This window comes from Cervus elaphus, chromosome 29 (genome assembly GCF_910594005.1).
Source record: "Cervus elaphus chromosome 29, mCerEla1.1, whole genome shotgun sequence".
Taxonomy (NCBI): Eukaryota; Metazoa; Chordata; class Mammalia; order Artiodactyla; family Cervidae; genus Cervus; species Cervus elaphus.
In genome coordinates, this window is record NC_057843.1 from 46,085,513 (window position 1) to 46,229,691 (window position 144,179).

General features: G+C 38.9%; 1 protein-coding gene across 1 annotated transcript; it reads right to left on the reverse strand.

Moving 5' to 3' along the window:
• Positions 1 to 15,435: 15,435 nt before the first annotated feature.
• On the reverse strand, positions 15,436 to 91,181 carry CEMIP2 (cell migration inducing hyaluronidase 2). Its single transcript, XM_043890717.1, has 24 exons — positions 90,949 to 91,181; positions 73,406 to 73,748; positions 68,739 to 68,879; positions 67,603 to 68,164; positions 63,765 to 63,934; positions 59,713 to 59,901; positions 57,792 to 57,961; positions 56,257 to 56,466; positions 55,925 to 56,130; positions 55,713 to 55,782; positions 52,225 to 52,353; positions 50,335 to 50,423; positions 45,033 to 45,164; positions 43,319 to 43,354; positions 42,429 to 42,584; positions 39,770 to 39,947; positions 37,305 to 37,520; positions 32,902 to 33,110; positions 29,273 to 29,455; positions 26,809 to 27,028; positions 23,056 to 23,154; positions 19,778 to 19,932; positions 17,602 to 17,705; positions 15,436 to 17,264 (listed from the first exon to the last, which is right to left on the reverse strand). Exons 2-24 carry the CDS (start codon positions 73,734 to 73,736, stop codon positions 17,068 to 17,070), a joined length of 4,152 nt encoding a protein of 1,383 aa, XP_043746652.1. The 5' UTR covers positions 73,737 to 73,748; positions 90,949 to 91,181; the 3' UTR covers positions 15,436 to 17,067.
• Positions 91,182 to 144,179: the final 52,998 nt, after the last annotated feature.

Genomic DNA, 144,179 nt, shown 5'->3' on the forward strand with positions numbered 1-144,179 from the left:
TCTTGAGGATGGACTGGTTGGATCTCCTTGCAGTCCAAGGGACTCTCAAGAGTCTTCTCCAACACCACAGTTCAAAAGCATCAATTCTTTGACACTCAGCTTTCTTTATAGTCCAACTCTCATATCCATACATGACTACTGGAAAAACCGTAGCTTTGACTAGACAGACCTTTATTGGCAAAGTAATGTCTCTGCTTTTTAATGTGCTGTCTAGGTTGGTCATGACTTTTCTTCCAAGGAGCAAGCATCTTTTAATTTCATGGCTGCAGTCACCATCTGCAGTGATTTTGGAGCCCCCCAAAATAAAGTCTGTCACTGTTTCCATTGTTTCCCCATCTGTTTGCCATGAAGTGATGGGACCAAGATTCTGTTTCAATACAAGATCACATTTACAAGTCAAAATGACTTGGACAGATAGTTTGGGGCAATATTAAACAATCCTTATGAAAACATGAGAACAAGAATTCTCCCCCTACACCGCTTTTGTTCTAGGAACTGTGCCAGGCACCAGAAATTCATAAATGAGTAAAATCCTTGCAGTCCCTGTCCTTATGCTCACAATCCATTCATCACTTTCCCTATGGCCAATGTCATAATAGAATGGTCTCCTAATTTTTCTCCCAGCCTTAAGTCCAACTGATCTGTCAGATATGAAGCAAAATTAGGCAAAAAAAGAAAAAGAAAAAAAGAACCTATAATAGAAGAAATAAGCAGTAAGCATTGTATCTCAGTGTCTTATAAGAACAAAACCTTGTGCCTTATAGATGTCTGTGACAAATAGCCAAGGGTCTTCTTTATGTCATTCTCACTCAAGGACCAAAGTTCATGCTTCTAGAAGAGCTAAGGCCAAGACTCAGTGGCAGATCAGATAGTGTCTCTTACAGTTTCTGCAGACATGGCATACATTAGCATTGGTAAAAGTGAGTTATGTGGTCATGCTTCAAAGGCAGACAAGGAAGTATAATCCTAATAGAGGCTTAGAAGTGGGAAGAACTGAAACTATTTGGTGAGTTGCTCGAATAACTACCACAATCATTTCTTCTGTTTAAATATTTTTAATGGATCTTTCTCACCTAAAGACTCAAGTTTACGCTCCTTAGCATGGCATTCCAGGCTCTATAGGGTGATCCCAATCTCAATTTTCAGCCCCATTCTCCTTCTTTCACTGCCATATATGCTCCAGCTACCCTAAATTTCAGGGCTTCCCTGATAGCTCAGTTGGTAATGCAGGAGATCCCAGTTCAATTCCTGGGTCAGCAAGATCTGCTGGAGAAGGGTTAGGCTACCCACTCCAGTATTCTTGGACTTCCCTTATGGCTCAGCTGGTAAAGAATCCACCCACAATGCAGGAGACCTGGGTTGGGAAGATCCCCTGGAGAAGGGAAAGGCTATTCACTCCAGTATTCTGGCCTGAAGAATTCCATGGACTGTATAGTCCATGGGGTCACAAAAAATCGGACGCGACTGAGTGACTTGCACTTTCACACTAAATTTCACTACCCAAATTCCCTGCTGTTCCCTGCTCTCTATCCTCCAGGCCTTTTTTTCACTGTTCCCTTTATCTGGAACACTTTTAGTTCATTTTCCAAATTTTTTCTTAAAGTTCTCTTCTTCTTTGAAGCAGTCTCCTTAGGTAGAATTAATCTCTCCAGCTGCAATCAGATTTCATTTTTACTTATCTCATTCCTTCACTGATTTATTTACTCAAGAAGCAAATCGTATGCCAGGCGGTGTACTGCAATAAGAGAAAAGAGTATAGCTTTAGCCTCAGAACACTTACTACGTAGCAGAGGAGAAAGAAAAGTAACAGGCAATTACAATTCAGGTGTGCACGTGCCATTGTAGGAGAAGTATGAGGTGCTACGGGAGCCCCTGGCACAGTGAGGATATTCTCAGAGGATAGAACCGTTAAAATAAGATCAGAGGTAGTTAGCCAAGAAAAGGAGTGGGGAGGAGAAAGATGTGGTGGGTAGAGAGAAAAGTCTGTATGAAGCTCGAGAGAGAACACGTGGTAAGTTTGGAGAACTGAAAATATGTACTTAAGAAATACAGGGGAAATATGTGGCATACACTGTAAAGCAAATTGAAGACTGAACCACAGTTCCCGAATTTGATAGCAAATGAGTGCCTATTTCCTACTTCCATGATTCAGCATGGGGATTGGTTCCTTAATTTGGCTTCCTTGATCTATCAACTTTTCTGAGAGATTTATTTTTGTCCCTTAATGCTACCTCCTAACATTATGTTTCCTTCTTTTTCTGTTATATATTTTCCTTCTTAATTTTTTGCAGTATTCTATTAATAGTATTCAATATTAATATTGTTACATCAACTTTTTATATATAATTTAGTGTTATTTTCTCTTTTCATTTTTAATTATTCCATAATATTTTATGTAAGGCATGCCTATACACAGCTTATATTTTATTTTTAAACCAGATTTTTTAATCCATTATTAGAAAAGTGAATTTAATCTGAAGCTAATTTCTATAATTATTGATACATTTGAATTTCTACCATTTTATTCTATATTTTATTTTTTGCTATTTATTTTTTTTTTTAATTTATTATTTTTTTTTTTGTCATACATTGATATGAATCAGCCATATTGGTTTTCTTTTTTCTCTTTTTTTTTGTGGGGGTGGTGCTATCTTTCATTAAATAGATTTCTCAAACTTTTCTGTTTGCTTTTCAGTTTGGAAGTTATGCATTTTGTGCTTGATTTTTAAGAAGCATTTACAATATGATGACAAAGCCAATCAATCTCTCTTTTCTCTCCTGAAGAAGACAAGGACCTTAGCACATAGTACCTTCCTCTACCTCATAACTTTCAAGTTAGTATGTGGTATTTTATTTCTAGTCTGTTTTCAAACACAAATATTGTTATGCCTGTTACTCTGTGGGAAGTATTTTTTAGAATTATGTTCTATGTTTTACGGCTTCCTTTGTTCATCATCACTTCTTGTACCCCATAGCTTCACTTTGCAATCATGTTTCTCTTTCCTGAAGTATGGTCCCCCGACTATTCAGAATACCACCCTCAGACCTGGGTATATGGCCCTGATGTGTGACCTAGCACTTTAAAGGGCCCCTCTGGCCTTCATCCTGTGTGTCTGTCTTCAAGAGCTAAGGAATCCAGGAGTTGAAGAAGATATACCCATCTGGGCATGGACCTCTTGTCTTCTGGACTATATTTCAAAGATTCAGGACCCTGGAATTTCCTGCCTGGATGGCAATTGTTAGGGGCAGACTAAGTTTCTGGTTTAAATTTCTGGTTCCCATGGAACTTTAGCTCCTACCCTTTGATACTAGTTCCTTTCCAGTTTCCAACCTGTATAAATTTTCCTGTATTTATTTTGAGTTCAGCTGTGTGTATGTGTGTGTGCATGCACACGCACATGCACAAAACATGTCACTTAATAAACCTGTATATTTTGAGTAGAAGGATTGTTGGGGGCAAGGAGACACTATTTTTCATGTGCTAAGCACACTCTCTTAACCTTAAGTGTAAATTAAATGTAAAATATAAGTGAAATAAAATTAATTGAATCACACTGATTAATTTTAAAATTAAATTACTGTACATGAAGTAAGCCTCTTACTGTGGCCCTTGGACTAGGTATAAGTAACTCTATGATGTAGGGCAAATTACTTTATCATTCTGAGCTACAATTTCTCTTTTTAAAAAGGAGATTAGTGTGAGCTGCACATAGTGACTTCCATCCAAAAAGTACAGTACAGAAAGAGGGGACAAAGAGGCAACTTTACAGCTGAGAAACCTGACAAATGACTTCTACCAGGTGATAGAGATCACATTTAAGGTGATAAGTAGTGTTAATAATAGGCACTCTTGATAGAATGTGATTAGAATGGTACTTTATCTCTGTGCTTTTCTTTTCCAAAACCCAGTCAAATCATGAGGAAAATATCAGACTCCAATGAGGGATCCTACAAAATACCTGACAGGTACAACTCAAAACTGTCGAAGTCATTAACAAAAAAAGGTCTGAGAAACTCTACAACCTATAGGAGCCTAAAGGGACATGACTAATAAATTTAACATAGTATCCTAAATGGGATTCTAGAACAAATAAAGGTATTAGTTAAAAACTAAGATAATCTGAATAAAATATGAACTTTATTTGACTTATTATTTCATTAATTATAGCAGGTATAATATACTAATAATGTAAGATATCAATGTTAATAATGGGAAAAACTAGATGTGGGGTTTATGGGAACTCTCTTCACAATCTTTCAATAAATCTAAAACTATTCTAAAATTAACAGTTCATTTTAAAAGAGTTTGTAAAATACAAAAGATTGAATGTGATAATACCATATGAATGACAAAGTAATTTTAGCCTGAATATTCTGATATCAAAATACAAGATAATGAATTTCCAAAGTTAGCAAGAATAGGAAGAAAACCTCTTGTAAGAGGAAATTGGGTCATGCAACTTCAACAATATGTTTGTATCCATAAATGTTATCATTTCATATGTATCAATTTGTACCTTGTCTACCCAGCATTAGGTTGCATCTATATTGATGCACTAAGACATAATTCATTCATTTTGACTGGAGTATGGTAGTCCCATGTGTGAGTATACTATTGATATAATGTATTTATGCAGTCCATCAATGATGAGTGTTCACATTATTCCAATTTTTGACTCATATAAAAACAGCAGTAAGTATCTCTACATACCTCTTTTGCACACATGAACAAAAAATTCAAGGCATATATATAATTAGGATAGCATACACACAAAGCTGTTAGATATCGCCAATTTGATCTCCAAAGCGTTTGTACCTATATACTTTCCAGCCAACAGTGTTATCTAAAAAATTCATTTTTTCTGCATATTCATGAACCCTTTCAATAATATTTCACTTTTTAATTGAATTCCCCCTAAATAATCATACAGTTAGACATCTTTTCATATATGTATTTGCTTCAGATGTCCTGTTCTGAGTTGGATATGATTAAAAACCTCCCTTGGTTTGCTTTTATTTTTCTTAATGATTTAGAGAAGTTCTTAGGTTTTTTATACTAATTTTTATTTGTTATACTTGTTAGAAATACCCTATCCAAGTTTGTGGGGTTCCTCTTGACTGCTTATTTTACCTTTTGTCACACAAAATTATTAAATTGTAATTTAGTATAATTATTTTTTTCATGTTTTGTATCTTTCATGTATTTAAGGTCATTCCAATATCAAAATTATATTCTTCTATATTTTCTCTAAATGTTTTATATATTTATTTATTGGCTGCCCTGGGTGGCCGTGGATTGAATCCCAGCCCATGGAAGTGAAAGCAGTGAGTCCTAACCACTGGACTTCCAGGGAATTCCCACTCTCTAGAAGTTTTAATGGGTTTCCCTTGTGGCTCAGCTGGTAAAGAATCTGCTTGCTATGCAGGAGACCTGGGTTCGATCCCTGGGTTGGGAAGATCCCCAGGAGAAGGGAAAAGCTACCCACTCTAATATTCTGGCCTGGAGAATTCCATGGACAGTCCATGGGGTTGCAAAGAGTTGGACGCGACTGAGCAACTTTCACTTCACTTCAGAAGTTTTAATAGTACTACTTTCTACATTTAAATATTCCAATTACATGGACTTTACTTTTCTTCGTACTATGAGGTAGGGATCTAACTGCATTTTTTTCTATGTGGAAAATCAACCTTTCTCGAGTGTATTGGATAATGTATCCTTTACCCATTGGTTGTAATGCCATCTTTGTTACAAATCTGCTTCTGGGTTCTTTGGTTCACTTCACTGGTTAGGTTGCTTGTTTAAATGCAGACTTCTGGGTTTAGCCAAAGATTCTAATTCAACCCATTTAGAATGGAACCTATGAATCCACAGTTTTAACAGTAAACTGCAAGGTTCTGATGGAAATGGCCCACAAACTACATTTTAAGAAGGATAATCCTGTACTTTGGGAAACAATAGATAATGGCAGAATCCATAACCAGGATTCCTCCATCTTTAAAACCTGTTCCTTTTCCGTGTGGTATCTGAAACTTCATCATTCAAGGCAGTTTGACTCACAGAAATCTAATCAGAGAGGAAGTCTAAACCCTCTTTATCTAGCTTTCAATTTAATACCAAGCAGGGGAGTACATCTAAATTACAAACTTCCCCATGGTCATTAACAGTAGACTTACCTTCACTCTTGAACCGCTGACAAAGGCTCTCCATGACCAACTTGAATCAGGCTCCTCTGGGTCTTTTTTCTGACCTTGGCCTCTGTCCTTGGCCTTTTTAATCATTTTAGCAAAACTCCAACTTACTGAAAACTCCCCATCCTTAATATCTAACCAAATTTCTCATTTCCCCTCCCCACTCTTTAGTATTTCATCACCTGGGCCCAGCTTCATTTCATCACCTTTGCCCACCTTCAGCAAAACTCCTGTCAAGCCAGAATTCCCCAACCCCTGCTGCTTTTTCTTAGCCGCTTTACATCCACCAGTCCCCACCCTGCTCCTTGGGTATAATTCTTCACATGTCCTTGTTATGTTTGGATTTGCACTCCATCTCTCTCCCCTACTGCAAAACTCCATTGCAACAGCCCCTTTAATAAAGTCTGCCTTACCATCTTTCACAAGTGCCTTGAATATTTTTCCTTTAGCATCACAATCACCAGTGTAATGTTTTTTGTAGCTCTCACCAAAATAATGATATTGGTTCAATGAATAAACTTTCAGACATATGAGAGCAAAACACACACACTAACACGGAGGCCAGGATTTGTTTAAAATAGTAGTATCTCACTAAGCAAACTCAGAAGTTCAATGACTAGATAGATTCAACGGGCTCTGACTGGTTATTAACTACAGAGAGAGCTTAAATAAAAAGTTAAAGAAAACCAGGGTAGAGTCATTCTTCTCCCTCCTCACCCTTTACTTCCAAGTCTTTCATTGGTTACCGTTATGCTTTATATTTATCATTTACCTTCTGTAAACGGCTGAAATAAAGAACTAAATAAAATTTAAAGAAACTCTCGTTATTTTAATCTGATAGGTAGCTGCAATATAGGTGTTAAGTTGATAAATTAGAAGTTGACTCCCCAACAGTTATACTTGATTTTTTTTCATTTATTTTTATTAGTTGGAGGCTAATTTCTTTACAATATTGTAATGGTTTTTGTCATACATTGAAATGAATCAGCCATGGATTTACATGTATTCCCCATCCCGATCCCCCCTCCCACCTCCCTCTCTACCCAATCCCTCTGGGTCTTCCCAGTGCACCAGGCCCGAGCACTTGTCTCATGCATCCAACCTTGGCTGCTGATCTGTTTCACCCTAAATAATATACATGTTTCGATGCTGTTCTCTCGAAACATCCTACCCTCGCCTTCTCCCACAGAGTCCAAAAGTCTGTTCTGTACATCTGTGTCTCTTTTTCTGTTTTGCATGTAGGGTTATCATTACCATCTTTCTAAATTCTGTATATATGTGTTAGTATACTGTAATGGTCTTTATCTTTATACTTGATTTTTAAATGTAATATTTGTAGACATCATGTTAAAAATTTATAATTGAAATAAACTAACTCATTTCAAGTAATTGTAAGCAAGAGACAGAAAGCATAGATTATTGGTTTAATAAAACCATACACCCTCCAGCAAAAAAAAAAAAAAAATTTGGGGTTTGTATTATAATTGACCTTTTTCTTCTGGATAAAACTGCACAGGAAGCCCCTAATCCTCATGATTCCTAATCTTGTTTATATATCATCTATCTACTTGGATTCTTACCTAACCTTGTTGGCATATGTTTTCAATATAGAGCTGCAACAAAGGAAAGCTATAATTACCAAATCTCTTCCTCTCAGCTATTGAAATAAGGTGATTTACAGAAATGTAGGATACCATAAACAAAGGGGATTTTCCAGGGCTCACAGAGCACAGCTTCCAGGAAGATGTTGGAATAAATACACTTTTTTGTGGCCAAGACCCTGGGCCTGCAATCCAAATAGATTATATGTTTCAGAGCCAGGTAGAGTTACTCATCTAGTTTCCATGTTTTGAGAACATTGCTTAAGCAGGAGGAAAATCACAGTATTATCCGTAACCTTCCTGAAGCTCGTCAGAAGGGACTCCATTCAAATACAACTATTCATATCCTGTAGATGGTAGTGACCCCAGTACCTAGTGAATGATTATCCGGTTTGTAAATTTTCCAGATTTGTAAACTTCCTCCAGGCTTCAGTAGAATCAGCCTCATGTGCAGGTGAAGTATGTAGGAGGGCAAAATTGTCTTAAAAACCAACCAAATCAGAAAAAAAAAAAAACAACCAAATCAGATAAAACTTCAAGCAACACACCCTACTTTTAGCATTATAGTCACTGTGGGCAGATATGAAAATGGCTTTTATGCCTGAGAGGGAATTTGTTTTAGACATGTGAACCAGTCTGACTTTGAACTAGTTTACAAAGGGCTAAGGATGCTGAGGGCTGGACATGGAACATGTGAGCAATGATAGGGAATCAAAGGTACAAAGAGGGTTGGGAACATGGTCTCGCCCAGTGTGACAAGGCCATAGCAGTGGGCTCCGGGCAGTGAAGAGGAGATGGAGGTGGAGTTGTGCTAGAAAGAAATGGGGTACCATAAACATCGTAAGATTTGTTGCCAAAGGCACTCACTTTCCATGTCCTCTAACTCAGCTTCAGTTCATCGCCTAAACCTTCCCTCTGAACCATTTCACGGCACAGTAGCATTTTTCCTACTTGATAAGAAGGAGTGAAATGTGGATAAAGTATTGAAAGAGAATCAGAAATGAGTTTTTTGCATTCCATGTTAGTTTATGCTAAAAGGGATTAAAAGAGGCAAACCATCAACGACAGTTTTCACTCATGAGAGTGGAGAGCAGGAGACTGCACGCGCCAGCTACAGAACAGGGTGCAGCCACGGGTTTTCACTTCATAGTTGTCTTTCCACATTTCATAGCTGGAGTCTGAACACAGCCGGTTTGCTGAGTTATGGTGCCAGTCCAAGGAAGGGCCTAAATGCAAACCTCATTCTGGATGCTCAAACCAATTCACTAAACAAGCACTGCCTGCCCTGAGGGCCTCTTTTCTAGATACAAATGACTGAGTCCAGGAAGTGTGTTAAAACTAGGGCAGGGCCTTTCATAATGAGTTCTCAGTGGTTCCCAGACCTCACATTCTCTCTGAAGTTTGTTTAAAAAAATACAGATTCCAGATTCCCGATAGCAGAAACTAACACAACACTGTAAATGAACAATATTCCAATAAAAATTAATTTAAAAAATACAGATTCCCTAATCCTTAGTCCTAAAAAAAAAAAAAAAAACACACACACAACAGACTAAATTAGAATACATGAGTGCTGCACTCAATATGTCAACAAATTTGGAAAACTAAGCAATGGCCACAGGATTGGAAAAAGTCAGTTTTCATTACAATCCCACAGAAGGGCAATGTCAAAGAATGTTCAAACTATAGTACAGTTGCACTCGTTTCACATGCAAGCAAGGTAATGCTCAAAATCCTTCAAGACAGACTTCAGCAGTACATGAACCAAGAATTTGCAGATTTACAAGCTGGATTTAGAAAAGGCAGAGAAACCAGAGATCATTGCCAACATTTGCTGAATCATGAAAAAAGCATGGGAATTCCAGAAAAAAACCTACTTCTTCTTCATTGACTATGCTAAAGCCTTTGACTGTGTGGATCACAACAAACTGTGGAAAATTCTTTAACAGATGGGAATAACAGACCACCTTACCTGTCTCCTGAGAAACCTGTATGCAGGTCAAGAAGTAACAGTTAGAACTGAACATGAAACAACAGACTGGTTCAAAATTGGGAAAGCAGTATGCCAAGGCTGTATGTTGTCACCTTGCTCATTTAACTTACATGCAGAGGACATCATCGAAAATGCCAGGCTAGATGAATTACAAGCTGGAATCAAGATTTCTGAGAGAAATATCAACAACCTCAGATATGCAGATGATACCACTCTAATGGCAAAAAGTGAAGAGGAACTAAAGAGCCTCTTGATGAGGGTGAAAGAGGAGAGTGAAAAAACTGACTTAAAACTCAACATTCAGAAAACTAAGATCATGACATCCAGTCCCATCACTTCATGGCAGATAGAAGGGGTTAAAGTGGGAGCAAGGACAGATTTTATTTTCTTGGGCTCCAAAATTACTGTAGATGGTGACTGCAGCCATGAAATTAAAAGAGCCTGCTCCTTGGAAGGAAAGCTATGACAAACTTAGACAGTGTACTTAAAAGCAGAGACATGACTTTGCCAACAAAGATTTTTATACTCAAAGCTCTGGTTTTCCCAGTAGTCATATACAAATGTGAGAGTTGGACCATAAAGAAGGCTGAGCACCGAAGAATTGATGCTTCTGAACTGTGGTGCTGGAAAAGACTCGAGAGTCCCTTGGACTGCAAGAAGATTAAACCAGTCAATCCTAAAGGAAATCAACCTTGAACATTCACTGGAAGGACTGATGCTGAAGCTAAAGTTTCAATACTTTGGACACCTGATGTGAAGAGCCCTGGAAAAGACCCTGATGCTGGGAAATATTGACAGCAGAAGGAGAAGGTGGCAGCAGATGAGATAGTTGCGTGGCATCACTGACTCAAAGGACTCGAGTTTGAGCAAATTCCGGGAGACTGTGAAGTCAGGGAAGCCTGACTCGCTGCAGTTCATAGGGTTGCCAAGAGTCGGACACAACTTAGTGACTGACCAAAAACAAATAGGACAACCATATTGACATTTTCTGACCTCAGTCAACTAGAGCTTGGATTCTGTCTGCAGCCAAGCCCCTTCATGACTATGTTTGTACCCTTAGCTTAAAACTTCAATTTTGCTGTTCCAGGAGACAATGCTTTGGGGAAGACCCCCGGTGTTCTTACTCATCACATGTAATAATTTTTCCTTCTCCCGATCGGTAGCTTGGTTGTGTCCTTCAGCTTAATACCCAACAAGAGGCAAACCCAGGTTTCAGATAACAAATTGTCTGGAAATCTGACTTTCTTTGTAAATAAAACACCCAGGTTTGTTGACTATTCTTATTTGATCCCCTCTGTAATTTTACAAAACTATTAGTCATTCCATTTAATAGATGAAAAGGTCGAGGATCAGGATTGGGAAACAGTTTGAAGAAACACTGCTGGTAAGAGCCTTAGTGGCATCAGATAAAACACCCACCATACCTTCAACAATGAACCCTATCAGGCACTTGACTGTCTGGAATCCTTTATTCACTGAGCTATTTTCCTGAGAAGACTACTCACATGCATAATTTTGAAAGAGGCAACAAGTTCTGGCATGGACTTTCCCCTGTCAGAACTCCCTTCTTCTCTCACCCATATTGGAACTAATGATGCCCCTTGTCTCCCAAGTTTGAAGATCTTAAATTCTCCCACATAAGAAACCTATCTGACCAAAGCCTTCCTCCCTCAGGAACTGGGTGTTATGATTAACGAAAGCTGGTGGGAGAAGGTGGAACAAGATAAACCTTCCATGCCTTCCCAGAGAGTATATTACCCTCCTTCCTGGTAAGGACCCCTCAAATCCATCCAACCTTTTCCAAAACCTCTCCATGAAGCTCATGTATCAAGAGGCTTTTGTGTACAAAGCAACTTGCTTATATGAAATAATTCATTCTACCTTTAAAAAAAAATAGACCTGCAATTGCCAATCAGCACTTTGATAAATGTGGGATAACTAGGATGAATACAGTTCCATCCAAAAGCAAAGAAACTTATGTTTTTGTTAGTCATGCAGCCTGATTGTGACTTATTGTACATTTCCCTTTAGACTCCTTAAAATAATAAAAAGAACTCTCAAGGATGGCTGGGATTTCTTTCTAGAAGTCATTTTAGTCACAGGAATAATTTTAACAGTGAGAATTTCAGACAGTGAAGAGACTTTATCACAGGCTCCAAACCTTTGCCCCCAAAACAACCACATACTGTGTTGGGCACCAGTTCTGCCCTATATTAGTCACCAAACATTGTGGGGAAGACAGTGTAGATGGAGCTGTCAAGAGTTAAAAAAAAAAAAAGAAACATTTGTTCAGCTATATCCTCTATTAAAGGAAAAAAGAGAGAGAGCGATAACAGGGGCTTACTACTTGTTATGGGGTTCTCAAATGTTAGTGCTCATAAGAAACACCTGGGGAGCTCATTTTTATTGTTACTATTATATTTAATTTTTTGGCTGTGCTGCGCCGCATGTGGGGTTTCCAGTTCCTCAACTAGGGATTGAACTGGTGCTCCTGGCTCTGGAAGCTCAGAGTCTCAATCACTGGACCACCAGAGAAATCCTCTGAGGAGCTTGTTATACAATTATATTTCCAGCTGCAATTCCCAGAAATGCCAATTCTCCAGTCTGAGTTGGAGCTTGGGATTTTGCAGGTTCATCAAGTACCTCAGGTGATTCTGATGAAGATTTTTCCCTTAATTTTGTTTAAAAAATTCTCAAGCCTTAGGAAGTTTTCCAAGAACAGTACAATGAACACCAGTATACTCTACACCAAGATCAAGGGTCAGCAAACTCTTTCAGTAAAGGAAAACAGTTCAGACATACCTCAGAGATACTTCCAGTCTGGTTCCAGATCACTGTGATAAAACAATATCACCATAAAGCAAGTCACACAAATTTTTTTACTAGTGCATATAAAAGTTTACACTATACTGTAGTATATTAAGTGGGCAACAGCATTGTCTAAAACTATGTTCATTTATTAATTTAAAAACTTTATTGCTAAAAAATGCTAATCAATATCTGAGCCTTCAGTGAGTCCTGTAATTCTTTTGCAGTGGTAACATCAAAGATCACTGATCATAACAAATATAATTTGTTAGAAAAAGTTAGAAATGTTGCAAGAATTACCAAAATGTGAGACCCAAGTGAGTAAATGCTACTAGAAAAATGGTACCAATAGACTTGCTCCATGCTGTACTGCCACACACCTTCAATTTGTTAAAAAAAAAAAAAAAAAACCCATACATGAGAAATGCAATAAAGTGAAGCACAATAAAATAAGGCATGCCTGTAAATATTTTCAGCTTTGCAGGCCATGGTCTCTGTGGCAACTACTCAAACAAGCCATTGCCATATGCAAGCTGTAGTTAATATGTAACAAAATGAACATGACTGTCCTCCAATAAGACTTTATTAATGGACACCAATATATAATTTATACATAATTTCACATCATAAAATATTTCTCTTTTGACTTTTTCTAACATGTTATATTTGAAGATATGAAACCATTCTTGGCTCAAAATTAGTACAAAACCAGTCAAGGGGACAGGTTTATTCAACAGGTTAGTTTTGCAGTTCTTGACTTACCAATTTTGATGAAAAAGTCTAAGCTTTTCTGAGGACAAATCTTAAATCTGTTATTACCTTTCACAACCAGATGAATTACAATGTTCATCTTAGGAAAAAAACTTTAAATGAATCTATGAAGTTGTTTTCTGACCCCCTATTTGTTGGATTTTCAGGAATAACATTTTCATATATTGCTTTGGCTGATATTTTTGGATGCCCTGTGGGGCACAGTTCCTCATTCAGAAATCATATTTCAATCAGTCATTCTTTAATTTTATCACATAAAAGCAAAGTGTTGTGTGCCATTCCTTACAACACCAAGGCCTAACTAGCATCCTTTTTTTCAGCTTCTCTGTCTTTATTGAAGATAAATGTGAGTAAAACTTTCAATCTTACAAATGATGCCAAGAGTTCAGCAAGAAATAAACAGTGTTTTGTTATTTGTGAGCAAGGGGCTGGCGATGCCTTTTCTTAACTTTTTTCCCTCCCTTTTGTTGAAAAGGAGCTCCAGTCCAGAGTGTGCACTCATATTTCTAAAAGTCTGGATTATTACTAAGTTAAGACTAACCATAAATATACAAATCTGTTACCCAATTACTCCCATTCATGGTATTCACTTCTAGGGGAATTTATCAGGTTATTAAACTTGATTTCACAAGTATCTGAAAGCCAAACAAGAATTCTGTAGGGTAAACTCCGACTACGCATCATGAAATCAACAAACACTGTCACAACGGAATTTAAGTACTTAACCTACTATAACCAACTTAAAAAAAACACACACTTAAATTAAGTGCATACCTGCTTACTGAAATGCCTTTCAACTGGACTTATCCAAACATTACCTCATCCCTTAAGGAATGAAAACAAGTTATCTGAAGCATTCAAGTCTCTATCCATCACCTCATTGCCCGCCCCTCCTCCAAACCATCTAATGGCACAAGGATATGTTCTCTTCTGATGAAGCTGGAGAACAGAGGAGTCATAAAACCTCCTCCCAACCCTCAGACCTAAACATCAGTTTAGTGGCTGCTTTGGAGTCCTGTTCTACAAGACCATGAGCCTGTCTTTCATCTTCTCACAACCACTCTCTTCCAGCCTCTGAAGATAATATACAGCATGCTGATTCAGGTGGAGAGGGAGAAATCTCACAGGAAAGACTTAAAACCCAAGTCTGTCGACATATGAGAAGGTCCTGTGTTTCTCATCAGCTGGCCAATTCGTGGACGGCCACATTTCTGGAGCTCAACCAACTGCCTCACCTGATGGAAAATGCTTACGAACTTATAAATCACCTTTGAACACATTTTCCCAGTAGAAATAAAACAGACTGCAAGCTCCCAATTGCCTGAAATGTGTATATCAGCTCTGATAACCAATTTAACAATTTGAGAAAACTAAGGACTAAAAATGCTATCTGAAAGTTCAGACAATAGCAAAATGTTTTGTTTAGGGCTGGGAGTTCCATAAGCAATATAGGAATCACAAGTAAAAATAATTATAATTTTCTTTTTATCACACAAAAAATTATAGACTGAAGCTAAACAGTGGGCCTATTATATTAGTGCAGTGATACCTAATCCTGGCTACGTGTTACTAGTATCACCCAGAGAGCTTTTAAAGAAATTCCAATGGCCAAGCTACATCCCACACCAATTAAATGTGAAACAGGAGCTGAAGTAGAGGGAACAGACCAGACCATCATAGGTTTTAAAGCTCCCTAGCTTTCTCCAATGTGCAGCCGAAGTTAAGAAACCTCTGCACCGGCCTTCTGAAGTTACTTAGTCTTACAAAATCTACCTAGTGGATGAAAATTCCTTCGTTATTTCTGCCCATAGCTTCTTTACAGATGGGATATGGAATGAAAAAAAAAAAAAAAAGACTGCTTGCTAGATAGATAGTCACACACATACATGACAAAATACATGCACACATATTTTTATTTTATTTAAATTGGGCCCTGACCATTAGCATATAAATCAGAAAAACTGAGTGCTTTAGAACTTACATATCCTCTTCAAATCTTTAAAGAGCCAAACTCTAAAAATCACACATAAAAGATATTTGTCATAAAAAAAACACACACACACACAAACAAACTTTAATCACCTTGAGGAACCATGATCCAATAATATATTTAATAGGTAAGATTTCATTCATCAATGTACAAAAAAAAACATCCCCAAACCTAAACTTTGATTAAGACACGTACTCTTAACAAGAGTACTTACAGTTAGAAAGGTTTATCGGTAGCACTTTGAGGTAGCATATTTTGTAAAGTAATGGAAATAAAGTCACAGAGCTGCTCTGCAGTTTCAGGCTGTTAGCTGTTGCTCTTGATAGAGAAGAGTGAATTTGTCTGTACTCATTGCCAAAGTCAGCCTGAACATATTCCTTGCTGTGGCCATCCCCACGTTACACTTCATGCATTGTGGGTTTAGGAAAAGATAAAAGCATTTCAACACCTCTTTCCTCTTGGTGTAGTGACATCCTGGCTGTGGCACCCATCTCCTTTAGCCACAGGCAGTCCTCACTGGCAGGAGACGCACACACCCAGTAGGAAGGAAAATAGGGCATCACAGTGCCTTTTTTTCAGTGGGCTCTAATGATTTACTTAAGAGTGATGGACTCCTCTAAGGCTAAAAAGAGGTTTGTTTCTGAATAGTCTCTCCTTGATTCTGGCCCTTAAAAGGTTCTCCTGTTTTTCCTCTCCCTGAGTACAATATTTCGGGGTACCATTAAGTTTTTTGCAATTGTCCTGCCAGGTTGGTGAGCAGAGAAGCTTTTTTAAAAAAATCCACACACAAAAACAAATTTAAAAAACGGGTGCAGGAGCAACTCCAAGAACAGACTTCCTTTGTGCAAGTTGAAATGACACAAGTTTATAGTTCAGGAAAATGGCCTGCTTCTTTTTTTAAAAAATGTAAATATTTAGCTCAGCTCTGCATTTTAAATACAAATATACAGTCAAACAGGCTAAGGATTAAAGCTGCAAAAATGGTCCCACCAACATCAGACCATGGTGCAGGTCGAATTTTTGCCCAATGGTCACAGATTAAAGGGATGTCGAACCCATAAAAGCCCTTTTTTCCCAATAATACTTGCTGTTTGAAAGTTGAATCCTTAGAAGGAATCAATATACAAATGAATAAAAATAGCACATGTCCAAGCGAAAAAGGGCATGAGCTGGGCCTGAGTTGCCACTTAAAACTCCATCATTCAGTATCATACAAAATCCTCAAAGGCTGCCTGGAATCAGGGCCCAAGGCATTCCTGAACATGCCAGCCACCCAGGTCAACTGCTGACCCAAAGTCAACGACACAAGTGAACATTAGACTTCAAGTATCCAAGGTGCTACAAGAGCTGGTCCTCTCAAGGACTCAGGCTGACTCTCAGAAGCTCCCCTTCCCTCACAACATCCCATTTTGTACAAAAGGTGAAGCACTGTTTACGGTCACTACAAAACACAGGAGTGGGACGTGAGGGATAAGAGAACTGATCTCTGAAATATACCAGCCTAACAAATACAAATAAATTCTTTAACATTTTGTACAACTAGAAGGTGCGTGAGCTGGTATTCAAGCAATCACTTTAAACTCTTACTTTTCTCCCCTTTCTGCCTCAAACAGGAAAATGGTTCCATTGGGTTAACAGTGTCATTTTAAAATGCCATAAATTAAATAAGTTAGTTCACATTTTTATCCCCCAGCACTTAAGCTACAGGTAAGTCTCTAATGTGCCTTTGAAGTTTGCTTCAACAGCTCCAGGTCTCTTCGGCGGAGACTGCCAGCTCTGTGACAACCATATTCGTCCAGCTGCAAAGGTATGAATTGTTCAAGCAGCCCGAGGCCCTGTCTAGCAGGGCTGGTGTACAGCTTAGTCCATGATGGTTTAAAGTTTCCATTGAATCCCAAAAATATGGTACTCCCTTTAAAAAAAAAAAAAAAAGTTCAATGTGTATCTCTACTAGTTTCAGGCAAGATAATGTGAAAGGTGAGGTGGAGGTGAGCACAACAAGAAGCAACAAAAAAAACTATACTTCCTTATGCCAGAAAATGAACTCTTACCACTCACCTCCTGCCCCAAACAGCAAACTACATCCCAACACACGTCCTCTAACACTGTCTCCTGATTTAGAAATTATCTTCATAATACCCATCCCAGCCTAACAGGCTCATGAAAGCAGGCTGGTAGCAACACTCCACCATAAAAATGCATATGTTGCTGCTCTCCTAAAAACTTTATGGAAGACTACAGATACAAACCTTTGTTATAAAGATTGGCTGGCTTGGCTAATCCCAGAGGTACTAATGAATCCGAAATATTCAACTGCTTTATCTGTCCTCTTGTGCTCAACAGGACAACTGACCTGTAAAAGTTAGAAAATCAGAGCAAATTTCAATAATTCAGCATGTGTTTACTGAGTACCTTTCTGAAGTAAATACTAGATAAAAGCAGAACTCAAAAAACAAAAAGCACTCTACATGCCTTTTCATCCTTGCTGTTACAAGGGTCTACTTCAATTCCGCACCTAGAACTTAACGTTTCTATTACAAGGAGGTCTCTAAATATAGGGAAAACTATGATGTAAAGTCACTTACATCAGTTGACCTAGTGGATGGCTTGGGACACAGCTCTTTCATGGAGCAAACTATTTTAACAGAAGAGGTTGGTTTTGTTTGTTTCAGACGTTCTATACACCTACTTATGTTCTACTATCCATTTACTAACTAAATGGATAAACGCCAATCCTTAAAAAAAAAAAGAAAGAAAGAAAATGTTTCCCATGGCTTGGTTTAAATTGCTACTTTTATTATGAGTATATCAATACATATAATCAAATCTGTTTGTGGACTGTCTCTTCTGATCTCTCTCTCCTTTGCCACTACTACACAGTTTAATTACTATGGCTTTATGGTTTAGACTTCCCTGGTGGCTCAGCTGGTAAAGAATCCACCTGCAATGTGGGAGACCTGGGTTTGATCCCTGGGTTGGGAAGATCCCCTGGAGAAGGGAACAGTTACCCACTCCAGTATTCTGGCCTGGAGAATTCCATGGAGTGTATAGTCCCTGGGATCACAAAGAGTTGGACATGATTGAGTGACTTTCACTTTCTGGTTTATTTTAATATCTGATAAAATAAGCCCCTTGTGTTACTGTAATTAGTTTTAAAATGTTCTATGACTCCCTTATTTATTTTTCCAGATGAACTTCATCATCAACTGTCAAATACAATAGAAAAGTAACCTACTGGGGCACTAACAGAAATGTATTAGATTTAAATTTTAAGTTAGATAGAGTAACATCTTTACAGTATTAACTTTTCCATCCAGAAGCAGGGAGAGCCTCTCCTTTTACTCTTGTCGTATATCCTTTAATAAAGCATTTCTTTTCTTAATATATTGGGTGCCTTGCATGACTACTGTGTTGCTCTAAACATCTGTGGTGAGCTCTATGTTCCGGATTGTTTTAGGTGAAGTGACTGTGTTTATTTTCCAACATTAGGAAAAAAATCTTTAGATACATAAAGAAAATTGAGGCCTTGCAAAGTAAATACCTACAAATGTATTAAACCAGAAGATAGAGCTGTATGTACACAAAGAATGTTACACTCAAAGAATATAACGACTCTACGGGACTTGTTGAGATCCGGTTCTTTAAAGTTTAAGGAGCGTAAGTGACCAAATCAGTTCATGATGATTCAAAAGCTACATAGGACTTTGCTCCCTGGGAAACCTATGTTCCTCCCTTTGGGGCTTCATTAAATGAAAGCCTGTGTGTAAATCAATGTCCATAGCAAAGCAAAGGGGGCAGAAAGTGGACTGAATTTATCTTCTTGCCTCCAGTCAGGGTCTGCCCAACACAAATACAGCAAGGTTTCTGGCCTGTGCACCTTTGTTCTGGCACTAACAAAGAAAAATGTATCATGCTAGGGCTCTTAAAAAAAGAGATCACACACTCATCCACTTAAAAAATCAATTTAGTCCTTTCCAGTCAATTCCAAGTGACCCAGGTGACAACCTCCTATACCAGAGTCGTAGCACAGCGCTGTCCAAGGGTCCATCAGCAGGATAGACTGTTACAAAGGCGAAACTCAATAAAATTGTTTTAAAATGATAATGAACCTTCTGAGAGAGTTGGGTACAATGCAGATCAGCTTAATACTAAGAGGTGGGATAGGAATGATTCAAAACGGTGAGCTTTTCTCCTTCCAAGAGCCTTCTCATCATCTGCAAACTCTTCTAACATCCAAGTCCTCACTTATCAATGATAAGCAACTTAGATCACACAAGCATCAACCTGAAACTGGGGAGGAATGAGTATCCTTCAAGAATCCTAAATACCCAGAGTAAAAAAGAAAGTAGACAAGCCAAAGCTTAGAGTTAGCCAGGTGTCATCTTTAAGGTACCTTATCCCTTATACCGGGCAAGTTTCACCTACCTTGGAGGGATGCTTGTTTTTAAATATTCTTCCATGCGACTGACATCAGTGAAAGAGAAAACCTTTTTTTCTGTCAACCGGAAGGGAACACTGCAGGCATCCACAACCAGGAGGAGGATGCCCACACTTCGGAAGGGAAAGTCGGTGCCGTTGATCTGAGAATACAAGATCATCCTCTGCGGTCATCCCCATTTCAGAATCTTTCCAGCCCCTTTCCCTCTGTCTTCTAAACCCATGAATCAAAAATAATTATTCCAAAATTCAAACGGCATGTTCCATCATTCTTCCTCTGCCAACATTTGAAATTGAGTCTGTGTTTTCATAGGTCTTTCATAAAGACCAGTTTTACCTTGACTGGTCTTTACTGATTGGATAAGATGCTCTAAGCAAGACACGGCAGCCTGCACTCAGCTGAGCAGGGTGACTCTGCAGGTTCAGGGCTTTCATTCTTATATACACACTCTCTCACTGGGGTCAGTTTCCAACTCAGCGATCAGGTAGGTGACAGCCTCTATGCTACAGCTCAGATGCTGTCACATTGGTTCAGGAAAAAAACGCATAACTACATGCAATAGGTTTCTAGTCATATAGGTAGGTAAGTAGAGAGATAGATAGAATTCTTAACCTACATAAACTCCTGCCCCATTACAGTTTAGGCTTGAAACATCAGCGGAGGCAGATAGTTTCATCTGCTTTGTTCCATATATAGCTCTCCTTTAAAATCAAAACGGAAAACAGGAAATTTTACCAGGATTTAAGCCACAGGGTAGTGATATCTTGTTCAAACAATTACTGTGAACTGAAAGTTCCAGTCGTTCTCTTTAAATTAATGGCTCGAGACATTTTCAAGAAAAAGGAATTCCAGATATATCCAAATCTCATAAATTCCTCAACCAAAAAAGGAAAGAAAAAAATCTTGACTGAAAAATGATTTAACACTAGGCCATAGGCACTGTTTCTCTTTAAAATGTGTAAAATTATAAACTATGTTAAAAGTTAACAAAGAGGGGTCTCTTCATTACACCTGTCCTCATTTGGAGAAGTTATACTTAAATTTTATTTCTAATCACTAATGATCTCACAGGAATTCAAAATGGCTTTTTGCCTGTATTTAAACTGCTCTAGTCCAGAGAATAATTCTAGAAGTGCTTAATATATAGTGCCATTCTATATTTAGAAAGATTGAAAGTGACTCATTTTTTAAAATCTGAATACTTAGAACTGAGACACATTTGATTAAAAAAAAAAAAAAAAAAAGATCTTTAACACAAACTGTCCACTTGAAAAGTACCTCCAAAAACCTGCTGCTTAAAAGAAAAACAAAATTTTCCATAAAAACTAAAGCAAGGCCACATCCAGCAAAGACTTTTCAGGTAATACATGTAAAAAGTATTAGAGGTAAACATGGCAAAACACAGTCCTCTGTGACCCCTTTTATGGTTCCAGGCACACAGTGACTCCAGCAATGGAGTCAAACAATGTCTGCAGACCCAGAGGAATCCCCTACTTGAGATTGTCTGGGCAATACATCTTGTTTAATTACCTAGTAAGCTAGGAGAGCAGAGACTCAACACCCAGTTGCATCCCTTTGCAACTGACACCTACCAGATCCCACACAAGGAGGCTGGGATGCGTTCCTCACACTGCTGACTTCATTGAGATGTTGAGCTAACAAACTTCCTACCAATAAAACTACATCATGAACATACTACAAAATGAAAACATGCTAACATACAGCAATAGGTATATATACGTGAGAAACCTTGGAGTTATATTTAAGTACAGGTCTTTCTTTTCCTTCCTTTCTTTCTAATTGTGGTAAGAACACTAACATGAAATCCATCCTCTTAAACATTTTAAGTAAACAATATATTATTACTGATTACAGGGAAAATGCTCTAAAGCAGATTTTGAGAGTTTATGTATTTTACTCAACTGAAACTTTATGCCTGTTGATTAATAATTCTGCATTCCCTCCCCACCTTACGTAGGGGTATTTTTAATTCAGAATTATTAAAAAATTCTTAATTCAGAGTTAAGTTCTGGAGGTGGATAATAGTGATGGCCACACAATATTATGAATGTATTTCATGCCACTGAATTATATACTTAAAAAGGGTTAGGATGGTGAATTTTATATTATGTGTACTTTAACACAATGAAAGACATTGAGAGAGGAAAAAAAAAGATTTAAGTTTGTTCACATATATGTGAATTTGTAAATGTGTTGTCCACCACTTAAATAAAAAAAAGCTCCCAAAGAGACCACATGAGACTGAGCCCAGGCCCTGGCTGGGCATCAGTTGGCTAGATACCTCCTACCCAAAGAGCCCTTTATATAGATACACTCTGGTCAACTCAGTTTTGGACAGGCCACATGCCAAGAGTAGGCTTCCCTGATAGCTCAGTTGGTAAAGCATCCGCCTACAATGAAGGAGACACCGTTTCAATTCCTGGGTTGTGAAGATCTGTTGGAGAAGAGATAGGCAACCCACTCCAGTATTCTTGGGCTTCCCTGGTGGCTCAGCTGGTAAAGAATCCACCTGCAATGCAGGAGACCTGGGTTCGATCCCTGGATTGGGAAGATCCCCTGAAGAAGGGAACAGCTACCCACTCCAGCATTCTGGCCTGGAGAATTCCACGGACTGTATAGTCCATGGGGTCACGAAGAGTCGGACATGACTGAGTGACTTTCACTTTTACTCCTAGAGCTGATTAACCTTGCTGGTGAACTTGGCTCTTAGGCCAAATTCCAATATTGACACTCAGGCTAACGCTTATACTTCCATTAACCTACTTAAAGACAACTAACACTTTGCATTGTCACTTTCCTCATCTGAAAAACTGGGAGTCAAGCTATCTCAAAACAAGAGGCTGAGATTTTAAAACTTTCACCTTCCATATTTTAAGCAAATAACTGGGGAGCTTCTTTTAAGTTTCAAAAACTGAGGGTAAACACAATTGTCTACATATTGATTACCAATGACAATTTTTTAAACCAATAATACCTTTTCTCCTATTAGAAAAGGAATCTGGGTCACCTGAATAATTTTAACATCTGCCTAAAACTAATCAATAAACTTAACTGAGAAAAATTTTCAATAAATTTATTTAAAAATACATATGTTTAGGAGTATTTATGCCTCTGTTGTATAGCTCACTACCAATAATAAAAATGTGATTAGAAACAAGTGAATGTTGTCAGATATAATTCATGTTACAAGGATAGAATGAAAAAGTGAGAAGCTGAGGCACTGTACACAGCAGATGGTACTCACAGAAATAACAGACACGTCTCCACGCTGAGTCTCTGCTTGACTGGGTGACCGGAATTGCACAGGGAGGTAGTTTGTATGAGGATCACTTGTAAACACCGCCTACAGGGGGAAGAAGTTCCATATCTATGTCAACCTTCCAAAAAGACCCTTCAAAATAAACTCAACTATATCAAAGCCAGTGAATGGTTTTTTGTTTTTTTTTCTCTGAACTTTCTGTACATATTTCATGACCTGGAATTTTATTTTTTGATATAAGCTTTAATAGGAAAATAGTACATTCCTCATTTTCTAGAGCAATCCCAGTTTCAAGTCATTGCAATCTTGTTAATAAGATCAGCTCTCTAAATGACTATATAAATATGCTTTATATCTAAATCTTTGTAAACATTTCATGCAAAGAAGTCACAAATCTTTTCGAAGGCTCTTTTCAGACCAGTTATCCTCAACTGTGATTCAGTCACTCCAGAACTGAGGAAAGAAGTATAGATGACAAGGATGACTCTGTTTAAAAACTTTTAGGGGCCTTGTACACCACCAATTTTATTTAAATTCCTCTATCTGACCTGCAAAATGTTCCACAAATAGAACCACTATTCTATTCTATTTCCCACTATTCTATCCACATTCAACATGCAGGGCAGTTCCCTCAGTTTTCCACTCTTCTGCCACTTGCCTTTTCAGATGCTGTTCCTTCCCCAAGAACGCCCTTCCATTTTCCCTTCTACTTCAAACCACTTCCACCCTCAAAATCCCACCATCTACTTCCTCCCTAAAGGCTATCTTCTCAATCAAAAGCACTCAACTCTTCACACAATTTAACACTTGAAAGTATATGTACTGAAGAATTCCCTGGAAGTCCAGTGGGTAGGACTTAGCACTTTTACTACCATGGACTGAGTTCAATTTCTAGTCAGGGAACTAAGATCCCACAAGCCATGTGGTGTGGTCAAAAAAAATATACATATATATATATATTTATATACACACACACACATATATATATGTATATTCTTATAAATTAATGCCAACAAGAACCAATAATCATGGTAAGAGCAGATAATCATGATGTTAAGCATCCAGAAGCTGAATATTTGTTTCAAGTCTCAGGTCTGAAGTCAAAAATTCTTGTGAATTTTCCTACTTATCTCTAATTTACGTGTTTTTGACATGAAAACAAAAATTCTCCTCAAATTTCCAAGTAAAAGTAGTGTCCACAGACGTTTCAAATACTTTTCAACTGCCAGGTCAGTAGTCAATACATTTTTAAGAAATGAATTCTGATCAATGTTTTAAGCCCCAAAATAGAGAATGCTAAACATCAATACATGGAACCATTTAACAAGACAGGCCTAGAATAGTTTTGAAGATGATTAAATTATCCTTACAAATTCTAGTATTTCTTATAATAAGTATAAATTATTTGAAGTCTTCTCAGTAACGAAGGACTTTCTTAACAAATTCAACTTGACAATTAGGCTGGAAAATTTACTTCTCCACAAAGATTATTTGACAATTTCATTTAACAGTCAAAACATTACATAGGACAGGCAAAGGTTCATATAAGCTTATTTATGTACCTGGTTTGTTTTTTGGTCTGTTGGTTAGTTTAGTTGAACTGGAGTATTGAGGTGACTCAAGGGTATAAGAGACCAAGACTGTGATAGTGAGTTGTCATCAGAAAAATAATCATCATATATCACAACAGGAAGCATAAATCCCCCTTCCTTTCCCTGTTCTTACTGCCACCAATGGACAGAAACAAGAAAAATTAGAAATAAGAAATAAAAAGAAATATTTAGAGGTTTTCTCAATCTTATTACAGTATGCATTTCTGTGGCAGTAAGAACTTTTTTTAAGAATCCTCCAGGCCTGTGAAACTAAAATGTGAACACTTATCAGAATCACCTGTAGGGCCTGTTGAAGCAAAGACTGTAAGCCCCACTCCTGAAGTTTCTGACTGGAGAGAACTGGGTGGGACCCAAGAGTTAGAATTTTTTCACAAGTTCCCAGATGAAGCTGATGCTGCTGGTCTGGGGACCACAAGTTGAGAACCATTCCTCTTGACCCATATTTGTTTATATACAGGTTAAATATTAATTAGGGCAATATTGATTCTGTACTTCTTTTTCTCCTGGAATCAGTGTGACTTCCTATGGGATTTTCCATGCCTGATTTTAGCTCATACTTTGGATCCACTTCCACTGCCATGTTTTCTCAAGATCTAGAAGACTGTCTCATTAAGAATATGTCACAGGAAGCATTTCACTTCTAGCCAAAGTCAGTTTGTACTTTTAATTATCAGTAAACATAATAGCATATGCTTCAAATTAACGGTTTTTCATCTTAAAGGAAACAATTTTCATGAGTGCCTTTTCTGAAGACAAATTTCACACTGCCAAGAAAACAGATTATATTTCCACATCACTGACATGTATACATAATAGTGATAATGTAATGGAATCACAGCTGAGAAAGAAAAGATGACAACCAATAAATCGACAATGACCCAGGGCAAACTGATGTGTAAATAAATTTTGACTGATTTTATTATAAATTTGGACTGGTTTGCTTCTTATGATGATCAAATTCTAGAGTGGGCCAAAATTCAGAAGAAACCATTCAATATTTATAAACTGGCAGCAAACATTATCAAAAAATTTACAAACAAAAAATGCTGGAGAAGGTGTGGAAAAAAGGGAATCCTCTTGCATTGTTGTGCTGTGCTTAGCCACTCAGTCATGTCCGACTCTTTGCAACCCCATGGACTATAGCCCGCCAGGCTTCTCTGTCCATGGGGATTCTCCAGGCAAGAAGACTGGAGTGGGTTGCCATGCCTTCCTCCAGGGGATCTTCCCAATCCAGGGATCAAATCAATGCAGGAGGAAGTTTTAAGATTTGAGCCACAAAGGAAGCTCTGGTGCTTGCACTGCTGGTGAGAATGTAAATTGATACAGCCACTATGGAGAACAGTATGCAGGTTCCTTACAAAACTAGAAAGAAAACTACCACATGACCCAGCAATTCCGCTACTGGGCATATACCCTGAGGAAACCATAACTGAAAAAGACTCAGGTACCACAATGTTCATTGCGGCACTATTTATAGTAACTAGGACACGGAAGCAACCTACATGTCCACTGACATGAATGGATAAAGGAGCTGTGGTACATATACACAATGGAATATTAGTCATAAAAAGGAATGCATTTGAGTCAGTTCTACAGCCTATTATACAGAACGAAGTCAGAAAGAGAAAAACAAATATTGTATATTAACGCATATATATGGAATCTGGAAAGATGGTATTGATGAATCCATCTGCAGAGCAACAACAGAGATGCAGACATAGAAGACAGATTTGTGGACACTGTGGGGGAAGGAGGACAGATAGACAGTAGGATGGCAACATAAATTACCATACATAAGATAGACAGCCAGTGGGAATTTGCTACATAATGTAGGTAGCGCAAATCAGGTGCTCTGTGACAACCTAGAGGCGTGAGAATGGGGTGGAAGGTGGCAGGGAGCTTCGGGAGGAAGGAGACATGTGTATACCTACGGCTGATTCGCGCTGATGTATGGCAGAAACCAACACAATACTGTAAAACAATTATCCTCCAATTAAAAATAAACTTAAAAAAATAAAATAAAAGGGCAGCACAGATGTTTCAGGGAGAAAAAAAATATGCTGACCGCACAGAACCTTTTGACTTTTTCTCTTGGACCAAAGCTCACTTTTATTCCTTGTTTTACCTGATGGGTTCCACAGCCTTGACAGAGTCCCTTGAGCATGGATGGCATCGACTTGAGGGCTGATGGCTTTCTGTAATACTGGGGATACGCTTTGGCCATGCAGTTACTGATGTCTTTTGAGTCTGTTGCTGCCTGGATCTTGACTCGTTCGCATCCCTGAGATGAACAGTAACTGTGACCATCCCTGTGGCTTTTGGCTTTAAGATACAGAAACAGCAACCTGTACAAAACAGACCAGTCCAAAGGGTATTAGATTTTGACTTTCAAAAACTTACAAAAGTTCCTCAAATTAACTCATGGCCAGCGGGGATATTCCTCCAATAAAGTAATTTTTTTCTTAAAAGAAAAATAACTTATAAGTAATAAAGTTGTTTCTCTTTCCTTTCTGTCCTCATAGGGTTCTAAGTCAAACACAATACCACTTTAGAAAATATCATGAGAATCTGATTCAGTCATTAAGGACAGTATCAAAGTAAATTTCTGCTTTGAATAACCTCAATAGGAAATTTGGGAAGATGGAATTTGGCTTGGCTCAAAAACTCCTTGGAAAACTTAATACTTATGTTGAGTTTAGGATTTGGTAAATTAGGGTGGTTTATTCTTTCTTTCTTTTTCTTTTAGTTTATACATTATTTTGTTTTAAGGCACAAAACTGGAATGATAAAAACAGCAACTTTGAGACTTGTTTGTTTAAGGCCAAGACACAGTCTCAAATCAATTCCTGCGATGTATACTAAGAGCAGATGGGCCTGGAGTCCTTCTGTCTATACTTTGGCCAAAATCAAGTGAAATGATCAGTCCCACCCATTCTGAATTCTCCTCCAAAATGAATGGAAAAGCAACTTCCAGGCAGCAGTCCAATGTCTTGTCAGCAAACCTAGGCCTTCTAAACCAAAGGAAGTCAAGATTCCAAAAATGACTTGATCAACTGTGATTGATTACTGGAGTTCACGAGTTCACATTTTAAAATGAAGTCAACAAACAATACAAAGTTGAGATTATGAGGTGAAAATCAGCCACTGTTCCAACATCTAGTAATTTTAACATATACATAAGGAATGACAGGGATCTAATTAGGCAGGTGCCTTTTGATATATAATTAAAATCATCAAAATGAACAGAATTAAAAAGAATTTGAACCTTGAAGGCTGAAAGGTTCTAGAAATACCCAGATGAACAATATTTCCTGTCATTGTGCATATCAATCATTAATTTGTGATCACCAGACTGTCCTTAAAAATGTGGGCCTTACATTTATTTTTGCAGAAAATCAACTGGGAATGTGTCTGTTCTGTCATCTATAGAATAAAAGTCCAACTAGGTTTTTAAAGGTTAATTAGAAGCTAATCACACTGGCTGCTGCACCAGACCTGGAGGGCAAATGAGTTGCTTCTTACCCAAAGGCTAACAAGGAAATCAAGTGACCAACCTCATTTCCCCACTGTCAGTCCTGCCACCCTTCTCTTTAGTCCAAAATGTTGTCTCTCCCCAAACATGCCATGCCATGTTTTTCATGCCTCCATGCATTTATCCACACTATTCTTGGAACACTTACTTGTCTCCTCCTACTCACTCCTCAAGAGTTAGCCACAGTGTCACCCTCGTGGGTTGTCACTGACCACCTAAGGCTGAACTCATGGATTATCTTAAAAGGCACTTACAGCATTCACTATAGGACTTACAGCATTTAAACCTTTCACCCTCTAATCACTTGCTTTACATGCCCACATCCTTCAATGGACAGTGAATTTGCAGAAGAAATGCGTCTTATTTACACAAGTATCTTTATAGTACATAGACAATGGCGTGGAGTAGAAATGTCAGCTTAAAGAATGGATATTGGAGGAGCATGCTACTTTCTGGAAGAGTGCAGGAGATCAAGCCTACCATAACCCAAAGGCTGAGAGACTGTAACTGGATAAAAGCAGACAAAGCCAACAGGACCCCAGGTGAACAGGATTAGAATTAAAAAGTGGAAAGATGCAGCCTAGAGAAAGTTGAAAGCAAATATGCCATGGTTACACAGTGTTTTTTATTGTTTTTTTTTTTTTTAAACCCAAGGTCAACTTGAGAGATAGCCTTAAAGGAAGAGAAAAATGAGCTTTCGTTAAAATATGAACTATATCATAAGGAAATAATCATCTTTAGAGTTGTTATGGAAAACATTATTTTAATTTTCAATTGGGCCTACTGGTTCTTTATTGACAAGGATAATTTCTCTCTCTAAATTGCCTTAATAGGTATACGGCAAACATCTCACTCGATTCCTACTGCCAACTGTAATTATGAGTCATTCTAGTTCTCCTTAAACCTCTAATGGTGATGAGCAGAGAATTACCCACATCAGCTGCTTTTCTAACTAGCCGTCACATCACAGCCTATTCTTAGTTACACTGAACAACTAGTAATTTCACCATTAAGGAAAAACAGCAAAAATGTTCGTTCACTGGTTGCCCTGAATTACCCCGTGCTGGAGTCAAAATAGAATTTCCTCTCAGACTGCTTCTTCTGCAATTCCTCCAACGAATGCACAGGCTCATACTCCTCCATTTTGGATAACGAGCCATTATGCCGCTGTAAAAAGCCAAAGGTAACCTGAAAACTTGTGTTTGATGGATAGCAGAGACCAACTCGAATCCAGTCATTCCTATAAAGGAGAGACAATAAAAACACAAGTCCACATTTTAGCCAACATCTTTTGAGTATTACAGCAAATGTAAATTTTAGCCATGATCTTCCCCTCCTTAAATTTCTACTGTGTAGGGAGCCACGAACAATGAAAGCCCTGAACCCTAACACACTTAAGTTATCCACTTTTCCATGTTACCCAGATTTCTCTCATCGTATATTTACAACAATGATATGGCTTACAAAAATCTTGTTTGCAACAAGACTTCAGAGAATGTGAACAGACTTTGGATAAAATGTATCAGATACTGTAAGCAGATAATAAAATTAAATGAGACTGTTGGGAATGGGTAGACTAAGACGGAATAAACACTAATAGTCTGATTGTGGAAATGTACACTGCTAAAAGTTTTCCAAAGGATTTTTTTACTCATAAATATATTTTTATCTTTTATAATAAGACTAGGATAAATTCCTAGTGGAAAATTGCCAGTTGCTGTTATTGTTGTTGTTCAGTCACTAAGTTGTATCCGTAACCCACCAAGCTCCTCAGTCCGTGGGATTTTGCAGGCAAGAAAACTGGAGTGGGTTGCCATTTCCTTCTCCAGAGGATCTTCCCAACCCAGGGATCAAACCCACATTTCCTGCTTGGCAGGCAGATTCTTTCCCACTGAGCCACCAGGGAAGCCCTAAAATTGCTAGAGATAAAGGTATATGCATTTTTTAAGTCTTTGATAATATTACCAAATTGCAATAGTGTTTTTTCTTACCTAATGTTCTTGGATATAAAATTAATACTCTTTGAAAACCATTAAAAATATTTCTCCTTTTTTTATCATTTGCTTTTTTCTGACGTTCCTTAAATTGTGGTAAAATACAAAATCTGCCATGTTAGACATTTTTAACTTTACAGTTTAGTGGCATTACATACATTCACAAGGTTGAACAACCATCACCACTCTTCATTTCCAGAACTTTTTAATCATTCTAAAGAATTCTAAAACAATATGTAACGAGGGTTTAAAACTGTTCACACAAATTTCATCCAGTAATCCCACTAAAGAATTAGAAACACAGACCAAAAATAAATAATAAAAGTGTTCTATTCAGTATCATTTGTAATACCAAAATGGGAGGAGGGACAGGAGAAAAACAATCTAAATGTTCATGGGGGAATGGAATAGTTAAATACATTTTGGTATAAGATATGCTCAGAGAACCTTTGAGGGTGGAGAGAGACCAGAACCCTATACACATTTACAATGCCTTACTTTGATTAGAAGAATTACAGGTTATTGTAATTTTCTCTTTGTTTTTCTGCATTTTCTTAGTTTGTGCAATAAGTATAGATTTATAACTTTTAAACTGTTATTTTCTTTTTTTTTTTAACTGTTATTTTCAAAAGTGCTATTATGACAAAATCCATGATCTCTCTATAATTATCTTAAACATGGGGAAAAAAACTTACCATCTCCTCCTCTTGCCTCTGCCCGTGATACAATTTTTACAAACTTTTAGATGATTAAACAAGGAAAGTCTGACTGAATTTCAAGCCCATATGGAGTTTTGAAACTTCTGACTCAGCCCTTTTTTCACTTTAAAATGTTTTTTACTTGCTCAGTATTTATTCAAAAAATTATGCCTGGTATGTACAGAACGCTGTTTACCTTTTGACTGTAATATCTCACCCTCAGGTTCACAACCTACCAGCTATAACTTTTTGGACTGCTGATCACTCTTTGGCATGTCTCCCCCACCCTCTCTGACAATCATTTGTTCTTTCATTGACTTCTAGGTCACTCACAGACGGGAGTGATATGATCAGACTGACTTTTAAAATGAACTACACCCTGAACACAATGTGGGCCACGGATTGGAAGTCGGGGGAGGCGGGGAGACCGAATAGGAGGCTGCTGCAGGGATCTAGGTGAGATGATAATGACTTAGTCATAAGCAGTGAGGGTGGCAAGAGTGAAGACATTTGAACAATATTAAGGAGACAGGACCAACCGGGCTTGGCCACTAATAGGATGGAGAAATGAGAGAAAAGAAAGAGCCAAAGATGAGTCCTGAGTTTGTTTTCTTTTTTTGACTTGGTTGACTCAGTATGTGAAGGTGCCCTTTGGCAGCAACAAGTATTACAGGAAAACAGTAACGGTTCAGTTTAGAGCATATGCCAGAGGCCTAACATCTCAGAATAAGAGCATCTACCATGTGTTCAGCCATTCTTGAAAGTGGCCTACTTAGAGGCGAATTCCTATATGATCTATGTCCATCTCTGTTCATTTCAGTTAGTACTTTGAGAGAGTTCTGACAAGTCAAGGTTTATGACCAATCAAGTGAACAAACCATTTCAATTTTTCAGGGACATATCTGAGCAGTTTCATGGAGTCCCATGGTTTAACCACCGCACATATCTAGATAGTCCCAGCTCTGGTTTCTAGTTTCATCTCTGTCACTTCCCTGACCTAGGCTCCCACGGCAATCAATACATCAGTCTTTGAGCAGAACTAGACCTTTTTGGACTCTGCTGCTTTTGTAACAAAATGATCACTTACTGTCACTTCCTCAGTGCAGCCTGGCCCAACTCCCTTATGCAGAATAATTGCTCTTATCCTTTGTCCATTAAAAAACACTACTGGCTTATTTACTTAAATTTTGTTCTACCTCTATACTGTGAGCTCCTAAAGGACAAGTATTTCTCTCGGTCATCCTTATATCAACTGGCACACAGTAAACATGTAAGTAAATTAATGTAAAAACAGAGGTCTTGATTAAAAGTAATATTATGAGAGCAGACAATTGAGAAGTCAAGAGGGAACAGAAAGATGATTTCACATACAGGCAGAGGTGCAAAATACCTGGCATTCACGCCACAATTTTCCACTCCGTGCCCACTGCTGACATGAATAATCAATCATACCACTCTCTTCGTCAAGTCTAAACTTGGCCTCAAAAACCTTTTTACTTTCTAGGTAACCAAGTGCTCAGCTGGAACACCAGATAAAAATGTCTTCCCATCCCAGCTACGGAGAATTAAAGTATTCAGCATACAGTATTAAAACCTACTGTTGGGGAATTCTCCGCCAGGTCAGTGGTTAAGATTGGCGCTCTCACTGCTGAGGGCCCAAGTTCGGTCCCTGGCCGTGGAACTAAGATCCCACATTTCCACACACAAGCCATATGGCACAGCAAAAAAAAAAAAAAAAAAATCCTACTGTTAAATGGCTTTCTGCACACAATACCTTGGCCATAGAGAAAAATACATGCTTTTAAAAGGACAGGATTCAAGCTATATAATCCCTTAATTCCACCAATATAACATATATAGCCTTCCACAGGGGGAACGGAACAGAGTACATAAAGACAGCATTCTTTACTTGCTACAAAGGAGATAGGTGGTTATTTTTCTCTACTAAATTACTACTTGCTCAACTATTTGAAATAACAGTAACAGAAGCATACTTGTTGAAGTTTATGAGGTATAGAAAAGCAGTCTTGGGTGCTGGCCCATTCCAGTGGATGGTGTAGCCCTTCTCCAGCATGATCACAGGCTGGTACTGCGAGAAAGCTGCCTTCTGGTTAATTCCTCGGAGCACCATAGGGTAGTCTGGATACTCATCTCGTGTGATGGTCATAGTCAGATTCGGAGTGCTCCATGTCTGCACATAGATCTTCAAGAAATAATTAAGAATTAAAGAAAAGAGAATGAAAATTTAAATAGCTAAGAAAAACATTTCTAGCAAAAGTCAAGTGTCTCTACTTTCAAAAGAGAGATTCTACGATCTGTGCCAGACAAAAATGAGTAGCAGCCAACTTCATCCTAAGCTCCACTTACAATGAAGCCTACTTAAACTGAAACGGTAAAAACAGACTATGTGTTCTGCTAGCCAAGATCTTCATCATCTCTTCCACAACAGGCCAGCTTATTCATCAGAATATAAAACCTCTGTGGTTTACATAGCGTGTCAAAGAAATCCCTCAATCTGAAGTACACACATATAAAAAATTAGTAAATTAATGTGAAAACTGATACCCTCTAGTTAAATCTGAAAGGTTTTCCTCTGAAATAAGAGGTGGAAATTTAAAATATCTTAGAGCTTTGGCTTTCGATTTTCCATGACCTGCATCAGCCCAAGAAGTCATTTTTCACCCATTAAAAAAAAAAAGTTATAAAGCGTTCTGCAAAAACTGGAAAAACATATTAAACTGAGGCAAATTTGAAAGCCCTGAGTTTATTCCAGTGGCATTTGGGCCCCATGCTACACCAAAACAAAATCTTCCCCAAATGCATTCTCCAAGGAACAAACCTCAGAACAATTTCCTAAAACAAGTCAGCATCCTGTAACAGAATTCCCCAGAAGTACCAAAACATCTGCAGAATGCTGCATTTAATCCACACAACTTCTCTGTTTTCTGTCTCTCTATACCACAGTTTTGCCCATAGTGATTCCTGAATTATAAATTCTTTGAGCCACAAAGTCTGAACTCTCATTTGTGTTTGACTATTTCTATACAACTTTTCCCTACTGACACCATGTAAAGATTAAAATACAGATAGGAAATATATAGTTTGAGACTGATTGTCTTCATTTAAATATATGTGTTTAATATATTATATTTACTTATTGTTTATTTAAATGTTTATATGTGACCTGTACTTCATTACATTGGGTTGACCAAAAAGTTCTTCCAGGGTTTTTTTCATTACATCGCAACAGAAAAACCCAAATGAACTTTTTGGCCAACCCAATAAGAGGTTATATAAAGGTTACATATAAAATATAATAGAATACACACCCCACCCCAAACACATATCTAAAACCTGCCTTCGTCTAAATCTAAGGATTTGAGGTGGCACATGCTCCTTATGAGGGCTTCCCTGGTAGCTCAGCTGGTAAAGAATTCACCTGCAATGCAGGAGACCCTGGTTCAATTTCTGGGTCGGGAAGATCCCCTGGAGAAGGGATAGACTACCCACTCCAGTATTCTTGGGCTTCCCTGGTGGCTCAGTCAGTAAAGAATCTGCCTGCAATGTGGGAGACCCAGGTTCGATCCCTGGGTTGGGAAGCTCTCCTGGAGGAGGGCATGGCAACCCACTCCAGTCTTCTTGCCTGGAGAATCCCCATGGACAGAGGTGCCTGGCGGGCTACAGTCCATGGGGTCACAAAGAGTCAGACACAGCTGAGCAGTAAGCACAGGACAGCACAGCATGCTCCTTATGATACCACCCTTCTTCTTGAGTACCTTTATCCTTGGGTCAGCAAAAAGCAGACATGCCATTAAAAATATTTACAAATAGCTAAATAATGATTATCCTATCTTGAGATCCAGTTGTTTCTAATTTTTGCTAAAAACGTACAGTACTATTTATCATCCAAGGAACAACAAATGGCTGTAGATCTGGGCTCCCAGCCCAAATTTCAAATCCTCGGGAGAAAATTTCTATCTTACCATTCCCAGAGCCTCATGGGCAGGATTAAACAAACAACAACAACCAAAAAAAAAAAAAATAGAATTACTACTTTGCTTTGTAAGACAGAAGTATCAGTTTCACATTCTCAAGTATATCAAATCCAGATTACAGAGACATTTAAAATAAAATATAAAGTCTTCATTAGTGAGTACATACCACATTAAGAAAGACAAACAGATATATGTACCTTTGAATACATATGGCTAGCAATTTAACTAAAACTGTAGCTATCAAAGAATTTAAAAGCTTCTTATTTTTGTTTTATTTTAATTCTCGAATTTCTACATCTTCTTAGGCATTAATGAGCCTACTTAATTTTAGAGGGCAATTCTGGTTAAGAATAAAATGAATGAAAAAATAAATCACATTTTTAACCACATTCTTTTCTTCTTTATTTTTTACTATAATTAATTCTCCATCCTTTCCTGGTCCTTCCTGGAACTCAGGCAAGTATGATTTCTCTTGCTCCCATGGGGATGAGAAATCCCACAACAAAGAAGCTAGTATCCATTAAAATAAGCCAGAAAAATCTCTCTAATCCTTACCCTCTTAAGCCCTTCGTCTTGTCTATTGATGAGAATCTTTTTGAAGCTGTTTTTTTTTTTTTTAATTTAAGAATCACAGCATTCTTTAACAATCATGATTCAAAGTCTGAAGAGTAATAAAGAAATCTGCTTCAAGAAGCTCCTACTACAGAAGGCTTATTAAATGGCAGAAACCATAAGACTCCAGGGACTCAAGAAATTGAAAAGCAGGAGCCACAAACACACACTTGATGGGTAAAGTAGCCAGAGTTCAGCAAACGTGCTCCATCACCAAACTGGTTGTTCCCCAGGAAAAACCCATCCTACAAATAAGAGAATTCAGCAGCACATGAGCAAGGGAGAGGCTTCTTTCTTGCCTTTGAGACTATCAGAGCCCAGCCTGCCTTGGAGGATACCTTGCTCTTCCTCTAATTCTCCTCTTCGTGTTCCCGTTATCCTTATCCTTTATTCTTTTATCTCCCTCAACATTTATTATTAAATACGACCATGTAATCATCTAAAATATGGAAACAAAATTCTGCTCTCTTCAAAATTCTGGGCAACTTGTACCTTCATTCTGCAATCTTCTATCCATTTTATTATTAAATACGACCATGTAATCATCTAAAATACGGAAACAAAATTCTGCTCTCTTCAAAATTCTGGGCAACTTGTACCTTCATTCTGCAATCTTCTATCCATCCAAAATATTACTATTAAAATCATCTTTGCAACTTAGAGCCCTGTTCTTCAAGTAATACTAATTGCAGCAAGCACTTCACTATGTGCCAGGCCATGGGTGAAATGTATCGTCAGGACTCATGCATTCTATCTTCACAACAGCCACATATGAAACAATCTAATATTATCCTCACGGTGCAGAGGCACAGAGCAGTTAATTAACTTACACATCTCGTATTTAAGAAAATAACAGGATTCAAAGCCATGTGGTCTAGTTCCAGCATCTATTTTCTGAACATAATACTTGTTCCTCTTAGATTTGTATTCCATCCTCTTATACTTGACATCCAGTTAACAAATGCACACTAGCTTAATGTTTTCAAAGAAGTGTTTCCCAATCTATAGCATCTCCTTCATATTTTCAGAGATATATAATGATTTGCAGAATTTCCTTGGATTCCTTCCTTGTCCACTCATTTTCAACTCCCAACTCTGTTTCTGAGAATATATTACTTTCCGTGTGACCTACTGATATTCTGCCTCACAAGTCAGATTCCCTAATTTAGTGATAAATAGAGATAATAACCCTGAAGGGATTCCCAGGTAGCACTTGTGGTAAAGAACCCACCTGCCAATACAGGAGCTGTAACAGACATGGGTTCAATCCCTGGGTTGGGAAGATCCCCTGGAGGAGAGAATGGCAACCCACTCCAATATTCTTTCCTGGAGAATCCCATGGACAGAGGAGCCTGATAAGCTACAGTCCACAGGCTCGCAAAGAGTTGGACACAACTGTAGCAACTTAGCACTCAGTAACCCTACAAGCAAAGAATGAAACGCCTTCTCAGGGGGCACGGCGTACCACAGCCAGAAAACCTGGCCTAAGGCTCAGGAAATATGGTTTCTCACCCCAACCATCTCCCAGCCATATTTAACCAAGTGCAAATTAATCCTACTTCTCTTGGGCTCACTTTTCCACTTTTAAATCAGTTTGTAGTGGGGGAACTTTAAATAAAATTCTATGAGTCTATGATTTCTAATGAAATTTTTCTTTTTTTTACCACTTTAAAAAAAAATCATGCTTTGAGAAGTATCCATCAGCCCGAAGACCTAAAAAGTACTCCTCACAGAAACAGTGCTGTCAGGAGCTGGGGGGAAATCAGGTATCACAAGGCATTCTGGCCTACCTGGGCGTAGCTCCCACTGCACACCACTGCATTCCATTTGGTGACGTTTATACAGCTTGGATGGCGGATCAGGTAGTTGTCCATTCTTCCCACATAAGCATCCTTGTATCCTGTCACAGAGCCATCAATGTCGTGGAATATGGAGTTCTTATCACCATCGAGCTCACAGTCTTCAAACCACGGGCCAGGCTTTCCAAAGAATACATTAAGAGAGACCTGAGAGTGGTGAAAAACAAGAACATCCTACCGTGAGGGCTCCGGCCATGTTACCCGGCGTCCCCGGCAAGAACCCAACTTCACACTCATTACAACTCATTACAATTCCTTTAAGACTATGCAGTTCTGAGCCACAGCACCGTTGTCAAGCAACATTTTTGATTAATTATGACATGAACGGGGGGAAAAAAAAATTTCCTGAAGCCTTAGTTCAGGCAGTAAGCATTCAACTTCATCTTTGATGTTTTCCCTTTTTTCAACTTAAAAACAATTACCTGTTCCCCAGATAAAACGGATTCATGGTAACAGAAACCAGAATAGTTGTGGAAAGAGGAACTATGCAGTCGTATGTATTTGTTAAAACTTAAAAACTTTTCACTTAAGATCTCTGCATCTCCCTGTATGCAAATTATATCTCAATTAAATTAAAATATATTACAAGTTCGATCTCCTGAGCTAATCATTTCATTTTATTTCAAATGTTTTAGTTAACTTGTGAATGACTCCTGCCACCAAAAAATAAGTACAGTTCCAAACTGAAACAGTATAAATGTTGTCTTGGTATGGTTGCCTGACCACTGGATTCATTAGAACCTGTTGAAATGTGTCTGGTTTTTTTTTTCTTCTCTCCTCAACACAGACTAAGTCCAGCTTAGTAATCTTCATGTTGGGTAACATTAATTCAATGTCTTTATCAAACACATCATACATAGCTAGCTACAAAGCAGGCTACAGGTTACATGATTTAGAATCTTTGGGTGCGTGCTAAGTTGCTTCAGTTGTGTCTGACTCTTTGCGACCCTATGGACTATAGCCCTCCAGGCTAATGTTATTCAAATCATGCAGATACACCTTACAATGCTTTTATGCATTCATTGCCCTGGCAAGTGTTAAAAGCAACTGAACATCTAAATGATAAGCAACTCAATGGAAAGTCAGTGATGTGTGGGACAAATGGTTCCAAGTTCTTAGTTCTAGACTCTTTTCTCTCTTCACTTATACCTCCCACGGTTAAATCTTAAAGTCTTGGACACAATTGTTCATCTTTTTAGGAAGAACAAATTTGCGGAACATACCCTTCACAAATGGTTCCAAAGCATCAGCCCCTTAGAAAATTCTAGGCTGATGAAACACCGGCCTTAAACAGCATGGATTCTCTTAGGCTGCGAGAACTCTAACTCTGCAACAAATGTAACATCTAAAAACTGTTTTTTCAATATGACCATGTCAGTGATCACTAAACTCTATGGCTGGAGAGAACATACAGGGTGTAAGTGAGCTGCCAACCTCCACAATGGAGAGGCAATCCAAGACCCACCCGGTTTACATGCAACCCTGTCCACAGTGTAGCTCTTCCTCTTCCCCTGGAGTTAGGCAGTCTAGAAGAGAACCAGTCAATCAATTTGCACCTGTGCCTCTGTTTCATGCCTCGGCTATTCACAAAAACCAGTTACAGACTTTGGTAAACTAACCCAAGTTCTCTTTTAAACTGGGGAACAACAGAGTTTGCCTATGGACATGAACGACAAAACCATGAGTCACTTTACAATTGTGGCGCCTGGAAGCAGAAAGCAAGATGGTCTGAGACTCAATCTCTACATCACTGTCATCTTAGAAGTGGCAAGATGAAGAGGCTGGGGGTATATAATCAGAATGGCCCATGTATTGATGGTAAGGAGGGTACTGGTGAGACTACTGAGAAAATGATTTCTGGGGCCTACTGTATTGTAAACAATTATTTCTAAGTCTTTTTTGCAATCTTCATAGAAATATTCCAATTGTTTATATCAGAAATAACCCAATTTGTTTCCTATCACCCCAGTATTTCTCTTCTTTCCCAATCTTTTGTTCTCCAGCTCCCCAGGCCTTAGAATAGGCCTTAGAAAAGTAAAATACCAGGTAAAACCCAAATCTCTTTATGGATTATTATACTGAATTCCCCAAAATCATATGTCCTCTTATTCCTATGAAATTCTACAATTCCCACCACTTTATCATCACATTAAGTCATTTTCCCTTTATGGATATCACCAAAATATCAAAAATACTCTAGGTCACATGGGACTTCGGTTCTCACCCTAAACTCAGCAGGACAGAGTACCTGAAATCAGGAGTTACTCTTGCATAGAGTAACCTCTCAATCCTAAAACTCAGTGCAAATCCTATCTTTGTGTTTCTTTCTCTGGAAACGTGCCACCCCTCCTCTTGGTACCATAGTCACTGTATAGGAACCATAAGAACATACTTACATGTGGACCAAACCTCACGAGGGAGATGTTATTTCTGGGGGTTATCTGCCAGGAATTCTTCATGAGGAAGCCAATAGCACTGGTATATCTATCTAAAGTTGGCACATATTTTTTGAAAGTGCACCTGGTGAGATGAATGGGCCCATCATAGATCTGAAAGCCTCTAATTGGAAATGTCCTGTTGAAATACAAAATTTTGTTTAATGCGTATGGGCCCATCTGTTTAACAGCATTTCACTTACATATCTGTTTCATAAATACTGTTAAATAACCCATATATAATAAGTACAATTCTAGGATACAGTGCTAATGAAGCAAGATCTCCAATCTAATGAAACCTATACTGCAGTGAGAAAGGCAAACAAAAAAACACAATGGGTAATTTCAGATAAGAGCATGAGAAAAGGAAAGATATAGTAATAGACTTGAGTAGGACAGACATGCTATTTTGGATACAGTGAAGGCCTCTCCAAGAAGTGACTCTGCTTCCTTGAATCAACGCCATTAAGATCTTTTCTTTGATAACTCATACCATTTAGTTTTAGTTCCGAAATCTCTAGCACAAGAAGACAAATCTGTGCTTAATGAGAGAGACCTCCTTTCAAGCCCCTAAATGACAATAAAAAGGAGAAATGATATACCTAAAAGTACAAAAGTATAAGTCTGCAAGGCTTACTATAGCTGGATTGAGAAATTCATTTTATTCATTTTACTCCTTTCTGTCCAAACATAAGCTCCTTACCTTACTAATCATATGTTATTAACCATAATTAATGTACAAAACCCATAATATTCTTGATCTCTTAGGTTTTTCCCCTATTAAGTTTTTTAATGGCATTGCAGAGGACTTCTATAGCAACTAATTAGTTTACAACTTGGCAGTGTTTCACAATAAAAAATCATATATACTAGCAAGAAAGTCAAAATAATCTGGTTAAAAATCTATGCCTATCTTTGTGTAGCCAAGAATATATTGCAAAATGGTCCTCTGCCACAGAAAAGGCTGCAAAGATACAGTAAAATGAAAATTAGGCCCATTGACCAACCAGCAATCTTTGTTTCAAAAATTCCTCCCTAGCACAGAAGCAACAGCATTTTGAAATAAAATTGGAGGCCAATGTAAAATAAAAATAATGAAATTGAATTGCCCACCCTTTTACTGCAGCCCATACCCAACTAATACAGCTTTTTTTTTCCTTTAATTTACATAATAGAAGAGGCAGCTTTGCCTTAATTGCGAAGAGCAGAGCACTGAAGCCAAACTGACAGGTTTTGAGTTCCACGTGAGCTACTTTTAGTAAGTTACTCATTTATAAAGCAGGACGATGACAACACCTACCTCACCAGGCTTACAAGGATTAAATGAATAATAAAATATTCAGAACAGGGCCTGATACATAATAAACATTTAGTAAATGTTAACTATTAAAAATCCATGAAGTTCCTCTCCTAGTGGCTTCCATGGTCTGACTAAAAAGAAGTTCTACACATAGTGTAGCATGTAGTAAAGACATTTAGTATTTCCCAAGAATAAGCACAGGGGAGACAGGCCAAGGATAGGCTGCCCTTTGCTGAAGTTACTTAAGCCCTTTGGCCAATATTCACTACCTGTCCCCCGAAGTCACCTGTCTGATTGCCTTACCCCGCTAACCTGTCCTAGCCCAATATCCAGACACAGTGGATAGCTTTAAGGGGACTGATGCTTAATGAAATCTGACATTAGCTCTGATGTAAGGATTTTAGAACACTAATTTTTCTCTACCTGGTTTTCTTACAAGTAAAATGACAACAACTCTAAACTGTGTCTCAGAGCTGAGGTACACATTAATTAGGTAATAGTTTCCCAAAAGTTCTGAAGAATCCTTATAGTGCTAAGTACTATTTTAATGACTGTGATTATTTTGACAGAAAACATGCCAAAAGTCTACCCCATACCCTTTCAACATCTGAAACATTGTTAATTATAAAGCTAGTTAGGTTCTGAGTTAGCTTTGGCATCTATCAACTCATTTTCTAGGACTCTTTTCAGTAAGTAATTTCTTTTTTCCAGTGGCTATTTCTTAAAACCAACATCACCATATTAAGGAAAAACTGATTTGATGTCCGTAGTTTATGGTTTGGTGACTTTCTGTGGCTCAAGAAAGGAAAAAAAAAAACACTACCAGCTTACATAAGACCTTATCCAAGAAGGATAAACAGGATAGTTTCCTTCATTATAAAACTGATGTGGTTGTGTAGTTGCTATGTCATGTCCGACTCTTGTGACCCTGTGGACTGTAGCCGGTCAGGCTTCTCTGTCCACGGAATTTCCCAGGAAGGAATACTGGAGTGGGTAGCTATTCCCTTCTTCAGGGGATCTTCCTGATCCAGGGATCAAACCCAGGACTCTCACATTGCAGGTGGCTTCTTTACCACTGAGGGAAGCCCCATAAAACTGATAATAACATCTATATATAATGTTTAATAGTTAATGCTCCAGAATCCCAGAGGATAATACATAGAAATAGCAATAATAACATGAGTCATTTTAATAATAGTAAATATGGTGGGAAAAGTGTCACAGTGGGAATCCATTCAGGATCATTATGGAAACTTCTGTAAGGGTTAGAGCTTCATTTATTGTTTAAAGGTAACATTCCTCTGATAAAACAATGCTCACCTGTTCCTAGGTAATGTCCGAGGCTTCAGGTCTATCCCTCCAGTGCCTACATACTTGTTCTGACCACCCTGAAAGCCGTAATTCCTGCTCTCCCCAACAAAGAGAGATTCAGATACCTCTTGGCTGGAACCTTCATCACTTGGGAAGCTTCCATCACTGTTAAAAATAAGAATAATCATTAATCACACAGAAAGGCAAGCTATAACTTTAAAAACCTAAAAATTTTCAACGTGCCAGCAGCTTCTTAAATACATATTAGTGAGTCATCAAAAGGTGCCTCTAAATTGTGAGTATACCTCTTATAAATTAATATGTGGTTTGCAAATTAGACAAACAAATGAGATTTAATTTAGCAGCAACAACTAATTATTTTAGTCTCAAGCAACAATATTGCAAAGGAGGAGACTAAACTTGCTCTAAACACAACAATGAGATGAGAAACATGTTTAAGATGGGCATGAGAGTAACTGTTATCTGGGGAAAAATATGTAACATAAAAAGTTCAATTCTTAAGGACCGCTGCGAAACGAGACCAACTTTTAAGAAACAAAACACTTAATTTGCTTCCAACTTTTACTCCCTTCCTCTTTATTCCACTACTTCTTAAGATCTTTAATCGAAAGCTCAAGGGTTTTCTTCTAAGCAAAAAATATGATGGGCCTACCCTTCTGTGCAATTCCAGCTAGAGCAACCTCCTACTTTGGTGTGAATTCAATTAATCAATAAAAATGTATTTTTGGCCCTCTAGTGGCATCAAGAAGCGAGTGCTATTTTTTTAATGTTAATAAATGATACAGCATTCCTGTGCTATCAAAAAAAAAAAAAATCAAGGTTATTTTACCTTACAACTTTAAAATAAACATATAAATATTTTTTAAATAATCACAAACCTGGCAAAGGTCAGTCCTATTCCATTGTCTGCAAATCTAAAGAGAATGAAGGAACATTTTAATTTATCACATCATGTAAGAAGTATTTAATTGTCATAACATTCAAGAAGTTCCAACAATATTTACTCTCCAAGACCACACAAAAATTTCACTTTCCAATAACTAAAAGCATAGTCTCCACAGTAAAGGAACCTGTTTGAATCTCAGCTTTGCCAATTACTAGCTGTGTGACCTTGGGCAAATCACCTGTGTGTGCCTCAGTTTTCTCACCTAAAGGTTGAAATGACACTATAAGCTTCCTCGTAGGGTATCTGAAAGCATTAAAATGCTAATTCATTTCAACTACTTAGAACGGCATCTGGCACAGAGTAAAGAGCACATGAAAAGTGAAAGTGTTAGTCACTCAGTCGTGTCCCACTCTTTGCAACCTCATGGACTGTAGCCCTCCAGGCTCCTCTGTCCATGGAATTTTCCAGGCAAGAGTACTGAAGTGGGTAGCCATCCCTTTCTCCAGGGGATCTTCCCAATCCAGGGATCAAACCCGGGTCTCCTGCATTATAGGCAGATTCTTTACCGTCTGAGCCACCAGGGAAGCCCAAAGAGAATATGTGTTAAAAACCTATATTTACAATTTTTATCATTAGTTTGGCTCCCATATCTATGTGTTCTACATCCACAGATTCAACCAACTGTGGATAAGAAATATTTTTTTAAATTCCAGAAAACTCCAAAAAGCAAAACTTTGTCCAGTGCTGGCAATTATTTACATAGCATTTACAGTGTATTTACAACTATTTAGGTAGCATTTACAGTCTTGAGTATAAGTACTCTAGAGATGATTTATGGTATACAGAAGGATGTATATAGGTTATACTGAATACTGAATACTGCAAATACTGAATACTATAACATTTTATATAAGGATCTTGAGCGTCAAGATTTTAGTACCCATTGGGGTCCTGAAACTGATCCCCCATGAATACCAATTTTTAAATTTACCAATTTAAATTTACCAATTAAATTAAATACCAATTTAAAAATACTAGTTTTTATCAATTAGATTATAGCATTCTCTTCAAAACTTTTCAATATTAATTCCAAATTATTTCTACAGATTTTATACAGTGTCAGTTTTTTTCATGATAAAAACCAAGCAACTAACATCAGTATCAGCCAGAAAAAAACATTTTTCTAAACTCCTGAACACCAAATCTTAGCTCGACATACCTCAGGCTTCTCCTAAAAGTATACAAATGGAAAAGAAGTGAGAGGCTTACTGCCTCAAGTCATGTTAAAACATAAGTCAACAGACTTATTAAGGTGGAATTCAACTTTTGTTTTGAATGGCAGTGGAAGAGCATCATGAAACAGTTTCCAAGAGGAAGGAAAAAAGTGCAGGTAGTTTCGAAATCTTTATTTAGTTCTCTGACATAGACCATGTTTGTTATATAAAGTCCCAGTTTCTGTTTAATCTCATCAAAAAGCTCTCATGTCACCAGACAAGTTCAGTTCCAATAACAGCAGCAGAATGAGACGATTCCAAACATTTGCAGTCGGTTAACATACTTCCTCAGAGCTTGTCCTGTCTATTAGTAATGATACTATGATTCCAGAAACCACCACTGTGCTTTTTGGTCTACTGAGTTTTTAAAAATAGCCTTAAAAAATAAATACGTCAGTGCCATCAGATAATAACTTCACAGAGAATACCCACGCTGAATTCTGAACAACAATGTCTCCTCCTCTAACCCAAGCTCCATTGTCATTGTTTTTAAAGGCAATGAGCCTGTCAATCAAAGCAGCAACACGTGGCTTCTCAGGGTCTGCATCCTGATGAGGCCGAAACCTTAGGGTTGGGAGAAAAAAAAAAAAGAGACTTTTAAAGAGTAATGAAAAGGCAATGGGAATCAGCTATTTAAAATTATAAAAAAAATAAAATAAAATTATAAGCTTAAGTGTCAAAAAGCAAGATTCAAGTTTGACCAAAACAAGACAAAAACACCAAGACACAACTTAATATCTGCATTTAAAATACTGAAAAAAAAAAAAATCACAAATTTGCAGAGAACTGATTTCATATTTCAGTTTGTTTTTCATCAATTTATCTTATAGAGTGGACATTACAGAACATTCCAAGCACTAAAAGCATTTCAAAAATAAAGAAAAACCTCAAACTAAGAAATACAGCATGTTTTCACAAATTCTTAAGTTACATGATATTAAAATAAACTTACTGAGTAAATTAATCATATATTTCAACATACATATCTGTGAACCAGAGTATTATTTGAGTTGTATGCTGGTGAAATGTTTCAGATATAGAGCAAAATCTGGGTTCAATATCTTTAAAATGCCTAAATTTAAAAGAGCTTATATTTATAGAATATTACTCAGCCATAAAAAATGAAATTTTGCCATCTGTGATGTGGATGGACCTAGAAGGTATTCTGCTTAGTGAAATAAGTCAGACAAAGAAAGACAAATAAATGCTCCACATTATCACTTTTCTTCTTTTTTTAATTTATTTACTTATTTATTTATTCACATTATCACTTATATGTGTAACCTAAAAAAATGAAACAAATATATGTAACAAAAAAGAAACAAATTCACAGATACAGAGAACAAAGGAGTAGTTATCAGAGTAGTTACCAGTGTGCAGAGAAGGGAAGAGGGAGCAGATAGTGGTATTAAGAGATATAAACTACTATGTATAAAATAAACAGGGCTTCCCATGTGGTGCTAGTGGTAAAGAACCCGCATGCCAAGGCAGGTGACATAAGCAACACAGGTTCAATCCCTGGGTGGGGAAGAGCCTCTGGAGGAGGAAATGGCAACCCAAGCAACAAGGATATATATACCATACAGCACAGGGAAATGAAGCCATTATTTCATAATAACTTTAAATGAAGTCTAATCTATAAAAATACCAAATCGTTGTACATTTAACACTAATATACTGTAAATCTATTATAATAAAAACATAAAAAATATCAGCACTTTAAAAAGTAGACTGTATTTCATCAACTTATTAGTTATAAAGACTGAATTTTATTTTTTCTTTCTCTTCCTAAAATATTTACAAGGATCTTAGTGAAAAGACCAAGAAAAAAAAAAAAAAACTGGTGTCAAAAACTGTTAAGTGTAACAGCTCAAATAATTTCAGAAGGCCTCCTAACTTAAAATAAGATCACTTCCATCATAATCTTACAAAGCTGGGGAGGTGGGCAGAGAAAAACTAGACAGCTTTACAAAAACCCATTCAGCAAGTTGAGATGCTTCAACCATATAATCATGAAGTATCATGCGCACAAATGCTACTGTGAAAGTCGCCGGGAATGGTAGTGCTCACCAAAGACAGATGTGACGATGGGAGAAGCAGCTATGCCCAGAAAGCTGCAAGTGCAAAGGCATGCGCGAGCTTGGCATGTCCAAGAACAACAAGCAGGCTGGCTGGTAAGTTCAAAGCAAGACGAAGAGGACAGAGAGGGAGGCATGTTTCAGGCAAGGATGTGGTTCTTTATTCTAAAATGCAATGGGAAAAGTAGAATGGCAGTGCCAGGGGCTGGAGGGAGGAGGAAATGCGGAGGTGATCATCAAAGGGTATAAAAGCTTTAGTTTCATAAGATAAATAAATTCTAGAGAGCTAGTCTATAGATCTTTTGACAAAAAACTAATGTTTTACTTCATAAAATAACGTCCATAAAGGAGACAGAAGGAAACTTTGCCCTTGATGGTTCATAGGTGTGTATTTATTTCCAAACTTACTGAGTTCTTGACATTACATATGCACAGCTTTTCACATGTCAATCATACCTGAATAAAGTAGGTGGATCAATAAGTGTGATGGAAAGTTGTCAGAAACATGGAGTCAGAGCATGATATAATCGAATTTCACTTTTTAACTGGTCACTAGCTGCTCCTTGGTGACAGGATCATGGAGAACAGATAATAAGGACAGCACTCTAGAAAGCACTCCGCCCACCCTTTGGATTGTGGATGTGACCCCTTACACTAAATAGCTCTGACCTATGGGGTAAAAAGACTGAGCCGTCACCCAGTCTTCTGGCATTGTGGCTGCTGCCAAACAGCTTTACATAATATCAAGCAGATGGAACAGTTCTGGAAAGGAAACTACACAATGTGCTAAAAGAAAGCCAAAAAAAAAAAAAATACAATAAAGCAACATCTAATTTTCTGCTGTAGCCATCTCACTTTTTCTGAAATTCCTATCCATATAAATTGTTGACCACTTGCTTAAATACCCTTTATTTTTCATCCTCCTTCCCACTTAGTATGTAGAAAATGCAGCTAATTTTCCATCCCCTTCAATTTATGAGCCTTCAGCACACTTCCCGACTCTCACTTGTCTTCTGCTTTAAATGTACTAGTCGGTTTTCATGTTCTTTTACTCTCTTAGATAAAACTTCCCTGTCTTAACCTAAGAGCTTTCTGGAGTTAAAATATTCTATCTTTGGAGTCCTGTAATTTCACATCTTGAAGATAAAAGGAAAGACTCATCTGATTAACTATTAAGTCAACTTCCCCTTTGATGAATACATTAAATACCTTCTGAATCCCATGAACTGGATGTTTAATTCATGAGCTGACTTATTATTCATTTGTGTTTGAGTGTCATCATTTTTAGTCATGTCTGGACTGCATGAATGCATGTGGGCATATTTTATTCATTAGTTTATACAAAATTAAATGTATATACTAGCTGCCAAATGTCTTGTTACTCTTCTACAATCAGTTCTTTTCAATGACAACTTCCAAATGGAATCTAACTCCTTACCAACATGTATGCTTTATAAACTAGTGAGAAAAGTATAGAGAGCCCAGAAAAGATTATGACTATCATGATATCAGACATGCATACACAGGGTAGAGAGCTTCTTAGGCCATTATGAATAGATCTGTTTTATTGTCAAGTATAATGAAAACATCAATAGATTCTGAAATATATTTTCTTCATTCATCCATTCATATACACACATATAATTTTTAAGGCAGATAAGAGAGTCGATTGTGTTTTATGTAAAGATTTTTTTGGCTAATACTATTAATATCTTAGCAAAGCACACATTACTAGTTCTACTAGTTATAACAATCTCTCAAAAAACAGTAGTGATCTTCTAGCAAGATTCCTTTGTTTTGTCAGTTAATATTCTCTTTTTGGTTCATAATTTATTGCCATCTATACACTCCTTTTTCATCCCAAGTTTATCTCCTCTTTTTCTATGTCATATCTTGCTCAGCTATTAAGTGTCTAGTACCCTGAGTTTTATTTAAACAATCTGACAATTTCTCCACTTCTCAAACATTATCTGAGCATTGCTTTAATATTTTTCAGGCTTAACTTGATCTTTCATGATGAGTAGTTTTACTAACTTATTTCCCCACTTTTACTGTGTCACAAGGATTCTGCTTCACTGACCTAAAGTGTGACTCCTCCTTTATTCCCTTGTGAACAACACCTGGCATCCTTTTCTTTAAGTGTCACCCCTGGTGGCTCAAATGGTAAAGAATTTGCCTGCATTGCAAGAGACCTGGGTTCAATCCCTGGGTTGGGAAGATCCTCTGGAGAAGGGAATGGCAATCCACTTCAGTATTCTTGCTTGGAGAATTCCATGGACAGGGGAGCCTGCTGGGCTACTGTCCATGGGGTTACAAAAAGTCAAACATGACTGAGTGACATTCATGTTTTCTCTTGACCTTTTATACTGTGTCACAATGATTCTGCTTCACCAAGCTACAGTGTGGCTCCTACTTTATTTCTTTGTGAACAACAGCACCTGGCATCCTTTTCTTAGATGACTGCAAACAGAGTCTATTAAACCTAGCACCTTTACTAATCCTTTAGTTGGTCAATCATCTGAAGTATAGAAAAATAACACACACACAGCTTCTACTGAATATGACCTTAAGTTGCCATCTTTTCCAGAAAATTTTGTTTCCATTGGAGACATTTTATTTATTTTGACTCATATCATGCTCAATCATTCAGTTATGTCTGACTCTTGCAACCCCACAGACTGTAGCCCACCAGGCTCATCTGTCCGTGGGATTTCCCAGGAAAGAATACTGCAGTAGGTTGCCATTTCCTCTTCCAGGGGATCTTTCTGACTCAGGAATCAAACCCCTATCTCCTACATCTCCTGCATTGGCAGGCAGATTCTTTACCACTGAGCCACCTGGAAAATGACTGGGATATAAATCAGCATTTCAACAGTTTTGGTTTTTTTTAAATGGGCAGTATATGAGGCAACATAAATTAAATGTCTCCAATAGAAACAAAATTTCCCAGAAGAAATGGCAACTTAAGGTCATACACAGTTTCTACTGAATATGACCTTAAGTTGCCACCTTCCGGAAAATTTTGTTTCCATTGGACACATTTTATTTATTTTGGCTCATTTACAGGATGTTTTAAAAAAAAAAAAAAAACTTTGTTGAAATGCTGATCCATATTCCAATCACATTTTGTGGTTATAAAGGAGAGTAACAAAGAACCCAGCTATGATGTGAATCTGAGACTACAAACAACTGAACCAGAACTAGCTTGATCAAGTTTGAGACTTTTCCCTTGAAATAGATTTAATGCAACATTCCATTTTGACCACTAACAATAAATTACGTATTCCTTGGTTTTCAGGGATTATATTAAGACATCTTAGCTTGTTTTTCAATGAATCATATTCTACTGTAGGCCAAATTTGGACCCTTTTTCAACATATCTCTCTTCTTTTTATTTCTCTTTCTACAACTCTTTCTAACATCAATTTGCAACTGTCAAAAGGAGAAGCAGCATCAATTTCTTTGGCATCTCACTAAGATAAAAATCCCAGCCACAATACCTAGAACAGCAAAATAAATGTTTTTTCAAAACCCTGCTACAAACCTTGAAAACTTCAGTTTAACTATGTTACTGGAGGAGAGGGCAATGGCTCAACTCAGAAAGTTTTACTTTGGCAAGATATGGCTCAAGTGTGACTTAAAAGGACCAGGTCTACCTTGCACTGTTATCCAAACAGAGGTACTCCCTTGGGTCAGCAGCACTAGCATTGGTTGTTTTGACACCTTTGTCAATAAATAAGCCAGCCTGGAAAACATAATAATGGACTGAAATGAATATAAATCCCAAGTTATAATGACATATAGGATACATGAAAATAAGTTTTAGCATATCACATCTACCAAAAATGGAGGGAGAAGAGGTAAAAAACCAAACAAAGGTATTACAAAAATGGCTACTTTATTGTTTTGTTTTTTTTAAATAATTTTACTCATTTGGTCAAACCTTTCTTTAGTGCCCTTCTTGGGGGTCACCAAGAATTATATGTCACCCAGAAAACCATGGTCTTTGCTATTACTCCATAAACAAGGAGGAAGATATGCAATTAAATAAACAATTACAAAACAATATAGTAAGCATACAATGAAGGAAATAGATGATGCTTTGGCAGCACATAAGAAAGGCACCAAGATGAGACATTCTATGAAGGCAGGAGAGAGAATTCAGGGAATGTCTCCTAAAAGAAGTGACATCTGAAAGCTGACACTTGAAGAAACCAGCCACACAGAAGACCAGGTCAGAGACTGAAGGGCAGGGAGTAGGTGGGAAACATCTAAAAAACCCAGAGGAAATCACTCCAGGGAATCATCTGTACAAAACTTCTGGGGATGAGAGAAAGTGTGACATATCTGAGGGGAAAAAAAATCTTAGATGTACTATCAGGAAATATATGGAGGGAGGCAAGGTAAGGAAGAAGACTGAAGAGAAGCAAATGCCAGATGATGCAGAGTCAGTATGCTTAAGAATCAAGACAATGGGATTTTAATAAAGGTTATGTAATCAACTGCATTTTAAGAAAGAATACTATAGTCTCAAATTTAACAAATTTAAATTTAAAATCTAATAATCCACCCTTTATTCAGATCTAATATCTTTTATTTTAAATTGATATAGTAGAATACTAAATTTCCTCATGGTACATGACATTAAAAAATTAATTAGAATGAGGTGTTTTTTGTAATACCACTAATAATTTTAAAATTTTGAGGACTTCTACTTTGAAGTGCTATTTTCAATTATTACCACTCTTAATCAACTATTCAGTTCATAAATATCACAATTCTGTGTAAAGTTTTTTCCTCTCAAGTCTTCATCAAGTGATTCTAAGTTCTTCAAATTATATCACACTTAGGTTTTTAAAGGATCCTCTGAGTTTCATAAAGGGAAATTATTAATTGAACTTTGATGTGGATCACATCAGAGGAAAGAATCTGGGCACTGTATCACATGATAAAAATATCAAGATGCCTCAAGAGTACAAAAGGAACCAGATGTGTTTTATCACCAAGGAGGTTAAGTGTCAATTATCATGAAAATTAGAGTTCCTGAATGGCCTTTCATCTATTTGACCTACATATCATTTTAAATTAGGTCAAATATTCTTAAACAATAGTTCACTGTTTACATAACTATATTAAATGTCCAGTAGGACATTCCATCAACACTGAGAGAAGAGAGAAAATATGCTTTTTAAGTCCCAAAAGCATACAATACACTAATGTGTACATCCTTAGAAACAATGATATTAAAGATTGGAAGGAAAGTGAGCAGAAGGAAAGAGGATGAGGACGCATGATTCAAGTCCACTATTATAATTATTCAGATTGCATGTACATGTGCGCCACAGCATATATTCCTGTGTGTATATAAACAGAAAGCTGTCTATACATCCTGAATGTGGCAGGATTAGGAGTCAGCTTTTTAATCACAAATTACATTCTCTGATGACAAGTTCTAACTTGTATTAACATCTCTCAGTTGTAATCACAGTAGTCCATCCTTTACCCTGTAAATTATACATACTGATTGTTAAAACTTAGGAACCTACCTTAAAATTTGAATGGACCCTGTTGTTATAAAATATTCCCAGTGGAGTGAGTTCTGGTTTTGCTAAGAGCTGCAATCCACTGGATTCCCCCGTAGGTTCCTTGTGGAATAAATACCATATTCCAGCATCCTGTAATTAAAAGGGCAAGGTCATTAAAGGCATCCTTTTATAAAACCACTCTGTGAAACACCCTCACATAAACTAAGCATTTCACAAACAAGTTTATTCTTCTTAACACTAATTATTCATTGTTTCAGGTTCAGAGTTGACTCTAAAAAGTTGTGCACTCATGTAGCACTCTCAAAGCAGTGTATCAGGTTTGATTTTTCAAAAAGCAAATTTAATTTTGCTTTTAAGATGGGACAAAAGATAGAACTGGCTGATACCAAAATTTTATTCAAAATAACTTTCCTATCATTAGCTTTAAAAAGTCATGCAGAACTAGAACCAAACAAGCCTCCCTTCCTTTCACATGACCAGGACAGGATAGCCTTTTAGCAATATGGGTTTTTTTTTTCTATTTACCTCCAAACCTGATCAATAGATGACTCATACCTATTAAACAACTATCCATCAACATACAGAGATCACTGACTTCTTTCAAACAACTCCAATGCCCTTCCTATCCTGAGGCAACTTTTTGCCAAAGAGAAAAAACCGCCACATGCATGAATCAGGATGCTGTCTCAGCCTGGGTCCTGTCTGTTCAGGCTCAGTGTTTTACCTTAACTGGGGCAGCAGAAGAGTTTGAAATTTTCTGACACTCAAAATGGGATATAAAAATAGAAATGAAATGTTCTTAACCTCTGTGACAACTTTTTATTTTACAATTTAATTAAAAATCAGCCCAATGTGAAGGACAACTTCACATCAAGGAACATTGATTAAGCAGCTTGCTAAAACTCAAATATATAGTCCAAAAGTACAGTATCGATTCAAATTTAGCAGACATTCATTGAGAGCCAGGTATACAATAGCCTGTTCTCAAAGAATTCACAGTCGAACAAGAAACATAGAGACAACTAAAGTATAGCTATAAGTACTATACTAGTTTTAACAAAGTCCTTTAGGAACAAAGAGAGATGAATTGTGGAAAACATATCAGCAAAATGAATGCAGTATTTGGCATTTTTCCATGATAAAACTTTACAGATAGGTCTCAGTAAAAACAAACTCCTCTTGAAGAACGTGTCTGCCACCTCTATGCTTTGGGGCACAAGACGGACTCAGAGGGCTATGAAGAAGGCTCCACACCATAGCCTGATAAACTAAGGGCAGTGAACCCTCCCAAGACACAGCGGAGTTTGGGGCTGCGGGGTGGAAAAGGGGGGATAAGGAGGTAGCAGCTGTTTCCTGTTAAAACACTGTGGCGTCAAGACGGGTAAAGCGAGCTTTGTAAAAGGCAGTGGAAAGGTACAGGAAGAAAAAGTTTGATTTACTTTGGGAGGAAAACCCTTGCCAAAACATGAGCTTTACCAGAGCAGTTTTTCTAGAGAGAAAAAAAAAACTCACAGAATGAAAAGGGAGAAGAACATACAAGAGACGGAAAAAGACAGACACCTGCTATCTTCTTTTCTCAAATGAGCCCTCATAAGGATGTCTGGCAACCTCAACTTACATTTTTCAGGGACTCTGCAATTTGCTTTGATCTGCAACCCATGACTTCTGAAAATAGCTGAGTCTCTGCTCTGTGCTCATTTGTCATGTAATGTAGATCACATGATCCTGGGGTAAGACGGCACATCAAACCCTTGGCCACCTCTACCCAAAATCTCATCTTCCAACTAGAAACTCTCACTATAAATCCTATATGGGCTCAACAAATATTTGATGAAAAATGAATGAATAGAAGACTGAAATGATTGAATGTCCAGGGCTCTGCCCTGTCAAGTAAGAAACTTATGCTTTATATTTTTAAGAAAAACCACAGATGTAAATTCTACCATCACCCAGTGATACCTGTTTTCTGGCTATCTTGAAGAAATACTCCCTTCAGGTAATTTTTTACTTTATTCTGGAAAACAATGATAGGTATTCCTTTCCTGTTTAAAATGTTAATAGCCATGATGTATGTATATGAATATTCAAGTTTTGCTGCAAAGCTCGTATTTCTGCGCTATAGTTTTCAGCACAGATATAATCATAATAGTATTATGTTTTAAAGATTCATTTATATATTATAAATTAGCAGCTGTATTATAAAAACACTCAATTACAAATGCAAATTTCTCCGAGCTTATCCAGGAGACATTTCTGTCATCCAAAAATAGTTCATTTATTCTCTTAAATTATCCCTGTGGATGTGTATGTGAAACAATTTAAGGCACATAACTAGTACATGGCACACAGCTAAACTCCCAGGGTGGCGCAGTGGATAAGAATCGTCCCGCCAATGCAGCGGTCACAGGTTCGACCCCTCATTCAGGAAGATCCCACACATCTCAGAGCAATTAAGCCTGTGTGCCACAACTACTGAGTCTGTGCCCTACAGTCCCACGAGCAGTAACTGCCAAGCCCACATGTACAACTACCGAAACCCGTGTGTCTAGAGCCTGTGCTCCGCAACGAGAGAACGTGCTCCACCACAATGAGCAGCCACTCAGCACGAAGAAGAGCAGCCCCGGCTTGCTGCAACTAGAGAAAGCCATAGAAAAGCAACGTAGACCCAGTGCAGCCAAAAATAAATAAATAAATAAGATAAGGGCACACAGTTGAGTCCTTGCTTTACTAAGGAGGTGGAATTTCCAAGTGTATAAAATCCCTGCATTTAACAAAAAGGATGTGCCCCTTTGACCAGAATGACCATTGTCATAATATTCTACAGAATAGCCCATTCTCATAAGGCTTTTTTTTACTAATGAACATATGATTGAAATAGGAGAAGCCAGAAGGATTGTACATAATACACTAAAAATACTCTGGAGATGACATGATAACCCGATATACTGCTGCTGCTGCTGCTAAGTCGCTTCAGTCATGTCCGACTCTGTGTGACCCCATAGACGGCAGCCCACCAGGCTCCCCCGTCCCTGGGATTCTCCAGGCAAGAACACTGGAGTGGGCTGTCATTTCCGTCTCCAATGCATGGAAGTGAAAAGTGAAAGTGAAGTCGCTCAGTCGTGTCTGACTCTTAGCGACCCCATGGACTGCAGCCCACCAGGCTCCTCGGTCCATGGGATTTCCCAGGCAAGAGCACTGGAGTGGGGTGCCATTGCCTTCTCCAAACCCGACATACTACTAGCCCCCTCTTTTCTTCCATTTAGCATCTGTCTTTGTACACTCATAAATACTAACTGGCACAAATGATGTAGAAGAAACAGAAGAACCATCTCAACCACAGCCTGCTCTGAGAGCAGGCTGAAATAAGCAGTACCAGAAAGCAAGGTGCTTGAGTTAGACGACCACATACTATGTTGCATATACATATAAACCAGAACATTTACAAACAAGAACGCAAAAAAACACTGATGTACTTTAGCGTTATTTACCTGTGAGCCTGCAGCTGCATTATTAATCAGATTATTGTTGGGATGAGCAATCCAGAAAGTTGAAACGGCCCTGAAAGGCATTTTTTTTAAGGTGATTTAAATATTTGTCAGGAAAAATCCCATCTTCTAAAAACCTCCCACTAAACATATCCCCCAAAAGCCAACAGGCCTTGGCCATCACACGTGAGCTTTTCACTCCACCAATTACTCACATACAGTCAGTGGCAGGCACAGGGATATAATTTCCAAATACTTTTTCCCGCATGGTGATGCACATGGAGTTATTCCTATCTGTGGGAAGGAGTGTGCCTGGTTTGGTGAGGAGTCCCAGATTGTGGAACAAAGTATTTCTCTGTTCAATACCATCTTCCAGAAAGAAACAATGACCCAGTGTGTCAAATCCGACGGTGTCTTTTATCTGCCAAAATACAAGTGTATAATGTCATTGGTAACAAGACTGGCTGTGGTTGACAAGTGCCATTCATGAGGCATGCTGAGATGACTGCTTTCATAAAATGTATCAACACCATATGAGGCTACTTACCAGCAAGCCATTTGTCCCATGCACAGTGATGCACCTCGAGAAGCTGTGATGAATGGACAGGCCATCCACAAATGCTGCATGTCTGTACCCTCCTCTGGAATCCACATCTCCACATAGATGAAAATGAACAGGATACCGCCCCAGGTGCTGCTGACCCATGTGTTTCAATTCCACGTGAGAAAGATGGACCGAAGTAAAATTCTTCTTTATCTACGAGAAAACCAAAAATCAAACTAACACACAAGCAAAGTAGTTTAGGGCAAAGTAGCTCAGAAGCAAAGTAACAAAATACATTGTACATTGTTTTTTTTTAAAAAAATATTTATTTGGCTGTTATCAGGTCTTAGTTGCAGCATGCAGGATATTTGTTGGGTACATGGGCTCTCTAGTTGCCCTGTGGTATGTGGGATCTTAGTTCCCTGACCAGAGATCGAACCTGAGTTCCCTGCATTCGAAGGCAGACTCTCAACCACTGGATCACCAAGGAAATTCCCCCAAAATATTGTTTTAATAGAAAATATCTGAAGGAGACCAGACATGAAAGCATTTTTCTTTCACATCCTGTTTTCTTGGATCTCCAGCTCAGAATTTAGCAAATGCTTCTTTACATAAATGAATACTTTAAAGAGTAATAAAAAATAGCCTCTTATTAGGAATCAAGGAAAGGTAACCAGAAAGGCTACAAAAATGATTTTTGTACATATGTGTGGGTTTGTTCAAATATTTTGGTCATTTCCTATCTAGTCCAGTTCGCTCATTTCTATAATCTCCACTGTGATAAATAATTATTTCTAAATCCTCCCTCAATGATTTAGTTAGCATATAATGTTGTTTACTTCCGTTCTTTTTAAAAAAATGCTTCTATGATCCACAACTTCAGCAGTCTCTCAGTATTTATAAACTCTGGATTTTCAATCATACTACTAAAAACAAAGTCATGACACTGACCAACATATCAGAAATCAGTGCAACAGAAACGTAGCCAAAAATAATATCCTACTCAACACACAAAAATTGATTTTAAGACACATGTAGCCAAAATGAAGCCCAGGAGTCCAATATATTAGTACACAGAGCAACATTTAGTATATAATAAGTGCTCAGTACTTTTACAGAATAAAAAAATCTGCATTTAAAAAATATCTTTACAGAAACATATCTTGAATATGTACATCACTACTGCTTACCCTTTCATAATATCATGTTAAAAAAAAAAAAAAAACCTGATCCTTTCAGAGACTGCATGCATAATACTGAGATTATTTAGTCTTTTTGTCTGTATAACTCATTCTTCTCCATGTAAGTTGATTTCATTCTTCACAGGACAATTCTTAAATGGTTTAACTAAGAGTCCAGTTCAACTAAATGAAGATATAATGTTATCTTTTAATCATCTAAAATCTCCTTGTCATTGGAAAGAGAAATAAAACGTGATTTCAATAGCCAAAAAGATGTCATTCCAAAACTTGAAAGCTTTGTCAAACATGTACTTAGCAGTCAGAGTTTCAGAGAATTCATGAAATCCTTTCACCTACCATGACATGTCCTCCAAAGGTGTCATAATCAAAGAACTGACACTGATTTTCAGCATAGCATGAGCCTTCCATTTCTCCTCGGATGACAACATTCTGGGTAAGAATTCCAACCTCAGCTCTCATGTCAACACCATCTATAATCTCACCCATGTGCAGGAACTGAGGTGTTTCTGGTTGATAAGAGCAAGGCAAAAATAACATTAGAACAAAGAAAACATAAAACTTACATCAAAAAGACAGTAATCTTTATCTCGTAACTTCAAGACATTCTTAAATTTATTGTTTGTTTCCATTCTTCAATCCCTCAGAACGAAAGAATCCCAGGAAGCAGAGATTTTATGGATTTCCTACTCTAATCACCCACACTCAGTGCCCTTAACCCTCACTCCCAACTATCAAACCCACACACGGAGAGCTTACTCCTCCCTAAAGTACTGGGTCGGCCAAAAAGTTCCACTTGGGTTTTTCCAGAAGATGTTACATAAAAACTCAAACGAACTTTTTGGCCAAGCCAATAGTTCAGTCTTCTCTTGAACAGCACCAATAATCTGGAACCTAACTAAGTGTCCATGCTGTCTCTCTCTGCTTCCTGTCCACGGGCTCTTGTTCTACTCCCCTGAGGACACATGAATACCCAAGTACATGCCGTATCTAGGAAAACTAATGGTTTTGTAGATGTTGATAATAGGGTGTCAAGTTTTTCTTGCTTCTTCTTTAAAGCTAAAGTAATCTGCACTTGGACATTAACAGTCCAGAAATAACTATCTTTTCTTTCCACTTCTTTTATAATATTATTATGCACTTTTAAATCCCCCCCTTTACTAAAAACTTAGAAACATTTTACCAACGAGCTTTTATCTGATCTTTGACTGAACTGAACTGAACTATATAAACTCAGGAAGGAAAAACACAAATAAACCAAATAATGGAGATTCATTATCATGTATACTTGTTAACAACAATGGGAATTTCCAAACAAAATTAATGCCAGATGGTCTGATGATTTTTTACTTTTCAGCTTTCTGCTTATGGCCTGTATGGTCAAGAAGGAAAAGTACAACACTGAGTGAAGCAGGATAAAACTGCCAAGTGAGTCAATTTCATTTTTTTTTAAAGCAAAAAAGTTTCCTTTAACCTTGAAAATTCTAAATTACCCATTGAGTGAGTACTTATTAGTTACTCTAAATTCTTTTGTTTTCTATCATAAATGTATAATGCATAATTTTTATTACAGAAGCAAGGAAAGCAATATAATGAATGAATGCACAATGAATCCCATAACTGAGGCAATGAAGAAAGAAGCTTTGCCTATCACCAGTCTCAAAATAAGTAACTGGTAAATGTCAGTCATTCTTTCTAAACAGAGCTTACAGTAAGGATCTCATTGTATATTGCTCTCTCTCAAAAAATACATTCATCAAGATTATGGCACAAAATGTAGTTTTATGAAAATACCTTTTTGGTTTCATTTTAAGTATTTGTGAGATCTACTACTGGCCAAGAAAGCAGACACTCAAAGACCATGAGTTTCTTTTTTTTTTACATAAAAAAGAGACACTTCTATTTAAAAAATAAACCTAGTTTACTATTATCTAATAGCAGAAATTTAATAAAAAAAGTTTGAAAGCATATTGAAAAAAAATTCAATCCATCTAGTTTCCATCTCTTTTTTTTTAAATATAGAAACTGGCATAAAAACACTGATTTGTCTATAATACATCATTAACAGCAACATTATTGCTCAATGACTACTTTTATCTAACATCCTCCGGGACTCTACTGTTCAAAGAAGCCCACTGCTAAGACCTTCAGTATTGATGATGATGGTGACGGCAATGATGACTGAAGGAAAAACAAAGAATCCCAAGAATCATATCTCAAGAAGAGTGTTTCCCAAGAAGCCTTCTTAGCAGTCTGATACCTTTGACTTTGACCTGGAAGCGGCCGCACTCAGGACAGGGAAGAAGAGTAAACTCCTCTGCTTGGAACATGGAATAGTCTGTGCTTGCGACCACAATGTGATCTCCGGGTTCCCAGCTACTAACATCATCCAGCAGGTGCAGTTTTACTCCATCTACGGCCTCTACCTGGAAACCTGAATAAGAAATACCTAGACCAAAAAGCAAGAAAGAAAGTGATTTTTTTTTCCTCTAAAATCAACCCCTTCACTGATTCATAAATCAAAAGATAAATGTAAGTCAGCAATGCTTCAATCTGACCCATGCACAGGAAAAGATAGGACATGAACACACATAATCTTAACATTAAGAATAAAAGCTGGCCTTAGGTGATTTCTCATTTCTAGACCTTTGCTCATCATTTAGTCTCTGTCTACAGTGTCCATCCACTCTTAATTTACCAACCAAGATACTACTCATCTTATAACGTTCAGGCAAACCTTTCTGGACTTCCCAAACATCCTCTTGGAAGTAACCATTCTCTCCAGTATTCCTACTCTGTTATTTCTCTCTGGTATGACTAGTATGGGAAGACAGCTCACCTCCCTGGAAGCTGCATCAGTGAAGAGAGCAAAGCACAGCCACCTGTATTCACAGCTCTGTCTCACGGCGCAGACTCATAAACGTCTACTGAAGGGATGAGTGCCCCACTATCATCTGCAAAGTGACCTAAAGGCCACAGGATAGTGCCCAGTCCAACTCACACTGATGTTATCATGGGATAACATCAGACTTGCAATCCAGGAACTACTAATTACTGATCTTTCCTGAGACCTCCTTCTGAAATTCAGAGTTGGTTCCCAACTAGGCAGATGGAAACTGAAAAGCTGATCCACCATCTCTATAACTTGCACTCTTTAACACGCAACCAAGTGCAGAAGCTTCTGCACTGTTTCCTGCTTCTCAAAGTGTCCTTGACATAATCTGTCATGGTCCAAAACCTGATTTAATGCAAATGAATATGGAATAGATGGAAGCTACAGAAAATATGGAAATGTGGGGAGACACCATATTTCAAAGATATCTGTTTACTATCTGTATTTCAGCATCACCTTTCCAATTAATTGACAAACTACTCTGGGGCTACTTGAAGATACTGACCCTAAAAGTCGATGAGGGACTTCCCTGGTGGTCCAGTGGCTAAGACTCCAAGTTCGCAGTGCTTGGGGACCCAGATTCGATCCCTGGTCGGGACACTATATCCTGCATGCCATAACTAAAGTCCCGTACGCCACAGCTAAGAGTTGGTGGAGCCAAATAAGCATTTTTTTAAAAATTAAAAAAAAAATAGTCAATGATAGGAATAAAAAAAACTCATTTACTTAAGTTACAGGAATCAAAATGCAAGATATTTAGGCAAGACACAAAGAATAATACAAATATCCTTACAGTCTTAGGGATACCTGATAATACCTAACCTGAGCAAGTTCTGAAATCTGCTCCACTAGACTGATCCACCATGCTTTCCTGTTTCTACAAAGCACTAAAACAAAACAGAAAAAAAAAAAGGAAGGAACCTAATGAATGTAAAGTGTCTTTTCTTTATGTTTCTTTCACATAAATACTAAAGCCCATAATAGAATATTTTGTTTAAATAAAGATAATAATTATCAATGATGGCTAACAATTGTTGGGATTTCACATACATAATAACCTTTCATCAAAACAGCTTTGAGATAGAGGAACTATTATATGCACTAATAAAAGAAGCAAAGGTCAGGGAGTCTGACTAATAGCTGAAAAAAGATAGTCTGACTAATAGCTAAAAAAAGAGCCCACAATGAATGCTAATTTAATTCCAGAGTCCAATTTTCCTAACCTCTATATCATTCTTCCTTCCTAAGAACTAAAACAGGCAGGTTAAGAGTAAAGATAGGCCAAAATCTCATGGTAGCAATGATAATCACCACCCAAAATTTCAGATTTAACCAAAAAGATTTATCTAAAAAAGGGCAACTAAGAAACTTTAATTTTTTTCATAAAAAATTTCAATTTTTAAAATTTCAAATTTTAAAAATTTTCTAGATAAATAAGTTTTAACTTAAAAGATCATTAGAATTTGCTTCTGTTAAAAAAAAAAAAGCAAGGTTACGTAGAGAAAAATCTGTATTATTCAACAATTCTTCACTTTTTTCTGGATGTAGAAGAAAATCCTTCCTGGGATATCTCCTACTGGCACTAATGAACTGGAAGTAGGAAAGGAAATACGTTCACCATCCTAGCTTCTTGGAGTGAATTTCTACCTCTTGCAGAAAACAGGAGACACTGAGAGCACAGAACACAAACAATATCCTACAATAGACAGCTAGAATGTATCCTTTCTCAGAAATGAGCAGTCACTGGTAATGTGAAAATGTAAGCAAAATTTCTCACAAAGGAAATGTTGACTCCAAGTTTGTCATCCTCTGCCTGGAGTATTACTGAAAGAAGTTCCACTAAACTCTTCATGCAAGTCCCAATTCCCACTCAGAAATACTTCTCTTCTACCTTGGCTTTTTGCCAGAGGCAACCATGATGTGGTTGAAAGAACAATAGTCTTGGAGGCAGAAAATTTAGGCTTGATTCCAGTTTCCTCATCCATAATGGACACTATCTCCTCACCTCAAACTCAGAAGGCTGCTTAAATGGAGCATGTGAATTCCTCCATGAACATATGAAGTTTCCTCCATAAACATAGGAACTCTGTTTATCTGTTTGTTTTAAAGCAAAAGACTCTTTTTTTTAATTACAAGGATACAAAATACAGTTATATCCCAAGTCATGTTTGCATTACTGTTAAAACAGCTAACCTTTATTGAGTGCTTACTATATAGTCTGTGCTAAAAACTTCATATTCTTCATGTTTGATTCTCACAGCAGCCCTATGTGGTAGTTTCCATTATTATCCCCATTTTCAGATGAGGAAAGTAAGGGTTAGGAAGTTAAAGTCATATGCCATCATCATATAGTAAGTCAGACAGCCGGGACATGAACCCAGGCATTCTGTCTCCAGAAATCCATTTCAGTGAACACTTTGCTACAGTGCTGCTAAAAACAGAGGTATGTGCCCAGCCTAAAATAAGCTTTTCTGTGTAATTACAGATGTAATAAACCACCTTTTAATTACTCATTTCACATTAATTTTGGGATAATACTGGGTTGGAAAAGAAAGGTGGTGGGCAAGCACAGACAGGAGGCTGCCAATTCACCTGGAGCCAAAAAAATCTAGCAGCAAAATACAGAAATTCTTCAGTGAATTTCCTTTAAAAAAAAAAGGTCAAAAAAAACATAATAAAAATGAAAAAAATTTTTAAAAAGGTCAGAGTATCATTGTTAGACATGATAGTTCTTCTGAAAGGTGGATTCAAATTTTCAAAAATGCTGAAGAAAAGTAAAGACCTAAGATAACTTTAAAATATATTATTTAAGGAAAGTCAAGCAGGTTAAAACAAAATGAACACTAGGGGAGGGAACATAGATTTTAAATGCTAATTAACTCCGAATGATAGGGTGAAACATTAATTTTAACTTTGTACTTTTCTCTGTTTTCCAGTTTGTCTATAAGATAAATGTAGTAGCTGAATTATCAACGAAACATTGCTAAGCAAACGAGTATTTGTTTACACAGCATGTGTTCAAAGGTAATATTTGTCGATACAGCTATAAAACAGTAAGAACCAAAGTACAAAACCAGTTCACTGTCACAGAACATAGTCAAAGACAGCTCACCCTATCACATCCAGATTGGTCCGACTGATACTAAATCTAGGAAACAAATCTATTAACCACACCTAATGACTCAAGAATGAAGAACAATGTCCAACTGAGGATGCATAAACTAGACCATTTTCTAATCCAGAAAAAAAGAGTGTTGTTTCAGCCTAAAAGATCAACTATAGTTGGAAAACTATAGGTTTCATCTTCAATCAGTTGAGAAATAGAAATAGACTGTCATATGAATACAATGCCACTTTAAAAAACATTTGTCACAATACTTACCAACGTATTAACAAGAGTATAAACTGTGCTCGCCTACCTTCAGTCCATTCACTATAAGCTGTCACAGAGAACTTCTGACCATCCACAGTATAAAATTCTCTTTGGGCGAGAGCCTTCCCTCCACTACTATGATTCTCATAGTTTCTTACAGATTCATTGCAAGAAGTACTGCCACCATCAATGACACCAACCAAAGCCCAAGCTTGCCTAGAAGGAAAAAGAGCAGGTGCAACTGATTGTTTGTCATGGTACTGACCCAAATCCCCAACACAGATGTTATGACAGGTGCTATTAATTCTATTTCATTTTTGTCAATCCCTCCAACTCTTTTACCACATGTGGTTGCAAGTCCAAACTTGACTGAAAAAACTGACATCACAGAAGGAAATGCACCTGGATTTTAAATCCCTGTTTGTCCAGTTCTGTAACAGGTGAAATGCTGATTACTATGATTTCAATTAATCATTGACTTCCCTGATGCACACTTGTTTCATTCACATTATTTTTTATTATTATTTTTTCTAATCTTCTGGCCACTCAACATGTGGGGTGTCAGTTTCCAACCAGATATGAAACCAGCATCCCTTGCATTAGAGGACAGATTCTTAACCACTGGATCACCAGTGTGTGTTAGTCACTCAGTTGTGTACGACTCTCTGTGACCCCAAGGACTGTAGCCCACCAGGCTCCTCTGTCCATGGAATTCTCCAGGCAAGAATACTGGAATGGATTGCAACTCCCTTCTCCAGGGGATCTTCCCGACCCAGGGACTGAACCCAGGTCTCCTGCATTGCAAGCAAATTCTTTACCATCTGAGCCACCAGGGAAGCCCCCATTTCTTTTTAAATGATTATTGCCTGGTCTCTTTTCCACTCTTATCTCTGCAATGTTCTCAAATCTAACTACATAATAGAATCATATGGGAGCTTTAGAAACATATCCAAGCTTAGACCCAGCCCACACCAACGCAACCAACATCTCTACAGGCGGGGCCTAGCATGAGTCTGTTTTAAAGTTCCCCAGATGCTCCGACTGTGCAGCCACACTGGAGAACCAAGCAGGGGTTCTCAAACTTCACTGGTACCAGAATTAAACGTAAGGCTTGTTAAACCAGACTGCTGGGCCCCACCTTCTGACTGTTGGATGTGCGGCCATAGAATTACTGACAAGTTCCCAGGTGATGCTGATGCTGCTGGTCTGGGAACCACACTGCGAACCTGAGTCACAGGTCAGAGGTTACAGCAGTAGGCGTTATCTTTGACTGCATACATTGCCAGTGGGGAGCAGGGGTATGTTCTACGCTTCAGAGATCCTGATGTAAATGATGTACCGTGGGCCCTGCGCATGGGATTTTTTAAGATCTCAGGGGTGCAAACAAAGCTGAGAACCGCTGGTTATTAGTTTAATATTAAAGCTGTAGAATCACTATTCAACAGGTTTTTAATTTTACATGCTTTATATCTATTTGTTGAAAGCAATACACTTGAAAAACACCATTTTATTTCTGTGATACTGTGATAAACATTCCAGGGACTCTGCTCAAGCTTGTGACCAAAGTCAATTTAAAAAAAAAAAAAGAAAGAAAGAATAAAGACAAAACATCAGAAAATTAGCCTTAAGACTCCTGGTTTAAAACATGAAAAGAAAAATGTCACCTTCTCACTGTAGGGGGGAAAAATTGCCAAATATAATCTATGCTAGACAGATGGCTGGATATTCACAGATGAAAGTTAACCAATGCATGCCTACATCCTTACAAATCCCACACCCGCCCCTGTGTGGATTAGCTACTCTTTGGCTGACTGTTTTATAGCTCTATTTATATTCTTTGATACAGCAGAAAGAATCAAATGAAGAATGTTTTAGTTTATTATCTCCTATGTGAGGGAAGGAGAGGAAGACTATCAGAGGCTTCCTTTATTTACCAGAACTGCCTCAGCAACTATAAAACAATGTTCTATTCTACTGACACTATCTCCAAAACACTCCTACTTCCCTCCTCCACTTGAGGAAAATTTCAACGTGCCAGACATTATCTTCAAAGGGGCATGTTTATGTACCCTGGAGATAATATCAATGCAAAGGAACACTGGCAAAGGATCACAATTCTAATTTCTCCGTCAAATCAGCAGCAATATTTTAAAAGGAATTTGAAAACAGTAGGGAGATTACCCGGAAAGTCAAACAAAACATTCAGAGCTAATGATCACACAAATCTAGAACAATAATGACTTAAAGAAACAAAAGTTATTATCTCTGGTACTATCGGATGATGAAATAGAGTAGGTATCTGAGCAGACCATGCTTTCACTCCTAGGTCTATCAATTATAGAAATACCTGCACATGAGCATGAAGAGAAACTCCAGTACTTTGGCCACCTGATGCAAAGAGTCGACTCATGGGAAAAGACTGTTGAAGGGAAAGATGGGGGGCAAGAAAAGAAGGGGGCGACAGAGGATGAGATGGTTGGATGACATCACTGACTCAATGGACATGAGTTTGAGCAAACTCCGGGAGATAGTGAAGGACAGGGAAGCCGGCATGCTGCAGTTCATGGGATCGCAAAGAGTGGGACATGACTTAGCGACTGAACAACAACAACAAATATTCCCCGTGTGAGTAAAAAGAGGTTTAAAACCACTACAGACCCTTTTTCTTCACTAATTTTTGTCTTCTTAACTTCTCTACAATTTCTATAGATAATATTCCATTCTAACACTGACCAAAGGAAAAAGTAATAACTAAATAAATCAACCATCAAAGGAAAAAAAGAGAAACTAGATCATTTCAACATGCCAGTTTTGAAGTTCTCTAACTTTTCACTGCAGATATCCCCTGGCTTTATTGTGAACAGTAAGCAGAAAACTTCTGTTTTCTTTGTAAATGTTGAGCCAGCTACTTCCCCAGAACCGCATTAGGAAATCATGGTTAGCCAGAATACGGCACAAGAACACAAGAATAAATTGTAGGAATGAATCCTACTATCTGGGTGAACTCCTGGGCCCTCCAACTTGTGCCAGGGTCTCATAGGACAGTGCCAATCAAACAAGATTCAAATTAAAGGGTTCAAATAACAAAAGAAAAAAGAGCGAGAGAGAGAGAAAGAAAAGAAAAAGAAACCTGTGCATGTTCCACCCCTCCTCGTGCTTTTAAGACAACTTTTACACCTTAGCTCAGAATGGGGCCCTAACCTTTCAACTCATAAGGTGAAACTCAATTAGCCTGAGTTTCATATGATCTTCAGAAGATACTATAAGAAGGAAGTCAATTTCCTTAAACTGATTGTTTTTCAGAACCATACTCCCATTCTTAATTTTTCACAAGTCCAATGCTAAGATTCACAAAGTGTTTCATAAACCAAAGCTTAGAAGAGAGCTTTGTAACCAGTATTCTATCCTCCAATTCAAAGCAAGAGGCAACCAGACTTCCAAATTGTAGTGGCCATTCTGACACCTGACTTTCTCCATCACACTCTCCTCTCACACAGACACAGATTCTAATACGCAGCGGGAAAGAAAGTAAAAAAAGATAGGTATGGGGCCTCCCTGGCAGTCCAGTGGTTGGGAGTCCACCTGCCAATGAAGGGAACGTGGGTTTGATCCCTGGTCCAGGAGGATCCCACCAGCCGAGGGGCAACTGGGCCCTCAAGCCACAGCTACTGAGCCTGAGGGCCCTAGAGTCCGTGCTGCATGACCAAAGGAGCCACCACGAGGAGAGACCCGAGCACCACAGCCAGAGAGCAGCCTCGGCTCGCCACAACGAGAGAAAGCCCTTGCAGCAAGGAAGACCCAGCACAGTCAAAAATAAATAAATACAAAATTGTAAAATATATCTTCATGCTAAAAAAAAAAATAAAAAAGATATGCATGCCCACCTGTAGCCCAGCCCTTGGATCAGCTTACTTCCCAGCCGGTCCTGGATCATCTGTATGGTTCCTTGTAAGAGGCTTTTAACAGCTGAATCTCCAACAGCTATGGCAACAATCCGTCCTGGATCCTGGTCTCTCAGGAATTTCTGAAGTCGCCTACTTTCATTTTGGGATTCATGGGTATCAAATCTCTCAATTTCCAAAATTTTGGCTGTGTCTTGATCAATGACCCTCACATTGAGGCCCCTGGAAAAGTCCTTTTCAAAGGCATAGGAGCCAAAGGTCAAGCCTGAAGAATTCAGAGTTCTCACCAACAATGTCCATGATGCCTTCTGTGTCCCATGTAATTCCAGTGTCCCGCCGGCTTCCACACCAATAAATTTTTTGCCAAATGTTGGCATACTTTCACCTTCATCTGACTTGCCATACAAGGTAATTGTCGCTTTGGATTTATAGCGGCATTTTTCTGCTCCAATATGAAGCGCCCCACCATCCTTGATCAGGATGTAACGAGTCCTCAAAGTAATATTTCTGGATCCATCTTTATCATCCCCAAATACAAGCAGTCCTGCAGGGAATAACACCAAGTAAGCCAGTTTCTGAAATATCTTTCTAAGGTACAGAGAAATAGCTTTCATCTTAAGAGGGAACAAAAGCACTTCTGCAGTTAAGTTGGGAAAAAGAATTTACTGTAAGTCTGCTTAGAAAATTGAATGTTTTCAAAACGTATTAAAGAAATGGAGAATTCATATCTCAACACCCTAAACATGCCCATGTGTAAGAATTTCAATCCATTCACTTTAAAGGGAAATCATCTCTAGAAAAATATCTAAGACTCTACAAATCTGAATCTCATTTTTACCTGTATTAACCTACATTAATTCTCTCATCACTCTCCATAGTTGTAACAAAGATTTAGCTATGAGAGATGACCTTCTGGAGCTCGCTCTTTCTGAACAAACCAACGGTCTTGACTTGAGTGATTTCTAAGGCCCTTCTAGCTGTTGAATTCTACGGTTCTGGTTCTAACTTAGGAAACGTTCCTGTCTCCACGGTTAGTGACACCACATTCTAAATGCCAACAACAGTTTTCTACATAAAGAACATCAAATGTTGCTGTTCCCATAGACAGGGACCGTTACCTCCATCCTGAATAACTATAGAATTCACTGTGGCATCTGAGGTCAGACGAAACATATCTCCTTCCTTGATAACAACTTGTTTTGCAGAATCTTGTCCTGGATCCCAGTTCCTGAGACGGGGGTTTTGATCTGGGCAATTCTCTATAAAACAAAGCAACATCAATACCCCATTAAACCAACAAGACACAAAAACACCTTTAGCCAAATTCAAGTACTACTGTTGTTTATTGCAACTTGCAAGTAACGGGCTGACGTATTTTAATTTCTTTCCATAAGGATGGAATTCCTATCCCATCCCACCAAGCAGAGCTATGTCAAATCCTTTACTTCCTCAAAACATAAAAAAGGTTTCTCCACAAAAGCAAGTTGCTCCCATCTAGTTTGGGTCAGAGTCCAGTAAAAACAGAGTTCCCCTGAACTATCTACTCTGGAAACAAATCAACAGTAAGAGGCAAAACTCTGAATTGTGTTTAGAAAAGAATATAAGTTCACAACATACTGATAGATTAAAGAAAAAAAAAAAAAAAGAATTGCTAAGCAATATGCATATTAGGTCTTCCCAGGTTCCTTCCTATGCATGGAGAATCATAAAGAAGGTGATAACGGCACTTCCTTCATCACAAAGGCAGCTGCTGATAAATAGCAGTATCTTCAGACATGTACATTTTCCCAACAAAACTGCAAGAGGCAAATAGCCAAAACCATGACTTCTCATTTTCAGAGATGAGGAAACTACAGATTAGAGAAGCCAAACCCAAGACAACTCAGCAAGTTGAGTGATATGAAAGTTCCCCTTTAAGAAATGAGGTTTGAAAAAAAAAAAAAAAAAAAGAAATGAGGTTTGGAAAAAAAAAAAAAAGAAATGAGGTTTACTTTCCTTGCAGTGTTCTTTTGCTAGAATTTGCCTCTTGAATAGATGATGATGAAAATACAAAAAGTATTTTGCATTGCCAAAGCTATTTAAAGCATGAGACCTTTCATTTATTTATATATATATAAAATTTGGGAGAGGAAAAAAATATCACGCCAATTTTTTTTAATTTATTTTTTTTTCTTTTTTTATTTTTAATGTTAGGATAATTACAATATTGTGTTGATTTCTCCCATACATCAACATGGATCAGCCACAGATACATATGTCCTCTTCCTCTGGAGCCTGCCTCCCATCTCTTACCCTATCCCACTCCTCTAGATTGTCACAGAGTCCTGGTTTGAGTTTCCTGAATCATACAACAAATTCCCACTGGCTATTTTACATATGTTAGTGTATATGTTTCCATGCTACTCTCTCCATTATCACACCAATTTTGACCAATTAATGACCAAGTAGTTATTGAGGACCAATTTGTCCACTCTGGACTAAATAGTGTAAAATTCATAAAGTTTATAATATATAAAATTTAGAATGAGCTCACAGCCCTTAGAGTATATAATCTAGTTTTGTATGAAATAATACTGAAAAATATGGTAGTTTCTTTGATGCAAAAAAGCTCAGAGAAAGGAGAGGTGGCGCTAGAGTAACTGAGATAGCTTCAACAGAGCAGACCTAAACCCCCAAAGAGTGGACAGAATTTAAATAAGAGGAGCATGAAGGGGAGATATGAATATTAGCGATGCAAACATCCCTTATGGTCCAAGTCCATTCGGTTGCTCATTTAGAATAGCCAGATGTCGCCTACATTTAAACTAAGCAAAGATTAGAAAGGCCAGGGTACACTTGTATGAAGTGGAAGGTATATACTACAGGATAATGTGAGAAAAAGTAGAGATACTGCGTACATCACAAAGATAACAGTTTTTTATAGGAAGTAAATTATGATTCCTCATTTTGAACTTGCACACCACTAATGCAAACATCTATTTCTAAGCATTCATGCTGGTTTATGCTCTCTCTTTGAAGTGATAGTAACCACTACCATTAAAATTAGTCCTACTAGGTAAGACCTTGGCAATTACTTCATGGAATTAATTTTTGTCCTAGCAGCTTCATGATCATTGATATTTAATTCTGATAAATCAATGATCATCACTAATATGCTAAGAATAGTCAAACTTTTCTTTCTATCAAAGAAACAAGAAATGTCTTGAATTCATTCTGACTTAATATTGAGGATTTCTTGAGCTTTTCTTGTACCTCCCTCTCTACCCATAAAACATTTAACTGGAATTCTCCATGATATCACAAGCAAATGTAGGTCCCAAGAAACAAGCAATCGACCCAGTTAGAGAAGAAAATCCAGAAGGAATCTAAAAAAGATCTAAAACCTACTATAATAATTATATAATTCCTCTTGTTTATAATTATTTCCTAGGGAAGCATGCTTCACTAAAAATTTTTTATCACCCAAAATTCTAATCTGTTTTTTTCCAGTAAAGTACATTTAATGAGAAAACATGTAGTCTGCAGAAAGCATCAAAAAATAGGTTAGCCAGCCCCACCTTCTTGGCTACCCACTTGTTCAGTAGTGGGATCCATTATTAAAGTTATGTAACAGCAGTAATCACAGTAAGGCTGATTCTGAAATATTTTAGCATACCAGGTCTTTCCACTGATATTCTGCCCTTTACTGCCAAAATGTGAAACTAAAAAATGTTGATTCAAGGAACCACATCACCAATTCACTGTCTTAGCTGGAATATGAAAATGTCAATGAAAGCCACAGATTTTAGCTCTGATTTTCCATAATCTAGCATCCATTTACTGCAGATTGCTTGGAAAGAATGAATCAACAGCAGTGAACTTGGTTATTTCTCTGGAGAATAGAGGAGAGAAAGTCAATGGTATGTGCAACAAAAAAGCAATGTTGCAAGTTCTTTATGTGGTCCACTGGCTTGGCCAACAAAAATGTTGACAGACACCTCAACATCACTCTGTCATACAGAATGAAGTATAAGTCAGAAAGAGAAAAACATATTTAAAAAAATGGCATAGATGAACTTATTCGCAAAGCAGAAATAGAGACATACCAAGGAAGGAAGGTAGGGTGGGATAGACTGGGAGATTGGGATTGACCTACATAATTACTATGTATAAAATAGATAACTAATGAGAACCAGCTGTATAGTACAAGGAGCTCTACTTAAAGCTCTATGGTGACCTAATGGGAAGGAAATCCAAGGAAGAGGGGATACGTGTATACGTGTGGCTGATTCACTTTGCTGTATGGCAGAAACTAACACATTATAAAGCAACTACACTCCAATTAAAAAAAAAACAAAACAAACACATATACATTTTAAAAAAAGTCAAATGAACATCTCTCTTACTTCAGGTCTACTTTTTTACAAGTATTGACATTATCTCCCCCTAAACCTTAAAGTCTCTAAGACCCCTAAATCACCCATGAAAACTAAATAGACTAATGTTTCCAAGTCTTATAACCAGTAAGTGAAAGTGTGTTAGGGACTCAGTCATGTTCAACTCTTTGCAACCCCATGGGCTGGATCCCGCCAAGATCCTCTGGCCATGGAATTCTCCAGGCAAGAATACTGGAGTGGGTAACCATTCACTTCTCCAGGGGATCTTCCCAAGCCAGGGATCAAATCCAGATCTCCTGCACTGCAAGCAGATTCTTTACCATCTGATTCATTCCAGGGATGCCTATAACCAGTAAAATACTTCTCAAATGTTATATCCATTTAAGAAGGCACTAATTCAACAAAAATCTGTTGCAGATGATAAAATAATGCAGACCAATATGGTGCTAATCCTGGTGGCCTAGTCTGCTTTCTCCACAGCTTTGAGCCCTTTGATTTTTAGAGAGGGATGGGGTGCATTATGAGGCCAGTCTTCATTGGTACTGGGGTTTCCCAGGTGGCTCAGAGGCGAAGAATTTGCCTGCCAATGAAGAAGACGCTGGAGATGCAGGTTCGATCCCTGGGTTGGGAAGATCCCCTGAAGGAGGAAATGTCAACCCACTCCAGTATTCTTGCCTGGGAAATCTCATAGACAGAGTAACCTGGCAGGCTACAGTCCATAGGGGTGTAAAGAGTCAGGCATGACTAAACACACAAACATTTTAGCAGTGCTATACTGAGGCTGACTGACAATATCATTCTAAGTACAGTTATGTCACCAACTCGAAAAGCAAAAACCATTTAAGAAATTAAAATCCTCCTAAATGAAGTTTAACTATGAAAACAAGTGTATCACAACTTATACCTACTAATGGATATTTTCCTTTAAGGATACACATTATTGCTCAAAAATACTGGGAGCTTCTCTTTTGGAACTGTCCCCTCAATTGGTTTCAAATGGCAGAACACAAATCCTATCGCTTTCACTTTTTTCCCCCAATTAAATATACTTTATCACTGCATTTAGTAATTCTTATTACTAAAAACTTGTGGCAATCTGAAAATCATACCTACTACAAAAGATGAAATTGTGCCTCCACAAGATTTCAGTCAAGACTCTTAAAATTACCATTTTGAAAAGAAATGTTCCAAGAAGGTCTGTGAGCCCTGGGGCAAAGTGCAAATGGAAAGGAAGAGCAATCTTTTATCATTTTCAATGGATTCCTTTAACAATTGCTCTCATTCATAAGAAGTTATAGCTCCTATTATCTAATTATATATAAGTTAGCTAGAGCCAAGTTAAGATAACAAAAGATTTTTCAGAATTTATTCTATTTCCTTCCCTTCTTTCTTCTCTTATATGTACTCACCATCTGGAGCATATTTTGAGGATATTCCTAAAATGACTGCAAGTGCAACAAAAAATGAAAAACTAGTAATAGCAAAGCAAATGAAAGTATTTTTGTGCCTCTTCTGCTTTCGGCGCTCTCTCTGGACTTGCTGTTCCTCAGATGAAAAAGCAAAGCTGGCCTGGGCTTCCTGTCGGATGGAGGTAAATTTGGCTGAAGCTTGGCTCTTTGGAGGAGGAGGGGGACGCAGTGGGACAACCTTCCCTGGAACATAGCCAGATGAACGATGGCTGTTTCCATTCTGAGGTTGCAGGAAAGCAGGGGAGTGTCCCCTGGAATTAGTGGCATGCATGATACACTGTCACTGTGAAAAGAAACAAACAAAACAAAATTTAGGCTCAGAAATGTGAGAACTGTAATGCCTTTTTTTTAGTGTGGTAAAATATATATAACATGGTACTTACCATTTTAACCATTTATAAATGTATAATCCAGTGGCATTAAGCACATTCACAATGTTGTACGACCATCACAATCATCTATTTCCAGGGCATTTTCATCATCCCAAACAGAAACTCCGTACCCATGAAGCAAAAACATTTCCCTCCTTCTCCCCAGTCACCACTGTAATGACTTTTTTGAAAATATCATCAGCTTACATCCTGATATATTAAACTGTGTCAACAATCACCTTCAGTGATCCACTTCTAATGCCACTGCTTCTCCACCCTACACACTACAATCACTTGATAACTTAATGCCCAATGCCGCACCCCAAAAATTGTCAGGAGGCAAGCAACTGCATCTTTTAAATGATACAGTGATTCTAATGGGCATCTTGATTGAGAACCACTGTTGCATGGCAGCTTTTCTCAACTGTGCGTAAGATTCCCAAGCGAAGCTTGTTAAGTAGGTAGATTCCTAGGTTTTCTCATTCTGGCTCAGTGGGTGGAAAGAGGGCCCTGGAGTTTATATTTTTAAAATGCACCTTGGTGACACTGAATCAGGTGTTCACCCGTGAGTATAATTACTGTAAAGCTCTTCAAATTGAAGTTAAAGTCCATCTGTCATATGAGGACCACAAGGTGGTCCTAACAAGTTCCAACAGACAAGCATACATGTTTCAGTTCAGTTCAGTTCAGTCACTTAGTCGTGTCCAACTCTTTGCGACCTCATGGACTGCAGCACGCCAGGCTTCCCTGTCCATCACCAACTCCTAGAGTTTGTTCAAACTCATGTCCATTGAGTCAATGATGCCATCCAACCATCTCATCCTCTGTCATCCCCTTCTCCTCCGCCTTCAATCTTTCCCACCATCAGGGTCTTTTCAAATGAGTCAGTTCTTCGCATCAGGTGGCCAAAGTAATGGAGTTTCAGCTTCAGCATCAGTCCTTCCAGTGAATACTCAGGACTGATTTCCTTTAGGATGGACTGGTTGGATCTCCTTGCAGCCCAAGGGACTCTCAAGAGTCTTCTCCAACATCACAGTTCAAAAGCATAATTCTTCGGTGCTCAGCTTGCTTTATAGTCCAGCTCTCACATCCATACACGGCTACTGGAAAAACCAAAGCTTTGACCAGACGGACATTTGTTGGCAAAGTAATGTCTCTGCTTTTTAATATGCTGTCTAGGTTGGTCATAACTTTTCTTCCAAGGAGCAAGTGTCTTTTAATGTCATGGCTGCAGTCACCATCTGCAGTGATTTTGGAGCCCAAGAAAATAAAGTCTGCCACTGTTTCCACTGTTTCCCCATCTATTCGCCATGAAGTGATGGGACCAGATATCATGATCTTCCTGAATGTTCAGTGTTAAGTCAGCTTTTTCACTCTACTCTTTCACCTTTATCGAGATGCTCTTTAGTTCCTCTTCATTTTCTGCCATGAGGGTGGTGTCATCTGCATATCTGAGGTTATTGATATTTCTCCCTGCAATCTTGATTCCAGCTTGTGCTTCATCCAGCCCAGCATTTCACATGATGTACACAGCATAGAAGTTAAATAAGTAGGGTGACAATATACAGTCTTGACATATTCCTTTCCCAATTTGGAACCAGTCGTTGTTCCATGTTCCATTCTAACTATTACTTCTTGACCTGCATACACATTTCTCAGGAGGCAGATAAGGTGGCCTGGTATTCCCATCTCTTGAAGAGTTTTCCATAGTTTGTTGTGATCTACACAGTCAAAAGCTTTAGCATAGTCAATGAAGCAGATGTTTTTCTGGAATTCTCTTGTTTTTTCTATGATCCAGTGGATGTTGGCAATTTGATCTCTGGTTCTCCTGCCTTTTCTAAATCCAGCTTGGACATTTGGAAGTTCACGGTTCACTGCTGAAGCCTGGCTTGGAGAATTTTGAGCATTATTTTGCTAGTGTGTGAGATGAGTGCAATTGTGCAGTAGTTTAAGCATTCTTTGGCATTGTCTTTCTTTGAGAATGAGATGAAAACTGACCTTTTCCAGTCCTGAGGCCACTGCTGAGTTTTCCAAATTTGCTGGCATACTGAATGCAGCACTTTAACAGCATCATCTTTTACGATTTGGAGTAGCTCTGCTGGAATTCCATCACCTCCACTAGTTTTGTTCATAGTGATGCCTCCTAAGGCCCACTTGACTTTACACTGCAGAATGTCTGGCTTTAGGTGAGTGATCACACCTAGAGTTATCTTGATATCACTAGAGTTATCACACCTAGTTATCTTGGTAATATAACTTATTTTTAACCATGCTATCACTTAATAGACTGTGAATTCATTTAATGAGAAAGTCTATACTATCTTTTTAAATACTGAAATTTTGTTTTAAAAAATAGCAGGCATTCAAATATCATGTTTAAATGGTTTTAAAAAATAGCTAACATTGCTAGAGCACTTACTACCTGGTCCTGTTCTAAACACCTTACATGTGTTAACTCATCTAACACATTTAATGCAACAAATCTATGAGGAGGTACCATTATCCCCATTTTACACACCAGAAAACTGAGGACTAGAAAAGTTAATTAGCTAGTTTACAGAGAACCAGGACTTGAACCCAAGAATGCTGACTAACAGTTACACTAAGGTGTCTTCCCAAATACTTGAGAGACAGTAATTTCAAAGAATCAATTCTGCAAGGGTATAAGGAGAACTGTGTTGAGTCTGAAAGGGTACTTTAATATTCTCAGAACTTCTTCATGCAGAAGTTTATCAGACTGTGTATGATTCTTTCTAATCTAAGAGAACCTGACACAAACACAAAACGGCAGCCCTTTTTACTTTCTATATTCTTTATATTAAGCACTTAGTTTTTGAATAAAAGAATAAGTTTTAAATGAAACCTGACTCCAATTTTGTCAAATAAAAGAGAAGAGGGCTAGGAGGGAGAAAAAGAGAAAGAATGGAATAAGAAGGGAGGGAGGGATAAAAGGGAAAGAAGCATTGTCATTTAATGTTCTTACTGCAACAGCTGTGGATAAATAAGAACCATGATGTTCACTACTTCTCCTCCTTAACAACTGTAGCATCTCAGAGTCACCTGACTTCATTCAATACTCTTACAATTAATCCCCCTCATCTCCTGCCAAAACAACAAAAAAGGGTACCTTTAAACTGCTCTAAACTACAGCAAATCCACTAAACACAAAATGTGACCAATTAAAGAAGCCACAAATAAGTGTTCCCAGGACCCAAACGACCTGGAAATTAATGGGGACAGAAAGGGAATCTAATCAGGAATTGATGCTGATTTTACAGAGGGCAAAGAACATTCTGAGAGTCAGTGTGTCTGTCAAAAGCACTTGGTTTGTGGAGTTTGATTTCTGAACAAAAGTAATTATTTAGATGAAGCTTAAGCTCCATAACAAAGGGAAAACAACATGATTCAAGGTGCTATTGAAGAAACTGCTGCATGTGCCAAGCAGCAGAACAAAATAATGGATACATCCTGCTGGAACAAATGAGAGAGTATGACAAAGACCCCTTTATGATCATCTATTAACAAAGAAAGGACTCAACTAGATATTCTTGAGTGCCAGGCTCACCAGGGTGAGAGGGGAATCAGACTATAATCTCCTCTGAAAGGGAGTGGGAATCTTTTATTTGAAGCTGCAATCATCTGAAACTTCATTGTTTCAGGGTGAGAAAGGCTATTATTACTTAACAGGCTGGAGGCCCCTTTTGTAGGAGATAATGTCTCCAGATGTACCCATAACAACAACAACAACAAAGGCAGTGAGAGGCTCAATGAAATCACCATCCCACTTGGAAAAATTTTTGTGAATGTGAATGTGAAGAATTCACAAAATGGTATCCTAACATGAAATTTCACATGGTGTCAGTCACAAACTGACAAGATCAATAAATCAAATATAATCATGATGTGTTTTCCCCATAAATCTCCAAAACAATATATATTTTTTCTATATATTCTGAGCCGATTAGCTCTATTTTACTGAAAAACATGAAAATACATAGTAATAAATACAATCATTATTTTCCTAAATAATAAATTATTGCAACTATATTTAAGAGTAAATTTACAAGAAAATAATCATATTATATGCAGATTATCCTATTATGATTTCAGAATATATAAGACAAATACATTGCTTTAGGATTTCACTTTACATTTATGAGTTTAGTTTAGGAGTGGTATTATAAATTAATTACTTTAAAATATATTAAAAATAAAATAAATTAGTTGCTAGTTATAGATTTCAATAATTCATGGGAAAAAATGACATTTCACTCATTCAATAAACAATTGTGAGCTCTTGCTGTCATTAGAGAATTGTGGTAGGAACTATGGGTGATAAAGACAAAAGATATACAGCATCCCCAAGAAATACAATTCCTAAATTCAATTTTATTTATTTACTTTTAAAAATTATTCCAAGTATTTATTTTAAGAGTATTTGTACAAGTGAAATAGTATAAAATTTTAAACAATATTATATATAGAGTCCTAAATCCAATTTTTAAATCACTTGCTTGAAGAAAGAGTGAAATTGACCAAGGAAATATTGTAAAATACTGTGAGAGGCACTCAGGCTGTTCAATCCATAAGGTTGTTGTCTTTAGGTTGCATTAGTTTAAGTATGGGGTCCCCAAAACAAAGAAGAGACCTAACAGAGGAAAGAGGATGAAGAGTTTCCCCCAGTCTTTCAAGCTTTATTCAAAGTGAGCATTAGGTGTCATTTTAAAATTTTTACTACAGACTGAAGTTTCTACTTAATACACTGTTCATTTGTTTATACCACCTGTCATGTTTAAAAGGACTGTATTTCTAGTGGAAAGCACACAGAACACAGAAGGAACACACCAAGATTTTAAGTTATTACAGACTGTGCTAAACCTCTAAATGCAGACAATCCATAGTGAGTGATAATCCAAGTCATTCATACCAAATTTGTAAATACACTCTAAAAAGGTTTTGGAGCATAATTTTTGGTATTTAGATGTTCCTTGGAAGAATTATCTTGTGAGTATTTATTTCCTGGATGATTAAAAAACTTAGTAGCCCAAAAAGCTTGGTAATAATTAATTAAAAATAAAATCACGCAATTAAAAATCGGCACAGGGGATTTAGGCAAAATTTAAAGTAGATAATGAAAGAAATTATTAAAAATATGAAAAAAATCATATCAACTTAAAAATTTGTAAACGCTGAGAAAAAAGGGAAGCATTTTAAAACCTAGTACTTCTGTCAAATTCTCAGTTGCCCTCACACACACACACACACACACACACACAAAAATCTTAAAAATTTGCTATTATTTTAAATAAAATTCCTCTCTTGTACAAAAAAGTATACCCTCAAACAAACTGCGGGAGGGGCTTATGCAGTTGGTAAGAGCATTCAATTAATTTATTTAGTTATAAGCTAAAATAATCTAAGAAAGTAATTAATTTATTTTGAAATTTCAATAACATTAAAGGAGATCATAGTTTTGGGTTTATATGATTAAAAAGGTGCATGATGTTAAGAAAATTGAAATATTCCCCTATAAAATTTTCAAACTTTGTGCTATTTCATCCATGACACCTTCTCAGGATGCCACAATAAGCTCCCTGCCTGTTCTTCCCGGTACTCTGTTTAAAACTCTTGTTGAATCACCTTGCTTTCTGTCTTACGTTTCAATTGATATAACTACATATCCCTCTCCTGCAGTTGACCAGAAGCCTCTTAAGAGCAGGTACAACATCTTACTCTTCTTGGCATTCTCATGGGAGCTTACACACAGTAGGGACTCAAGTGCTTACTGAACTTAGAACTTAAAAGTTTTCCTCTCTCTCTCTCTCTCTCTCTCTCTCTCTTTCTCTCTCGCGCGCGTGCGCGCACGCACACACACACACACACACACACACACACTCTTATACACATACACACAGATTGGAATTTCCCATCGACTCCTTTTTCAACATCCTTGAGGCTCTAGGAAATCTGTCTAATCTCTGTATTAGTTGCCCTAATTTAGAGAAAGCTGAGAACATTTCAAGCAAAAAAGTCAGCACATTAATTTTTGTAAAATGCAACCCTAATATGCAACCCAGTGTGTGACTAATAGGTACTATTAACAAATGCAAATAATAATTCTAAAGATAAAGAGCAGCAAACTATCTAGACAAGCTCAACCTTTCACAATATTTTGTAAATTTTAACCACACACTATAAAATGCAGTAGGTACTTAGGAAAAAGGAAACGTTCCATTTCACTTTATATTGTTATGCTGACAGCAAGCAAAGCTTTTATCAGAGGAAAAATCTTCTCAATACAGAGATAGCAGCAATTAATTGAAAACTCCTTTAAAAAGGTTGAGTTTTCATTTTCTTTCTACTGCTGAGCTGTTAATACAGAAGACCAATTGCCTACCACAAGTGCTCATCACTCAGTGGTTGAGTACACTTGCCCCATAGTCAGCAAAATCATCCAGCCCCTCCAACCCAATGCTGAGAGAGACCGAAAGCCCACTGCTATGCCATACATATTGGCCCCATCATATGTGCATGTGCGCTAAGTCGCTTGGGTCATCTGACTCTGGGAACCTTATGGACTGTAGCCCACCAGGCTCCTCTGTCCATGGGATTCTCCAGACAAGAATGCTGCAGTGGGTTGCCATGCTCTCCTCCAAGTGATCTTCCCCACCCAGGGATCAAACATGAGTCTCTTAAGTCTCCTGCATTGGCAGGTGTGTTCTTAATCACTAGCACCACTTGTGAAGCTCTTAGCCCCAACATACTAAACTCCTAATGAAAATGCAGCACTTTTGACTGATTTAAGCTCTCCTAAATCCTGCCTACACTTGATATGAAAGCTTATTTTTGAATGGAAAATTCAGGCTTGTAGGAACTGTCGAGAAGCTGGCATGATCTCCTCAAGCATATCTTTCTTGGAGTAAGGACATAACTGGAGAATCAGTATCCAAGCTAAAGGTCAGTTTTACAAGTGTGTCTATTTTCCAACAGTTTCAGTACAACTGGCCAAAACCTGGTTAAGGAAACTTTTCCTTTTATTAATATCTTAGTACGTCTTTGTAACACATTGACTGATATGCTCAGTCACAGCAAAAAGTAAAAGTAAAACACGCCAGGAAAGAGAGGTGTTCATAAATTATCATGAAAACAAATGATAACTTTGTTTATAATTACTAGTAATGACGGGGAATGACCCTGATAATGGAAAAGAAGAAGAGGGCGACAGAGGATGAGATGGCTGGATAGCATCACCGATGCAATGGACATGAACTTGGGCAAACTCCCGGAGATGGGGAGGGACAGGGAGGCCTGGCGTCCTGCAGTCCATGGGGTCGCAGAGAGTTGGACACGACTGGGTGACTGAACAACAACAAATCATGACCTAATAAAATTCTTAACTGTCTTCTAATGGCTTTGAGCTTTCAATTAATAGTTCTAACTTCCAATCTCCTATTTATAGGAAAAGGACAAAAAAGAATAATATCAAGGTGATTTTCAGGTTTGGGCTTTGTGTGGGAGAAGTAGGATATTTCATCTAGTTTTGTTTTAGATTCAGGTTATATCACTGATAAACAATGAGCTCAGTAGCTCAATCATACAAAAACTATTCAGTAAGAAACAAACTTCGCAAAGCTGACTTTCAGGATCTTTAATTTCACATACTGTCAAATATTTAAGTGTTATCAATATTCTCGTACAAAGATTTTCAAATGCAAAGAATAAAGCAAAGAGAGTTTCAGAAGGGGGAATTCTCTTCTACATAGTTTAGCAGAATATACTTTATTTCATAGTCTATTATCAGAGCGCACAAGATAAAATATACTTTTCTACAGCAAACACTGCAAAGGAATTCAGCATAAATGCTAGGTCTATTCCTACAACTATTTGAGAGAAAATAGACAGAAGTTGGGAAAAAATTAAGTTCACTTTCATTGTAAGCAGAATCTAAAAGAACTGAATACCCTGAGATGTCCACACAGAACAGTGCCTTCACTCTGTCACATTCACATTCTGCCTTACTGCCCAGCACTTGTCACAGCCCTTCTGTCTTTTTCCTTCAACTCCCAAAAGCAGGATGAGTCACTATCACCCGGTACATTCCCAAGAAACAAGACACTGTGCAGTTAGTTTACCTGCACTGGTTCCTGTTCACTTTGCTAATTACCTAAATCAATGTTCAGAAGTAGAAGGGGAATGCACTAAACCTTAATGATAAACAGCTTCCTATGAAGTGAAAGGATAAGGGACTGAGGCTCTTTAATCCTATTCTTTCTCCACTTGGTCAATACAGACACATATGATGAATGATATACTCAAAAGTTAACCTACTATTATGTATAAATATCAACAGTCTCTTGCCTTCTAGTTTGGCATCCTATATTGCTCACATCTCTCCCCTCAAAGGGAAATAACTCTCTTAATATACACTAACTCTATTAAACAACAATACAGAGAAATCATATGGAATATTTCAAATGTATAGTCCTAAAAAGACTAAATTTACTTTAAAAAATGTTTTGCCACTAAGCGTTTGCATTGGAATAATTATTACTTAAAGTTAGAAGACATTTTTTTCCCTGCTTAGAAATTTACTTTTCATTTAACCTATACTCTCTTTGTCAGAAAACTGTAGTCAGGAAACAGTAAATCCCTGGCAAAGAAAAATTAACTACAAATACCAAGAGTTTGCTTACATGGAAAACAAGAAAACAATACATGCTTATGGGGCCTGTACTTAAGGATTTCCGATTAGCTAATTAGTTACAATTGCACTGAAATGTTCATATCCTTGGCAAATTCTATTGGAATCTCTTGTTAAAATATGGATCTCTCAAAACAAAGAGTATTTATACTATCTAATGCCCAAAATAAACCCAGTGAACACTTTCCCACTCTAAAGCTAAGTTGAGTGAGTGACCTTTAAGAAATAGTTTAATTCATTATTTCACTCCTCTCATTTATGCAAAACATAGGAGGCAGATGTCTGATTTGTCTGCCACCAAATATACTCACTAATCCTGTCTTTTTTCAAATCTGTTAGCCTATCCATGAAAAGCAAGCTTGACCCTAAAGCCAAGATGGCTGATAGAGTGAAAAGGCTGGAGAACGTTATCCCAGGAAACAAAAGAGAAGCAAAGGGAGCAAAAAATACAGATTTACATACTAAGGCGGAAGAAAGGGTGACAACTGAGGAATAGCGAACATTCCTCACCTAATCAAAAATAAAATTTAAAAAAAAAAAAAAGCAAAGTAAGTAGGCCTCTGGTTGGAAGTAGAAAAAGAAAAAACTAAAGGATAAAACTAGAGGATGACTATTTTTCAACTTGGAAAATTGAAGACAGAATGAGAGGGTCATTTTACCTACCAGTCCTCCGCTCCTCACTTCTGTCTCCTTTCTTCTGCTTATTATTTCTCAGATTCCTCCTTCTCCTTAATTCTTTCTCCTGAAAAGCTGTTCTCTTTTCTTCTCCTCCCTCTCAAGTCTTTAGACCATCCCCCTTCACTCTTGTGGAGACTCCCAACCTGCTGACAGTGAAGGATGGCCGTGCAGAGGCACACAATGGCAGGCGGAGGCATGTCATCAGCCTTGCAGCTGGCCTTTGAAAGAAAGAACCAAAGCCTAAGCCTGACCCGAGGGAGGCCGATTTAATTAAGATCACAGCAAAGGACAGAGCTGCCTGTGGGCTGCAGGGACGAAGCTTTACGATGCTCTTCCAGAAGCAAAATTCAAGAAAGTCGTGGTGGTAGAATGTTGAAAGGTGGGAAAAAAGAAAAGACAATAGAGATGTGATAAATAAGCATTAACTGTACCAAAAGTTTATAATCCAGTGACATACAGACATCAAAATGCAATGACAGTAGGAAACATGTAACAAGTATGTTTTGACATGCCTTTCAAACTAAGAAATATTCCAGATGAATAATGCGATGACCAGACTGAAGTGATCCAGGCTATTCAATTCAGCAACAAAGCAAATTTTCTATTAACGATAGGGCTAGGACCATAATCCAAATGTGTAATCTTTTTACCTATACAACATAGTCTATTTTTAACACAGTATATCTAAGAGAAAAGCCTTATCAAACAGAGAATGTGTACGGACTTGGGCATCACTTATGAGACAAAGATTTTGTGAAGGTTAGGACCCAGTAATACAAAAAATATACATAACTCTACCTTAAAGGAGCTCCTAGTCTAGTGTTGGAGGTGGGGGTGGGGGCGAAGGAGCTCAAAGTCTAGTGTTGGAGGTGGGGGTTGGGGCCGACACAGGTAAACAAGTAATAACAATACACATTGAGGCAAAGACACTGGGCTGGTGTGTCTAAAGAGGTGATAGCCTGGTTTTATTTAATTCCAAACTTACCCAAATGTATACCATCAGACTACTACTAATAGCTTCCTTTGTATGTGTGAACTAAAATTTACCACTAAATTTTGCCCCTAAAATGACAACACATTGTCCGGCAATAACCAATACAGGGAGAAAACAACGAACTCATGAGGTCTTTCGTATTCTCTGAAAGGCTGGCTGGTGGGTGTCATCCATGGGTGAGTTTCTGGCCAAAATATTAATACAAAAGAATTACAGCCCCTGTCCTCCTAGGGCTTGTAAAAACTAGGCTTGTGAAAACTATAGGGACCATATTACACCTCCTCCACAGTCTCTTTGACATTTGAATTCAAGAGTATCAGAGAGTCAAAAGGTAGGATCTCCACTGAACGAGCAATTACTCAGAACTAGAGCAGAGATTGGACTCTGCATGGCTGAACAGGGACAGACTACAGCCAGCAGAAGAAGGCAAACAAAAAAAAAAAAAAGAAGAAGAAGAAGGCAAACAGGGGCTGAGTGATGAGCTCACATGCCACAAACAAGAAATACTTTAGGCTAGAAGAAATACTTTAAAGCTAAGGCCAAGCTCAGATGACATGGCAACCAGGCATCTGGGGAAGGTTATCCAAGAACTGACCATATATTGTCAAGGGTGGCCATATCGTAAGGACAGACATTGTCTAAATCAGCAGGCACTTGGGAAAACAGCAACTAACATCCATCGAAAGATGTCATTAATCATGCAGAGAAGACGATTCACCTCTCATTTGGCCTTTTCACCTATATCTTCATACACAGCCCTCTGCCTAGCAAACTGCTAGCTTCTCAGCATTACTGGCTCTTCATTGTACGACATTGGATGGTTAGGGGATGGCTGTGACTAAGCACCAATTAAACAATTAAAGCCATACCTTTGCACTAATGAAATATAATATTTTTTAAATCTTCATATGTGTATGTTCAGTTGTGTCTGACTCTTTGTGGCCCCATGGACTGTAGCCCACCAGGCTTCTCTGTCCATGGGATTCTCCAGGCAGGAATACTTGCCATGCATGCCCTCCTCCAGGGGGTCCTCCCAATCCAGAGATAGGTCTCTTGCATTGCAGGCAGATTCTTTACCATTGAGCCACGGGGGAAGCAAAAATGATGTTATATGTGTGGGTTTTTTTTTTTTTAAGCCACATTTTTTTTAATGACTCTTTTTTTTCATTCCTTCTGAAACAGGAATCAGGCATTTATTTGTCCTTATGCTACACTTAATTTTTCCAATCCCTAAAATATTAAAATGAATTTTCTAACTTTGTTGTGTGTTTAAAAAAGAAAAGCTCATTTATTCTTCAGGAAAATGAGTCGCTATAAACAGAGACCATTATGGTAAGAGAAGGCTTCCAGTCTTATGTTACTAACCAGTAATTAGGCAAGAGCCCCCAAATCAATAATAATTTTATTCTTCAGAGACACTTAGTATTCAGAGATGACTAGGACATCTAGTTTGTGGAGAATACGCATATGTTCTAATAGTTACATCAAACTCAGAGTCAATGAGGACAATTCTTTTCTTGGTTGCTCCATATGGATTGTCTCAAACTGCAACCTTTTCAGGCAACAACAATGTTCCTTCCAGTCACACTACTAAATGCAATGTTAAAGTCAAGAAGAGCCTGGCGGGCTACAGTCCATTGGGCCGCAAAGAGTGGGACATGACTGAGCGGGTAAGCAAAGCAAAGCTAAGATCACCACAAGCTCTCCTAGGCAAACTTTTCATAATATAAAATCTCATCAAATTCTGCCAAGGTTTCATTTGTAGTCCAAATGAAGATGAAGCACTGATAAAATAAATGTAAAAGATTAATCACGTATCATCATCTAATGAAAAGAAATATCTTGTTATAAGCCTGATTAGTCTAATAATAATTTCAGAGCAGATTTACCTACTAGATCAAAGGACTCATTTGTTGGGAGATAGGGATTCTATGTTTCAGGTCATACACAGCTTTGAGTCTGTTTCACTTTTTGTAAAGAGACATTTTAATAAAGACCCTATGCCTCATACATCTCTGTATCATTCACAGCAACTTGCCAGTGCCTTGTACATCTTAGGAATGTAATCAGATATTTGCTGAACATAGTTTCTAACAAGCAGCATTAAAGTCTTCTCAAAGCAAGTACAGGGAAAACAAAAGAACACGCAAACCTATTTCTAACATGTTTTTATCATATGATTCAAACACAAATCTGAATAATGTTCCCAGGAACTTGCTTCTTTTTAAAAATGTGCACTTCAACAATACTTTAAGCTGGTATACTATTTATGGAAAATGCAAGTAAAGTTAACATTACTTTTACACTTAGTTCCTTATTTGACAAATTTATTACAAGTAGCTTCACCCCCTCTGTGCACCATACCACATCTAGATTCTCGCAAATGAAACAGAAGGTATAGTGTCTGCCTTCAACTTGGGTGCAATGGGTTTCTAAGCCCAAATGCAAGTTATTTCATTATTAAAACATTAAAATAACTAAGTTCTAACAAAACCAAACAGGAGCATATTAGAGTATATTGGAGAAAAAGAAAAAATGCTGGCTGAAAATAGGGACAAAGGGGTTCTTGTCCCCACTCAGCCATTAATTTACTACATGACCTTACCTAATTAGTTAGCCTCTGTGGGTCTCAACTTCCTCATTTTAATATTATTTTTGAAGCCCATTAAACTGCATGTCAAGACTCAGCATGTAACTGTCCTGAAAACTGATTTATAGTCATGCCACCCTCCCCCCTAAAAAGTCACATGTAACATGGCAGTTTTAAATATCTGAGTATGGATTTCTATCAAAGGCAATTTATTAAAATGTCAGATGAGCTTAAGTCTATTTCAAGTGGAGAATTAAGGCACATGTATTAAAGCAAGTACTGTTTACAGATTCAAGTTTCACCTAGACAGCAGCTGTTGCTATTGAGAGCACAACCTTTCTTTAACAGGGTAGTTGAAAATTATACCTCTTTACAAATGGAGAAAACTATTAAGGGTGATTTTCATGGTCTCAGAAACACAGATGCATAGCTTTTTGTTAGGATCAAGAAAAGCAGTAGAACAAGCCTGGCTTGGGAGGCAGGAAGGAGAGCACGGAAGTTACAGTACACACCCAGACAAGCCCCTCTCATTTGATGTACTGTGCTAGACAGCCTATACGTCTAATTAGTGTTCACAACCCAAACGCAATGAAAAGATTTCCCAGGGCTGAGATGAAGGTGGTGGGAACAAGTGAGCTTTACCATATGACAACAGCTGAAGACTTACACTCAAGATGGGATTCAGATCCCTCAGGAAAGGGCCAATAAAACAGACATCTGTGACTGAGACCAATTACACTAAGATATAAACTGGATCTATTTACAGCTGTTACAAAAAGAACATATTTTGAACGTACCAAATAATAGCACTGGAGCGACTGAACTGAACTGACTGATATGGTACTTTATCATATATATAGCAAATTAAATCAAAGTTAATCCTCAAAGAATTCCATAAAGTCATTTTACAGATGAAGAAACAATTATGTGAAAAATCAGGGGATTTGGCTGATAAGCAAACGGTCAACTGTCAGCCTTGTTTTCAACTCAGTTCTGACTTCAAGTCCTCCAATCTTTATATTTCAAAATAGTACTCTAACATCAGTTTCCAGCCCCTACTATTTTGTCTGATTTGGCAAATTTTATTTTTTCACTAAATTGCTTCCCCCTCCCATTCCTGATTGGATCCTCCTCTGGGTTCCTAAAGCATTCTATGCATGATTCTCCACTTACTGGGCCTTCTAATTGTTCACTTCCTTTTGCCCCTGAATAGACTCATTTCTTCAATAGCAGAGATTGTTTTATCCTTCTTTATAGATGGAGGCCACCAGAGACTATCTTTGCTCCTCGTGACCTCTCAAATTTCAACCATTTCATCTAACTCCCTCTCTCTACCAAAAAGAATACTCGGCCAAAAGAGTGGGCAATCAGATTGCTTCCAGACAGCCTGACACACAATAGGTGGTTAATAATTGTTAGCTGAAGGGATGGTGGGTGGTGGATGGTGGATGATGTAATACTTGTAAATATTTTACAGCACTTTACAAGGTATGCATTTACATACAGCATTTCCTGTGAGTCTGAAACTGTTAATTTGATAATGAAAATTTAAGTTTTCTTACCCAACATCTGGTTCATCATTCTCAATTGCAGAAACCTGCCCAGAGGCACCTAGCTAGAAGTAGTAACTTTTCAACTTCAGAAATTGCCCACAAGCCTACCTCACTCTCTTGCTTTGCTTCCTTTTCATTTCAAACATAGCTGTTTGAGAACAGGCTCGATTATGTCTATTGGAACATGAATAAGGTGTTGTCCTGTTCTTATTTCCTGTTGTGAAACCTGAGACTTTTGAAAATTTGAAGGGTTGGTTATCAGCCAGATCAAGAAAAGAGACTTTACTCAGACAATTAGCTGTGACAAAGGAAATCTAAACAAGTACCATGTAAGAATTTATTGATTCAAATTTCCTGTCCACATACACAGTGCCCAGTCCTCAGCCTGCCTGCTCATTCACAGACTGTTAAAGAGAAACAGGTGATGACTCAGAATTCACTTTTAACATTACTTTTCTGGACCTCTAAACACATTCAGGTAAAACAGCATCAAGGGGACTGAACTGAAAAAACTAAAAGACTTTAAGTTACACACACACACACACACACACACACACACACACACACACACCCTGCAGCACAGACAGGCAAAAAGTTGAGAGGTGTGATTTTACTGCACAGGATAAAGCACACACACACACACACACACACACACACCCTGCAGCACAGACAGGCAAAGACTGCACAGGATAAAGCGCACACACACACACACACACACACACACACACACCCCTGCAGCACAGACAGGCAAAAAGTTGAGAGGTGTGATTTTACTGCACAGGATAAAGCACCAGACACACACACACACACACACACACACACACACCCCTGCACACACACACACACACACACACACACACACACACACACACACACACACACACACACACACACACACACACACACACACCCCTGCAGCACAGACAGGCAAAAAGTTGAGAGGTGTGATTTTACTGCACAGGATAAAGCACCAGAAGGCACTACCCAACATTTACTAAGAAAATGAGTGAGTGAGTGAAAGTCGCTCAGTTGTGTCTGACTTTTTGCGACCCCATGGACTATAAAGTCCACGGAATTCTCCAGGCCAGAATACTGGAGTGGGTAGCCTTTCTCTTCTCCAGGGGATCTTCCCAACCCAGGGATCGAACCCAGGTCTCCCGCATTACAGGTGGATTCTTTACCAGCTGAGCCACAAGGGAAGCCCTTACTAAGGGAAGCCCATACTAAGCAGAAGTGCACTATCTTCTATTTCGCCCAGAAATGCAAACTCTTTTGGAACTTTGAGTAGCTAATCAAAGACACAACCAAAGTGTGATGCCTGACCAATTCTGAAAATAGCAAGCTTCCTTCAAGGGTCAAACAAACATTAATAGCTCCATTCTAGCCAACCAAAGAACCATAAATCTAATATTTTCAATGTATTGGTTTTAAAAACAGAGACGTTTCCAACAGGTAAGCAGGCTGTTTTGAGGATTCAGTCCTCCCTCAGCTCAGGTGAAACTTCCCTTCATCCCCCTTCCTCTGAATCATTCTCACTTTGTTCTGGGAAGAGCTACAGAAGGTGGCATCTGCACACTCTCAACACATGAAATTATGCAATATCACATCACAATCACACTTACAGAAGGGGAGTGAATACAAACCAGTGAGTGGCTCCTGTGCAGAATGAAAGTTCTTAAAATTATGAAGCACTCTATTCGTAACCCCTAGTGCTGATCAAAGGAGACATATATCAAAGTCTGTTTTCCTAACCTAATGCGGAGAATTTAAGTGAGTGGCTTCCGCTCCACGGGAACTCTGGTGACACAAATCAACCCTCAGCAGAGAGCATCCAGGGACGTCAGAACCTTAATTTTATTGCAAGGAGTGTAGCAATCAGCATTAACCAGCACTCAGGGGTCCTCGCAGAACCAGACCCCCTTCTTTTGCCAAGACCTCCCAACTTTGCAGAGGAAAGCCAGAAGTGGAGGATCCAGTGCTAAGCCTTTCCCCAGCTTTAAAGAAAGCTGCACGGAGATCTTAAAGAGTCGCCCCACCATAACTAACAGAAACTGGGGTGGGGGACAATGGGGGTGGGAACCAACCCAACGGGAATAGAGACAAAGATCACCCCAAACGAGTACGCGCGCGCGCACTGAAGCCGAAAGTCTGCAATGCACATTCCACCAGCCTTTCACTGTAGTCGGCTTCCTGTGGGGTTTATTCCCCCAAACCAGCCCTCTCCAAAAAGTTTAAGGCTGTTCACACCGACTTTCAAAGGTCCATTGTTTCCTTCCCCGTAAAAGTAATGAAAAGAGAGAGGCAGAGAAAGAAATCAAGACTCGGTTCCCAAAGACCCTTTCTCATGGAGAGGACTTACTCTGGGGAGCCTTGTTACTCCTAACCCAAAGAGGGGAGAGGCGGTGCGCGGGGGCAGGGCGGGAGGGTGCTGTTGGGGGGCGGCAGGATGTTTGCCGCTCCAACAGAAAGGCCCAGATGCGACTCCTGGGAGCCAGGAAGGACCGGAGGACCCCCGTCCGCGTCCTGGCAGTGGCCCCCAGCTCGGAGCAAGGGAGACCGGGCAGGAGAGGGGGCTGGTGACCCAGTTACTTCTTACCTTCCCCTCCCCCGCTTAGCGCTGGCTAATTCAGGTGCCTACACAGCAGTCCAAAGAGACTGGGCAGAGCTCCTGGCGTCCCAAGGTCCGGATCTTCCCTCCATGGCCAGGGAGCCCCTCCAGCCCCGGAGCCCGCCGCCGCCGCCGCCGCTACTGCTGCTTTTACGCAACTGGCAGCCGCAGCCTCTGCCTGGAGGTGAAATACTCTCCTCCCGGGAGTGACGCGCACTTCCCTCCGCCTCCGCCTCCTCCTCCTCCAGTCCCGAGCCTCCGGGGCAAGGGCCTCGGCTCGCTCTCTCCAGCTCAGCCGCTCCGCTTTCGCCGTCCCTTCCCCTTCGGGAGGAAGAGGAGGAGAATCGTGGCCCGGGCCGCAGCGTCCCCGCGACAACAGGGAGAAGGCGGCCGCTCGGGGGCAGAGCGGGGTCCCGGGAGTCGGGCTCGTCCCTGGTCGGCGGGCGCCGCGGCTCGCTCAAGTCGCGCTCAGCCTCCGCCGGCCAGACAAGCAGCCCGGCTCTGCGGGGCAGAAGGCTACGGATTGGGCGCGCGGGCGGGCTAGACGAAGAAGGCGGGGGGAGAGGAGGAGCCTGCGGCGGGAGGAGGTGGCGGCCGCGCAGGGCTCCGCCCGCTTCGCTCCAGCTGCGGACACAGCACTTAGCGCCTCTCGCCGCGGCGCCCAGAACAGCGCCTGACCGCCCGGTTGCCGGAGCAGCCCTTCCAACCAGCGCCCCCCGCTGCGGCACCCATCACCTCCAGGGTTAAGCTTAACCTGAGCCTCATCGCCTCTCAGCTGAGCTTGACTCTGCACCTCCATCACATCCCCATTGAGCCTGACAACGGCACCCCGACACTCCCAGCTGAACCCGACACTTAGCCACCCATCACTCCACGGCTGACCTGGACATTTTACCCCTATCACCTTCCGGCTAAGCCTGACTTTGCGCCGCAGCCTCTCAAGGCTGAACCGAACAGGCTCCTTCATCGCTCCTGGCTGAGCCAAACTGCGCCTAGCATCCCCGAAGGGACTTGGCAACTCCCGAAAATTTTCTGTGCGCTCCGCCACTGCACCAAGGCTGCCCCCACCTGGCCAATCACTGGCGCTGGTTTCTTAGCCTTTTCGGGAGAACTCAGGACAGCTCCTCCGGCGGCAGAGAGTGATCTCGGCATCCAGCTCAGTATAAATACACCTATGTCTCCCCCACTTCCCTTGCCTGCACCACTCTGGAGCGGCTGTCGCTTGCGGGAGTGGCGCTGAAAACCACTCCCTGGCCCACCCCAACGCTGTACCTTTCTTATGGACACCCATAACAAGGCTGGGATACCCTGAGGCCACCACACCTGGGGCTGCTTCCGTCGAGGAAAGCCTTGGCTCCCGCTGAGGGCGTGGCCAGCGCTTGATCAGTCAGACCCACGAGGTCCCGGGCTAAAGACAGCAGTAGGACTGCCAAATCCAGGCTGTCGTCATCCGCCACTTAATTCGGAACTGGAAGTTTTCCCTCTAGGGAACTCTTTCAGTGGATACTGTACAGATAGGACTGTTCGGTTTTCAGGCTTGCCTTTTTTTTCCTCCGCCCTTTTAATAAAAACTCAGTCATGTAGCTATGACACATACAGCAGGCGGGAAAGGGAATTCCCTATTTCGAGGGTTTTGGTTCAGGACTTTGTTGGAATTAATCTTTCTAAATTTTGGCTGATAAAATTCCCGAGAGGCACTGAAAGTTTTGGATTCCGGGACCTAGCACCACCTACTGAATTAGAGGTGCCGGGAATGTGCAAGTTTGAGAAAAAGTGCTAGAGGGCATCCTGGAATTAAACAAAACCTTGTAAAGACCTCTGTAAAATAGCAATACGGTCTAATGCTGAGGCCTTAAAGAAACCACCCAACTTTGATGGCCACGGCCCTTTCTGTCAGAGAGAAAGTGAAAGTCAAAGTCACTCAGTCCTGTCCGACTCCCTGGAGTGGGTAGCCGTTCCCTTCTCCAGAGGATCTTCCCAACCCAGGAATTGAATCCAGGTCTCCCACATTACAGGAAGATTCTTTACCAGCTGAGCTACCAAGGAAGCCAGAGGGAGGAAGGTTCTTAAAATAAGGCAGATGTTTTCCAAGGACAAACCGGGGTAACAAACGACAATTTTAGCTGTCTATGGTTTTTCCAGTGTATGGATGTGAGAGTTGGACTATAAAGAAAGCTGAGCGCCAAAGAATTTATGCTTTTGAACTGTGGTGTTGGAGAAGACTCTTGAGAATCCCTTGGACTACAAAAATCCTAAATACTACAGTCCATCCTATAGGAAATCAGTCCTGAATATTCATTGGAAGGACTGATGCTGAAGCTGAAACTCCAATACTTTGGGCACCTGATGCAAAGAACTGACTCATTTGAAAAGATCCTGATGCTGGGAAAGATTGAAGGCTGGAGGAGTAGGGGAAAAATAGAGGATGCGATGGTTGGATAGCATCACCGACTTGATGAACATGAATTTGATTAAACTCTGGGAGTTGGTGATGGACAGGGAAGCCTGGCATGCTGCAGTCCATGGGGGTTGCAAAGAGTCGGACATGACTGAGCGACATAATTGAACTGAAAGGTAAAATGTCCACAACCATGCCTTGTAAAGACAGGACAGGATCTGTATCACCCTGTGTGGTAGGCTAAAAAATGGTCCCCCAAAAATATCAGATTCTAATTATTAAAACCTGGCGATGTCCCCTTATATAGAAACAGAGTCTATACACATTGAGGATCGTGAGTTAAAGAGATTATCCTGGGTTTTCAGGGTAAGCCCTAGCTGCAATCACATGTATTCTTACAAAAGGAAGGCAGAGAGGAAAAGGTAATGTTGACCAGGAAGGCAGGGATTGGAGTGATGCAGTCAAGGAATGCCAGCAGTAACCAGAAGCTGGAAGAGACAAGGAAAGATTCTCCCCTGGAGCCTCCAGAGGGATAGCGGTCCTGCTCTCACCTTGATTTCAGACTTCTGGCCTCCAGGAGCCTCAGAGAATAAACTTCTGTTGTCTTAAGCCCCCACATTTGTAGTAATATGTTACAGCAGCCATAGGGAACAAATATAGCCAGTGCCGACTTTACATTAAAATGCCCATTTTCTGAATCTTTATTATGTGCCGAGTACTTTGTTTAAAGTTGGGACAGCTCATATAATCCTCCCAATTTTAAAGAAGAAGATACTGAGACTCAAAGTTTAAGGAGCCTGCCAAGTTCACATAGCAGGAGCCTATTGGAATAAAGCCAGCCAACAACTCAAAAATCAAAAATAGTCATTAAAAGTTTACATAAACTATTGTAATGAAAGCTTTGGTTTTAAAGAGATCTTATTTCTATAACCTATGTGTGCATGCACGCTCAGTTGCTCAGTCGTGTCCAATTCTTTGCGACACTATGGACCATAGACCACCAGACTCCTCTGTCCATGGTATTCTCCAGGCAAGAATACTGGAATGGGTTACCATGCCCTCCTCCGGGGGATCTTCCAGATCCAGAGAGCGAACCCACATCTCTTACATCTCTCCTGCAATTGCAGGCAGGTTCTTTACCACTAGCATCACCTGGGAAGCCCCTCTATAACCTATATATATTGCCAAAACCAAAGAAAATGGATGTTGACAGTAGGGGAGGCTGTGCATGTGAAAGGAAGGCAAAGGCTATAGGGGGACTCAAGGCATTTTCTGCTTTGTGTTGTGAGCCAAATGCTGCTCTAAATAAACTCAATTAACAAAAACAAAAAAGCGGGGGGAGCAGGTTAAATCTTTGTGTAACCTATCTTTGAGAATTTTATTACCTTTTGTTCTTGGATATTTATCTGAAATATGAAAAATCAAAGGTCCTTAAAAAAACAAAGGATGGTTTTGAAACTAATGTGAAAGGATGTTACAAAGGAGACAAAACAAAGTGAGGGGTCACAGAATGGAATTGATGTTATCACCGATTGGGTCCCCAGGGAAGCAGGCTCTGAGACAGAGGGGCAGCGCGGTCATGAAAGAATGCCCATGAGGTTGACACCTGTGGAGGGTGGAACAGGAAGCAGGATGGAACAGAAGGAGAAGTGGAGCGTCAACGTAAACACAACAACAGGCTCAGCAGACCTCCCTGTGAGGCCCTGCAGCTAGCCTGACTCATAGGAGGTACTGGACCTACATGGCTGGAGCTTTATAGAGCCTTCTGAATTAGTCATTGGATCTGGTACATCCTGGGGAGTAGTATGACCTCGAGAAGGTGACTCAGCAGCTGGGGCAGTCCCTGAAAGGGCCGGTGGACAGCACTCAGAGCTCAACAGCATGTCCTCCCTTGACGGCACATCTGGCTGGTGAACTCCATGTCACCCACTCACACGACGGTGACACCCTCATTCTCACCATTGTGCTCTCCTTCCCATGTGAGGAGGAAAAGCCCCAGGATGAGTGGGATGATGCTCATCCAATATTTTTTGATTCCTGGTGGTGGCAGTGCTCACAGTCATGAGGAAGGATAGCACACTGGCTAAGACTTGAGGCCCTGCAGTCAGATTGTCTGGGTTAGAAGCAGGGTGCATAGCTCAACTGAACACGATGCCTCTGTGCCTCAGTTTCTTTATTTAAAAATGGGAATAGACAGAGGACGACATGGTTGGATGGCATCACCAACTCAATGGACATGAGCATGGGCAAACTCCAGGAGATAGTGAAGGACAGGGAAGCCTGGCATGCTGCAGTCCACGGGGTCGCAGTGAGTGGGATGTGACTTAGTGACTGAACAAATAGTACCTAGCCCATAGAATCATTATGAAAATTAAAATCTGGTAATGCTCTAAAGAGTTTAGCTACACACCTCACAAGTTTTCAGCAAATCGCTTTATGGGTGTCTTTGGTCATTTCTTCTTTAGCCCTCCATGATTTGCTAAATTGGAATCTTACATCACAACCTGGGGTTAGGAAACTGAATGCACACAATAAATGTAATGCACTTGAATTAACCCAAAAACATCCCTCCCACCCCATGGTGCCAAAAAGATTGGGACTGCAGACCTAAAGGACACTGCAACTTTCTTTTAAATGGTGAGAAATAGCAGTCAGATTCCAAATACGTCTTTTTCTTGCAAATCTCTCTGGCTTCCCTCTTCACATATCTCTGGAATGCCAGTTCTCCTATTCTGTACCTTGACTTCCGTGGGGTTTTCCAGGCATTTCCTTCTCCAGGGGATCTTCCTGACCCAGGGATTGAACCCAGGTTTCCTGCAGGAGGTCTTCTGCATTGCAGGCAGATTCTTTACCAACTGAGCCACCTGGGAAGCTAGTACCTTGACTGGCCCAACCGTTTACTATACTTGCCGCTATCCTTTTCCCTCTCCTGAGTTGTAGCAAATGTCACCCCCTCTGAGAACATTCTAGGGTCACCAGTGAGGGCCTCCTCTCAGCTCTACTGGCTCTGCACACTCATCTGCTACAACCATTACCACAGTGCACTGTGATTATTACACAGGACTCCCTCCCAGCTATTCCCATCCCAGCCATTCCCTTACAGCTGCTAAACTGGGGACCTGAAGATTCAGAGATTTGAGATTGATCTTTATTCATTTTTAAATCCTCAGGGCATCAGTTGGTGAGTGACACTGCTCCCTGAGTGGATGACAAAGTTCACAGAGCCCTTCAAGAGCGGGCAGGAGAGCAGAGGACCAAACACCAAGATTTGGAAACAGTCTGTACTGCTTCATGCTCAGCATTTCAGTGCCTCTTCTTGCTCTGCATTTTCCAGCTCCAAACCCTTTTAAGACAGAACCTCCCTTGACTATCACCCACTCTTTCCCTTTCTGTTTTCCCCAAGGCTGTAGAAACTAATTCCTACAAACAGCCTTTCATTCTATGAGGGTCTGAACAGATCTTTTTTAAACCATGTTTTTCTGTCCATACTTGTTCCCAGTTACATTTTGGTGGAAGGTATGGAAATGATTCTCCAGATGACTCATGCTTTACTAGGAAGGCATTGATATGCTGTTTGCCATCCTCACAGTAACTAAAAGTCTTAGAGGAACTTTCCTCCCAGTGACCCAGTGCAATAACATTACAGAATATTAGTGTAACCTTTCTCTTCTCTAATACCGCCGAGTGTCTACAAAACCATCTTTTCTTTCTTTATGTCCTTCCATCGAGCCAACCTCATTCTCACACTTCATCAGCTTGTTATGAGAACTGTATATACTTTCAGTTCAACTCTCTGGATACCTGCTTTATTTCCCCCTCTTTTTTTTTTTGGCCACACCATGCAGTATGTAGGATCTTAGTTCCCCGTCCAGGGATTGCGTCCGAGTCCCCTGCAGAGTCCTCACCACTGGACTGCCAGGGAATTCCCCTAGATACTTACTTTAAAGTATCAATATGATGTAAGCAATTCAGATATAGCTAAAATTCTGAGGCAGTCATTTCAGAGAAAGGAAAAAATATATATTTATTTTCTTTTAAGCCTCTAAATTCTGTTAACTAAGTAGGAATTAATTATCTTTTCTTTTTTTCTATTAAATAACATGACTTTTTACTCTGGAAAAAAAGTGATATCCCATCCTGATTCCTTCAGATTTTGTACAAAATCCTCTTACGTTATATGCCATTAGTATTTTTCTATTTTAAGGCCTTTACAGGCATCTTTATATAAGTGATAATGCTTTGCTGCTGGCATCCAAACCCAAGAACTAGAAGGAACATTTCCCCAGTTGTCTTATTTCACAATTGAGGATGCTGTCCATAAGAAAGGAGATGAGTAGCCTGAGGTCACTCAGCTAGAATGAAGTTGCTAAACCTGTAAGGGTTGCCACTGTTGGGACTTCCCTGGTGGCCAGGTGGCTAAGACTCCACACTCCCAATGCAGGGGACCCGGGTTTGATTCCTGGTCAGGGAACTAGATCCCATATGCCGTACTAAGATCCCAAAACTAAAGGCCACAACCAAAGATCCCGCACACCACAACAAAAATCAAAAGATCTTATATGCCCTAAGACCTGGCCCACCCAAATAAAGAAATAATTTTTTTTTTAAAAAAGAGTTGCCACTGCTGTTTTGGATTAAAATTTTCTTATATAATGTCTAAAATATATACAGTATTGCTACCACTATCTTATGTTTGCTGTATGAGGATTATATGATGCAGGTAAACTGAAAAAATATACATGAGAAATATAGCACCTTTTAATTACATTCATATATAGATGTATACTGATAGATCTTAAATAGTGAATTCGTGTAAGAATTGAGAAAGTTGGTTATGTATATAGATTTTAATGTGAAATAATACCAATACCCTGAAATCATGCATTGTCTCTTGGGTTTTATCCCTTCTTTCCTGTTCTTCCCTTCCAGGCAACCAGCAAAGATGCATAAACTCACTCTACATTGAAAGATTAAGAATCCTGTGAACTCTTCAAAGGAGTAGAATTAGAAAGAAAAAGCAAGATTAAGAGCACCTTATCTTCATAAATTTGTAGCTGCCAAATTCCCCAAAGTATATTGTGTAAAAGCTCTCTGTGTTGCCCATAGTTATTATTAAAGGCTAAATAAAGTACAAGAAAAAAAAAATAAATTTCTGTAGTTTTACCTGGATAAAAAAAGTCCTCTTCAGGAAACTTGAAATCACCAGTGATTTGAAAATCCACAGTTAACAACTTGCCAGAAGTTACTATCAGTCCAGCTCAACTCCACAAATCCCTTTTGCAACATGTCTACATTCCTCTCTAAAGAAACGAATATGAGACTATTCTGAAAGATAATCAATATTACTTGAAATATTTATTATTCTAAACTAACAAAAGTAATCAAATGTTTCCCAGTTTCTAAGAGTACAATGAAAAATGGCCAAAATTACAGAAGTTGAAAAATCTGATTTTATGTTCCATTCAGATGTAAAAATTTACCACACATCTTTAAACTGAGCCATTATTTTCAGAAAAACACGTTAAAATGTACAATGTGCTTCAAAATAGAAGAAAGAATTTCAACCCTCTCCATGGTCATATCACCACAGGGTCTTTTGTAAAATGAGCTGAACACAGCTTAGAAAATTCAGTTATTTATTCAACAAATATTAATGCCTATTGTTGGCCTGTGTGGCAAACACTGATAGACTCTGGAGGAGAACAAGATAGCAATACCAGAGCACTTCGGTATGGATTTCTCTCACTAATACAAAGAAACAGACAAGTCAATAAGCAAATGATAATATAGGTTATGATAAATTCTCTAACGGAGATAAACAAAATTATGAACAATGAGTGGGATAGAAGTTACATCAATAGTCCCAATGAACCACATCTCCTGGTATTCATGTTCTTGCAAGGTCCGCTTCCATAATAACTCTGAACTTGGCCATGTGGCTTGCTTTGGCCAATGCAACATGGAAGAATGATGTCAGCAGACGCTTCAAAAGTGCTTGTGCAAGTTGTTGGAGGTGAGGTATTCAGAAGGTATTCTGAATTCAGAATTCTGAATTCAGAAGGTATTAATATTTAAGATAATATAGTCACAGAATACAGTGAACCCTGGAACAATACAGGTTTGAACTGTATGGATCCAATTATAGGTGAATTTTTTTTTCTCAGTAAATACATACTACAGTACTACATTTCAAATCCTGAAAGATGATGCTCTGAAAGTGCTGCACTCAATATGCCAGCAAATTTGGAAAACTCAGCAGTGGCCACAGGACTGGAAAAGGTCAGTTTTCATTCCAATCCCAAAGAAAGGCAATCCCAAAGAATGCTCAAACTACTGCACAATTGCACTCATCTCACACGCTAGCAAAGTAGTGCTCAAAATTCTCCAAGCCAGGCTTCAGCAATACATGCACCGTGAACTTCCAGATGTTCAAGCTGGTTTTAGAAAAGGCAGAGGAACCAGAGATCATATTGCCAACATCCGCTGGATCATCGAAAAAGCGAGAGAGTTTGAGAAAAACGTATATTTCTGCTTTATTGACTATGCCAAAGCCTTTGACTGTGTGGATCACAATAAACTGTGGAAAACTCTGAAGGAGATGGGAATACCAGATCACCTGACCTGCCTCTTGAGAAACCTATATGCAGGTCAGGAAGCAAAAATTAGAACTGGACATGGACCAACAGACTGGTTCCAAATAGGAAAAGGAGTACATCAAGGCTGTATATTGCCACCCTGCTTATTTAACTTATATGCAGAGTACATCATGAGAAACGCTGGGCTGAAAGAAGCACAAGCTGGAATCAAGATTGCCGGGAGAAATATCAATAACCTCAGATATGCAGATGACACCACCCTTACGGCAGAAAGTGAAGAGGAACTAAAAAGCCTCTTGAGGAAAGTGAAAGAGGAGAGTGAAAAAGCTGGCTTAAAGCTCAACATTCAGAAAACTAAGATCATGGCATCTGGTCTATTACTTCATGGGAAATAGATGGGGAGACAGTGGAAACAGTGGCTGACTTTATTTTTGGGGGCTCCAAAATCACTGCAGATGGTGACTGTAGCCATGAAATTAAAAGATGCTTACTCCTTGGAAGGAAATTTATGACCAACCTAGATAGCATATTAAAAAGCAGAGAGCAGAGACATTACTTTGTCAACAAAGATCCATCTAGTCAAGGCTATGGTTTTTCCAGTGGTCATGTATAGATGTGAGAGTTGGACTGTGAAGAAAGCTGAGTGCTGAAAAATTTATGCTTTTGAACTGTGGTGTTGGAGAAGACTCTTGAGAGTCCCTTGGACTGCAAGGAGATCCAACCAGTCCATCCTAAAGGAGATCAGTCCTGGGTGTTCATTGGAAGGACTGATGCTGAAGCTGAAACTCCCAATACTTTGGCCACCTGATGCAAAGAGTTGACTCATTGGAAAAGACCCTGATGCTGGGAGGGATTGGGGGCAGGAGGAGAAGGGGACGACAGAGGATGAGGTGGCTGGATGGCACCACGGACTCGATGAACATGAGTTTGAGTAAACTCTGGGAGTTGGTGATGGACAGGGAGGCCTGGCGTGCTGCAATTCATGGGGTCGCAAAGAGTTGGACACGACTGAGTGACTGAACTGAACTGAACTGAACTGACAGTACTAAATGGGCTTCTTCAGAAGCTTAGCAGGAAAGAATCTTCCAGCAATGCAGGAGATGCAGGTTCAATCCCTGGATCAGGAAAATCCCTGATTTTCCTGGAGGAAAATCAGGAAAATTTCCTGAAGGAAATGGCAATTCATTCCAGTATTCTTATCTGGGAAATCCCATAGACAAAGGAGCCTGGTGGGCTACAGTCCATGGGGTGCCAAAAGAGTTGGATACAGCTGAGCAACTAAACAACAACAGTACTACATGATCCAAGGTTGGTTGAATCCATGGATGCAGAACCTTGGGGTACTGAGGGCCAACTGCAAAGTTCTATCAGAATTTTCAACTGCATGTAGGGTGGGCATCTCTAACCTCTGAGCTGTTCAACGGCCAACTGAATGCAGGAAGTAATAGTTAAATCAAGATCTAAGGATGTTAACCCTAAGAACAGAAATTTCAGAAGGAAGATGAGTTACAATGCTGAAAAAGGAAAGACCAGAGCAGGCTTAGCCCTGAGGACCAGGGAATCTAGGCTTAGAATTTTATGAACTCAGGGGAAATTTTTGCATAATTTCTGCTTGGACTGGCCTTATTCAGATACCAAATAAATCAAAAGAAATCATTAAGGTCTAAGAATTTTCTGGACAGATTCTTCACTTTATATAGAAATGTAGAAAATTGCTTAGTTGAACATTAGCAACAGTTTTAAGAAGGCCTGACAGCTTTTACCTTTGTGTCCCTGGAATCCTTGGGCTACTATGTAAAAATCTGTTTACCCTGCTGGAGAAGTCACATAGCAAGAGTGCTCTACTTTCCATTTCTCATTATCCTAAGAGACCATGTGTGGGGTAAAAAGACGAGAGATGATCTTATAGACAGAGAAGACCCAGCCACCTCAGTATCCCAGCTGAGGTCAGCCCCACTTACCCCACCAAATAAACACAGCCATATGAATGACCACTGGCAAGAACAGCAGAGGAACTGCCCAACTGAGCCCAATCTAGATTTCAGAATCATTAGCAAATCAACTAGTTGTTATTTTAAGCCATTAAGTTTGTTGTTATGCAGTAATAAAAAAATATCTCGGACTTCTGTGGTGGTCCAGTCATTAAGAATCCACCTGCCAATGCAGGCAACATTTGAGCCCTGGCCCAAGAAGATCTCACATGCTACAGGGCAGCTAAGCCTGTGTGCCACAACTACTGAGCCCGAACTCCAGAGTCTGCAATTTGCTACGACCGTTCCGCCACACAGCAACTGCTGAAGCCCATGTGCCCTAGAGCCTGTGCGCCACAGCAAGAGATTAGCCCCCACTCTCAGCAACTAGAGAGAGCCCCCAAGCAGCAACAAAGACCCAGCACAGCCAAAAATAAATAAAATAAAAAACCCTCAACCAGTGGTTCTTGACAAAGGGAACTCTTGTCCCCCAGTAGAAATCTGGCAATATCTGGAAGCAGTTTTCATTGCCACACTGAAGGGAGAGGTACTACAGGCATCTAGCAGATGAATAGACACCAGGCCTGCTGCTAAATATCCTGCAATGTCCAGAATAAGAATTCTCTGTTCCCAAAGATCAATAATGCCCAGGCTGAGAAACTCTGACTTCAACAAGAGTATGTGCATTTATGATTTTATAGGTAATTGTCAGACTATTTTATAGAAGCTATGCCAATGTATTTTTCCAGGAGCAGTGTATGAGAGTAACTTTTTCCCTATTACCTCACTGGCAGTATCACTATATAGATATGTAGATATAAATATAGATGTAGAAATATGCACCCATCTTTGCCATAGGAACAATATTATAACTTTAACATATATTTACCTGATAATAACCATGGATTTGGGAAGATCCCCTGGAAAAGGGAAATCTGGCCTAGAGAATTCCCTGGGTCCACGGGGTCCCGAAGAGTCGGACATGGCTGAGTGACTTTCACTTTGCTTCACTTCAACTGTGGATTAGTGTCTTTTCACATATACGAGAGCCATTTGTACGTCCTTGTCTGTGACTTTTATGTTCATATCCTTTGCTTATTTTTCTTCTTGGCTGTTTCTCTTATTGTCATTAATTTGTAAGAGCTCTATAAGTGTTAAGGAAATTATCCTTTTGTTTGTTATTTGAGTTGAAACTATGATTTCCCAGTTTAGTAGACTGACTTAGAAATGGTAAATAGCTGAAAACCAAACAATACCAAAAAACCACACTTAAGTGAAAAAATATGTTTGTATGCTGCAGTTTAACCAGTGTCAGAAACTAACAAATGATGTGTTGAGGAAAGAAAAGTACCATTTGCTGCCAAGAGCCACACAATGGGGCACAGAAGAACCAGCACATGTGAACAGGGGGCTGAATGGACAGGGATCTGCATTCAGGGAAGGAGGGAGCCTCCTCTGAGGCTAGACTGTGAACCCAAGACTAAATTTCAAACTCTAAGCAATTACTTAAAACAGTAGATGACACCACAAGTAAAAGATCAGTTCAGTCTCAGCTCCACTTCACCTTCTGGACCATTTGACTCTTGTCCTTCTCCCAGCCTCTCCCAATTTAAAAACAGCTACCAACCAAGGACCCTTAAACAAGGGTCTGGAGTCATACTGTTTCAGATCCTTCGCAGTACCACTTACTAGCTGTTTGGACAAGGTATTGAAGCTCCTTGTCTGTAAAATGGGAATAATCACATACACCTCACAGAGCTGTTATGACAGTAAATGAGATAATAAATGTGAAGCATTTAGAAGAGTACCTGCATATAGGCATACAGTTATTTAATGCTATTAATATGTACTAATATACACACACACTCTATTTCAGATAAGTAACACAATATCTCAAAATTTCAGTCACCTCTTGTGGATACTTATCTTCATTTCACAAATAAGGAAACTGAGGCTTGGACAAAGTAAATAAGACCCACTTTTCTTCATCACCTTTAGATCACCTGCCAATATTAAAGAAAGTACTATCTTTACAAGGAAACATGGAGGAAAAAAGTCTTAGTGACACAAGCAACTGGAAAACTATCTTCAAGTATATGAAGGGTTACCGTAAGGACCAGAAATTAACCGGAGGGGAAAGTGACGTATCAACAGGTAGAAAGTCAAGGGATGCAGAATCTGGTCCAGTCTTATGAAGAAACGGCTGTCCTGACTTTCCATTCTATCCTTAGTCCCTAGCTGGTTGGCAACAGCTCTCAATAAATATTTATGAATAAATAAATGAATGAAATAATAAGTGTATCCAGAATGAAACAGGCTACCTCAGAAGCACTACATTCCAGTCACATGTAAGAAAAAGCTACAGCTAAGCATCTGATGGACAGTTAGAATAACCTATTGGTATCTAATTATCCTGGGTTTACCTGATAGTTCAGCTGGTAAAGAATTTGCCTGCAATGCAGGAGACTCCAGTTCGATTCCTGGGTCAGGATGTTCCCCTGGAGAAGGGATAGGCTACCCACTCCAGTATTCTTGGGCTTCTCTAGTGGCTCAGACAGTAAAGAATCTGCCTGCAATGCGGAAGACCTGGGTTTGATTCCTGGGGCTGGGAATATCCCTTGGAGGAGGGCTTGGCAAACTAGTCCAGTATTCTTGCCTGGAGAATCCCCATGGACAGAAGAGCCTGGCAGGTCCCAGTCCATGGGATCGAAAAGAATCGGACACAACTGAGCAACTAAGCATAGCACAGCACATCTAATTATTCTAGCTGAGTCTTCAGGAAGAAAAATGACCCTAGTGCAAATAAAGAAAAAGAAGTGTTTCTCAGAACCACTAAGGGACTGACTTTTGACTTTAAAACTTTCTGTACAACAGAAGAAACTAACTTTAAAAGGGATTCTTGTCAAATACTTCTCTTTCTGGTCAGTCATTCTCTCTGTGGACACTGGTGACCGGGGCAGGACTATGCTACTGATATTTCATATAGGTAAAACTTAGTAAGGAAGGCATGCATGCTCAGTCACTTCAGTCATGTCCAACTCTTTGTGACCCTATGGACTGTAGCTCTCCAGGCTCCTCAGTCCATGGGATTCTCCACAAGAGTACTGGAGTGGGTTGCCATTCCGTTCTCCAGGGTATCTTCCCCACCCAAAGATAGAACCCTGGGTCTCCTGCATTACAGGCAGATTCTTTACCGCTGAGCCACCAGGAAGCCCAGTAAAGAAGGCACAACGTGGTAAATCAACCCTATTTCAGTTGAAACAAAAGGGGTGGCAAACAAACCAACCTAGTAAAGTAGATGTTGTAAGCAGCCTACCTCAGCAAGAAAAAATAAAAAAATAAAAAAGGGAAAGAATGGTTCAAACATATAAAGTATTAATGGAAATTAACAATGATAACTCCTATCATTTGAGAACTCACTATGTGCCAACCTCTGTGAAAAACCAGAGTCTCAATGGGAGAAAGGCAGTTACCTTCCAATAATTAAAGATATTGGAGCCTCTAAGAGGCCCAAGTTCAAATTCTGACAGGATCATTGCTTGGGCAAATTTCTTAAATCCTTAGTACTTTGGTTTAGTTATATATAAAGCAGTAAAATGAGGATAAATAATTCCACAGGACCTAGTACCTTTTTTTCCACTACCTTTCTCTTCCTCTCCCCACAATATAAGAAGCTTTTACATGATAGTTGGAATAGACCAACAATTAAATGACTTGCTTCATGAAGTAGGGAGTTCTCTATCCTTGGAGGTGTTTGTGCAGAGGCTGGACAGCTTCATGTAAATTGTTAACACATGTAATGCTTCCTATGAGTCAGGAACTGCTGTGTATGTTTTACAGGTATAGATAGATAGAGACAGAGATGTATAGATAGAGATAAATTCTGGTGATCTTCATATAGGAACCCTACGTAAATGCTGTTATTATCCACACTTTAAAGATGGAATGACTAAGAGCAACTCAGTAATTTGTGTGAGTATACACCTAGTAGGTGCCAGGGGCTTGAACTCAGGGAGTCTTGCTCTTCCAACCTAAGTATACACAAGCAATCATATGATGGACCTTCGACTATTAATTGGGTGGGTGCTGGCATCAAAGACCTTGACGTTCCTTCCATCACAGAGATCCCAAGAGCTCCTAATCTTAGTATGGGATGAACAAAAAGGGATTCAACCTGGACAGACAGGAGAAAGGAGTTTAAAATGAGAAGCAGTGAATGCCCACCCAGTGGTGGGGGCCAAAGGCAGCATACATCTTCCAAGCTCAGGAGAGCACGCCACTCTCTGGCTCAGGCTTTAGGAGACAGAGCAGTGAAACAAGAATGTTTCCTAAAGCCAAACCCTAGGTGTTACCATGTGAGAGGGCGACCAGCCGTCCTTCCATTCTTTTGCACTTTTCAGTTCACACAGGAAATAACATTGTCAGCAGCGCTGTGGCTCCGGCTTGCGCTGCGGGGCGCTGACGCACGCAGGGCGGAAAAGGAGTAGGTGAGACAGGCGGTTTGTGCAGACACGTTTCAATTGCATCTCTCTTCCGGCCCGGGCCACTTCTGCCGGCTGCTCCTACAAGGCTCAGGCTGTTTGGAGGGGAGCTTGGGGTGCCCACATTACATATTTGAAACTATGGTTTGAAGAGTTATTTTCATGGGTTTAGATTGGGGGTTTGGATTCTGAAGGGATAAGGAAACAGGGGGATTACTTGGTCATAACAGGACTTTTCTTCTTTTGTTCTCCTCTGCCTGTGGCAGTATTTAGAATTAGTGTCTCCTGCTAACTGTCAAGTTAAAAAGTCATTATGCTGGATAAAATAATAATAATAATCCTGACTTACATGCACTTGCTTGCGAAAAGAGTGCTTTCACAAACTGTCTTGTTTGATCCTCATGACACACCTATGGAATAGACATGACAAGGATTATCATCCTCATTATATAGATGAGAAAAGTGAGGTTCAAATATTAGACTACTCAAATCAGTAATCAGTTTGTCTCTAAGAAACAAAACATCACCTGTTCGCTTGTTTTTTTAATTAAATAAGTCTCTATGATTAGTCCATATTGTATACAAAGACAGCCTTATTCACTTCTTAATTAATACTCCCCCCAAGATTATATTTGCTGGACACAAGAGGAAAGAGATTACAACGCAGAGCAAGAAAAGAAACAGTTATAGATTAAAAGAGACTTAAATAATAAGCAAGTGTAATGACTGGATTCTGATTTGAACAAATCAGTGAAAGACACATTTGGGAGTAAATGAGAAAATCTGAATATGGACGACAGATTAGGTGATATTTATTGCTAATTTTGTTAGGTGTGTTAGTGGTGCTGTAGTTAGAAAGAAAATTTTTCTTATTTTTAGAGTCTCTCACTGAAGACTAGGCATTAAATGTTAAGACATCTCTTAAAAATTTAGCAAAAAATAATAATGAAGCACATGTGACATTATAGCTACAATTGTTCACTCTAGCTTATGGATTTATTTTTTATTTATTTCTTATTATTTATTTATTTATTTTATTTATCTTATTTATTTCTTATTCTATTTTTCTATGGACTTACATTTTCATAGTAAAAGAAAAACTGTTGAGGAAAAGTGACACGTTCTCCTTTTACATGTAAATATCTTTTTAAAGAGTTTTTTTGTGCTTTAATCTTTTACTTGGCTCCCTTTCAGTGTATAAAAACTGTGTGACACCTGAATGGAGGAAAAAGCCTGACCTCATATTTCACAGAAATTTTACAGTTATAACTGTCTTTGGACACATCCCACCCTGCAGAACTCCAGATTACAAGTGGGAGCTTAATACATTGAATGTGAAAAAGATTTCTCAGAAAAGAAAAAAAAATCGTCCTCTAAAGGGTTGTTTTTTTCTTGCTTGCTTTTCATTTTTAATTTCAAACTTACAGGAGTTGCAAGAATGCTAGGAACCACCCCTGTGTTTTCTTCATTTATGTTTTTCAATTATTAACACTTTGCCACATTTGTTCATCTCTCTATCTACAGATTACCTGTATTTTTTCTGAACCATTTGAAATAAATGGCATGTGTCACACCCTTTCACCCCTAACTACTTCATTGTATATCTCACGGAAACAGAGACTGTTTTTTTACAGAACAACATCATAATGATCAAATTCAGAAATTTTGGCATCAGTTCAGTTCAGTTCAGTTGCTCAGTCGTGTCCAACTCTTTGCGACCCCATGGACTCCAGCATGCCAGGCCTCCCTGTCCATCACCAACTCCCGGAGTGTGTACAAACCCATGTCCATTGAGTCGGTGATGCCATCCAGCCATCTCATCCTCTGTTGTCCCCTTCTCCTCCTGCCCCGAATCCTTCCCAGCATCAGGGTCTTTTCCAATGAGTCAGTTCTTTGCATCAGGTGGCCAAAGTATTAGAGTTTCAGCTTCAGCATCAGTCCTTCTAATGAATATTCAGGACTGATTTCCTTGAGGATGGACTGGTTGCATCTTCTTGCAGTCCAAGGGACTCCCAAGAGTCTTCTCCAACACCACAGCTCGAAATTTTGGTGTACAGAAAGTATATATAATGAACATTATTTGGCAGACGGTTCAGAGAGGCTCCACTGGTGAATAAGTTTATTTAAATAAATTTACATGGCAATAGGGACTTTCCTGGTGGTCCAGTAGCTAAGACTCCACTCCCAGTTTTTCCAGTTAGCCAAACAATGTCATGTACAGAATTCCACCCCTCCCAATCTGAATCCAGGATCCAGTCTAGGATCATCCATAGCCTCTGCTTGCCATGGGTTTCTTTAGTTTCTCCTACTCTGGAGCAGTCCCTTAGTCTTTGATTCCTCTTTCTGGATATGAACAATGAAGAGTACAGGCGAGTTTTGTAGAATCTTCCTTAATGTAGGCAAAATAGTAATAATAATGATAACTCTCATTGACTATTATACCAGGTATTTTATCAATTCAATCTCTCTCTTCTCCAGGAAAAGCTAGAATTACATTTATAGAAGAGAAAGTTTGAACTGTTAAACCTTGAAAGTATATATAATGAGCATTATTCTTTGGCAGATGGTTCAGAGAGGCTCCACTGGTGAATAAGTTTATTTAAATAAATTTACATGGCAATAGGGACTTTCCTGGTGGTCCAGTGGCTAAGACTCCACTCCCAATGCTCTGGTCCTGGTGTGATCCCTGATCAGGGCTTCCTAGGCGGTGCAGTGGTAAAGAATCTGTTTGCCAATGCAGGAGACCTGGGTTCAATCCTGGGGTCAGAAAGATCCTCTGGAGGAGGAAATGGCAACCTATTCCAGTATTCTTGCCCGGGAAAATCCCATGGACAGAGGAGCCTGGCAGGTTACAGTCCATGGGGCACCAAAATGTTCAACACAACTGAGCAGCCCAGCAGGATAAAACACCATACGATGGGGAACTAGATCCCACAAGCCACAGCTAAGAGTTCGCATGCCTCATCAAAGTTCGAAGATCCTGCATGACATGAGTAAGGCCTGGTGCCGCCAGATAAATAAATTAATATTTTTTAAAAATTTACATGGTAATACCAGGTTTAAACTAGGCAAAAAAATAACTGACGACCATAATAATTCAGCAATAAAACATATTACTAAGGGAATCTCTAATGATTTCTAAATGTTGAGGTTTCTTTTCTTTTAATAGAATCAATTTTAATTATCTTACTTTTAAAATTAGTGTAAATTTTTCCTTACCTGATATGTGTAAGAAATGTTTATGGGAAAGCAAGAAATCACATTATAACTTAAGATATCTTTCAGAATATAGATTCTTAAAAAGAACCTTAGAGATCACCCAATTCAACTTCTTGTTTTACAGAAAAGGAGACTAAAACCCAAACTATATCCAACAGAAATAATCAGACAAGTGCACATGGGTGTCTTACAAGGATATGTATCTAGCACTGTTTAGAATAAGGAGAATGCTGGGAAGGAAACAATTTCAATGTCTATCAATGAGGAGTTGTTTTTTTAAAATTGTTTTGTCAATACATTAGGTTTTCTGTAGCTATTAAATAATAATGCAAATATATATTTAATGAAAGATGGCCATCATATATGAAATGGGAAAGCAAACTCTAAAATAGTATGTGTAGTATATTTCTATTTTTGTAAAAGTGAATGTGTATGTGTGTGTTTCTGAGACAGCTGAAAATGTCTGGAAATAAATATACCAGAATATCATTAGTGATAGCCTCTAAGCAAGACTAGAATTGATTTCAACTGACTTTTTCATGTTTAGTAAAGTGTGACTGTTGCAGGAAGGGGGACCCCTTCCAGGGCCCGAAACGGGCTCTTGTCTAACACTCAGAAATGAATTGTCCAAGGAGACACATGTGCTGACAAAGCAAGAGATTTTATTGGGAAGGGCACCCGGGTGGAGAGCAGTAGGTAAGGGAACCCAGGAGGACAGCTCTGCCACGTGGCTCGCAGTCTCGGGCTTTATGGTGATGGGATTTGTTTCCGGGTGGTCTTTGGCCAATCATTCTAATTCAGAGTCTTTCCTGGTGGTGCACGCACCGCTCAGCCAAGATGGACGCTAGCAAGAGGGATTCTGGGAAGTGGATGGACAGGCAGTGTCTCCTCTCGACCTTTCCCGAACTCTTTCGGCTGGCGGTGGCTTACTAGTTCGGTATGCCTTATCAGGATCTCCTGTCATAAAACAACTCATGCAAATGGTTACTATGGTGCCTGTCCAGGGTGGGCGGTTTCAATCAGTGTGCTCCCCCTAACAACTCCCCCCTGAGAGACTTCATACTCAAGATGCTTCTTGGGAATTGGGGCGGAGGTCTCTTTCTTCTGTAACTTCTTCCTGCTGTGCCTGGGCGTAGGCCTGCCTAGCAGAGCAGAAGTCTCTCTGTACCTGATCTAAGTTGGGGTGTTCCACATCTGAAACCAGCTTTCACTCTTGTAACAACAGCAATTTAGTTTGAAACTGTTGGCGCCTCTCAGAGATGAAATAGACAGGGGCCAAACAGGAGACCTAACAGGATGGTCATCACTGGTCCCAAGAAACAGGAGGCAACATTTGGGGTGAGGGCTGCAGGGTTTGTGACTTTTTTTTTTTTTTGACTGGCTGGTGGTGAAGCAACAGAGCTGTGCTCCAGGAATCTTGTGTTTAGTCTGAAGTTACCATCCTCCACCTGGTTGGGGGCTCCAGTTCTGTATAAGAACTCAAAAGACATTGTTATGTATATTTCTTTGGGCAGGAAATAGGACCCTGTCTCAAGGCTGTACCACCATTTGATTGTTTTTCCTGTTTCTGTATTCCCTCCCTTCCCTAAATAGCAATCATTTGAATCCATCCTTTGGAACTCAGAGAAGGTCAGGGAGGCTGAATGAAGACTATATCCTACAGATAAGAAATGGAGAACACACAGCAGATCTGTACTCCAGAGTAGCCACCCCACAGAGTCCTGCTAAGTTTTAATTTAGGGAACAGGGCAACTATGACTGTGATAACTTCCTGTCAAAATGGGCCATAGGACTGCCTCAGCTTGGAGAAGAGACACTGAATTGGAAGTATTCCTGAGTTCCGAGTCCTAGATCTGAGCCTTGTATGATTAAAATCTCAATCCCTTGGTCTGCCATTTTGTTGTAACAGACCCAATTAGTAGTAGCTGGAGGAGGGATAACTGGAATTTTAATAGACAAAATAAATCTCTTTCTTTTTAGAAGAATAGGCCTGAAACCCAGTCTGGACCTGGCATTTCGGGGAGACTTTTAGCCAGGTGGCCAGTTGCCTAGTTTTATAAAAAGTAAGGTATAAGTTACTAGCTTCCAGCAGACATTGTTTTGAGAATGGTGGCATCTAAGCCTGACATGACTCAGAAAACTCAAGTGTTTAGCAATACAACGTCTAATCTGAAATTACACCCATAGTAACACCTGGTTATTTCCCAGGATGTCTGAACCATAGCTGAGTACTCTATTTTGACTTTTAATTGCAAAATTTTCCTTAATAGCCAAAGCAGATGTCACCATTAATGATGTCAGTGTTTCTCTAGGTATGAGAAGATGCAAGAATTGGGACTCATAAAATCTCCTGAAAAGATCTAACTATCTGAAGGCCTGTTCTGCCAGTTTTTTTCAGAGCACAGAGTGCCTCATTCCTGATTTTCACCTTGAACTCCTTTTAGGGCTGTTGAAAGTCAGCAGTTGCAGTGGCCATGATTTAATCTCTGTAGATGTAGATGGCAAGTGTCAATCTTCAGTTGGCAGAGCCCCTTTTTGCTCATAAACTTGACCATGATTTTGAGGGGGGCATTTCATGACCATTTTATCCCATGGTGCTGAGAATGTCCATTCTCAGGTTTGGCAAAGATTTTGTTGACAGGCCACTCAATGTGCTATTACTGGACTAGGCCATAAAACAATATCCAAAATTCTCTGGACCACCTGTCTTACTAGCCTCTTGGTCCAGGAAAACATTCCCTCTTGTTGCTTCTTCCCATATCTAGAGTTACACTGTTATCATCCTCGATCTCATAGGGAACTATATATTATTCTATCAGAGGCCTCGGTCACACATTTGGCAGTATAAGAAACAGCAATTTTGTAAAACAGGTGAAATACAAAGAACATAGCCAGCAGTATTAGTAAAGTCACAAGTAAGACTTAAGAGCTTCCATTAGATGTAGCCCAGTATATCCCAGGTCGTCTGACTTAGTCTACTCTGTACAAATCTTTATCTTTCAGGGAAATTATACATTGGCACCACCATCTATAAGGCACATAGCCCAGTTTTCTAGTGTTACTAGACTGATTTTCCTTAGTATGATTTAATTGTTTTCAACACAGAGGAGACTTTAAACCTAAATTACCATAGCCTGGTGTTATCTACATAAATCCATCTCATAATTGTGGGAGATTTCTTTCTCCTTTGCTGAAACTTTTCTTGTTGCTCTGATTGAGCTTGAGTAATAGAAAAAGGCTCAAATTTATGGCCAGAGTCAGAGTAGGCATTATTAATTGGCCCGGTGAGGGGATCCCGTCTGATAGTATCACAGTGACCTGAATATGACTATAATTTTTTTTTTTAAGTAAATTTCCTCAGGGCCAACCAGTTAGAGTCTTGTAGTAGAGAAATTTACCAAGGTAACTCAGAACTAGATACAGGCAATTGGCCACAAACCCAACAATTGGATTGATTTCTAAAACTAGCATAGAATCAGGCCTATGATAGAAAAGCATTTGATTTATATGCAAAGGTCTAAGAAGTCAAGAAAACATTATAAATGATCATACGAATCAGGTCCAGCATCTTGGACAAGCTGTCTACCTCTGATGTCGTTGTCTTCTCATCCTGGTGTAGTGTAGTTTCTCCTGTTTGAGCATCATTTTAAGGTGAGATCAGGTCAGCTGTCTTCTCTATAAACCAATCCAGTGTAGGGGCCTTTGGAAGTGGGAATTAATCTAAGAGTTAATTTCCCTTCAGTTTCATTGTGCAAGAGTACCTGATAAAAAATCCTTCCATCCAGGTTGGAGACAGTCCCTTAAATTATGTCTTTTTCCAGTCCTGGTTGCAGGTCATGAGGCATCTGATCTTCATCCAAAGATAGATTACTGAGATAAGCTTCAGCAACAAACTTAGTGTGTTCTTTAAGAATTCAATTAAATTCTGCATTAATATCACATAACAGCAAAGAACTATCCAAGAAATGAGTCTTACTACATGCAGACCTCCATTAACAAATTGGGATTTAACATTTTTTGAAATATCTTTTTCTCCCTAAAGTTACCCTCATTTTTATCAAATACAACCAAATTAAGGCTAGTTTGTTTGCAAAATAGGTCTGTTCTCACTAATTTTGGTCTGATGATTTATATAACCATAATTGATTATAGAGTTTTTATTTTGCTGAAACACTTACAGAATCTCAGACTGAACTTTTAATATAAAACAGGGCTGGGAAACTCACACCAAAGGCTTATCACAGATTTTGCCTAACAAATCTAGGTGAACTCTTCCCTTTTTAAGGTCTCAAAAATTCCTTGAGATTTTTGTACCTGTTAGTGAGATAACCTTCCTAGCTCATTTGATAAACTTACTGGAAACCTAAGAGTTTCCAATGTCTGTAGGAGTCAGATAGAGAAAAAATGTAATTGTTTTGTTTATAACATATAATTTTACCAAATTACTTTCATAACTAGTTTGAGAGGAAGGTTTTCCCTACTCCTGGAAAACACAAGTTTCAAACCTGTAATTTTTCAGCTAGAAACCATAAAAATTATAAGCATATTCGCTGGTTCATTCAGTCCTTTGTTAACTTGTGTGAAGTCATCAGGTTTCTCATTAGAACACCAAGATATATCAAAATGATAAGAACTCTATATAATTTCTAGAATATCTGTATTAGTAATTTTACCATACATTATAACATGAGCAGATTTATTACTCATTTGATAATCTTTTTCATGTAATTTAACCAACCAAATAAACACAGTTTAATATCTCTCTTTGGGATGTTTCAGGGGCCCTCTGAAGCACCCCAAAGTTAGCTAGAGGTCAAAGGAACTTCAAAAGAATTCGATTTAGGAAGTTTTATCGAAAAGATCAATTAAAAGCATTTAGGACATTTGGTCAGATTTAGTCAATGTTGATGGGTGTATCATTTAGCTTGTTGATATGTCACAATGGGCCTAAATACCGAGGCTCAAGGTCTAGTGAAAGTCAGCTCCGCCATCTTGGACCTAATTGGCTCTAACCAGTTTTCTAACGACCGTGTCATTCCTAACAAAATACATTTATCTAACTAATTGTAATACAATTTTAGAAAATCCTGATCATACATAACTCTTTTTAGTATTTTTTCATACCTTTTTTTTTTTTTAACTGAAAGCACACTTCCTGCTTTCCTTTAGCAACAAAGAGCTAACTTTTATATTAGCATTTTATAGATTGGTGAGCACAAACACCAGTGATAATTTCTAAAACCCTTGCTTTCTTAAAACATTTTAGGATGGCATCAAACATTATTCATTTATAGTCCTAAATCTCCTAGTTTTTCTGTAAAAGGAAATCAGTGTTTAGTAGTAAATGTTTCAAAATCTTATTTCACTTGGAAATGACCTAATTATTTAATAGACTTCCAATACTTAGTTTAGCACAACCCTTAGAAATTCAAGTTATGCCAATCTGGGGAGACTATTGTAGACAGATATTCTTAAAGAATAATTATTCTTAATAGAGTTTATATACAAACTCATACCTCATTTACATTTTTTAGAAGTTTTCTCACTCAAGGTAATTTCCTTGGTGACAAACTTGTAACAGGTATAATATTTAACTTATATTAAATCTAGGTACAATGAAAATATTCTACTTGATGTTAATTACTCTAAGACATGTCTATATATATTAGATAGGTCAACAAACAAACATTAATATCAGGTATTTAATACTGAATATTTCCCAGTTCACCTGAACCTGGAATTTATTGTTTAATTTAGAATTATTTGATTTGTAAGCGCTTACCTTTTTTAAAGCCAATTAAATAGAGCTCATTTACAAATTAACCTAAAAAATATTAAATATTACCCAGAGACAAAGACATACCAAGACATATTTAGACAGACACAGTGCAAGATCTAGCTTCATTTTCTAAGTTTGGTCATGAATTAGATATTACAATATAAAATTTAAATAAATAACATTTTTAAAGGCTTTTTTCCTTCTTCTCTCAGTCTCAGGAGTTAGAGATGGTCTAGATAAGTGTTCCTGAGAGCCCTGGTCTCAAGGCACAGGGAAAGAAAATCAAGTTCTAACAAAATGCGGCAGGTCTAAATGGTGGCCAGACAAAGCAAAATGGCCGATACAAATCACAACACAGAACACAGTTAAAACACACACATATAAACCTGGCAGTCCTCATCAGACACTCCCTTAAATACAAGAATACAGTCTCTCAGAAAACCTTCTATAGAGACACGAAACTTCAGATGTCTTCAAAGATTTCAAAAGGAGGAAAGGAAGCCAGATTGAAAGAAGAAGGAGGAGGAGGCGGGAAAGGGGGGCAAAAGGGGTGGCCTTACAGACATCTCCTGCCCCCTGCAGACACCCAGGTGTTATGGGACTTTTTCCTGGGCTTCCAGAAAAGGGAGGACTGGAACTTGGCCCTACCAGAAACCAGACCAGAAAATTCGAGTTCTCTGCCAAGAGGAGGTGATCAGTCTCCAATCCTCAGCTCAAGCTGAGGCCCTTTGACCAGATTCCTGTGTCCAGGACACTGGGACTAGAAAAATGGGAAGGATAGGAAGGGCTAAGGAGAGGAGAGAGAGGTCAATAAAGTCTCTTGTTCCTTACCGGTTGGGGCACTCTGGCCAGTTGTCTGCGTCAGGAGGAGACCAGGGACAAAAGGGTCCCAGCTGCGGCCACTGGGTCTGGTCCATTGGCAGGCAAGCTGGCCCCTGAATACCCCGAGTAGTCAGGATGTCAGTCTCAGTGAAGAAGAATCCCACCAGAGTCGCCATTTGTTGCAGGGAGGGGGACCCCTTCCAGGGCCTGAAACTGGGCTCTTGTCTAACACTCAGAAATGAATTGTCCGAGGAGACACATGTGCTGACAAAGCAAGAGATTTTATTGGGAAAGGGCACCCGGGTGGAGAGCAGGAGGGTAAGGGAACCCAGGAGAACTGCTCTGCCGCGTGGCTCATGGTCTTGGGTTTTATGGTGATGGGATTTGTTTCCAGGTGGTCTTTGGCCAATCATTCTAATTCAGAGTCTTTCCTGGTGGCGCACGCATCCCTCAGCCAAGATGGACGCTAGCAAGAGGGATTCTGGGAAGTGGACGGACAGGCAGTGTCTCCTCTCGACCTTTCTCGAACTCTTCCAGCTGGTGGTGGCTTACTAGTTCCATATGCCTTATCAGGATCTCCTGCCATAAAACAACTCATGCAAATGGTTACTATGGTGCCTATCCAGGGTGGGCGGTTTCAATCAGTGTGCTCCCCCTAACATGACTATTTGTAAAATAAAGTTATTTTCATTGCAGGAAGAAGCAAACATCTTTTTTCATTTTCACTTTTACTGGTGAACATTCACCACCACCAAAAGTGTGTTGAACAATGTTAGAAAATTCTTACTGGAGGTATTATTCTTAATATCCAAGATCAGAAAAGATACCAGGGAAGAAAGTCATACCAACAGTGTATTTGAAAATGGAATTATGTCATTAGGGTTAGAATCTGAAGACAAAACAGAATGTGTCTGTATCAACTGAGAAATGACATGCCATTGGGAAATTTTGGATAGATGGATGGCTGGATGGACTTCAACATGTATAATGTACATGGAATATCATTCCATAAAGAACTAGAGGTCAGTGGGAGGACAGATGGACTATTAGAATTGATCCTAGGCTTTCAGACTTTAGTATTTATAGCTAACTTTTATAGTCACTCACCCTGCTTATTTAACTTACATGCAGAGTACATCATGAGAAATGCTGGGCTGGATGAAGTACAAGCTGGAATCAAGATTACAGGGAGAAATATCAATAACCTCAGATATGCAGATGACACCACCCTTATTGCAGAAAGTGAAGAAGAACTAAAGAGGCTCTTGATAAAAATGAGAGAGGAGAGGGAAAAAGTTAGCTTGAAACTCAACATTCAGAAAACTAAGATCATGGCATATGGTCCCATCACTTCATGGCAAACAGATGGGGAAACAATGGAAACCGTGACAGACTTTATTTTCTTGGGCTCCAAAATCACTGCAGATAGTGATTGCAGCCTTGAAATGAAAAGACGCTTGCTCCTTGGAAGAAAAGTTATGACCAACCTAGACAGCATATTAAAAAGCAGAGACATTACTTTGCCAACTGTCAGGAAGCATTTAACAGGAGGCTTCCTGTGTGCTGTTTTGGATCTGTCAGGAATCCTCTGGCCCTTATTAATTCCTGAGTATTCAGGAAGTAAGAGAAGAGGCACGCCTTTCCCGGGGCTGAGGAATCCAGGCAAGTCCTTCATTAGATATTCGACATGGTGATAAGTACCCTCTTCCTTCTTATGAACCATACAGTAAAAAGTGATTGTTTACAACTCTCTCTCTTTAATAGGGATTGCCTTATGTTTTGTAAGTCTGGAATTTTAATCTTTATCTTTGCTGAGAATAACTACCTTGTAAGACAGTATAATATGCCCAGAGCATGCTGATTAAAACACCTGTGCTTCATCAGAACTTGGGTCCCTGTGTCTTTCTTTCTTTCTTTTTCTCTTTCTTTCTCTCTCTCTCTCTTTATATATATATATATATTTCTGGCTGATTCCCTGGAGTGCTAAAGCCAGCTGCATAACCCAGGGAATATCAGCCTCTTTCCTTCTTTCACTCTCTCATCATCGACTCCGGACCACCAGGTTCCGGTCCAATAAAGGATCAACAGCCAACAAAGGTCCATCTAGTCAAAGCTGTGGTTTTTCCAGTAGTCATGTATGGATGTGAGAGTTGGACTATAAAGAAAGCTGAGCACCAAAGAACTGATGCTTTTAAACCATGGTGTTGGAGAAGACTCTTGAGAGTCCCTTGGGCTGCAAGGAGATCCAACCAGTCCAGCCTCAGGGAAATCAGTCCTGAATATTCATTGGAAGGACTGATGCTAAAGCTGAAACTCCAATACTTTGGCCACCTGATGTGAAGAACTGACTCATTTGAAAAGACCCTGATGTTGGGAAAGATTGAAGGCAGGAGGAGAAGGGGACAACTGAGGGTGAGATGGTTGGATGTCATCACTGACTCAATGGACATGAGTTTGAGTAAATTCCGGGAGTTGGTGATGGACAGGGAAGCCTGGTGTGCTGCAGTCCACGCGGTTGCAAAGAATTGGACATGACTGAACTGAACTGATACTCTCTTTGGGCTTCCCAGGTGACACTAGTGGTAAAAGAACCTGTCTGACGATGCAGGAGACAAAAGAAATACGAGTTCGATCCCTGGGTTGGCAAGATCCTCTGGAGTAGGAAATGGCAACCCACTCCAATATTCTAGCTTGGAAAATCCCATGGACAGAGGAACCTGGTGGGCTACAGAACATGGCGAGCTACATGTCCACAAAGAGTCAGACACAACTGAAGCAACTCAGCATGCACGCACGCATACTCTCTTTAGGAAGAAAAGGGAGAAATTCAGGCCTCTGCTATTCCTCAGGCCTCTGCCCAAGCAATAGTCCTATATTGGCAACAAAGAGTGGATAAAGGCATGGTGTATGGTGATAACTGTCAAGATATGAGGAGTTCTTAATCTCTGTATGAGGCATTAGATCCCCTTTAAAATCCATGAAGATGCACACACAATTCTGACTTAACTCCAGGAGATTCTTGAGTTCCAAGAATCCCATCCATTAATTTAATTGAGGTTCAGCAACTCCATGTTAAGAGTCCTTTAACCAAGTTGTAGCAGGAGATGACCAGACCTGGTAAGAATAGGAGAATTGACAGTAAAACTTTGGAGGTCAAGCCCTTGAGTTTCTGTTTGGAATAGCGGATCTTGGTTGCTTTAAATGTAGCCAGAGCAACTGGACTTAAAATTAAAAAGGAAGAGAATGGAAGTTTATACATTTTTCTGGTTAATATTTTGAGTTAAAATGATGCCTTTCAGAATAAATAATTCACCATAGTCCCAAGTGGGGAATTAAGAACCAGAGTTCATGATTCCTTACAAAGAAAAAGAAAGAAAACTGAGGATGCATTCATATATTCAACAAATCTATATTGAGTTCCCACCATATGCTAGGCCTTGTTCCAAGAGCTGGAGACATAACAAAATAGAAAAAGTGTCTGCCACATGGAACTAGCTTTCTTGTGGAGGTGGGGGAGGGAGACAATAAACAAGTAAACAAACAATTGCATGCTATAATGTCACACTGTGATAAGTACCAGAAAGAAAAAATGCAGCAAAAGAAAGCAAGCAGTGGGGAGGTTGTTTAGCAGACGGTAGTGAGGGAAGGCTGAGAAAGAAACACTTGGACAAGTGCCAGAGTGGAGTGAAGGAGCAAGCCACACAAGCATCTGGGGAGTTTTCCAGGAAAACACAACAGGAAATGCAAAGGCCGAAAACGGGAATGTACTCCATATGTTTGAGAAACAGCTTGGAGGCCACTGTGAGGTGAGTAAGGGAGGGAGCGGTGGGAGGTCCGGGAGGCATCCTGGAGTCAAACCTCATAAAGGCTTGGAGGCCATAGAAGGGACTTTGAGTTGCATCCTAAAAGTTGTGGGAAGCCACTATCGAAAGGTTTTCAGGAAGGCAGTATCATGATTTGACTTAGTTTTTGATGGGTCACTCCAGCTGCTATGTGGAAACGAAAAAGTAGGAGGATGAGTGTGAAGGCAGAGAAGGGGAAAGGAAATGCTTATTTTCCAATTCTACACGGTAGCCAGGGTTTTATTTTGGGCCTAGGAATAGAACATAGGTACAAAGATTATCGGGATCAAACTGTATCCTTTATGTGCTAAGTCGCTTTGATTGTGCCTGACTCTTTGCAACCCCATGGACTGTAGTCTGCCAGGCTCCTCTGTTCATGGGATTCTCCAGGCAGGAATACTGGAGTGGGTTGCCATGCCCTCCTCCAGAGGATCATCCTGACCCACATCTCTTGTGTCTCTTGCATTGGCAGATCAATTTTTTACCACAAGCATCACCTGGGAAGCGCCCAGTTCATTCTACCCAGTATGTCATTAACATCTAGCTGGTGGGTCTTAAGAGAGAGACAGCAATCACCCACCTAACATAAGCTGTGGTATTATGGTTTATAATAAAAAATAAATATTTGGTCTTCATCCCCAGGCCTGGCATAGAGTTCCAAAAACCCTTGTAAGTTCCTAAGTGATGAGAGTTAAGTATCTTTTGTTGTGTTAATGAGGTGCCTTTGGGACCAAGGCTAAGGAGAGCCAACCACAGGATTAGAGGATTGAAACTTCCCTGTCTTGGGGAAGGGAAGAGGGGCTGGAGGCTGAATCCGTCATCAATGACTAATGCTTTAATCAACCACGTCTGTGTAATGAAGCCTCCATAAAAACAGACAGGGATCAGGTTTGTGGACACATGGGGACTCAGGGAGCATGGTTAGCTTGGGGAGAGCAGGGGAGCTCTGCACCTTTCCTCACACCTTTCTTACGCATTTCTTGCATCTGGCTGTTCCTGAATAACATGCTTTTTTATAATAAGCTAGTAACCTAGTAATTAAAATATTTTCTGATTGCTAACACTAGCAAGGGGGTACTCTTTCTGTCCCCTTCTGATGTCTATGTCAGAAGCTTTCTCTATCTCCTTTATACTTTAATAAAACTTTATTACACAAAAAAAAAAAAAAAAAATATTTTCTGAGTCCTGTGAACCCATCTAGCAAATTAACCCAACCTAAGGGAGTTGTTTCGGGAACCTTCCATCTATAGCTGGCCTGAAGACAAACTGGACCTGCCACTGGCATCTGAAATGGAGGGTGTGGGGCAGTCTTTTTAATGCTTTTTTAAAGAAATATATTTTTGTTTATCTATTTGGCAGTGCCAGCATCTAGTTAGTTGCAGCATGTAGGATCTTTAGTTGCAACATGTGGGATCAAGTTCCCCGACCAGGGATCAAACCTGGGCCCCCTCCTTTGGGAGTGCAGGGTCTTAACCACTAGACCACCAGGGAGGTCCCAGGGGATGGGCAGTTTTGTAGGACTGCACCTTTAACCTGTGGAATATGACATTATCTTTAGTAGATAGTGTCAGAGTTGAGTTGACTTGCAGAACACCCATGTCAGCATGTCCGAAAAGTGCTTAGTACTATGTGAGAAACCACTCCCGACATTGGTTTCCAGAATTCGTACCAGAATACTATCAGCTCTTATCTTCTTTATGCAAATAATGTCGTCTTTTCTTCGGTCTCCCCTTGTGCTGGGCTTCCCTTGTGGCTCAGCTGATAAAGAATCCACCCGCAATGTGGGAGACCTGGGTTCAATCCCTGAGTTGGAAAGACTCCCTGGAGGAGAGAAAGACTACCTACTCCAGTATTCTGGCCTGGAGAATTCCATGGGTATATATAGTCCATGGGGTCACAAAGAGTCGGACACAACTGAGCGACTTGCGCTTCCCACTGCAAGGGAGATACGGTAGCATCTTAAGACCCAGCATCCAAAGTCCTGGACTTGGGATCAGAAGACCTGGGTCCAACACTTCATAGGACCTGCATAGTTTGGGTAAGTCACATAACCTCTCTAGACCTCTGTAAGATAAGAATAACCCTAGCTTCTTCACAGAGCAGTTATGAGCAGTAAAATTAAAAAATGTTTTTGAAAGGGCTTTGTGAATCCTAGGCAAATGTAAGGAATTATTTTTAAAACCTTACTCCTTTCCAATTCAGTCTTAACCCAGCTCAGACTTAGAAGCCACTAAAAGAAAGAAGGAAGAAGGAAATGGCAACCCACTCCAGTACTCTTGCCTGGAGAATCCCATGGATAGAGGAGCCTGGTAGGCTACAGTCCACGGGGTCGCAAAGAGTAGGACACGACTGAGTGACTTCACTCACTTACTTAAAAGAAAGACGTGACCAAACAAAGAGATGGTTCTCCCATTATCTCTTGGATTCCACTCTTGGAGATGGGGGAGGGGGCTGGGGCATGGAGAAGGGGTGTTGGAGGACAGGTTAGGATTTTACAGAGTAAGAAGAAAAGAGAAAAAGTGAATGGAAGAGAGAAGTTTGGGGGCAGTGCATGAAGAAAGGTGAGTCTGTGTGGCAGAGAGGCACTGCCCAGATTTTCCTTCACAGTCTGGTAATCAGCAGACAGCCTCTGAATATCAGTCCCTCGGGTCTGCCTTGGCCACAGAGAGCCTTATCTGAGGGGCTCCTTATCTGAGGGGCAGCTTGCATCTTGTGACTGACAGACAAGTGTTACAAAGGCCTACCCATTTTTGCTCACTGATGGACAACTATAACAGTAATTCACTCCAACATTGCCAGCTGAGTTGCTGGAAACTTTGTCAGGCTTACATCAAAGATGAATTTCTCCCTCTGCTTCCCCTTCCTTACAAAAGTGTTAACCACAACAAATATCTTGCAAGCCAAACTGTCTCAGCATCTGCTTCCGGAGAGCCTGGGCTGTACCAGGAAAGTTTTGAAAGAACAGATGATAAAACGGGATTTAGAGCCACTGCCCAGACTGGAGATAAGGACTCCATCAGTGGAGCGCAGATAATCTCTGTCATAAACTTTCACTGGTAGTGAATCCAGAAAGGAACACACTAGCAGATGTGATGAACCAGGCATATGAGACATATGGAGGAAGCAGAAGCCATAAGGGTAGCCCTATTGAAGAGCTATTGCTAAGAACTATTGTTCTATAGAAAGACAGAATAACTGAAAGTAAGAAATAAGGCATTGAAAGTCAGATGTGAAAGGAAGAGGGCCTCTTGCAGAGAAGTTCTTATCTCCTGAAGCTGGAAAGTATAGAAAGTCAAGGTCCAAGCGTTAGTCTTAACAGAATGCTTGAACATCAGAGATGATTAAAAGCTTAACCAAGGAAACTCTGTTACACTAAGGTCAGAGCTCTGTTTGGGGAACTAGGGACTCTGACACATGAGCTGGAACATCTGGGCAGACATCCCCAAAGATTTTGATTCCTTAGATTTCTTTGAACTTTCTGAGGCTGCAGATGTCGTCTATATCCTGTTATTAAGAAACAAACAATATTGCATCTTGGACTTCTCTGGTGACTCAGACAGTAAAGAAGCTGCCTGCAATGCAGGAGACCCATGTTTGATCCCTGGGTCAGGAATATCCCCTGGAAAAGGGAATGACAACCCACTCCAGTATTCTCACCTGAAGAATTCCATGGACAGAGGAGCCTGGTGGGCTACACTCCATGGGGTCACAAAAAGTCGGACACCACTGTGTAACTAACACACAGCTATATTGCATTTTAGGACCTACAGTATTTAAGGATTGTAGTCTTTATCACATTTCATTAATTCACTGGTCTGTCACTTGTAGAATGGATCCAGTAGGATAATTGTAGACCACTGCAAACTCATCTAAATAATAGTCTAACCACAGATGCCAGGCCAGATGTGATAGTTTTGATTGAAGAGATAATATGGCCTCAGAATATAGACTGAAGAGGATCTATCAATAGATTTTGGTAGACACTTCTGTTGGACACATGTACTCAGCAATATCAGTTGTGAGCACAGATGATGATCTAGCTTGACGTCTGAGAAAAGACCTTTGAGGTCTAAACCAATAAAACCTTACTTTGGAATGATAGCTGAGTCAGCAGCTAAAGTCTTTATTTTTTTTTTTCTCCAGTATGGAAGAATATCAAAATATCTTTGTGTGGATCAAGCTTAAGTGCTTGATTGGTTTTATATTACTTTCATAAATATTCCTGTCCACATTTTACTTCAGCTTTGGTTGTGGTTACCAAGTATCTGAAACACTTGAATTTCTAGACAGTATCATCTTTTTTCCAAGACAGCTGTATACCCGAAAACTTGTGCTAGAGTGTATAACATCTGTATATATGTTATATTGGCTATCTGCAAATATCCCAGAGAAAAACACTACTTGTGGGATTTCCCTGGTGGTTCAATGTCTAAGACTCCTCGCTCCCAATGAAAGAGGGTTGCACTCAATTCCTGGTCGGGGAACAATATCCCACATGCCACAATTAAGAGTCTGTATTCCACAAAAAAGATCAAAGATCCTGAGGGCTACAACTAACACCTGGGACAGCCACATGAATACACAGGGGACTTCCCTGGTGATCCAGTGGTTAAGAATATTCCTTGCAGTTCAGGGGACACAGGTTTGGTCTCTGGTCAGGGAACTAAGATCCCACGTACTGCAGGGCACCCAAGCCCTTGTGCCTCAACCAAGACCTGACAGGGCCAAATAAATAAGTGTTTAAAAAATATTTCTATGTACGTTATTGTAAGCTTTTTCAATAGTTGGGACAATGGCAATTCAGAAATTGACTTTGACTTTGCAAATGTGTTCTTTTCTCTCAATCAGAAAAGAAGAAACAGAAAGTTTCAATTCTCATATAATAGGCAAAAATACAGATTTTCAGTTTCTCCCCAGGGATATATTAACTCTCCTTCCGTTAAAATAGAGTCCAAAGAAATCTGGAGAACCTGGGCATCTCACTGAACAACACATTGACCCATTATTACTGATGATGATGTGTTGATTGGACTGGGTGAGTGAGAAATGGCTAGCGCTTCAGAGGGCTTTGTAAGATACGTGTATTCCAGAGAAAGAAACCCTGTGAAGATTCACGGCTTGCCATATCTACAAAATTTCAAGGAGCCCAATTGTAAGGGATATGCCAGAATCTCCCTCCAAATTGAAAAGATTAATCATTGCATCTTATCTCCTACCAATGGCTGTTTAGTGTCTCTTCTGTAGGTTCTCTCTGGTAGATGTTAACGTTTGATATATTTCATGACCACTCCTGTGTCTATCCGTATGCCTCCACTCCAGACCTCTTTGTCTGCAAACTTCCTAACTTATTTATCCTTCCATCCAGATCACTGGCCAGTTGGCCACACTATTTGCCACTGCCCTTGAGTTCATATATATTCTAACCTCAGGTTACTTTTCTTTCTGTATAAAGTGAATGTTCAAGTGTACCACTCTGCACTCCATATAATGGAGGATTTTCTATTTCCATTGTCTTTCAAGGCTACTTCTGAGGGAACTGTAGAGAAGCCACCCTCCATTTCCAGATTGCATTCACCTATGCAAAGCAAGCCCAGACTCTTTTCTCCTCCTTCAGTTAGTCATGCCAAATCCCCCATACAGCTTTATGTGTGAACTAGGAGGCAGTGTGGGAGCAACAGTGGGAGGTACCACGGGGATGTTCCGGGCTACTGTTCATGCAGCTTACCTGTGCCCTCTGGTCTTGCTTATGCTCGATCCTGGATGTAGCACCTTTTTTGTGAGTTATTGCTTCTCTTGTGACTTGGTTGATCAGCTGCAGCGCATGATAAGATATTTCACTATGTGCTCACTTAGTGATCACTGACAGACTTTCTGTTTTTACTAGGGCCTAAAAGCATGGCAGGAATACTTTTTTAAAGACATGTGATTCTCTACTGCAAATAACATGGCCTTGCTCCCAGTTCCTAAGGCTCTGCATTGTGATTCTCCCACTGGAGAATTTTTTGCCACAAAATCCATACAGCATCTTTTCCTACTGCTGATACCTCCAACACCATGGAATCTGCAGGGTCATAGGGCCCAAGTGACTAGGCTGCTCACACCTCAACCTGGTGTGAGCAAAGTGCTTTATTGCACAAGACCCCCAAAGCCCAACATGTACCTGGCCGTCTTTCATGTCACTGAGCATGTGAGCTGGAGACGTAACTAACACATAAATATGGCTTCAAGCATTCATCTGTTTTTGATAAACGTGACAGTGAAGGTAGTTGAACACCAGGGGACCCAGCAGAACAATTTCAATTTGTATATAGGAACCCAGCCAGAGTAAGTAAAAACTATAGAATACAACCCCAAAGTCATCTAGGACCTTTTTTTTTTCTTCCCAAGACATGCAAAAATCAAACTTTCTAGTTGATTAGCCAGGTGTGAAAGTTCTACCTTGACAAGAAAAAAGTACTTCCTGTTGTCTTCATTTTTTTTTATCACAAATGGGGTCTTGTCAGATACTAATACATTACAATTCTTTAAACACAGGAAGTGGCAAGAACAAATTTTCTCAAAGGCCCAGAATGGTACAGTGTTGTTCCTCCCCTGCCCCCAACACACAAAAGATATCTGAGAATATACCTGGCTGTTATGTGTAAATTTTCATTGACTCAAGTCTGCTAGAAGGGTCTAAGCAGCATATAGCATTGTTCTATTATAAATAAAAGCTCAGGACTTATTTGCAGTTATTTTAAGGGCATTCACTTTGGAAAGTATTCATAAAGTTCAAGAGTAGTTAGTGCCATTTTTCTGTTCCATGTCCTTTAAGCATAAGACTCAAATCTACCAGATTATCACAAGATAAGTAATACTCCTAGCTATCACTTATTTGTGTTATTATTATTTATTGGCATAATTTATGCTGAGTGTAATTACATTTAATACTTGGAAAAAGCTAGTAAAGGAGGCTACGTGAGGGGTCCACAAGGCCACTTCCAAGTACAGCGATTTGCTCAAAGGACACACTAAGCTCAGCATATGGTCATAATCATGGCTGTGATTTATTATAGTAAATAGATATAAAGAAAAATCAGCAAAGGCAAAAGGTGCAAGGGGTGAAGTTTGGAGGAAACCACAAGAATTTTTATCAAGGCTGTTTATGTAGGCGCTCTCTGCCTAGGATGTACTAAAATTCCAGACTCTCAGAAGGAAAACAGGTATCCAGTATAAACCATATTGTCTGCAGTTTAAGGAAAGTGAGCCAGTCTTCTAAAAGAATGGTGGAACTCCCCTCCAAATCCAATTTCCCAGGTGTCAACCATGGGCCAGCCTTGCAAGCAGGCCTTTCAAAAGATGACTACCTTGGGAGTTCTATGTCTTTCTACATCAGGGGTCTCCACCCTTTAAGACACAGACCAATACTGCTCAGAGGCCTTTTTGTTAGGAACTGAGTCATACAGTAGGAAGTGAGGGACTGTCTTCTACAAAACCAGTCCTTGGTACCAAAAAAGTTGGACACCACTGTTCTACACTATGTCTTTTAACTCTTTTCTGTAAACAGGCACTATTATCCTTTTTAAAATATATTCTGCATTTTCAAACTTTTATTTTTAAATACTATTTTACTTATATATTTAAAATATCTATATTTTATTTTTATACTTGAGCTATCAAGTCATTAAAAATGGGGAAATCTTAAATGCATGTTACTAAGTAGAAGAAGCCAATGTGAAAAGCTATATACTATATGACTCCAATTATATGGTATTATATGACATTCATAGAAATAGTAAAAAAGATCTTTGGTTGCCAGAGGTTAAGGGAGATGGAGAGACGAACAGGCAAAGAGAATTTTTACAGCAGGGAAACTAATTTGTATGATACTACAAAGGTGAGTAGGTGTCATTATACATTTGTCCAAACTCATGGAATGTGCAGCAACAAGAGCTAACACTAGTGGCCTTTGAGTGATAATGATGTATCAGTGTAGGTTCATTAATTATAACAAATGTATCACTCTGGTTGGGGATGTTGATAATGTTGGAGGCTATGAACATGTAGGGACAGAGGGTATATCAGAAACCTCTGTACATGGTACTGAGTTTGACTGTGAACCTAAAACTACTCTAAAATATAAGGTCCACTATACTCACTCTAAAGAAAAATCAGTGAGTGAATGTATACTTAATGAATATGTTATATCAATAAACTAATTATAGATTTTAAAAATGATATATGAAAGAAAAGTAAGGAAATTCAGTTATGAAGTCTTGTTTGCTAGTTTCTTTGCTTCTTTGTTTTTATTTTCTTCTATGAAGAAAAGTACCAAGGAGAGGCACCCAAAAGGAAGTTCCCAGATTGGGTATCTTTTACTGCTTTCCATTAAAATGTCTCTGCTACTTTTCAGTAGAGGAAAAAGAAAGAGAGGTAATGTATCAAAGCTTATGTATGAGAGGCAACTCTTTCAGTTTCATCACAGGATTGAAGGAGTCTCCCTCTGAGTCATAGCACACTAAGTGTTTAAATGACCAACAACTATTTTGACTTTAGTAGCTTCACATGGGAAAAATCCCTGACCCGGCTCTCAGGTTGAAATGAATGAAGAGATAACATACAAAAGACACAAAAATAAGGTCACCTACAAGAACTGTTTCATGGCTATTAAAGCACAAATACAAAAGGATAAACATATTGTCTTTTTAAAAAAAGTTCAATCTACTCTTACTTCCTTTTATAGTGCTAAGAAACTACTTTGTAGCACCGTCTACATAGTACATCCTGAAAGATTCTTGCATTTGATTTGCATGGCAGAAAAAGATGTTCTCGTAGAGCATTATTTACACAACAGTACAACAAAATATTTGATCAATTAACCAATTCAAATAAAATTAGAGCCCATTCATGATTCATCTCAGTCTTACTTGTTTCCCGTCAAATCATAGAAGCTTTGTATAAATGAAATCAAGTTTACACTTAAGGAAGGAAGTCAGTGGTTATTTCAACCACCTCTTAGAGTCTATGTCCTTCCTTTAGTCTCCCCAAATGATGCTTTTATAACCAACATCCTGCTGTAAGTCTGGCTGAAAATTTCAGCTTCTTAATTTACAAATGAAGTGAGCTTTAGCAAGTCACTTTAACTTTCTGGGACTTAGTTTCTTCATCTGTAAAATGGGGATAAGAGTAATACTCGTCTCATGACATGGCTGTAAGGATTAAATAATACAGTGCGTGTCAAGCTCTGAGCATACTCTGTAGCATATAAAAAATGCTCAATAAGTTTTGTTTTTCATTGTTATCATAAGGGCCACTCAGTGATAGATGACAATCCTTTTCTGAACTGTGTGTAATCTATTAGTACAGATTTTTTTTCTTTTTAACCCAGCAGCATTTTTGCAATGCTAGTATTATTCTTATCTATGGAGCCTGGATACTGGGAAAGTCATGGGAAAATCCATGTGACACCTTTGGTGCCAAATGTTTGGAGTATTGGGATCCACCTGGGACTTTTCCAGTGCTCATGGGTGACAGCTGAATGTCACAGGATGCCGGGAAGCAAGGACTGAACACCAGTTGAGATCCTGGAAATAATTTTGGAACTAGGAATGGGGGTTCCATTTGCTGGCACTTTCTTACAAGCTTTCCTGATAGAACTTTTGCTTATTTGTCAAGTGGGTTGCTATGGTGATGGGATGATGGGAAGGAATTCTGCAACGGACGGTCCTAATCTATTTAAACTTTACTGATGTTTACTACTTAGAGGTAAAACTGTGATAGCACATAACTAGCTGCCAAAATTTTGGTGAGCATCCTGAGAATACGCTTGCCTCTATCTCTCCTTCCTTTCCTTGTGACCCAGGAAGGCCACCACTCAGGCCCACTGGAAGGGTTCGGTGAGGGGTTACGGGTGTTGGCAGCAGTAAGAGTTTGCTTATGAAAGTCTCTAGCTTTTTATTGTGAGAATCATTTCACAATGTTTATAAATATCAAATTATTGTGTTGTATAACTAAAACTAATATATGTCAATTATATCTCAATTTTAAAAAAGCAATCCAGGGAGATACCTGGCAGTTCAGTGGTTCGGACTCTGTGATTTTACTACCGTGGCCCAATTTCAGTCCCTGGTCTGGGAACTAAAATCTCTCAAGTGGCGTGGAAAAAAAAAAAAGGAATCTAGAACCTTTTACTCTATGGTTGAAGAAAGAACTTGAGGTTTGGAGTCACAAAAATGAGGAGTTGAAAGCTTGCCTCTACCTCTTAATAACTCTGTAACCTTGCATATGTTAATTTACCTCTGGAACCTTGTAAAACAGGTCAATAGTGTCTATTTTCATTACTTTAGAGTTGTTAAGAGAATCAAATGAATCAACAAATATAGAAACATAAACTGTCATACTTTATAATAACATTACAGCACTGTCTAAGTGACAGCCTTGGAGTGAAGTTTACTGCAGTCTTTTCGGAGAAGGGAATTTTCTGCCTCCCAGAATGAGCTGAGTGAACTTAGAAGATGACACTCCCTAAACAATCCCCCAATTTATGAGCACCCTAAATTAGAATGTTGGAAAAGTTCTACATTCAGTATAATTCATTTTAAACCTGTTATTTACCTTCTGTCAAAAATTTCTCAGTAGGAAACATTTCATTCGAACTTAAACTATAGAAATTAAAGTTCACCTGAGAGAATTCTCTGGAAGTCCAATGATTAAGACTCCATTGCAGGGGACAAGGTTCATCTCTGGTTGGGGAACTAAGATCCCATATGCTGCATGGTATGGCCAAAAAATTAAAAAATAATTAAAAATTCAAAAAATTTTAAATTAAAAAATTTTAATTTTTAAATTTTTTTAATTTTAATTTTTAAAAAAATTTAAATTTTTTTAAAAATTTAAAAATAAATAAAAATTAGAAGTTTGCTTAAGTTTAAAAATTTTTTAATTTAAAAAATTTTTTTTTAATTTTTTTATTTTTTTAATTTTAAAAAAATTAAATTTTTTTTAAAAAATTTAAAAATAAATAAAAATTAGAAGTTCGTTTAATGTTTAAAATTAGTCACAGTATGGTCATTTCTTTGTTAAAAAAATAAACAAAAAATAAATAAAATAAAATTAAAAAATAAAACAGAGATTGAAATGAGTACAAGTCCCTTCACATCTTACCTCAACAGGAAGAATCAAGCTGTGAAATTTAGTGACAGTTTGAAATAGGATTTGTAGGAATAATAGTAGTATCTGTAAGCCCTTAGGCTTCCCTCTATGAAAGGGAAATATAGGTAAGGTTACTAAATATTTTTTTCAAGCTGATTTTTTTAAAGGTTTGACAGGATATGCCTCGGTTTTTTTTGCAGTACATGTTCCAAGTTGTTAACAGGCAAAGCTCAAGAGTTTTGTACTTGGGCTTTCAATTTCTAATAACATTAATAATTTTTTAAATAACATTAATAATTTTTGATAACATGACAATAGCTTCGAGGTTTATTTCAAATAAGGATATTAGGGGCTTCCCTAGTGGTTCAGGTGGTAAAGAATCTGCCTGCTAGGCCAGAGACCCAGGTTTGATCCCTGGGTCGGGAAAATCTCCTGGAGAAGGGAATGGCAACCCACGCCAATAGTCTTGCCTAGAAAATCCCATGGCCAGAGGAACCTGGCTGTGGTTCATGGGGTTACAAAGAGTCAGACATGACTGAGAGGCTAACACTTTCACTTAGGACAGAGAGCCTTATTTTTATTAATATTGTTAGTGGCTTGTCTTTGAATATTTATTCAACCATGTGAGATATGTAAGTGTTGTGAGGGTTTAAATTTGCCTGAACACTTTAACAAGAGTAGAGCAAGCCAAATTTCAGCATATGTGATACTTGTAGTTGCCTCAGAACATTTTTTAAAACATACGCTTCGATTTTCTATCTGTTCTATTTTTGAAGATACCACATTCTTTGTACAGAGCATGAAGAAAATATAATGTGTGGCATATTTCCATCACTGTAAAATATTTTTTACTTCACCTAATATATAGACTTGTAAGATTATTAGTGCCTATATTAAGCTTTAATCTTTTAAAAAAATGTTTTTCTCATTGAAAAGAAAACAGTATTTTTCATCATATGCTATATTTTACAAGACTTGCAACACTTTGCTTATTTATTAAAAATGTTCTTGGGAAATCAAACCATTTTACTGAGGTGCTTTGGGGGAGAGTTGAAGGAGTTGGAGGGGAATGAGATCTGAAAGTGAGGACAATGAGATCCAAAAACAGAAACAACATTTTAAAAAGAATTTTCTTCTCAGAGTGAATAACCTTTTTTCTTCTTAATTATGCAATACATAGAACTATACAAAAGAAGCCATTAGTGTAAAAATACAGGGCAATATAAAAGCCTTTTGTTTTCTCTTGCTTTAAGGAAATGCAATCTAGTGTTTCAGCAAGGTTGGCAGGGGTGCCAATAGAGAGGTCGCCTTGCCCCAGTTCCAAGTGTTTGAAACTGCACTTGCTTTCTAGGCCATCTACTATTGTGGCAGGTAGGCCTTTGAATTAGAATATTTTACTAGATAAAGAGAGTCCTTTCTTATGGAAATGTTTCATGACATGTATGGAAAATTAAAAAATAAGATGGAAGCAATTCTTCCCACACAGCGATATCAGGCTACTTGCTGCAAATTCTTCATGTCTCAAAAGGCAGTAGTCCTCAGTGGTGGGCTGTGGGATCATGGCAGGCCTCTGTTGGCAATGATACCATGAAAGGAAAATACAAAGTGGGTATGGTTATTTTGCTGCAGTCTGGTCATGAATGGCATGCAGATTGCCTCTTCAAATCTGGTTCTTTGTCAAATAACTCAACAACTTTGGCTATTATGCTAATACATGTCTATATCAGCACAAAAGAGCTAGATAATCATCACAATTAAGATAAGAATAGTTTAATTAAAACAAATAGAAAATGGCATCTATTTTTTTGTGTAGAATACAGCTTGAGTTGCAGCATCTTAATTTGTAGCATCATTCAAGTCACTCTGTAAATAACTGCAGGTTCAGAAGCTAGCATTGTGTAGGTGGTCAACTTGTAACTCAAGATAAAGCAGGAGACTTTTCCACTCTGAAAGAGCTGTCCGGGGTTCCTGTTGCCCTAGCATTAGCAGAGTCTGTCAGTCTACTGGGTGTACTAATATACATCATTAATATTGTTTGGGAGGAAGAACACTTTCTTCTCTCCTTCTAGATTCTTCTAACTAGTCTAAGAATTAATTAAATTGACATGAGACAGATTAACAAAAGAAAATAAAATTTAATTTTGTACATATGGGAATCCAACATACATAAGAGAGTCAGAGACTTCCACACATGACAGTTTTTAGACAGAAAGGTAAAACGAGGTATACACGCCATCCAAATGCCCACAGTGTCTTATAAAAGAACTAATAAAACATTGCAAGAATGGATACCTTCCTTTTAAATACATAAAGATATCAAACATGCATGGATATGCAAGATTTCCCAGCAATCGTCCTGAAAGTTACCACTTTTTTTTTTTTTGGCTTCTTGGCTTGTGGGATCTTTGTTTTCCTGACCAGGGATAGAATCCCGAACCCCTGCAATGGAAGCCTGAGGTCCTAACCACTGTACCGCCAGGGAAGTCCCCCCAAAGCTACTATTCTCCCATGTAGAATAACTTTTAAAAACACATTGACATAGATCTTAAGAACTACTCATATTTTTGATGGGAGTGCTGAATAATTACAAAACATTGTGATGCATTTGAAAAGAAAATATGAAGAAGCTGGAGGAATAGACCTGTATTTTGGAGGTAATGACCTTCCTATCAGATACACACCGGCATTTGTCCTGCACAAAGGAATAGAAGGAGGAGTCTAGCACCTGCGGATGGTTTCACCTTTCCAGCAGCATCCCTGAACTAGTTTTGTATATGATGAAGATGCTATTTTAGAACTGAGTTAAAACTGTAAACTGCTGAAAGGTTTAATGCATGTACACAATAAACTTGTGGATCCACTATACATATGAAAGAAAGAATTTGAAGAGGATTGGAGCAAAATTCTGCTTGAATAAGCAGAATACTTTTTATAAGAAGTAGATGAAGCTCAGCGAGGCACTGTGATGAAACATGGGGGATTTCTAAAATTATCATTTTTAAAAGTCTAATATCCATATGTTAAACAAATGCTTATTTAGAACGTATATATTTTACACTAGTCTTTATGAGTTAGCCTTCATGACTGATCAGATATTTATTATACATTGCTGTTACTGTTGTTTAGTCACTAAATTATGTCTGACTCTTGGTGACTCCATGGACTGTAGCCTGTCAGGCTCCTCTGTCCATGGGATTTCCCAGGGAAGAATACTGGAGTGGATTGCCATTTCCTTCTCCAGGGGATCTTCCTGACCCAGGGATTGAGCCTGAGTCTCCTGCATTGGCAGGTGGATTCTTTACCACTGAGACACCAGGGAAGACCTTTTTATAAATAAATATCTTAATTACAAATAAATGGTATTACACATAGTCAGAGACTATGAAAAAGCACAGAAATTAAATGTCTGAAGTACAATAAATTTTAAAAGTCACTTTAAAGGTACAAATTCTGTACATCAAATACTGTTTAAGATATAACTCCAGTGACATAATATAATAGTGTATAATTTTAAATTATATGAAGACACTCCAAGCCTTTCAGGTATTGACTATCATTGCAGACTTTTGGAATGAATCTTTACATTTTCTCTGCTCTGTATGCAAACTTTTTCTACACAGTTGCTTTAGTCGTCTTCCTACAGTGGCATTTGGACGTTGAATATATTGTTGGTAAGGGAAATCTGAAGACAGTACCTGAAAGTATAGTTTATGTCCTTTTGAAAAGTATAGTGCATATTTGGGTGCATCTTCTTCTTTAGTATTTTTGGTTTTTTTTAGTTCTACCAGTTTATTGCCACCAACCCATCTCCCTCACCCTCATGCACGCAAGCTCAGTCATGTACATGGACTGCAGCCCACCAGGCTCCTCTGTCCATGGACTTTTCCAAGCAAGAATACTGGAGTAGGTTGCTATTTCCTTCTCCAATAGCATTTTTAAAAGAAATGTGTCCTTAATATAAATAGCTTGGTTATTATGAGCTTTATACTAATATCACACTAAGGAAATTCTTCTGAAGAAATTTATTAGTGTTAAACTTCATAATGATTAACTGTATTCCTTTTATATGTTGAAAAATGTCTAAAAGGAGAATACGATGAAGTATACATAAAAGGAATATTGTAAACTATTTTAGACTGCCATAGAAATTTGCATTTTAAATTACAAATATAAGCATATTGCTTTCCACCTTGCTCAAATAAAGTTCATAATAAATACAGAGGTAGGTGGAAGATCTTAGGTGCTATAGAACGATTTGTTTGAGCACCCAGAGCCGTCAGATTCTCCATCCCCTTTTTGGAAGTGGTCTGCTCTGCCAGGAGAGGGCACTGTTGCCTATCAGGCAGCGAGAGCCAAAGGCTTGTTATTAAGTACTTCTGCTTCTAGCTCTTGGTTTCTTTCTCTCTGAAGTAATAACCCAGCCAGTGTGGGTATGATTGAGGGTAGGTTGCTACTGCACCTGCGTGGAATGTCAAGCTCTTCTAAAAATGCCCCTGATCCTTTCAACACCCAGAAGATCCTGAGTTCAGCCTTATCCCTGCTGAGAAAACAGAATATAATTATAATTGAATGACTGTTTTTAGAGGCTGCTGACAAAATGGATAAAGAGTGAGAGTTGAGGACATATCTTTGAAGTAGGTCAGGCAACAAAAGTCAGACAAGGCCTGGGGGTCAAGAGACCTGGTTCTCTTTTCAAGCTAGACCTATTCCTGAATAACTTTGTACAAGCGAAGGAACCAAGTTCTATATACTAGAAGCTTTGCCTTGGCTTTTAATATTCATGCTCAATATGAGGACTCATATTTCTTTTACTTTGCTGTTATAATTTTGAAAATTTGTATCTCTATCATTTAAATATTCATTAAATATTTGATATGGAAGAAAGTACATTCATACTTTTTATTCATAGGATATTTAAAGATTTAACTACAGCTACCATTAATGGCAACCCACTCCAGTACTCTTGCCTGGAAAATCCCATAGACAGAGGAGCCTTGTAGGCTACAGTCCATGGGGTTGCAAAGAGTCGGACACGACTGAGCGACTTCACTTCACCATTCACAGAGTAATATTAATATAATACAGAATTACCTAACTGATTTTTAATCTGGCAGAAGACAGATAGCAATGGCTAATTTGCAAACTTGTGCATATTCAATTCAATATTTCTTTGAGACGCTCCTAAAAATAGGCATGCAATGCCTCAAGATAAAAATGCTCATATTTCCAGAGGCAGAATTTTATATGAAGGGGGAAAAAACCCACATTGTTGAATTGTTCAAAATATTAGACAAAATGTATATGAAAGGGCTGGTACATAATAAATTATTTTCTTCCTAATTACTCATAACATTATTTTATGAGTGATGGCTGCAATTGAAGTAAGTCTCTCTAGCTCATAAGTCTAACCTGAAAACAATAGGACCATCTCATGTCCTGGTTCATTACACTGTCATGTCTAAAAGAAAGACCAATCCTGCTCCAGTGAGCAACCAAGAGTTATATAGATCTTAACTCTGGGTCTCATTGCACAACACAGAGCAAACCTTTATAAACATTTTCCTTAGTAAACACCCACCTATTCTTTCCTTTCCCCCAGTGTCAGTTGCTTTCACTTCTTGAATCATTCTCCTTAAAACACTCACCATTCCAGCCTTCCTTCTCAGTTCTCCTGTTCCCTATTTCTTCTCTCTTTGGATAGTTACCTGCGCTTGCTTCTACAGCAATAATTCAGTTTTTTTCTTCAGGATTGCATCTTTTCCATTCCCTCTCTCAGCAAAAGATGTCCCTTGGGAAGTGAAGAAAAGGGAAAGACTGTATTTCTATCTATACCACCTAAGAAGTGATGGGGGGGATTCCTTGGTGGTCCAGTGGTTAGGACTCTGTGCTTCCACTACAGGGAATATGAAGACTCATATTTCTTTTACTTGGCTGTTATAATTATGGGGCATGGGTTTGATCCATGGTTGGGGAACTAAGATCCAAGAAGCTGCTTGGTGCAGCAAAAAAAAAAAAAAAAAAAAAAGTGATGGAAATATCATACTGCCAAAAGAAACTACTTCTATAAAGAGATACTTTGCAAAATGATGTTTGCTTTAGTTAGATTTGACATCAGCCAAATTTGACACCACCTGGCTAAACTGCATTATCAAAATCACAAATAGAGTCAGGAACTCCTTGACCTGGAAGAGATCAATAAGTCCAAATCCAACATTTTACAGATGAGAAACTGAGACTCGGTATTGGGTTGTCCAAAATTCCCTCACTGGTCATAAAGGTGGGATCAGAATTCAGATCCATTGATCCCTCCCTCATTTGTCCATTTCAACATAGTTTCTTCAGCTAAGTGTTTAGCTGAAGAATTGCCAACGTTCACTGGATTATAGAGAAAGCAAAGGAATTTCAGAAAAACATCTATCTATATTTCATCAACTATGCTAAAGCCTTTGGCTGTGTGGATCATGACAAACTGTGGAAAGCTCTTAGAGAGATGGGAATACCAGACCATCTCACCTGTCTCCTGAGAAACCTGTATGCGTGTCAAGAAGCAAGTTAGAACCCTGTATGGAACAACTGACTGGTTTAAGAGAAAGGAGTACAACAGGGCTGTTTGCTGTCACTCTGTTTGTTTAACCTATATGCTGAGCACACAATGAGAAATGCCGGGCTGGATGAGTTACAAGCTAGACTCAAGATAGGCAGGGGAAACATCAACAACCTCAGATATGTGAATGAGTGAATGATACTACTCTAATGGCAGAAAGCAAAGAGGAACTAAAGAGCCTCTTGTTAAGGGTGAAGGAGGAGAACGGAGAACGAAAGAGCCAGATTAAGACTAAATATTAAAAAATCTAAGATCATGGCATCCAACTCCATTATTGCATGGCAAATAGAAGGGGAAAATGTGGAAGTAGTGACAGATTTCCTCTTCTTGGGCTCCAAAATAACTGTGGACAGTGACTGCAGCCATGAAGTCAGAAGATGATTGGAAAGTGACTACAAACCTAGACAGTGTGTTGAAAAGAAGAGACATCACTCTGTCGACAAGGTTCTGTATAGTCAAGGCTATGGTCTTCCCACTGGTCACATACAGTTGTGAGAGCTGGACTGGAAAAAAGTCAGAATGCCAAAATATTGATGCCTTCGAACTGTGGTGCTGGAAAAGGCTCCTGAAAGTCCCTTGGACAGCAAGGAGATCAAACCAGTCAATCTTAAGGGAGATCAAACCTGAATATTCACTGGAATGGCTGATGCTGAAGCTGAAGCTCCAGTATTTTGGGCATCTGATGCGAACAGATAACTAATTGGAAAAGTCGCTGATGCTGGGAAAGATTGAGGGCAGAAGGAGAACAGGGCATCAGAGGATGAAGCGGCCGAATGGCATCACTGATGCAATGAACATGAACTTGGGCAAACTCTGGGAGGTGGTGAGGGACACGGAGGCCTGGTGAGCTGCAGTCCATGGGGTCACAAAGAGTCAGACATGACTGAGTGACTGAAAAACAACAACAACAAAGTGTTTAGCTACAGCATTTGTATTATAGTGAGATCTTCCATAACACAAGAAAAGTCAAAATCTTAAAACAAATAAAATCATCTTTCTTAGGATTTTCTCCCCTTGCTGCAATTATAGAAAAACTTTTCTATCTATACAGAGAATAAACATTCAATATTAAGTAAAGTATTTATTAACTGCAAACATTTTTCATCCAAGTGAAGAACTATAAATGCTTTGGAAATATAGTGCATGTATTTTTATAAAAGATGATTTTCCAAATATTGGGGAAACCAAAGGTAGGTAACATTACACAAGTTTACTTAAAATTTTAATTTTAATCATCTCCTTTTCTTTTATATACAATAAACTTTTTTTCTCCTTTACCATTGATGGTTTTGTTTTCAGATCAAGTACCAGCTTTCATGAGAAGTAGTAAATTCTGAGAACATGTTTTCCAGCACAGCCATAGGCACTAGGAATATGAAGATGAGTATGTCATTCTCTTGAGCACAACAACCTAGCCATACTTACTCCTGACTATTGAAACCGTCCAACCAACCAGAATGACTTGTTCCTGTCTAACAGCTTATAAATAATCCCACAAAAATGTTTCAAGTTTTTCTTCCCAGAAAGTGGAAAAAAGTCTATTCCAACAATACCTCTACTGTATGAAATATTTCATTCTTATCAAAATATTGCTACACAGAAGAATTTACCCTGACTTTACTGGCAGCGTACTTATCATACTCATGAAATAAATATTTGTTGGAAATATTTCTTATCATAACTGCAAAAGGCAGAATAACCACTTTTCTTCTCTGGGAAAAAAAAAAAAAGATATAAAACTTTATCTGCTCCAAGATGAGTTATTATTAGCTGCAAGCTGAAAAACTGAGTCTGGGATGGCATCATGACTTTTGTGCAAGGAACAAACCTGACTGTGTATGAGTCTTTGTAACTTTTGTTGTTTCGCCACTGAATTGTGTCCAACTTTAGTGCTAGGCTCCTCTGTCCATGGGATTTCCCAAGTAAGAATACTGCAGTGGGTTGCCATTTCCTTCTCCAGAGGATCTTCCCAAGCCAGGGATCCAAATTTACCTCTCCTTCATTATTAGTACGCAGATTCTTTACCACTGAGCCACCAGGGAAGCCCTTTTTGTAAATTTAGCTTGGTTTAAATTAAGGAAATGTATTGTGGTCAACCACCTATTGTTGTAGCCACAAGTTCCGGGAAACAAACTCACTCAGAAGGACAATGCAGATAGTGGAGTGCTGTTTATTACACCGGCGGGCCCAAGGCAGAGTCTCCTCTTAGCCAAGGACCCCGACCAGCATTTGTGAAAATCTTTTATACCCCATGTGTACGTGTCCAAACCCACCACCCCAAATTCCTTGAGACTTACATAAACAAAGGAAGGGTAAATACAATCCCAATAACCCCATCATTCATGTGCCATGTGCTCAGACAGTTAAACAATTAGCCAATAATCAATAAGCCCGAGGTTACACTCCGATAGGTACAGAAAATTTATGGCCTGTCTGGAGGAAGGGGTGATTAGTGTATGTGCTCTCTTAGGCGAGGAGTAACCTAGGTACGATCCTCAAGGTTCCCCAGTCCGGAAGGGGTCTTATCCTTCTGTCGTTTGCATAGGACTAAACAGAGTTCAGAGTCCATGGGAGAGGTGGCGGAGCATGATCAGCAGGCACAGGCCTAAGATGGAGTCCAGGCCTCACTATATTTAAGGGGAAAGGTGAAATGCTAACATTTTTCACTTATCATATCGGCAAACATTGTACAAGCTAACCCCCTGTGTTAGTCGGGACACTGAAAAACTGGCTAATACACCATTGGTGGGAACGTAAATTGGCATAACCTTGCTGGAAGGCAATTCAGCAGTAGACAGCAAAGCTTTAAAACTTGAAACTAGTCATGCTATGATTCAGCAATTGTGATTTAAAGACTCTGTTTTTGAATACAATCACAGTTAAGGTTTATCACCACATTACATTAAAAAAAAAAAGCTGAAGAGCACTTAAATACCCAGCAATAGAATTATCAGCATAAAATGACTATGCAAAACTGCTAAAAGTAGTGTTAAATAAGATTTATTGGTATACAAAAATGCTTATGATGTATTTTAAGAAAAAAGAATATAATATCACATGTAGAATCCATATATATATGTTTTTAAATCTGTAAAGAATATATATAATATGGAATTCCCTGGCGATCCAATAGTTAGGGCTCTGCACTCTCACTGCCGAGGGCCTGGGTTCAATCCCTCATTGAGGAACTAAAATCTCACAAATTGTGTGGTGTGACCAAAAATAAGTAAATAAATAAATTACATTTTAAAAGAGCACTTCCTGATTATTCCCCTGGAATAACAATCTAATAGTTGGCATTTATTTTCTTCTTTGTGTTTGTCTACACTTTCTAAATTTTCTGTAATAAAGATGTAGTACTTTTGTAATTAAGAAAAAAAAATTTTTCTTTAAAGTCTGGTCTTTCTCAGTTGATTGTCCCAATGTGGCGACATGTATTTAGGAGAAAGTTTGCAACAGTGTGCAATTCTGTTCAGATCATACTTCCTGTTGCACATTCATGCGAGCCATTTGTCACCCCTGGTTCTGGAGCTCAGCACGGAATTTCCTTTCCTCTAGCAACATGTGATCAATCCAAGGAGGAGCAGGAGCGCCTCAGTGGACTGGCCCTGAGCCACCTAGCCTTCCAAAACCCTGTTGGAGGAGCAGAAAGGGCAATTCCCCCACTAACAGGCAGATGGTGAAACATCCTCTTGGCTCTTGTAAATCCAGCCATCTTGGTTCAGACATAGCTGAAAAAAAGGCAAGCAAGTTATCCAAGGCCAGGCAAAATTAGTTCTCTCTCAAAGGAGTTTTGTTTCAGGCCAGCTGGCATTTCCTGCTATGCTCTCAGCTTTTTTCAAGGATGGACAATGGGCAAAAAAGTAGAGGCCATAAACTTGAGACCTGAGCATCTCAGCTGCTGAGGAGATAGGAACTGAATACACTGTCCAGAAGCAAATGATTCATATTGCAACAAAGTAGAAAGAGCTCTGGATTGCTTAGGAGCCCTGGGTGCTAGTCAATGCTTCCTTACTCCACTCTTCAAATTTCAGTTCCTTTTATAAAGTAGTAGGGTGGGAGGTAGATAGATTAAATGAGCTAGAAAGTTGCTTCTAGCCTAAAGACCTTTACAATGATTTATAATGTGGTTATACAATATATTTCATTTTACTCAATGCCTGTTATACCAGGCAAGTGGGAGCCAAAGTAAAAAAAAAAAAAAAAAAATTGCCTACCCTTGGGATTCACAGTCCAGAGCATTGACAAATTTCCCAGTTCTGATATGTACAGTTATTCACTATACCATTTATTTTAGAGAATATTTTTCAGAAAGATTGAATTTTCTCTGTTGCTAATACAGTTCCAACCTGTCAATTCTAAAGGGAATCAGTCCTGAATATTCATTGGAAGGACTGATGCTGAAGCTGAAACTCCAATACTTTGACCACCTGAGTTTGAACCAACTCACTGGAAAAGACCCTGATGCTGGGGAAGATTGAAGGCACGAGGAGAAGGGGACGGCAGAGGATGAGATGGTTGGATGGCATCACGGACTCAATGGACACAAGTTTGAGTAGGCTCCGGTAGTTGGTAATGGACAGGGAAGCCTGGCGTGCTGCAGTCCGTGGGGTCGCAAAGAGTGGGACATGACTGAGCAACTGAACTATACCGAATATAGTTTCATTGTCGATAAGCAATGTATTTACTATATATTAGCAGTCAATATAGATGTGGGTTAAAAGCATGAGCTAGGATCAGAATTCCAGTTAAATCTAAGCTTTACCTTTTGCTAACTGGATGACTTTAGAAAAATAAATACTCTCTTCAGTTTCCTCAAGAAGGAAACTACTACTTTCCTCAAATTTTTAGAATTTTAGATTAAAGGCGACCTTAGAAATAATCAATTTCATTTCAATTCTCTCACTTTACAGTAACTCAAAGAAGTTGAGTAGGGCTCTCGGACCTGTTACTCTCTTTATACATCTCACAAATTAATTAGGAAACGTAAGTTTACTAAATTATGCAGAAATTACTTCTATAATTTCTATTATTTGAATCTTCTATTTGCTGCTTACTGAAATTCAATTGCTGTTTCAGAAAGTCTTTCCAAAAAGAATTTGGCATTTTGGCTAAATAGCTCACTTGAACTTTGCCCCAGCTTCTCCTGGTAAACTTAGAATCTCCCTCTGTATGTGTTTTGATGCAGCCTGTTTTCTCTCTTGGTTTTTCTAGCCACTCTTTACTAGTTAGAGAAAAACAATTTCAGGTTTAGTTATGCCAAGTTTGTCTAATTGACTCCAATCAGACAAAAAGACCTTCTCTGGAAACCAAGTCTCTGGATATTCAACAGTATCTGCAGGACAATAAGATAAAAGAAAAGGGAGCTGATGGAAAACAGAAAATAGAGAAAACAAGCTAACATTTATCCCATGCTTTCCATGCAGCCAGGGATTCACTTAATCCTCACAACAAACTTATGAATTAGGTATTACTATCCCCACTGCAGGTGAAAAAGCTGAAGGCCAGAAAGCAACTTGCATGAAGTCACTCAGACAGGAAATGATGGAGTATGAATTTGAACCCAGGCCAGTCTGTTTCCAAACTCTTTCCAGTAAATCAGCCACATTCTCTCCTATCCCTAATCTTTATGACATGCAATTGATAGAGTATTTCTTAATGCAAACAATAAAAAAAAAAAAAGGATCTCTGCAAGATGTCACACATTTGGGAAAAAGAGATCCACTAAAAGTATGTTTAAGGTCTAGAAGCTGTTACTAAGGTACTGTACTTCAATCATTAAGACTCACCCCAAGTCTGAATGACTCTTTGGTCCTTCCTAATAAGATGTGCTCGTATTATGTATTATAATTCTAGTAGTATAAGGAGAGACTTAATGGGTAAAGACATAGAATTATATATATTTCATTTCTATAAAGTTTTTTCTCTAAATTCAGTCTCCAATTGATTGAGTCATTTTCCACGGCCTTTTGAAGGCAAAGGTTTTGGGTTTTCCTTCAACTCCCTCTCTGGCTTTTTCTCAAAGCATTTTCCCAGTCCACTTACAGTTCAGAACAGATGTAGATGCTGGCCTGCTCCCAGAACCTTGCTGCTGTATCATGACTCCACCATTCCCCGCGGACATAGTCGTGCCAAAGTAGAAAACGACTTCAACCCAGAGCAGTATCTGTGTTGCAGTCAACCCAGTATAAGCCCAAAGGAATTGATTCTTTTTGCAGTTTTTCTTTTTTTATTTTTCATTTCACTTTATGCTGAGAATTATAGTACATTGCATTTTGATGATTTATAGAGTACATTCCCCATCCTCCACCCCACCCCAACATAGTCATTTGTCAATTCTTCAGACTGAAGAGGAGCAGAGACAAAAAAGTGTTCAGA

Bases quoted from the DNA above. Each gene is read 5' to 3' on its own strand.
- CEMIP2 (XM_043890717.1), bottom strand. From the start codon at position 73,736: ATGCATGCCACTAATTCCAGGGGACACTCCCCTGCTTTCCTGCAACCT. The intron at 39,948-42,428 runs GTGAGCATTGTT...GTATTTCAACAG, and splicing joins CGGACATTACCTAGGAACAG to GACATTTCCAATTAGAGGCT. The intron at 17,265-17,601 runs GTTTGTATCTGT...TTTTTTTTAAAG, and splicing joins AGCCAATCTTTATAACAAAG to GGAGTACCATATTTTTGGGA.